This window comes from Myodes glareolus, chromosome 2, assembly GCF_982192425.1.
Source record: "Myodes glareolus chromosome 2, mMyoGla1.1, whole genome shotgun sequence".
Taxonomy (NCBI): domain Eukaryota; kingdom Metazoa; phylum Chordata; class Mammalia; order Rodentia; family Cricetidae; genus Myodes; species Myodes glareolus.
The window spans coordinates 594094-732196 of NC_142027.1; the positions used below are offsets into that span (position 1 = coordinate 594094).

Genomic DNA, 138103 nt, shown 5'->3' on the forward strand with positions numbered 1-138103 from the left:
CTGCCTTCCATAACCCACTCCTCTGCTGTAGACTGCTGCTCAGGATGAACTCTGTGATTTCCTACAACAGAAGCCAGAGGTGGAATGAGGGAAATGGGAGCATGGTGTCTTCTTTTATTCTCTTGGCCTTGTCAGAATTCCCCTACCTCCAGGTGCCCCTCTTCCTGGAATTCTTGATCATGTACACAGTCACTGTGTTGGAAAACCTGGGTATGATTTTTGTCATCAGGATTAACCCCAAACTCCACACTCCTATGTACTTTTTTCTCAGCCACTTATCCTTTGTTGATTTTTGCTACACTTCTGTAATTGTACCTAAGCTGTTAGGTCCCTTGCTTGTAGAAGACAAGACTGTCTCCTTTGAAGGGTGCATGGCACAGTATTTCCTTGGGTGTACATTTGTGATTACAGAAATGTTCATGCTGGCAGTGATGGCCTATGACAGGTTTGAGGCTGTTTGCAACCCCCTGCTCTACACTGTTGCTATGTCTCACCAGCTCTGTTCTCTCCTAGTAGTCGTTACCTACATATGGGCTGTCATCTTCTCCTCAACCCTCATGTATATCCTTTTGCAGCTCTCTTACTGTGGACCTAATGTCATCAATCACTTCTGCTGTGAGGACTCTGCCCTCCTTTCTGTATCATGCTCAGACACCTCCTTCAGCCAAATGGCGTGTCTAGCCATTTCCATGTTTAATGAGGCTTGTTGCCTCCTGATCATCATCACCTCCTATGTTTTCATTGTTGTCACCGTCCTCAAAATTCCCACGAAGGGGGCCCTCCGAAAAGCCTTCTCCACCTGTGCCTCTCACCTCACAGCTATCGGTGTCTGTCATGGAATTGTTCTTCTACTATATTGCGTGCTCAAATCTAAAAGCTCACTATTTCTCGCGAAAGTAGCCACAGTTTTCCACAGCATGGCCATCCCTATGCTGAATCCCCTCATCTACAGCCTCAGAAACAAAGGCGTTAAAGACACTGTGAGGAAGTTAGTCTACCTAAAATGTGATTTTATTCCTTATAACCAAACATGTTTTTAATGGTTTTAATAAACATACTTTATATATTTTATTGATAATTTGTAGCTATTGCTATCAATAAAATAAAATTTATTGAGGAGCTAAATTGTGCATATGATTTTGTATTTCTATAATGAATAAATCTTAGTATGATTTAGGAAGTAGAGAAAGGAAATTATCATTATGGTCTTCTAAGAATTTAATATAATAATGTGGGGTTTTAAAATCTTTTCAAAAATTGTATTTTTAATAATTAACTGACTTTCCTAATATATATCAGTACTGAGATGTCCAGACAGGAACACAAAATACCTAAATGAACAAAAACTGTATTTAATTCTGATCAGACAACTCTAATATAGATAAATTTACCAAATAAAATATGATTATATACACAGAAATCTATTACTTTCAAAGTGTATACTATGATATAGTTCAGTTTATTCCAGTTTTATAAATTAAACACTTTCTCTACTGTATGAGAAACAGTGATAGAATTTAAAGTATATTCTAATCTTGCAGTTTGTCTTTAGTGATAGTGCAATCATTCAATGGCTATTGTTTATTATTATTCATGTGATACCTGAATGATATTATTTTAGGTTCATTTCTTTGAAAAGAATCATATTGATGTAATTATTTAACCCATGTTCTTCCATAACTATTTAACATAACAGCAAGTATATCAATATTGACGTTTTTTATACATCTGATGCTGACATTGACTATTTATTTGAAAAAGAGCAATTGTTTAACAAGTGTTAGTTATAAATTGTCATTAGTTCTATGCTATAGACCATCCATTTGCACCTGTGACTTTACTTAATAACTGAAGCTAAATTTCACTGAATTACATGAAACAGAAGTTTCAAGTCTAGGTTCCTAAACTAGTAAATTTTAGTGTTTAGGCCTATGTGCATGAAGACATCCATAGAACATTAGACTCTTCACCTAGTAGTAAACAGAGTCAGAATTGAGGAATCTAACCCACCTCATGTCACAGATTGTGTTTCATCTGTTAACATTTTACAACTCAGAAGAAATTGGAAGTCTAAGCCCAAGATCTACAGAGGAATCTAGTAATGTTTTGTGAACAAAGTTTTGTTCACAAGGTAACTGCAGTAACAGGGCGTCATGCTTAATCAAGGTGTTGATAACCTATTTCAGGTGCTAAACTCCACAGCCATTGTGCTAAGTCAACTTGAATTGTTGCCCTCATTGTTATATTGCATATTGTAGATGCTTATATGAAATGCAAAATGAAACTTTTACTCTCCTGAAATTTAAGAACTTCAGGATAAATAAGGTGGGAAATACAAATGAAGTATTATCGAAATATGAACTTATAGACTAGCAAAACAGCTCCTGAAAGAGTGGAAACAAAGACAGAAATGTTGAAATATCCTTTACACTTTTAAAGATTGACTTTATAATGGTCATAACATGCAATCATGAAGGAATAAGTAGAAAGTACCAGATAGTGGTGAGAAACAGGAAAGCGAAAACACCAACAATGAAGGAGGAAAGCAATGAAAGTCAGATCTAAAACTGACAGTTAAGGGGCAGATTCTGTGACTATATTATAATCTCATAAAAACCTAACTACTAATGAACTATTGAATATGAAACCTTAGAATGATTCACAAGTCCCAATCATTAATGCTCCAAAGTTCTTGGTTTAATTAATTCTAGATAACTATGTAACCATTTTCACATAATTATCACGTGACTTTACCTGTAAGTTACGTTTTTGCATAGTATATTCACTGTTGCAGGATTGGTGCAAGAACTAATGTGTAATTCAGACCTTGCTCAAAAAGCTTATTAGATGGTTAATGAAGAGGTAACAAAAAGTCTTTGGAAATCATAAACATTGCTGCAGTTCCTTCTAAATACTAATTCAGAAAGGTATCAGAATGCATAAGACAACTAGAATCCCTGGATTAATAAGATTATTTTAAGAGATTTTCTTATTATTACAAAAAATCCCTGTAAAATGTAATATTAGTTAGTTGGTTAATTAGTTAGTTAGTTATTTTTTTCATTCTCAGAAAAATAAGAAACAGAATGAATGTTTTAAGTGTCTTGATGGGAGAATATATAGACAAAAAATAAAAAAAGCAAACAGTCTGGCCTAGAAATATGAAGTTTCTATCAGTCTTCATGAGAACTTGTCGTTAGATGAGAAAATCCCCTTGCATTCAGTTTTTCTTTTTTCTTTTTTTGCACTCCTTCTTTGTGATGGTGTTAAGAATTAATCTATTTTCCACCATAAATGCTCCATTTTTCCACAGGTTAACCCCAAGAGTACTAACTAATATTTAGCAATGATTATTAAGAGGAAATATGTCCTCATCTGGCCCTAGAAGATGAATCAGTTTGCTGTAGGGAAGTGTATATGTGACTAGGTATGTCTGGATCAGAGGTGTCAATAATTGTATCATAGTGAGAAACTCATATTTCTCTGTTTGAGGTATTAACAAATACTATATAGAGTAAAATACAATATCTTTTTCTGCTCTATCTTTATTATTCTGTCTATGTGGAATGATAAATAAATAGAACTGTCTGAATCCAAGAGCATATAAACAGAAAAATATTTTTTATAAATCTACTTTTAAATTGTACTGAGTGATAGGGTGAAGAATAAAGTGAAACAAGATCTAAACCTAGGACCACAACATGAATTGTTAGGACTGTGTAAAGATACTGAGAAATCTCTAGTCTGTAATTCTATATATCATTTAAGATAATATGTCAACATATTTACACCATCCCTATTATTTAGGATCTAATGATGAAAAATTAACAAATATACAAGTATAGTACAATCTTACTCTATAATAAGAAATATAAAGGTCAAGAATTTGCATTTTAACTCGGTGTAATTTTTTTATGTTTTTTTTATTTTTTTCTCAAAGTTTATTAAAATATAAAAGTTTCCATTTCTGCCCCTCCTCCTAACACCCTCTCACCCTCCCACTCCCCCCACTCCCTCACCTCTTCCCTCTCCATCCCTAAGAGCAGTCAGGGTCTCCTGCCCTGTGGGTAGTTCAAGTTCCTCCCCCCTCCCTCCAGGTCCAGGAAGGTGAGTATCCAAACAGACTGGATCCCAAAAATCCAGTATATGCAGAGGAAACAAGTCCTAGTGTCATTGTTAATGGCTTTTCAGAAAGACTCCGGGCCAGCCACATTCAGAGAATCCGTACTCATTCTGAGAATCTGGTTAGATCACGTACTCGTTCAGTCCCAGTCAACTGGCCTTGGTGAACTCTCATTAGATCGGTCCCCTTGTATCAGTGGGTGATCGCATCCCTCGCGGTCTTGATTTCCTTTTTCATGTTCTTCTGCCTTCTGCTCCTCATTTGGACCTTGAGGGGCTCAATCCAGTGCTCCCATGTGGGTCTCCGTCTGTATCGCCATCCATCATTGGATGAAGGTTTCCTCTGATCTGCCTTCTTTGCTCACGTTCTCTTTCCTCCTGCTTCTCATTTGGACCTAGGGAGTTAAGTCCAGTGTTCCGATGTGGGTCTCTGTCTCTATCTCCATCCATCGCCAGATGAAGGTTCTATGGTGATATGCAAAATATTCATCAATATGGTTATGGGCCAAGGCCAGTTCAGGCACCCTCTCCTCTGTCCAGAGAACAATCTGGGGATCTCTCCTTGGAACTGGAATCCCATTTATAATCAAGTCTCTAGTATACCCTAAACTGACTTCCTTAGTTGAGATATATTCTTCCCTGATCCCATATCTATCCTTCCTCCCTCCCCCCCTCCCAGTCCCCTGAGCTTTCCCCATTCCTCCCCTGCTCCCTTCTTTCTAACCCTCTCCCTTTCCAACAACCCTCCCACCCCACCATGCACCCGAGGTTACCTGGGACTCTTGTCTATTTCCAATCTCCAGGAGGAAAACTACCTGAATTTTCTTCAGGTTCACCTTCTTATTTAGCTTCTCTAGGATCACGAATAATAGGCTCAAAGACCTTTAAATATGGCTAGAATCCACTTATGAGTGAATACATACCATATTCCTTTTTTTGGGACTGGCTTACCTGACTCAGTAAAGTGTTTTCTTTTTTATTTTTTATTTATTTTTTTTTATTTAATTTTCACTGGGAACCCCTCCAGAATCAAGTCTCTTGCAAACCCTAAAATGGCTCCCTTAGTTGAGATATAAACTTCCCTGCTTGCTACATCCACGGCTGTCTCGCCAGTGTAGCAGAAATGCTGACTGGATGGGCAAATATTGCCGGTAGGAGTGGGATTTGTGCTTCTAGGAGCTGTGTGTTCCAGGCGGGTCCCTGGCAACCAATTGTGGTGTAATGCTACCTGAGTCGCCATTAGTATTGACTCGACCTGGCTGTCCTTGGAGCCATATGTGTGTCTTTTCCCTTGTCTGTGTGTTCTTTGTGATTCTTGCATATTGCTAACAGATCAGACTATTCCAGGCAGTTGCGGATACAAACAAGACTGCTAAGGACATTTTGAATTCTGCTCCACTATTAATTAAAGCCTTAAAAAAGTAGCCAGTTCTGGGAATTGCCAAAATCATCATTAGGACAATTCCTTGATGATGTGGAATAAAAGGAGTTAATCTTAGCAGAAAAAACCTTAGAAGACTTCTACAGGAAAACAGCATTAGGCATTTATGTGCAACTTAACAGGAGGCCTATGCAACCTTCCTTATGGCCAAAAAACCTAGGCTAATTACAACATCTGACCCTGAGAGTCGGGAAGGAAAAGGAGTTGAGATTAATGGTACAAAATGAGTCTCAGAAAGTTTTTCCAGGAAGATAGTAGCCTTCTTCTTCTTTCTCACCCAGACACACAAGGTCACTTAGCTGAGCCCAAGTCAGCCACCTGGTACAAGCTGATAAAGGTGGGCTAACTCAAAAACAATGGTCTCTCTAATAACAAGAAAAAAGAAGGGGTAACTTTACAAATGTAAGGAAGCAAAAGTCCTTGTACTCATCCCAAAGCATCTTTAAAGATTCTCTTTGTAAAACTGTTTTATGCCGTTCTTTTCTATTTTATGATCTGATGATGTATGCCTTTGCCAAGTTCTTTGTTTGTAATAATATATAATACTGCACTGAAGTAAGTAAATCGCAACAGCATGTCTCAAAAACATTGAGAGTGTCTGTGTGTCACTTTTCTTCGCCGTATCCTGATTTCTCCTGTGCCTTCGCCCTGATTCCCTTACGGTCTGAGTGGCTCCCTTGAGCCAGTCCGTAGCACCTGCTCCCATAACCATTCTTCCTCCCTCCTCCCCTCCAATTCCCCCAAGCCATCCCTAATCCTCCCCCTCTCCCCTCTCCCTAACCATCTTCCCTTACTTCCACCCTCCCACACCCCATGCACCCGAGTTTGCCTGGCAATCTTGCCTGGTTCTATTATCCAGGAGGATAACTATATGATTTTCTTCAGGTTCACCTTCTTATTTAGCTTCTCTAGGATCGCAAATTATAGACTCAAAGACCTTTAACTATGGCTAGAATCCACTTATGAGTGAGTACAAACTATATTCCTCTTTTTGGGTCTGGGTTACCTCATTCAGTCATGCGTTTTCTATTTCCATCCATTTGCATGCAAAATTCAAGATGTCATTGTTTTTTACCGCTGAGTAAAACTCTAATGTATATATGTTCCACACCTTCTTTAACCGTTCTATTGAGGGGCACCTAGGTTGTTTCCATGTTCTGGCTATTACAAATAGTGCTGCTATGAACATAGTTGAACAAATACTTTTGTAGTATGATAGGGCATCTCTTGGGTATATTCCCAAAAGTGGAATTGCTGGGTCCTGAGGGAGGTTGACTCCCAGTTTCCTGAGAAACGGCCACACTGATTTCCACAGTGGCTGCACAAGTTTGCATTCCCACCAACAATGGATGAGTGTTCCCCTCACTCCACATCCTCTCCAACATAGGCTATCATTGGTGTTTTTGACTTTAGCTATTCTGACAGGTGTAAGATGGTATCTCAAAGTGGTTTTGATTTGCATTTCCCTGATCACTAAGGAGGTTGAGCATGACCTTAAGTGTCTTCTGGCCATTCGAAGTTCATCTGTTGTGAATTCTCTGTTCAGTTCAGTACCCCCATTTTTTAATTGGGTTAATTAGAGTTTTAGTGTCTAGTTTCTTGAGTTCTTTGTATATTTTGGAGATCAGACCTTTGTCTGATGAGGGATTGGTGAAGATCTTCTCCCAATAAGAAGACAGCCTTTTTGTCTTACTGACAGTGTCCTTTGCTTTACAGAAGCTTCTAAGTTTCAGTAGGTCCCATTTATTCATTGTTTCTCTTATTGTCTGTGCTACTGGGGTCCTACTTAGGAAGAGGCCTCCTGTGCCTATATCTTGTAGACTACTTCCCACTTTCTCTTCTATCAGGTTCAAAGTGGAAAGATTGATGTTGATGTCTTTAATCCATTTGGACTTGAGTTTTGTGCATGGTGATAGATATGGATCTACTTTCATCCTTCTACAGGTTGACATCCAGTTATGCCAGCACCATTTGTTAAAGATGCTTTCCTTCTTCCATTGTATACCTTTAGCTCCCTTGTCAAAAATTAGGTGTTCATTGGTTTGTGGGTTAATATACGGGTCTTCTATTCAATTCCAAAGGTCGATTTCTCTGTTCTTATGCCAATACCAAGCTGTTTTCAATACTGTAGCTCTGTAATAGAGTTTGAAGTCAGGGATGGTAATGCCTCCTGAAGTTCCTTTATTATATAAGATTGTTTTGGCTATCCTGGGTTTTTTGTTTTGCCATATAAACTTGATTATTGTTCTCTCAAGGTCTGTGAAGAAGTTTGATGGGATTTTGATGGGGATTGCATTGAATCTATAGATTGCTTTTGGTAGAATTGCCATTTTTACTATGTTGATTCTCCCAATCCAAGAGCAGGGGAGGTCTTTCCATTTTCTGGTATCCTCCTCAATTTTTTTCTTCAAAGACTTAAAGTTCTTGTCAAATAGGTCTTTCACTTCCTTGGTTAGAGTAACCCCAAGATATTTTATGCTATTTGTGGCTATCGTGAAAGGTGATGTTTCTCTGATTTCCCTCTCTGCTTCTTTATCCTTTGTGTATAGGAGGGCCACTGATGTTTTGGAGTTGATCTTGTATCCTGCCACGTTACTAAAGGTGTTTATCAGCTGTAGGAGTTCTTTGGTAGAGTTTTTGGGTCGCTTATGTACACTATCATATCATCAGCAAATAACGAAAGTTTAACTTCATCCTTTCCAATTCGAATCCCCTTGATCTCCTTATGTTGTCTTATTGCTATTGCTAGAACTTCAAGCACTATATTGAAGAGGTATGGAGAGAGTGGACAGCCTTGTCGTGTTCCTGATTTTAGTGGAAAGGCTTTGAGTTTCTCTCCATTCAATTTGATGTTAGCTGTCGGCTTCCTGTATATTGCTTTTATTATATTTAGGTATGATCCTTGTATCCCCAGTCTCTCCAATACCTTTATCATAAATGGGTGTTGAATTTTGTCAAATGCTTTTTCAGCATCCAATGAAATGATCATATGGTTCTTTTCTTTCAGTTTATTTATATGATGGATTGCATTGATAGATTTGCATATGTTGAACCAGCCCTGCATCTCTGGGATGAAGCCTACTTGATCATAATGGATAATTTTTCTAATGTGTTCTTGGATTCGGTTTGCCAGTATTTTATTGAGAATTTTCACATCGATGTTCATGAGTGAGATTGGCCTGTAATTCTCTTTCTTGGTTGTGTCTTTGTGTGGTTTTGGTAACAGGGTAACTGTAGCTTCATAAAAGGAGTTTGGCAATGACTCTTCTGTTTCTATATTGTGGAATACATTAAGAAGTGTAGGTATTAGCTCTTCCTGGAAGTTCTGGTAGAATTCTGCATTGAAACCATCTGGTCCTGGGCTTTTTTTGGTAGGGAGATCTTTGATAACAGCTTCTAATTCTTCGCGACTAACAGGTCTATTTAGATTGTTCACCTGTTCTTGGTTCAACTTTGGTATATGGTACTTATCTTAAAAAATGTCCATTTCTTTTACATTTTCCAACTTTGTGGCATATAAACTTTCATAGTAAGATCTAATGATCCTCTGAATTTCCTCTGTGTCTGTGGTTATGTCCCCATTTTCATTTCTGATCCTATTAATTTGCATGTTCTCTCTCTGCCATTTGATTAGTTTAGATAGGGGTTTGTCAATCTTGTTGATTTTCTCCAAGAACCAGCTTTTTGTTTCGCTGATACTTTGGATTATTTTCTGTGTTTTTATTTTGTTGATTTCAGCCCTCAGTTTGATTATTTCCAGTTTTCTACTCCTCCTGGGTGAATCAGCTTCTTTTTTTTCTAGATCTTTCAAGTGTGCTGTTAAGTCTTCAATGTGTGCTTTCTCAGTTTTCTTTAATTGGGCACTTAGTGCTATGAACTTTCCTCTCAGCACTGCTTTCACAGTGTTCCATAGGGTTGAGTATGTTGTGTCTTTGTTTTCATTAAATTCAAGGAAGACTTTAATTTCTATCTTTATTTCTTCCTTGACCCAGAGATGATTTAGTAGTTGACTGTTCAACTTCCATGAGTTTGTAGGCTTCCTGGGGGTAGCATTATTGTTGAATTCTAATTTTAATCCATGGTGATCTGACAAGACACAGGTGGTTACTAATATTTTTTTGTATCTGTGGAAGTTTGCTTTGTTACCGAGTATGTGGTCAATTTTCGAGAAGGTTCCATGAGCTGCAGAGAAGAAGGTATATTCTTTCCTATTTGGGTGGAGTGTTCTATAGATGTCTGTTAAGTCCATTTGATTCAATACCTCCAATAAATCTCTTAATTCTCTGTTAGGTTTCTGTCTGATTGACCTGTCCATTCGTGAGAGAGGTGTGTTGAAGTCTCCTACTATTAGTGTGTGTGGTTTGACTACTGCCTTGAGTTCTAGAAGTGTTTTTTTTTTTTTTTACGTATGTGGGTGCCTTTATATTAGGGGCATAGATATTCAAGATTGAGACTTCTTCCTGATGAATTGTTCCTGCTATGAGTATGAAATGTCCATCTCCATCTCTTCTGATTGATTTTAGTTTGAAGTCGATTTTGTTAGATATTGCATTTTAACTCGGTGTAATTTTAAGAAGAAATTTTAAAACGATATTTTCGTTAGTTTGAGCCATGGTCCGTATTTAAAATGCCCTGCAGTCTATCTAAGCCAATAAGTACACAGATGATGACAGGTATTCTTTGTTTTGCTCTACAGGTTTCATAAGTGAATAAGTGTTTCACTGATAATTTTTCTTTATCTTCTATTAATTTTTCTCACTTTCAGGAATACTCTTCATACAAACCAATGATGGTGCTGTCAGAAAGAAAAAATAGTGGGTCCATATTCCTTCTCTTGGGCTTCTCAGATAACCCAGAACTGAAAATCCCAATCTCCTTGGTGTTTCTCAGCATCTACAGCATCACTGTAGTAGACAACATCGGCATGATCCTCATCATCAGAATTAACCCCAAACTGCACATCCCCATGTACTACTTCCTCAGTCACCTCTCCTTTGTGGATTTCTGCTATTCCTCCATCATTGCTCCCAAGATGCTGGTGAACTTTGTTGCAAAAGACAAAATCATTTCATTTATAGGATGTATAGTGCAATACTTTTGATTTAGTATCTTTGTGGCAACTGAAGTGGTTATGGCTTATGACTGGTTTGTGGATATCTGCAACCCTCTGCTCCACACAGTAGCTATGTCTCAGAAACTCTGTGTAACACTGGTAATTGGATCATATGCACGGGACTTCACATGTTCCTTGACACTGATGTGTTCCATGGTTCAATTATCTTTTTATGGTGTCAATAGAATTGATCACTTCTGTGAATTCTCTTCACTGCTAGCCCTTCTTCCTCTGATACTCACATCAGCCAATTACTGCTGTTCACTTTTTCTACATGTAATGCTGTCAGCACACTTCTCATCATCCTTTTGTCTTACCTGTTTATTGTTGTTACTGTCCTCAAGATGCCTTCAGCCAGTGGGCATCGTAAAGCTTTCTCCACCTGTGCATCCCACCTGACAGCCATCGCCACCTTCCATGGTACCATTTTATTTCTTTTTTGTGTGCCCAACTCTAAGAACTCCAGGCTCACAGTCAAAGTGGGCTCTGTGTTTTATACAGTGGTTATTCCCATGTTGAACCCCCTGATCTACAGTCTTAGAAATAAAGATGTCCAAGACACAGTCACCAAAATAATGACAATGTTACCACATGCTAAGAATGATAGACACAATTAAAATTTTCAGACATTTACAGTCAAATAATTTCTCATTGGACATCACAGGATTTTGTGGTCTTGGTTAATATTTAAACTGTTATCTTACGTGGTCTTAAACATACTTTTAAGGTTAGTTAAATTAATATTATGCATGGCTAAATTAATAGGTTTGGTTTGGAAAAATAAAACCTAGTTCTAGCTTCTGAAACAAATAATGATTTATTTTAACATTTAATCCAAAAATGGGTCATGTTAAATTATTCAAAATACAAATATTCAGATTACATAATGATATGTTTGTCATCTATAGATACCTGTATAACCATTAAATATTATTCTGTGTTCTATTCTTGCCAGATATTTAGGACACAGGAACATCTTAAACAATAGAATGTTTTCATTTTCACATAAAATCAAACTCACTGTGAATATAAGAAATAGTACTTGCTTTAAACAATGCTAACATGTAATAGTATGGCAAGGATGAATGTGACTATTCACGATACATGATACAGAAAATTATAACTTTGTAGAGGTTTTTATAGAGGAAAATGTGGTAATTGATTGAAAAATGATAGGAGGATGTTTTCACAAAATATGTAAAATTACAATACTATCTTGTAAAACAGAATATATACCTTTTGTATATTACTTTCATTAAGGAATGAATTTTACTCAAGAGAAAATAGAATTATAAAATCAGGCACATAAAAATATTGTTATTGTATTAATAGTCAATAAAGTTTTTGAGAGCTAATGTTAATTTAATGATGTGTAATTATATGTATGTGCAATATTTTTATTTAAATAACTGATTCTCAGTAAAGATTAAAGAATAGCAAGTGAGACTTAACCAAAATTTAAAGTAATTTATTGGATTAGAGAAATATAACACCACATATCAGGGCTTTTGTGGTACTATGTACCTTTTATTTTCTATTGATATTGTTAGAAGATGCAGGAACCAGAAATCAGAAGATGTATCTCCAGAATTTCACAATCAGCAGCAGCTATTTGCTTTAGAGACGGGATTCTCTGACTGCCAAAACTTTCTTCAATTCGTGTAGAAATAAAATGACTAGATTACCACCTTCCATGGTACCATTTTATTCTGTTTGTATGTGTGTTCCTATCCTAAGAACCCCAGGATGACAATCACAATGGGCTCTATTTCTTAGAGACTGATGATCCCCTTAATGAATCCCCCTATTCTAGAGAGACTCCAGTGCTGCTCCTTCATGCCCAGGAGAGATTGAGAGTGACATGGGTGGTTTTGAGAGCATTCCTCAACCAAAGTCCTCTACAATAACTTCACTACACTTGAGTTGAGAGGTTTTATTACTTTTGTTTCCCCTTAGTGCTCTCACTTAGATGAATACATGTATACTCACCTTTTCTAGAAAATGAAACAATGTAGACTTATTTTTAGCATACTTGTAGTAAAGATGATCACATTTTATACAAAAACAATACATCAAGGTGTCTTCCTGCTTCATTATGATTTTCACAGTATCACTTTCATACTGATATATGTAGTTTTCTATGTTCTTATTTGCTTTGAGACTCTCTGGGCAATCAGACCTTCTCTACAAGTTCACAGTAAGAATGGGGCACTTATCAACATAATTTCTTCACTCTCTCTCTCTCTCTAGCCAGATAAATAATCCAGAAAGTCAAAGCAGTAGTAGGAAAAAAAGAATAATACAATCAGAATAGAAAATAAACTTCTTAAGAGGCAGTAGAAAACTTCACTCAGTAGAATTCTTAAATGCCATAGATTCAATTCAATTATTTAAAAATTGAAAATAGATTCTTCTCTCATAAAATACATTCTAGTAACAGTTTCCCCTATCTCCACTTTTCTCACTTTCCCCACCATAGCTAGCCAATACTTGAAGAACTCGATCCTACATTAGACATATTTGAAAATGCATGTTTATTGCTGCACTGCCCTCAACAAAAACAGAAGTCAGTGTAAATGACAATCAACTGGTGACTGTACACATGACACGTGGCACATAAAGAGAATGAAAATTATGTTCTTTGTACTAAGATGAATAAAACGTATTGATCTTACAAAATAAATCATTCATAAATAAAACTTTGAATTTTTTTCTTTCATATATAAGTTCAGAATTTCAGAATTCATATTTGGGCTTATAAATTAGCTTGAATTTCATGAAACTATAAAAAGACCATATGCAATATTAAGTAGGGTTAGAATCAAATTAGGATAATGGAATGCATACTACATAATAGGGAAAGAGGATCATTGCTGAGAAGAAAGGAACAAATGTGTATAGAACATAGGACACAAAATGTTAAAGGAAAGAAATAGATAAAATATATTTATAAAAACATAACAGAATCAACTACTTTGTATGCTTATTAACAGATATTAAGTAAAATATAAAAATAATTTATGAAATTGACATAGATAAGACCCAGGGAGGACATCAGAAGAAATTTAGTATAGAATGTTGGAGTTTCAAGAGTGAAAAAAGATTAACTAAATTTTCAAGAACTATGAATAGAGGAATGAACTACAGAACATAGTTAAAGAATGTATCAAAACTGGTTCACTACTTTTGGCCAATTTATGCATTAACAAACATAAGGCATTAGTAATGGAGAAACCATAAAGAAGTGGAAAAAACAGGTCTAAAATATTTATTTTTCATTATTAATTAAATCCATGACTGCACTAAAGAATAAGCACTATCAAAAAGAAAATCCATATCAAAAATACAATAAAAAGATAGATTTATATGATGCTTATGAGTTCTTATTGCAACCTTATCTGAGGAGTGGATGGGGTTGTGTGGAAAAAGGTTGATAGGATAGGAGAAGGGAATGGAATGGGAATTGGATTGGTGTATAAAATGAGAAAAGTTGGTTTTTAAAGAAATAAAATGTTAAAAATGCACAAATCACTTGAAGTATTTTAGTTAATCAGTAAAAATTTAGTATAAAATGAAATTTTATATTTTTCTCAAAAAAGAAATACTAAGTATTTTTAAAAGAATAAACCAATTCCTATAATATTATTTATATCTTTAGATATAATGTCATAAGGATTCTAAAAACCTCTCATCTCCAATATATAAAAATAACACAAGAAACTAAACATCAAACGAACAAATAATCCAATAAAATATGGGGTACAGACCTAAAGAGAAAATCTCAACAGAGAAATCTCAAATGGCTGAAAGACATGAAGAAATCTTCAACATTCTTAGCCATCAGAGAAATGCAAGTTAAAACAACTCTGAGATTCTATCTGACACCTGTCAGAATGTCCAAGATCAAAAACACTGATGACAGCTTATGCTGGACTGCAAGCTTGTGCAAGTTCTTTGAATTTAATATGACAATTCCTCAGAAAATTAGGAAACAATTTACCTCAAGTCCCAGCAATATTGCTGTTGGATATACCCAAAGGATGCTCAATCATACCACAAGGACTTGTGCTCAACTTTGTTTATAGCAGCATTATTTGAAATAGCAAGAAGCTGGAAACCATCTAGATGCCCCTCAGCTGAAGAAAAGATAAAGAAAATGTGGTGCATTTACACAAAGAAGTTCTGCACAGTGGTAAAAGATAATTTACATCTTGAAATTCTCAAGCAAAAGGATGGATCTAGGATAAAAAAAAAACATATTGATTGAGGTAACCCAGACCCAAAGAGACAAATATAATAGGTACTCACTCATAAGTGGCTTCTAGACATAAAGCAAAGAAAGACCAACCTAAAGTCCACAACCCCACACAGTCTAGACACATAAGAGGACCTTACAAGTAACATTTATGGATCTAATTGGAAGGAGCGAAAGACAAGATCTCCATAGTAATTAGGAGTTGGGGTCACAGAAGAGGGCAGAATGGTGTGGGGAGGAAGGGAGGGTAGCAAAGAAAAAAAGTATAACTCAATAAAAAACACTAAAATAATAGAAAAAAAACTAATAGGGTATTTCTAACAGAGATCACATTTTTAACCTAAGGGTAGGCTTCATCTGCCTACGTTTTACTCACCTTATCTGTAAAGGTGACATAGAAATGTTGAACTCATTCAGTTTTATAAACTTGGATTATGACAATAGTTTATATAAGTTTATTATGTAAGATGTAGAGAGGACTCAGCAGGATTTATTACATCGCTCTGCTCTTTGGGGAAACTCTGTGGTGACTTGTCACCCATTATTATATATGTAGTGGACTGGTCAAACATGGCATCTTATGTCACCTATTCACATATTACACAGAGGTATTGCTCAGGAATAACCTTCACTGTTCATCAAGAAATGTGAAGTCAGACAGTGGCGGTGCACGCCTTGAATCTCAGCACTTAGGAGGAAGAGGCAGGCTTATCGCTCTGGGTTTCAGAACATTCTGGTATACAAGATCTGGTTACAGGACAGGCTTCAAAAACTACAATGAAAACCTGTCTCTAAACCATCCATCCACCCACCCCTGAAAAAGAAAGAAACTTGAATTAAATTATGCTATCATATGATACACTGATCCACACTGATTAATTTCCCCATTTTATATCTTATTATACTTATAATTGAATCTCAAGAGGGAGGGATTTCCTTGCTGTCATGCTGATATTCCATAGAGATTGGGGCTTGTTTTCAGGAGCTTGGGATCACAGATTTTGATAATACACACACATAAAGAATGTAGCATTTTCTGTAGTAAAATCACCAGAGGCAGAAGGTGGCATAAACTATGTTTGGCATGTTGGTTGGTTGATTCTAGATAAATACATTATTTTATAGTGGAATATACTAAAATAATAGTTTCTGAGAACTTGAAAGGTGAATTATCTTTCTCACTGTATAATTATATCATTATAACATATAAAAAGGGGGTTTTCTTTTTTATTCTTTATGTTTTGATTTCTTGTTTGTTTGTTTTGTCTGAGACCGAGATTCTTTGTGTCACAGTCCTGGTTGTGAAGGAACTCCCTTTATGTACCAGGCTGATCTAAAACTTGAGTTTTATACCTTGATGCTAGAGTATGCATTAGTACACATCATGCTATGAGAATGCAAGTAGGAAGATATACTCCTTCGTTGGGAAGAGATAATTCTGCAGAAAATGTTGTTTGCTCTGCTGAAAGATGTCAGACAGCTACTGGTCTGAGAGGGAAACAGTGTGAACAAATGGACGAAAGTGTCTGTCTGTCGTTTAAGTTATTTCTCACTCGTGCGAACCTCACCCATTCCATATGGCAGATGCTGTGTAGTGTTTTTCTCCCAGTCAATCAAACACAAAGAGTAGCAGTAATAAATAACCCTCAGCATGGTCCATGCAGGAGCATAGACATAAGAACCCTGTCTGAAGTAGAAGAGAGGATTTATTTTAGTTTTTAGAAAAGATGTTTGATATGTCACTCTTATGCATTTTTTCCAACTCTAGGCTCAGTGACAGTTTCGTACTTTGTGTAATGTATCTAGAGTGAAATCTAAAGTACATGGGGAAATCAGCAGCCTTTCCCTTAGGCGTTACCAGGCTCCCTTACTGCTGTGACAGCAGAAACTGCCCTGGGCACTGGTAGATGTCCTCTTGTGTCACATTCCTTACTAATAGAGAAGCAGTCTTTTGAGGCAATCAGAAAGATATTTTTTCATCATTCGCCCTTTTAATGGTATGCGGCACGCTTCCTGACCAGCAGGAATGGACGACCACGAAATCGAGATTCCTTCCCAAATCACGTCTTTATTCGGAGCCACTTGGTTGAGGAAAATTGGGGAAAAGGAAAGGGAGAGAAAGCGAAAGAGGAAGAGAGAGAGAGAGAGAGAGAGAGAGAGAGAGAGAGAGAGAGTAAGGGAGAGAGGGTGAGAGAGCAGGAAGCAAGAGAGAGCGAAAAACCCAAAGGCAGCCGCTTTTCTAGGGTGGAGAGGCTCGAATGCTGATTGGATTATACCATTTTGCTAAGCCCCCCCCCCCAGGCCTCAGGACAGGTCAGGGAACCAAGGCTCTGAAATGCAAAACACAGGCCCCAAGCACTCTGGCCTGCATGGCAGCATCAAAGGATCTGTATACCTCCAGGCTGTAGGACCACTGGCACCAACTCACCATGGCGACATCCTGACTGCTCCTTACAGCTCCTCCTTTTTTGTTTTTAAGAGCAATAAGGCAAAACTATTTCCCAATCTGGTCCCCACCTCATGATGTGTGTGTGGATCAATTAAAGGAAAGAAAAGCAAGACACACCCTTCCCGTGCTATGGGACAACTACTTCCCTGGGAGTGCAAGGGCTGTGTCTGCACACCCTCCGCCTATGCATACCTTCCTCTGTGCAATGGGACTAACTGGTCCCTAGAGGGTACAAAGGCTATGCATGGCACATTGCCTATGAGCTCTTTTAAGGCTGAAAGCCAAACTTGGGGTGAGGATTCACATTTTAAGGCAGCCAGGGCCTGTGCCACAATGACCTTGTCCCTCCTCACTTGGGCTAGCAGGTAGCATACCAATCAAAGACATACAGCACTTCCACCTATACAGCATGCCAAGAATATCTCTGCTCCCACCCATTCCTAAGGAAGGAAAAAGGCAGAATAGAAAATTGTTTAAAGGTAAGAGGTTGCACAGGGTGCTGTTGAAACAGCTGCTCTTGGCACTGCCCAGAGGGTCATCTCTGCTGTCTCCGCATGAATCTTCATCCTTTGCAGCATTCTTCAGTCTTGCTGGTATCCAGATGTATGCCAGCATTTCTAGAAAAAACATAAACAAAACTCTTCTCCCAAATTAACATTTAAGAGTACTAAAAACTCAGTGTAAAAATTCAGCACAGTCAGTACTGGAAGTAGGCTGGTTTGAACTTAGAGATCTACAGGTCTCTGCTCCAAAGAGCAAATCTTGTTTGCCTGTGCCATTACAGCAGGCCTTAGAATTAGACTGAATTGCTTTCAAACAGGGCATGTCTGTCTGCTGCTGTTTTTCCAGCAATATTTTGAATTAAAAATTAAGTGTAAAGAATGCAAGAGAAATCCTTTCTCTAGGGGAAGCAGCTATCCCCCCTCTCTGTTTTTGTAAAATTTTCTTTAAATTTCAATTTGCTCTTTTTATGATTCCCTGGCTTTGCGGATTGTATGGTAGGCCAGTGGTATGTTCAACTTGTAATTGCTTGCAAAAGGCCTTAAAGCCCTGTGAGGCATATGCTGGGCCATTGTCAGTTATAAGACAATTTGGCTTTCCCCAAGCTGTCCAGGCCTCTAAGCAATGCATTTTTACATAAGTTACCTTTCCTTCCCCCCACTAGTGGGGTGGCATGAATTATCCCAAGAGTTAGTTATGTCTCTTTTGGGGCCTATTTTTTTTTTGAGGAGACAGTGCCAATATAGCCAAATTGACAATATTATTGAAAATCCATCAAATTTATGATGAAAATTTTATCCTTATGAGAAAATACAGACCTAAAATCCTGCATAATTAAGGAACCTTTAAATCTATTATAATCTCTAATTTAAAACTGTCGAGATTTAAGTTTTAAAATAAACCGTTTTAAATCTGGCATAGTTGCTCATTGCTCCAAAAATATGAGAAAACCACTTTCCTGTTCCTAGCCTGGAGTCCTCTAAAAATGTGTAAACAACCTTTCTTTAAAAAGGAGAAACATTAGATTTAAAACCAAATAGTTGAGAGCTGCCATGTGATCACTGGGAGTCAAACTTGCAACCTCAGGAAGAGATTGCTTGTTTGCAAGAGTCAAACTTGCAACCTCAGGAAGAGCAGGCAGTGCTCTTAACCTCTGAGCTATCTCTCCAGCTACTCTATTCAGATGGAAAATCTCTAGGTAGCATTGTTTGTCCCGCCTGTTGCCCCAGGCTAATGATCCGCCCCCATTGCCTAGGATACAGACAACCTGTAGCAGCGGCTCTCCAGCTATGGCGCTGTGGTCTTGTGGACCTCGTCGAACACCGTAGAAGCTTTCCCGGTCTGCATACCAGCGCGGAGTTAGATCCCTTGGAAATGAAACTCGCCCTGGCTGTTGCTGTTTTAATCAAGGATGCACGCGCGGCCCGCCTCTGGTAAACTCGGCACGGCCCAACAAAGGCATGGCCCCGCCCCGGGCCGTGTGTGTTCCGCGCGGGCCCGCTGGTTTTTCTGTACCGCGATCCTTGCACCCTGAATGCGTAGCCCATGTTGCTATGGAGACCTGGCTTTCGCAGACGCCTCTGCCGACTCTAGCAAATCCTGCCGGCTTGTGCCATGGCACTTCCCTCAGATGCTGCCGAGGTGGCAATTCCCGCACAGTCCCATGGGGTCCACCCAGCTGCCCAATCTGCATCGCACCCCAACGCTCTGTGTTTATCTCACAAAGCCCCCGCCCGGGAGACGCGGCCACTTCCTTGTCCCCAGTCAGGCATCGCTGCTCATAGGCAGGGCTCAGCAGCAGCCTGCACTCCCCGCTCCATCCAGCAGCCTGTTTTCCTCAATCAAAATTAAAGTTTTCTGTACGTGAGAGCCAGAGACTGAGCTCTCTAATCAAAATTAGGCGAAAATCACCTCAAAAAGTTCTGTGGCTCTTTAAGAACAGGGAAGGCAGTCATCAAACACATACCACGTCTGTCTCCCTACACAACTACAGTCCCCAGTCGCCACCTACAAAGGACACACATTTGTAGTTCTTTCTATAATGTTAATACTTTTGTAATATAGCGTAGGATTGCTTCAATTTGTAAAGTACATTTAGTTGTTGATAGAAGACTCTCTTTTCTGTCTACGATATCATAAAAGCAGTGGGCTGGATTTCAGGGAAGCCAGGCTGGTGTCTTGAGTCTGATCTTAGGCTTACATTTTTCAAAGTTGTAGTAACCAAGATGAGAATCCATGAGTCAAATGATCCTGGTGAACCGACAGAATGCAAGGGCTAAGTTAGAACCTGAAACTAAATGAAATGATAACCTAAAAAGGCTCAATTGTAAGGTTTTGGGTTTGGTATTTATATTTATTTTTATGTGTTGGTTTAAAATAATACCATTATGATATACTTAGCCAAGAAAACTATAAAGAAATATTTTACCAATACCATCATTTCTGGTTTTAAAATCACCTCATGAAAAATATATGAGATGTTTAAAGAATGAAAGAAACTTTAAAAGAAATAAATGCAAACCCAGAAAAAACAATCAATTCCAGGAAATAAATAAATTCCTTTTAAAAGATAAAAGAAAAAAACAGTTTGAAGATGAAAGACTCCCGTGGGCGTCTTCCTTCGGGAGAGACCCCGTGCCCAAAGATCAGTCGAAAACACGCAGTCGGATGCAAACAGCAAGAGGTTTATTGGATACGCAGGTACCTGGGGCGACAGAGTCTCTCGGAGGACTTGCATGCCCACAGGTTGGGGGTGAGGGGTTCTTATAGGAGAGCAAAAAGCGAGGTTTACAGAAGCAAGATGCAGGGTGGTAAATTCTTAACCTAAATAACAATGAGGGAACTATTCAGCGTTTTACTGTTTCCCTTATTCTGTCCCCCCTTCCCTGGCTGGCGACCAGATGTCTGATTGCACAGGCCCTGACTCATGACGAGCCCCGCTCTATACGTGACTCAGGCCTCGCAATCCTCTCTTGAAGTCTTTGTTCCTACTCAGGTCAGTCCATAAATCTCCTGTCCTGCAGCCAGATAAGGCTGTCCTTGCTCTAACCTCAGGTATCTTTGCTCAGCACTCCGGAGGCCCTGAGCTTGTTATTTGTTCAGCATTCTGGAGGCCCTGAGCTTGTTATTTGTTCAGCATTCCGGAGGCCCTGAGCTTGTTATCTGTGAACCTTTGCAAAACGGTATAATTGTGGTTAAAATGAGTTGGTGTCCTTCAAAGAAACTACTCAAGATCTGAAAATGGAAATATGGAAATAGAGGTAATAATGGAAATACAAACTGAGAGACATCTGGAAATGGAGATTGTGGAAGTGAACATGAACTACAGGCTCAAGTATCACCAACAACGTAAGTGATGGAATAAAGAATTTCAAATAAAGGCAGACCTATTACAATTACACCTGTATTCTCATTGGAGATTTTAAAAGCCAGAAGGGCCTGGATATTGTCTTGCAGATGCCAAGAGAACACAGAAGACAGGCCAGACTTTTTACCCAGTAAAGCATTCAATCACCACAGATGGAGAAAACATGATATTTCTTCATAAAGTCAAATTGAAACAATATCTGTCACTGAATCCATTCATACTGAAGGTACAAGGAGAAAAACTCCATTCCACAGAGGTCAACTATAGCCACGAAAATGTGGGCATTCAATTATTTCCAGCCAGAAAAAATATTAAAAGAAAATACATATACATACTATCACTACAACCTACAAAACATAATAGAGAATTTGATTATTATTGCTCATTGTTATCTCTTAATATCAATGGACTCAGTTCCTCAATAAAAAGTCACAAACTAACAGAGTGGATGCTAAAACAGAATTTGTCCTCCTATTGCATAAAAGAAATACATATCAACATCAAAACAGACATTTTCTCTAAGAAAGAATCTGTTGTAGCCTTTCTAGTATATAACATAATCAACTTCAAAGATAATCATACTCATCAAAGGAAAAGTCGATCAACATGATTTATAAATTCTTAACATCTATTCCCAAGCAAAGGCATACAAATTTATATTAAATCACACGTTGATAGTGGCATATTTCAATACCCCGTAGTCACCAATGGATAGATCATCCAGACAAAAACTAAACAGAGAAATATCAGAGCTAACATACATTGTGAATCAAATGGTGCTAACAAATATCTTCAGAATATTTCACCTAAACACAAAATAAACATTTTTTCTTAACATCTGACAAAACCTTCCAAAATTGACCACATACTTAGTCACAGAACAAGTTTCAAAAAATGCAAGAAATTAAAGCCCAGTGCCATTGTCCTTGTCTTCTCAGTCAGCCTCCACCATCAGCCACATTTAGAGAGTCCGATTTGATCACATGCTCCATCAGTCCCATTCCAATTGGCCTTGGTGATCTCCTATTAGATCTGTCCCACCATCTCAGTGTGTGGACGCATCATTTGTGGTCCTGACTTCCTTACTCATGTTCTCCCTCCTTCTGCTCCTCATTAGGACCTTGGGAGCTCAGTCCAGGGCTTTGATTCTACTGCATGGACAGGCTTTGTGGGAGCCTTGACCATTTGGATGCTCACCTTCCTGGACCTGGGGGAATGGGAAGGACCTTGGATTTCCCATAGGGTAGGGAACCCTAACTGCTCTTTGGCCTGGAGAAGGAGAGGGAGGAGGAGTGGGGGGAAGGGAAGTGAGGGAAGTGGGAGGAGGGGAAGAGGTGGAAATTTTTAATAAAAAAAGAACAGAAAAATGTTGAATAACATTGTTAAGATTTTAGGAAATTTTTCTAAAAAAATGCAAGAAATTTAAATTGACCGTTACATCCTGTCAGATGACTTTGGATTAAAGATTGATGTTAACAATAATAAAACAACAGAAATCCTACAAACTCATGTAAATGGAACAACTCCCTACTGAACAAATACTGTGTAAAAGCAGAAATAAAGAAAACAATTAAAGACTACCTACAATTCATTGAAACTGATAGGAAAACACACCAAATTTTTAGGACACAGTGAAAGCGGTGATAAACAGATTGTTTGCCAGGAGCAAAGATCTATATTGGTTATAGTTAAGCCATCTTAGTTCACAAGTTAAGTAAGCTATTCGCCAGAAACCTCTGCTGGGCAAATTCTGGGTCCAGGAAATAACCCAGTATTTCTTATCTCTGTATCCCTTTGTTAATTAACATTTAGAAACCCTCAGCATTTCCTTACCTCTTCCTATGAGTTAGGGATGTCTACATGCCTGACATTCCAGTTAGTACAATTGCATAGCAACCTACCCACCCCATCCCTGCCCTTTTGCTATATAATGCTCCTGAGAAAAACTAAAATTTGCAGCTTGATCAGAATACAGACTTGCTGTCCATTTTTTTTGTGTGTGTCTCTTGTCCCTCCATTTCTCTCCTCCAGAGTCTGGGTACCTGATTTGTGTCCTGTTGGTCAGGATAATTGTTCATAGAGCTAAAACCTTCATTAAGAAATTGGAGGGATCTCATACTAGCAACTTAAAAGCACCCTTGGGCGATCTGCTTCACACAAAGGAGACCTGGAAGACCACTCCCACAGTGAAAGCTTCCTCCAACAAGACTACACCTCCAGTATGCCACTTTCTTTGGAGGCCATTGATAAGGGACTCCCCTCTATATCCTGTGAGTATGTTTTGTTGCCACTGATTAATAAAGAATCTGCTTTGGGCCTCTGGCAGGGCAGAATAGAGCAAGGTGGGAATTCCAAGCAGAGATAGAGGATAAAGAAGGTGAAGTCTGGGAGATGCCATCTTGTCACTGCAGGAGACAGATACTGCACAGAGCCTTACTGTAGGTATGTCACAACCACCGGGCAATACACAGATTAATAGAAATGGGTTAACTGCCAGGCAGGGGTAATGCAGACATATCTCTGAGAGTTCGAGGCTGGCCTGGTCTACAAGAGTTATTTTCAGGACAGGCTCCAAAGCTACCAAAACAAAAAACAAACAAACAAACAAAAAAACACACACAAAAAAAAACCAAGAAGAGGGTTTATTTAATATATAAGAGTTATTCAGACAGAGCTGTGTGGTGGTGACGTTCTCCTTTAATCTCAGTACTCGGGAGGCAGAGGCAGGCAGATCTCTGTGAGTTTGAGGCCAGCCTGGTCTATGGTCTACAAGAGCTAGTTCCAGGACTGGCTCAAAAACCCTGTCTCGAAAAGAAAAAAAGAGTTATTTAGGAATACATCTAAACTATTAGCCAAGCAGTGTTGTAATTATTAATTTCTGTGTGATTATTTTGGGTCTGGGCAGCGGGAAAGAATAAGCAGTGTCCACCTACAGGCCATTTTCTTTCAAACCACCACAGACTTGCATGACAAGAACTTCAAGTCTTTGAAAAGAAATTGGAGAAGATATCAAAAGCGGAAAGATCCCCCATGTTCATGGATAGGTAGGATTAACATAGTAAAATGTACCATCTGCAGATTCAATGACATTCGCACCAAAATTGTAACATAGTTCTTCAAAGACCTTGAAAGAAAAATACTCAACTTCATATAGAAAAATAACAAATACAGAATAACTTAAATAATCCTATACAATAAAAGAACTTTCAGAGTTATCACCATCTAGGATTTCAAGTTGTACTACAGAAATATAGTAATAAATATGGCAGGTTGTTCAATGGAATTGGACGGAAGACTCAGACAGAAATTCACATATCTATGAATATATTATTTTGACAAAGTCAGAAATATTCAATAGAAAGTAGATAATATCATCAACCAATAGTGTCATTCTAACTAAATGCTGGCATGTATAAGACTGCAACTCGATTTAAAATCTATCATCCTGCCCAAAACTAAAATCTCAGTGGATCAAATACTTTAACTTAAAGCCAGATACACCGAATTTAATATGAGAAAGTAGAGAATAGCCATGAATGCATTGGCACAGGAAACAACTTCCTGAACAGATCGGCAGTAGCACAGAAACTAGGATCAACAATTAATAAATGGCATCACATGAAATTGAAAAGCTTCTGTATGGCAAAGGACATGATCAAGAGAAAATGACAACCTACAGAATGGGAAAAAAAATTACAAACCGAGGGCTGATTTAGAAAAATATATAAAGAACTAAAGAAATACACATAGAAAAATAAAAAATTAATTAAAAATGAGTTCAGATCTAAAAAGAGAGTCTCAAATGCTTGAGAGAAAAAAGAAATTTTCAATATGCTTAGCTATCAGAGAAAAGAAATTTAAAATTACTTTGAGATTCCATCCATCTTACATCTGCTTGAAAGGCCAGGATCCAGCAGTTAGATACACCAGAGATTAAAGATAGAATCAAATATGAACAGAAAAAATCAAATAAATGACTCCTAATGATATTCTCCTTTTTTCATAGATTTGTGCCTATCCAAATCATCTTTCTGATGAGGCTTCATCCAACAACTAAAAGAAAAAGATACAGAGACCCCAGCCAAATATTAGGCAGCACTCTTACAAACCTGTGAAACATGGGGAAGAATGATTATAGAAAACAGAGGGGGTCAAGGACATCTCAAATTCCATAGAATCAACTAACCTGTGTTCATAGGAAACCATAGTCTGAACTGATAACCAGGGAGCCCATATGGTAATGACATAGGCATTCTGTATATATGCTACTGTTGTGTAACTTGGTCTTTTTGTAGAAATCTTGACAGTGAAAACAGGGGTTGTCTCTGACTGTTATGTCTGCTAAGGGGACATTTTCCCTAACACTGGGTTGTCTTGTTTAGCCTTTATACTAGGGGAGGTGTCTAGTCTTCCTTTATATGTCATATTTGGTTGATATCCATGGGAGGCCCACTCTCTTCTCGAGAGAAAAGGAGGAGGAATGGATTGATAACAGAGGAAGTGTGAGGGTAGGAACTGGGTAGAAAAGAGGGAGAGAGAACTAAAATAGGGATGAATAATAATAATAATAATAATAATAATAATAATAATAATAATAATAATAAATAAAATTTATCTTATATATCTGATTCATTGGTGAGTTTGATTATAGTGAATCAAGTCATTTTAATTGAGAATAAAAGTTATGATGAATTTATAATTTTGTTGGAATACCCTGCATTTAAAGTTCACCACGTCCATTCAGCTTTCTGAACTTGGTGTAATATGGAGAACTCCCTTTACAGCATGACTCCATTTCTACCTTGTTTGGATTGAGTCTCTAGGATCACATACCTGACTTTATTTAGAGCATGACCTTGCATTAAAACCTTCCTGTAAATGCTGTTTGACTTAACACACAAGCCCCTTCCCTTTTCCCATGCTATGGAATTTGAATGGGTTTACCATGTTCTCTTGTCCTCAATCAAGTCTGCATATGTAAATTAGGTACATTCCCTTCCTTGTTAGCCTCCCTTCCCCCCCTGACCTGAACCATATGAACATGCCTCATGGCTTCATTAAACTGAGTTATCTTACTGAGGCTGGCACCTGAAAGTTCTTTCTGTCACACTCACAGCTATCTGAACCCTCCTTGACTTTGCTGTTCTATCTCCCTGGGCCTGATGCCAGCAAACATAGAGGAAGAAAGAGAACCATATTACTTATTACTAATTTTTATTTCAAAGTAAAGAACAGATTTATGTTCTTTGAAGGAAGATAGATCAAGCTGGAGATTATGTTAATGAAATAAATCAGAGTTACAAAAAATCGATTTTTCTCTTATATGCAAGAATTGCATTTCAGTATTTATATTTTTCCTATATATTAACTTATATTTTATGAACCTACAAAGTGGCAATATGATAGTATTGAACAGGTTGAACATTTGCCACAATTCATTGGGAGATAAACCTCTAGGGTTAGTTCCAGAATGTACAATGCGAAGATGCATGGGATGACAAACAGGGCAATCTTTAACAATTTGTTTTGCCTGCCAATATGGAATTTTATACTGTATATGTAAATGGACAGCATTGGAATGATACAGGGTATGGTCTTCTTCAGGAGTTATAAAGGCTACTAATTTATCTACCTGAGCATTTCCATAAGCAATAGGCCCAGGCAAGGAAGTATGAGAGCAAACATGGGTAATATATAGTTTACTATTGCAATGCTGCAACAAGTGCTGTGAGGACTTAAAAAGAGATAATAAGGATTGTTTTGGGGAGTAAGTAACTGCATTATAAATGTTTTGTACCACACCCACTACATAGGCTGAATCTGCTACAATATTAATTTTACAAGGAAATTCCTGTAATACCTTAATGACTGCAAATAATTCATTCTGTTGAACTGACCCCAAATCTGTATTTTGTACCCAATACTTATCAATGGTCCAATAGGCACTTTTTTGACAAGGGCCATCTGTAAACACGGTGGGTGCTGCTAGGGGATACCTAGCGACTATGTCATTTATAACAAATTGCTGTCTCCAGAAGCAATCCCATAATTTACTAGATGGAAAAATGATATTCAATATTACCAGTAAAGGAGGCTAAAGCTATTTGAATTCTTGAGATGTCTGTAATAAATATTCAAATCTATCCTTAGTTAATGGAACAATTATAAATGCAACATCCATACCTGTTAGAGTTATAGCGCTCTGTCTACCCTGCTCAATTAATAAGGCAATCTGCTGCTCATAGGGCATAATATTTTTGGAAAGCGATGTCAGTATAAATCCATTCAGCTGGGCCCAGCACCTGACCAAGTAATGCCATGGGATATTTCCATGTATCAAGAATATAAAGAGTTAAAGGCTGCAAAGGATCAATATGTGCTTAAAAGACTTCTTTCAATCCTTGCTCTGCTTCTGCCTCTTTAGTGAGGCTCCTGGGGCTAGTAAGAGAAGAATCTCCTTGTAACAAGGAGAATAAATTATGTAAATGATAAGTAGGTATTCCTAATGTTGGGCAAGGCCAATTAATATCCCCTAATAATTTCTGAAAATCATTTAAAGTTCGCAAACTATCCCTTCGCAAGGATACCTTTTGAGGGTGAACAGTAGTACGAGATACTACATACCCTAAATAATTTACCACCAAATCTCTTTGAATTTTCGCTGGAGCGATTACCAAGCCAAAAGGTTCAAACTAAGTGGGCAAAACTTTTAATAGGGATTCAAATTCCTCAATATCCGGTCCAGCAAACAAATTATCATCCATATAATGGGAAATATATAAATGAGGCCAGAAATGACGCACCAGATTCAAAGCTGCATCAACGTAAAGTTGACACAATGTGGGTGAATTCATCATACTCTGAGGCAGAGTTTTCCACTGAAATCGATGATGGGCACCACAATGTTTAATTTGGGGCAAGGAAAAAGCAAACCGTTTTTTATCCTCAGGGTGCACGGGGATAGTAAAAAAACAATCCTGCAGATCAATAACAATCATAGGCCAATTTTGAGGAAGTGCCACTGGTGATGGAATGCCAGGCTGCAAACCTCCCATGGGAAACATGGAAGTATTAACCCCCCATAAATCAGTCAGCAATCTCCATTTACCAGATTTCTTTTGAATAACAAAAATAGGTGAATTCCAAGGGGAAGTAGAGGGCTCTATATGGCCCTTCTGTAATTGTTCGTGTGCTAAAGAATGAGCGGCTTCCAATTTCTCCTTTTTAAGAGGCCATTGCTCAATCCACAGAGGTTCTTCTGATCTCCACAAAAGTTTTATGGGTTCCATCTGTGGAAAGAACAACAGCAAGATTTCCTAATACTAAAATTGAATGTGAGCTTCCCATTGTTCCAGCAGGTCTCATCCCAATATAGTAATGGGTACTTCCATCACATAGGGTTTTAACACCGCAACCTGGCCACCCTCAGACACTATGGAAACAAATGTTGTAGCTTGACCAATGGAATTGACAGGAGTGCTACTTACTCCTCTAATTTGGCAGGGGACAACCTGATAAGGGATGGATAAAGGCCATTCCTCCAAATTTATAATAGTAATGTCAGAACCAGTATCTACCAGCCCAAAGATACTGCGTCCTGCCAGTTGAATTTTTAGCTTAGGTTGTACTTTTGTTATCTGAGTTGTCCACAAAACATTTCTCTCATCAGTACTACCAAAACCCCCTTTCGGCTTGCAGCTGAATAGCCAATAGGGAGATAAGGCAAAAGTAACAATTGAGCAATACAATCTCCTTTAGCAAATGGGATGTCAGCCGCAGCTGACATCAAAATTTGTATTTCTCCTTCATAGTCTGCATCTATAATGCCTAAATGGACATGCACCCCTTTTGCATTGAGACTGGATCTTCCTGTTAAGAGCGCAAACATCCCAACAGGCAGGGGACCATAAATGCCAGTTGGAATATGCTTGGGAGAGTTCCCTAGCCCCTGCTTAGAAGGGCGTTGCTGTACAGATATAGGGTCTTTCTGTCCCTCCAGTCTTTTTCCCAGTCTGAAGCTTGGATGATAGCCCATCTTTGTTATCATCTGTTGTGAAGCTGGGGAATACTCATTACTGAGTTTAAATCCCATGTCTTTCAGCAGATCCCTCCCCCACAGGGAAATGGGGAGCTCTGGATCATAAGGCCGAATACTCCCTGGATGGCCTTCATTGTTGCTCCATTGCAACTGTCTAGCACTCATATCTGGGGCTTTTGCATAACCCAGGCCTTGTAAGGTTGAGAGGAAGCATGAATCGGACATCCTGATGGCCAATCCTTCTTGGCTATGATGCTTTTATCAGCACCTGTATCCAACAGGCCAAGAATGCACTTTCCATCTACTTTAAGCATTAAAACTGGCTGTTGGTCCAAGTCAAGGGACAAAAAGGTTAAATCTGTGCCCGAGGAGACAAAACCTCTATTTCCTCTTTCTGCAGGGCAGGCTCAAACCTCCCATGAAGACTGGGAATGAGTATGAGCTGAACAATCCGATCTCCAGGAGAAATTGCAGAAATGCCCCTAGGTGACTCCACCATAATTTTGACTATTCCAGTATAATCTGGATCTATAACTGCAGGATGAACTCTTAGTCCCCTCAATGTTGTGGAAGACCTCCCTATAAGTAACCCTACTGTTCCTAAATTAAGAGGCCCCTTAAAGTCCAATTCTACAAGCTGGACCCCCATTCTATGGGTTAATATGAGCATGGTGGTGGCACAGAGGTCTAGTCCTGTTGAGCCCACAGTGCCTCTCCATGGTCGTTCGGATGTTGGAGAATAGGCCACGTCCTCTGGCATGTGTCCCCATGCAATATCGGTTCAGGGCTTCTATCTGTGCCACCGTGAAGGAAGCCCTAGTTCCATAAGTTCTTACAGACCCAGCCAGAGATTTAATAATCTTAAAATCTTGTGGTGGTACACACCTTTAATCCCAATGCCTGGGAGGCAGAGACAGAAGGATCTCTGAGTTCAAGGTGTGGGAGCACACACCTTTAATCCCAGCACTGGGGAGCAGAGACAGACAGATCTCTGTGAGTTCAAGGACAGCCTGGCCTACAGAGTTATTCCAGGACAAAGATATACAGAGAACCTGTGTCAAAAAGTAAAAGTAAAAATAAAAGAAATAGAGGTTAAAAATAAAGCTGCACAAAGATGGAAAATACACAGAGAATCATGATACTGCATGTTATTATGCTCTCTTTGAATTGTTTGAATGCTGAGGAAGGAGCAACAACTGTTAAAAGATATTTGTTTATAAATGCTGCTGAACTAATCCAAGATAGATATTTGGAAAATACCTTGACTTCAGAATTTGGATCTAAGGATATGATACTTTGGAAAGGAGTTTCTTCTTTTGTTTTCACAGAGGATGAGACCCTATGGATTGCTTCTATCCCAATATGGTATGATAGACCACGTCCTCCTGAAAGGTTGCTATGAACACCCTCAAGAAATTACTTCACTCAAGTGCCAACTGAGATGAACCTGGCAGACAGGTTTTACCATGAAAGACCTGATTAACAGTGCCCCTATACAGCAGGAAGAAGTTTGGAGAGAAATAACTACGTCCATATTCCCAAATATTGTTTATAAATGTTCTTTTACATTTAAAGGGAGATATGATATAGATATAAATAATTTCATTGGTATGGATTTTAAGGTCAATTTTGTTATATGTATATATGTTTCTGATCTTGATTGAGGTATTGTGATTGTGTAGTTTATTTAAAAATGCAATGTATAGTTAAAAATATAGGTTGTTAATGGATAATACTAGCTTGTAGTAATGTTAGTCTGATTTTCTAGAAGTGCATAGATATATTTCAGATAGACATTCATATCTTTCAAAGACTACAGAACATGGCATTTAATGTTTTAATAACTTAGGACTTTTCATGACAATGAGACCCGTCTGTTCCTGGTAGCACCAATCTACTTCAAGAGGAAGATGGGCATCGAAGAGGCTCCTTATGGAGTTGGTTAGCCATTTGGGCAAGAAACTGCTCTTGCCTGGACTGTTGTATAAACTGGACACAGAGAACCCGCAGAGAGAGGACTGCTGAACTTGCCTAAAGATGAGATCATCTTTCGAGGTTCTTGATTCATGAAAGAGTCTGCGAGACATTCTGCAGGACACAACAGATAGTGACTGAACTGCCTTTGAAATTTCCTGCTTCATGGAAATGTCTCTGGATATTATGGGCCTGAAGGCCGAAGATGGGTGCCCCAACGATACAGAGGAACTTTGGGTGACTGTCCAGGCAGCAAAATGTCTCTGTCATTTCTAGAGTTTTGGAAGTTGCTTACCTCTTGTTTACTTAGGTAATATTATATCCTTCTGGAGTCTTTGATGGAGTTGAAGAATGGATAGTCATAGTTATAGTTTTCCATTATTATGATATAGTTATAAATATTGTGACTGTAATTCTTGCTTGATAACTGTTTTGTTATATGTAATTTTACTATGTTAAAATGAAAGCCTTTCTTTTTTGTTTAAACAGAAAAAGGGGAAATGATGGAAGAGGGTTATCTGTCTATTGTGTTATTTTCATTGGTCAATAAAGAGACTGCCTTGGCCCCTTGATAGGACAGAAAATTAGGTAGGCAGACTAAACAGAATAGAATGCTGGGAAGAGGGCTATGAGGCAGACGCCATGGAGCCAGCCACCAGGTCAGACATGCTGAATCTTTCCCGGTAAGCCACACCTCGTGGTGTGATACAGATTATTAGAAATGGGTTAATCAAGATGTGAGAGTTAGCCAGTAACTAACTCTGTAGAGATAATGGGCCAGGCAGTAATTAAATGAATACAACTTATGTGTTATTATTTCTGGGGCTAAGCTAGCCGTGTGGGAGCTGGGCAGGATGAAAAGCAGGCCTGCCCGCAACTCCTTACTACAAAATCTAAAGGTTCCTCATATCTGTTCCCTTGTGGTTCTTGAAACACTGGATATGCTAGTCATAGCTCAGTTCTCACCACTTTCCAGATACCCGGACAAAATGTGCATCTGGAGCTGCCCTGGCTTCTTCCCACATGAGGTGGAGTGGTGGAGGGTGTCATGGAACGAGGAGTAGGAGCTTTTGAACCTCCTTTCTCCTTTTTTCTCTCCCTTTTTCTTAATTTTCCCTTCTCCAATTCTTTTCTTATGAGCACCTGCAGCTCCTTATCTGACTCAGTCGATTCTGGATATCCTCCCTCTGACTCTTTTAATTCAAAGAGGTCTGGGTATAACTTTCCCCACTTCTGATGGTTCCTTTCACTGCTTGTCTTCTCTGACTTTTCTGACCTTTCTTCCTGCAACATCTCCAGCACTGCTTGGCCATCTTCTACCGCTTCACTGGAGCACTGGTCCTCAAGACAGCCTCTGACTAGTTTCCAAACTGGCCTGACCTCACCCTTAAGGGTCCCATGCTCAAAGGCAAAATCTAGGTCTCTCCCTAGCTTCTCCCACGATGATATCAAGAGACTCCCTGAAACGGCAAACCAGGGTACAATGGTATCTCACTCGTTCAGAAACCTCTTCAAAGTACTTTGTTTTATCTTTAAATTCTTTGAACGTAGCAGTTCGTTAAGAGCCAAAAAAATTGGCTGCAACTGAGAAGCGCCCATAATTGAGTTATTTTTCTTTTTACTTTCGGTTCATCATCTTGTGAAACCACTCTTCACTCTCTTTATCTACAGAGTAGAGCAATTACCCCCGTTCTTGTTGCGGTTGCTCTGTCTTTGTTTACAGAGTAGAGCAATTAACCCCCACTCTTAACGCGGATTTCAACTTACCTGGGAACTTTCCAGTGCACTGCCCTAGCTGCAGAAATTTCTGAGTCCTTGACAAGAGGGGTCTCCATACGGGCCATCACTTGTGGCGTCTGCTTTGACAAGAAAAGAAGACGCAACACAGACTCTTCTAACTGCAGTTTATTCAGGAACCTTGAACAACCTTCTGACCCTGGGGCAAAGCCCCCTCAAAGCTAGAATAGCCTCTGGGTAGCCAACCCCAGGAAGCCACATGAAAAATGGGGATAGGCCCAGGTACACAGAAACAAGCTTGATTATGACTTTTGGCCAAAAATGGAAATGTTTATGATTAGAGAGCACTCATCGTTGGGGAGGGGAGGAAGAAGCCAGTGCCATCTTTAAGGCGTGGCACAAAGCAACTCTCTACAGTTTCTCTCCAGTATGGATTCTTTCATGATTTTGTAGATTACTGAGACGTGCAAAGGCTTTACCACACTGATTACATTCATAGGGTTTCTCTCCAGTATGGATTCTTTCATGACTTTGTAGATTACAGTGCTGTGCAAAGGCTTTACCACACTGATTACATTCATAGGGTTTCTCTCCAGTGTGGGTTTTTTTATGTTTTTGAAGACTACTGTGATATGCAAAGGCTTTACCACATTGATTACATACACAGGGCTTCTCTCCAGTATGGGCTCTTTCATGACATTGAAGACTACTGTGCTGTGCAAAGGCTTTACCACACTGATTACATTCATAGGGTTTCTCTCCACTGTGGGTTCTTTTATGTTTTTGAAGGCTACTGTGATATGCAAAGGCTTTACCACACTGATTACATTCATAGGGTTTCTCTCCAGTATGAGTCCTTTTATGTGTTTGGAGAGTACCGTGCTGTGCAAAGGTTTTACCACACTGATTACATTCATAGGGTTTCTCTCCAGTATGGGTTCTTTTATGATCTCGAAGACTACTGTGATGTACAAAGGCTTTACCACACTGACTACATTCATAGGGTTTCTCTCCAGTATGGGTTCTTTCATGACTTTGAAGATAACTGTGATGTGCAAAGACTTTACCACATTGATTACATTCATAGGATTTCTCTCCATTATGGGTTCTTTTATGATTTTGAAGACTACTGTGCTGTGCAAAGGCTTTACCACACTGATTACATTCATAGGGTTTCTCTCCATTATGGGTTCTTTTATGTTTTCGAAGACTACTGTGATGTGCAAAGGCTTTGCCACACTGATTACATTCATAGGGTTTCTCTCCAGTATGGGTTCTTTTATGATCTCGAAGACTACTGTGATATGCAAAGGCTTTACCACATTGATTACATTCACAGGGCTTCTCTCCAGTATGGGTTCTTTTGTGCCTTTTAAGATCACTGTAATGTGCAAAGGCTTTACCACATTGATTACATTCATAGGGCTTCTCTCCAGTATGGGTTCTTTCGTGCCTTTTAAGATCACTGTAATGTGCAAAGGCTTTACTACATTGATTACATTCATAGGGCTTCTCTCCAGTATGGGTTCTTTCATGCCTTTGAAGATGACTGTGATGTGCAAAGGTTTTACCACACTGATTACATTCATAGGGCTTCTCTCCAGTATGGGTTCTTTCATGCCTTTTAAGATCACTGTAATGTGCAAAGGCTTTACTACATTGATTACATTCATAGGGCTTCTCTCCAGTATGGGTTCTTTCATGCCTTTTAAGATCACTGTAATGTGCAACAGTTTTACCACACTGATTATATTTACAGGGTTTCTCTCCAGTGCATATTCGTTTATGCATTTGAAGATGACTATGATGTGAAAAGGCACTACCACACTCATTTCCTTCATAGCATTTCAATCTAGTATTTGTTTTTTCATGACTGTGAAGATGACTGTCATATGCAAAGGTTTTAACACATTGAGTATATGCAGAACTCTTTTTTCTAGTTTGACTTTTTTCAAGCCTACAATGAGAATGGTACATGTGAAAGCATTACTACATTTAATACATTGTTGAATATTTTTATCTGATTAAGTTAATTTTACAATTTAGTCCTATTTTAAAGAGGAATTATATGTTAAGGTTTTATCACCATGTTTACAATATTGTTTTTCCCCTTCATTAAGGCTTGCTTTCCATCTTTGAAGATAACTGATAACAGCCTTTAATATATGGTTCACATTTACAGAATCTTTTTTCCTGTATGAGAACTTTCATATATTTGAAGAGAACTGAAAAAACTCAGAGCTTTACCACTCTTATTGCATTCATAACATTTCCTATACTGCAAATGATGCTACATTTGCTAAGTGAACTAGGACACAGAGAAGTTTTTACACAGTCCTAGTACTCATGGTGCTTTTCTGAAATGTCAGTTTGTTGATATATTACTTGTATACGGGTTCATCAAATTCAATAAGTATACTTAACATGGGGACTGCTACATATTTTCTATTTGTTCTGAGAGAGGTATGATAAATCTTTTCACATCCCTATGCTCATGTGTCTTGTATCCAGAGTAATAAATGATGTACCTAGTAAAGGAAGAATAACAAATATAAGGTTTCCACATTGAGTTCACACAGTTTGACTTTCTGTCCTCATAGACTTGTGGATTAAGGCAACTCCAAAACAGCTGCCCCTTGATTTGTAACTCTAAATGCCTCCTCACTAAACTTAACACAGTCACACGTATATGGGTTAAACTACCTTTTCTATGGACTATTAGTGTAATAGATAGTTTTAGAGATATACTTATCACCTATTCAGCATGCATATCTTTTATAATATGAATAATATGAGATAAATGGATTGGCAACTTTACAATAATATAATAGCTCTCATTGTATTATGATTCAAATGGTAATATAGGTTAAGACATTGTTTTCTTAACTTCTTTCTTAAAACAATGGCTTGCAAATATAGTTCACCTATCTGAAATTAAGGTACATAATTTTGTGAGAATTTAATAAACATCAATGCACTTTATTAATTACACTGTTGCTTTTGTTAAAGCATATAGGATACATTAAAAATTCTTCAGAGGTACATTTGTATCAACTTATACATGAAAATTACCTTTCATGTCTTCTAGAATTTTGACAATGTTCTTCAAAATTATGGTCTTCCCAACTGTATCCTAAAATAGAATGCCAGAAATTGTATGATTTATATTTAAAAATGTAAAAAAATTTGTTACCATTTGAAGCAACCCTTACAACCATGACTGATTTATTTACCCCATTCTTCTTTTTTAATCATAGTACAAAAGAGCATCAGTAACCAATGAATAATTGTCCCCTTATATGAAACATAAAAGATAACACAGTCTTACCTATAGTAGTGAGGTTTCTGTAGGTCTCTACCATCACATCTTTGTAGAGACTCTTCTGGGAAGGATCCAATAAAGTCCATTCTTCCCAAGTGAAGTCGACATGCACGTCATCATAGGTCACTGAATTCTAAAATATGGTATACATGTGTACAACAGAAAGTATGATTTTGACAACACTGTAAATGTATACTTCTTTGACAGTATATTCATATAATTCTGGTGCTCCCCATACTTATTCCATGACAAAGACATCATAATTTAATCACCAAGACACTTTAGGAGCAAACTGAATAGGAGGTTCACCTCTGCCATTTCTGAACCCTTTGAATGGGATATCACCTTGCAAGAGAAATGTTTAATAACCAACAATGAAAGATACATAAACAGAACATCAGTACAGAGTACAGATAAGAAAAATTGTATGAATGATTAATTCCTAACTACAAAAAAGAAAATAAAATAAAAAAGCTGGATGCATTGAATCATGGCTCTCTAACCTTTGCACTCAGAAGGCAGAGGCATGTATATCTATCTGCCTCGGAGTTGAATACCAGCCTAGTCCATGAAATAACTTCTAGGGCAGCCAGAAATACATGTTAAATACCTGTTTCACATGGAAAAAAATCAATCAAACAAGCATAAAAGCTAGAAATAACTCAGGTTTTTGCTGAAGTTTCTACAAAGAGTTACGCATTCGCTTCAACTCTTTATTCATCTACCAGAAACCTGAAGTGCCCCAGTTTAAACTGCAACATTAATGAGATTTTACTAAAAGGCACCATGTGTTTAAAAAATTACAAATGGATAAATGAAAACAATAGAAATTAATATGCTCATTACAAATAATCAACACGGAGTAGGAAAGATGTCTCAACAGGAAAGAGTCCTCCTGGTCTTGCATACAGGTGGGCTCAAGGACTTACATGGGTGAACCATAACAATCCATTCCTCAAGTTCAAGGTTTCTAATACCATCTTTTGATCAATGTAAAGACCAGGTACTCACATGGTGCATATCCAAGTATTCAGGTATAATAATCTTTTTAAAATAAAAATTCAAAACAAACAAAAAGGCAGGAAGAAGTTTATGCACCTGCAATCCAATAACACAGAAGGCACAGGCAGTATTAAAGTCATGAATACATGCCATCCTGGGAAACATAATGATACCCTCTGTCAAATTTTAAAATTCAAGATATGGGTGAAGCTCAGTACAACAGCATATGCTTGATAGGAACAAAACCACTATACAACAATATAAAAACTAAAAAGCCCACCTTTAATCCCAGGACATGGGAGTCAGAGGTTCTCTGAGTTTGAAGCCAGCCTGATATATAGAGCTACTTTCAGGACAGCTAGGGCAACACAGACAAACCTTGTCTTCAAAAAATAACAAACAAAAATGAAAACAGTAGGCTACCAAACCACCTTAGTACCAAATAACAGTGAAGTCTACTGAATCTTGTATAATTTAGTGATAGAGTTTATGATGGTGGAAAGTTATGACAGCAAAAGAAGAAAGCTGACTGATTAGTTTCAACCACAATACAGCAGGCACAAAGAACAGGAAATGGGTTGAGGATGTAGAAACTCAAATTTTGGAATTCCTTTCTTTATGCTGTGATTATCATTAGTTAATGAAGAAACTGAATTGGGACTATAACAGAGCTTTAGGACAGAACTTAGGTAGGTGGGGAAAACTAAACTGAATGCTAGAAGGAAGAAAGCAGAGTCAGAGAGAAGTCATGTTGTAGAAGGAGCAGTGGGCTGCATTCCCGCCTGGCTCCTGCATGGCTAGCTTTACACCCAGAAATAACAACACACAAACTGTATTCATTTAAACACTGCCTGGCCCATTAGTTTCAGACTCTTATTGGCTAATTCTCAAATCTTGCTTTAACCCATATTTAGTGATCTGTGTAGCACCATGAGGTGGTGGCTTACCAGGAAAGATCCTAACCTGCGTCTGTCTTGGAGAGGAATGTCATGGCGATTGTCTCACTGCCTTCTTCCCAGTATTCTGTTCTGATTACTACACCTACCTAATTTTCTGTCCTATCAAAGGGCCAAGGAAGTTTCTTTATTAACTGATGAAAGTACACATAGACAGATGACACTCCTCCATCAGAGACAGATGCTGAGAAATTTACCTGGTAAGCCACAGCCACATGACAATACACAAATTAATAGAAATTGATTAAATTAATACGTAAGAGTTAGCCAATAAGAAGCTAGAGCTAATTGGCTAAGCACTGATTTAATTAATACAATTTCTGTGTGACTACTTTGGAGCTGAGCAGCTGGGAACTAACAAGCGGCTTCCCACAACAAACTGGTGCCCACACAGCCAACTAAAAGTCACTTAAAATCCTAGAGAGCTAGGAAAGGAATTCTAGACACTAAAAAATGAAGTTTAGCCACATTTATTTCCCCAAATGGATTTTGCTTAATGGTAACATGTTGTGGCTCCTTTTAGAGAAGTATTCCTGATTTAGAGGTAGCAGAAAAAAAGCTGAAGATTTTCATATAGTTATCCTCTTGGATATTGGAAGTAGACAAGATTGCCAGGCAAAACATGGGTGCACGGGGGTGTGCGGAGGGTGGATGTAAGGGGAGTTGGGTAGAGAGAAGGGAGAAGGGGAGGATTTGGGAAAGCTTGGGAGAATGGGATGGGTGGGATGGAGGAAGGGTGGATATGGGAGCAAAGAAGTAAATATCTTAATTAAGGGAGCCATTTTAGGGTTTGAAAGAGACTTGATTCTAGAGGGGTTTCCAGGTCCAAGGAGAAGTCCCCAGAATGTTCCTTGGGCAGCAGAAGAGAGGGTGCCTGAACTGGCCTTGTCCCATAGCCACACTGATGAATATCTTGCATATCACCTTAGAACCTTCATCTGGCAATGGATGGAGAAAGAGACAGAGACCCACACTGGACTTAGCTCCCAAGGTCCAAATGAGGAGCAGAAGGAGGAAGAACATGAGCAAGGATGTCAGGACCATGAGGGGTGCGTCCACCCACTCAGATGGTGGGACTGATCTAATGGGAGCTCACCAAGGCCAGCAGGACTGGAACTGGTGGAGCATATGATCAAACCGGACTCTCTGAATGAAGCTGTCAATGAGGGTTGACTGAGAAGCCAAGGACAAAGGCACTGGGTTTTGATTCTACTGCATGGACTGACATTGTGGGATCCTGGTTTGTTTGGATGCTCACCTTTATAGACCTGGATGGAGGGGGGAGGACCTTGGACTTCCAACGGGGCAGGGAACCCTGACTGCTCTTAGGACTAGAGAGGAAAGGAGAGGTGGGGAGGGAGAGGGAAAAGAGAGGCAGAGAGGAGGTGGAAATTTCTAATAAATAAATAAATAAATAAATAAAGCTGAAAATTATGAAATGCTGTCTTTCCAGACAGTGCTGCCAGAGTGAATTCTAACTCTTCTCCGAGGACCAACTATGGGGTCTGTGACCAGATTTGTAATAGCAACATAGACCCCGTGAAAGCCGGAAAATGGGGCAATGTACATGGCTCTTGGAGGCAGCAAATATGCCTCTGCCATGTTGTAATATGTGGAACAAGCAGGCAGGCCATATTTACTCTACCAATGGCACAGCTTAAGTTCATTAGAAGTGCTTAGCATTTTAAGAAGCACTCCTTATTTTTCAAAAATAGAAGATAATGACAATTTCTGGGATCAATACAGCTGTAGCTTCCAAAATCATATAGGATTCGCCTCTGTAAGCTGTAAATATGCTTTATTCCCATTGGTTAATACAAAAAAATCTGCTTTGGGCTTATGGCAGCTCATGATAGAGCAAGGTAGGAATTCCAAGCAAAGATAGAGGTGAAAGAAAGGAGAGTCAGGGAGATACCATGTAACTGCCAAAGGAGACAGATGCCGGATGGAACCTTACTGGTAGGCCACAACCATTGGCAATACACAGATTAATAAAAATGGGTTAATTTAAGATGTAAGTGTTGCTTAATAATAAGCCAAAGCTATTGACGAAGCAGTGATGTAATCAACATAATTTCTGTGTAATTATTTCTGGGCAGCCAGGAAACAAAGAGCCTCTGTCAACAGAATGGTGTCAAAATGAGGCAACTTCATCAACAAAAAACCTAAGAGAGTTAAAAAAAAGTCTAGACACAAAAGAACAGAGTTAAGTAAAACTTCTTGAAAGCCACATATTTTTCCAGATGGGCTTTGTTAGATGACAGCAAGCAACGGTGCCAGAGAGCTCCTATAAGAGAGATCTTCCTGACTCAACATTGGCAAAAATTGATGCACAGCTTCTTTAGGGAAAGGCTTCCTGCTTTGTGCTGGCACAAATAGCTCTGTCTCTTTGGGGAGGTACTGCACTGAAATGGGGTCTCTGTGCACCATGTAACAAACTGCTCAATGGAGACATAGACACACCAAGTTCCTGGACCTGGGGCACAGAGAATGGCTCACAGAGCTGGCAATAAACATACCTCTGCCATGTTGGACTAAGTAGAGCAAGCAGGCAGGGCTGAGGAGTTGGTCCTAGCCATGCCTGTTCAGCATTTTAAAAACATGCTTCTGGTCAGAAAATAATTACAAATATGCAAATAAACAGATTCAGATTAAAAGACCTGTAAATGGGTCACAGTGTATAAATGTAAGCAAGCTTGAGAGAGAGAAGACAGTGACAGATTAAAGGAGTAAAGAAAAATAAGCCATATAAATATGGGAAATACACAGAGAGTATAGATTATGTGTATTATTATATTTTCTTTGAGTTTTTTGACTGTGAATGAGTTAAGTACAGAGAGACATTTCATCTTATGGGCTGCTAAGCCAAACCAATATATAGTTTAAAGGTATCTTGACTTCAAAATTAGGGTCTAAGGATATGTTGCTTTGGAAAAAAGGTTCTGCTTATGTTTCTGCAGAGGATGAGAACCTGTTGATTCCTTCCAGAAAAAGGTGGTATGATGGACCAAGATCCCCTGATAGGTTCCATGAACCCTCAAAAATAATTAGCCCAACAAAAAGCAGAAAGCAGTTTGAAGAAAACTACTCCAAAATTCCCAAATACTGTTTATAAAGGTTTATTTACATTTAAAGGGGATATGACATAGAGATAATATTTTGTATTTGTACAGATTTTGGTCTATTGATACATATTTAAGGTCAATATTGCTAGATGAATCTTTGCTCTTGTTTAAGGTATTTGATAAATACAAATTAATAGTCATTTATAATAGTTAAACTTGGAGTCATATTAGCTAGGCTTTCTAGATGTACGGAGATATATTTCATATGGATAGATATTCTTCAAATCTTTCAAAGACATACAGAATATGGCATTTTAAATGTTTTAAAAACAGGCCTTTTCATGACAGTGAGACATGTCTCCTTCTGGTAGCAGCAATTATTAAGAGAGGTTGATGGGCATTGAATCAATGTGGAATTTGTCTTCAATGTGACAAGGCTAGCCATTTGGGCAAGAAACTGCTCTTGCTTGGATTGCTTGATGGTATGTTGTATAAACTGCACATGCAGGACCTACAAAAAATGACTGTTAATGTTGCCTAAAGAAGGTGAGACAGTGCCTGCTTCATGAAAGAGTCTGTTAGACATTCTGAAGGACATAAAAAAGGTGACTGAGAAACTGCCATTATAGGTGGAACTGTCTTTGAAATTTTCTGCTTCATGGAAAAGTCTGCCAGACACTATGGGCCTGTAAACTGAAGATGGATGCCCCAATGTTACAAAAGAACTTTGGGAAACAGTCCAGGCAGCAAGATGTCTTTGTCAATTCTAGAGTTTTGGAAGTGCTTATAATTACTTAGGAAATATATATCCTTCTGGAGTCTTTGCTGGAGTTGAAGAAAGACACTTTTATAAATATAATAGATTAGATATAAAACTTTAGACTCACAAAGATAGAATAGATGATAGAGTATTTTCCTTAATAGAGATATTTTCCTTAATATGCCAAATTTAATGGACTAAATATTGTAACTATAATTCTTGCTTGATGATTTTTTTGTTATATGTAATCTTGCTATATCAAAGTTAAAAACCTTTCTTTTTATTTAGACAGAAAGGTGGGTGTTGTACTATTCCCCTCTGTATGCTGTGAATATGTTTTATTCCCATTGGTTAATAAGGAAACTGCTTTGGGCCTATGGCAGCACAGAATAGAACAAGGTGGGAATGCCAAATGGAGATAGAGGAAAAAAGAAGGCAGAATCAGGGAGATGCGATGTAGCCACTGAATGAGACAGATGCTGGATGGAAACTTACCAATAGGTCACAACCATGTGGCAATACACAGATTAATAAAAATAGGTTAATGTAAGATGTAAAAGTTACTTAATAAGAAGACTAAGCTATTGTGTATGCAGTCCTATAATTAATAAAATTTCTGTATAATTATTACAAGTCTGGGCACTGGGGAAATGACCAAGTACCCTATGTCTATAAAAGGATATAATGAAGTTTGCAAGCTATACAGCACACACAAGATTAATATCTAAGTTCAATTGTCCTGTTAAGCATTCATGATTCCTTGACTACTAAGTGATCATACAAAGAAGCACAAATCAGCCTGAATGCTTCACTGCCTGAGGGAATGCAACAGTCTGTCAGGAACTGGGAGGTATAGAGTGACCCAGGAACCATGGACTTTAACCTGGTCTCTCAAGGCAGTTAGGATGGGCCAACTCCATGATTCCCTGAAGAGCCTACTGCCCAGTAAAATCCTATGACCTTGACCTCCACTGTCTGCCATTATTGCAACATTCCCATCTTCTAGGTTCTACAAGAACAGATGATTAAGCTCTTTGTCCAATTTTCTAATATCTTAAGCATTCTTATAAGAGTCAACATTTCCAGGTTCTTTGCAGCAACAAAATCCTCTTTGAGTCCCACTTTTGTTCCAACTTTCTTCTCTGTTGCTGTTATTAAATTATGCAATCAAAAGCAACTCAGGTAATGAACATGTTTATTTGGTTGTTAACCCTATTTCACAATTCTTCCTTATGAGAGCTTAGGCTAGATACTCAAGCTAATAACTAAAGGCAAAACAAGTGGAACCATTGTTTTCTGGCTTTCCCTCTTGCTTTGTCACTGTCTTGTGCTCAACTGGCTCTCCTATCTATCCCAGGGCTGCTTGCTCAGAGATATAGCCAACTCAGTGGAAGAGCCTTCCTATATCAATCAAAATCAACAAATCTCTCTCAGATACCTAAATCAGGTATTCTGAACTAGGCATACTCTCAATTGGTATTTTCTCAGATCACTCTAAGCTATGTCATGCTGATAGCTGAGGCTATCTAGAAAGAGACAATAATATACAAGAAGGTTTTAACGATCCAAAGGCACTGTATTAATCATCAATCACTTAAGCAGCAAAAACACAAACAAAGATAGATATGCCAGGAAATGGAAAGAGGCAAATATCTAAGATAAAGAAGAGAAAACTAAAACTGTCTCTCCACAGAAACTTCCCAAACCAACAAAAACTCAAAGAGTTCATAACATGAGAAATCTGAATACAAAATTGGTGAGACCATTATTTTCCAGAAAATAAGCAATATACTTAGATAACAATGAATAAAATCAACAACATAGATGGGTAGCACTGACAAAGACACACTATGCTCCTTTAAATAAAAACTACAAGATTCTAACCAAAATCAAACTCTAAGAAATCACTGACCAGCACTTATCCTATACACTTCAGTTCTTTATCCTTTACCAATAATAGAAAATTGCTTGGTGAGGAGGGCTGTTACACCAAAACTGGAGAGATTCACTTGAAACCTTCTCATGTCTTGCCTTCATAGAAAATGGCTTGACTACTAAAAAGAAACTCATTATCTTATAGTAAAGAAAAAAATATCTGTTAGGATCACTTAGATACCATTTTGCTCCCCCTGACTGATGATTGCCTGTAAGTCTGCAATCAGAGTGAGGAAATGAAAACATTTTCAAACAAAATGCAAGTTAACAGATTTTTAAAGAATCAGTGGACACCTTAAGCAACTTGTTTTACTCTAACTGCTTTATAAGTCACAAGCATTTTTAAAAACAAGTTTATTGCTATTTTTTGCTATGTTTGTGCATGTGTGAGAATGTCTTCCATATGTATACAAGTAACATACAAAAAAGAGGGGTTTAGATGCCCTGTATCTGAAATGGTAGAGTTATGAGCCTCACAACTTGAGTGTAGGTATCTGATCTCATGTCACCTCCAAAATGTTTATGTGCTGAGCCACCTGTCAACATCCATAATACCTTTTATCCAATAAACCAAAAGTTTCTCACAGATTAACAACAAGAGCAACAAAACCTAAATAAATAAAGTAAATAAATGATCCTTGGAAACATGATGAATCAAAATTAAGATGACGTGTATGATAAATCTGTAGAATAACTGAATATAGTACAATGACAATTCCCAACAATTTACAACAGAAAAGCTGATTACAAAGCTAAGTTCATATTGGAAGCACTCAGAGTAATCAATGGAATTATGAAAAAATAGTACACACACTGACATAATATGACTTCTTTTTGGGCAGTGGTGGTACATACCTTTAATCCCCACACTCAGGAGGAAGAGCCAGGAGGATCTCTGTGAGTTTGAAGCCAGTCTGCTCTACAGCGAGAGTTCCAGGACAGGCTTCAAAGCTATAGAGAAACCCTGTTCCGGGAAAAAAATTACCACAAAACTGATCAATCAAGAATGTGTATGGTATTTGGGAAAGAGGATGGAGAGAGAAAGCCAAGAATAAAAGTAGGAAAACATAGTCCGCTATTAATCAAAAGACCAAAGGAAATTTAGTCAGGAAACCTGTGGTCTTGACCAATGTTAGCCAGCTACCTGTGAATCTATGTGTATAGAAATTAAATAAAGACTTCTGATGGTGTAGGCCAGTCCTGTGATAGGGTCATTTTATCCCCCAAAGGGAGCCGTGACCACAAAGGTTAAGAAACCCTGCTCTAAGCTGATATAAATAAACAGCACTTAAGAAAAAATGTAATGAAATTATTAAACTAGGAAACATTGAAAAATAGAGCAGTAATGCATTTAAAGAAATGTTAAAAATGATATCAATAATTGATGATTTAAAATGATTTTAAAAAACAGTAGAAAACTTATCTATACTAAATCTGAAATGGAGTAGGCTTTTCCCTGATAGAGAGAATGCCATTAATAAGAGACTATATCTTTGTTCCATGTAAAATATTAGGTATTGAGTGCTGTAATGTGATGGTGTTACAGTCAATCGCCTGTTTCTCAAACCTTTCAGCTGACTTAACTATGTCAACTAAGGTTGTACATATCTGCATAGGAGAGTTCTCTACTTGGAAACTGAATATTTAGTAGTTCAAGCTATCCTCCCTAAATTGTACACCCACCAACTCTGTCTGTCTTGATTCACATGGAAGAAATTAATACATGAAGGGAAATTACAAAGAAAGTCACTCACCATGCCACACCAGTCCTTCTTTTTAATGGAGAACCCTGCAGTGCAGCCTGTGACCTAGCCATTATCTAGTCTGTTTCCTCCTGCATTGAACACAGAACAATGTTCCTCCTCTTCTGGTCTGAAGGGAGAAGCCATGCTCCACACACAAATCCTTTCCTGTTCTGCAATGGACAGTCCACTATGTGACGCAAACACAATTTTAGAACTGTGTGGTGCTGCAGACATGTAATCCAAGTTTTAGTGTTTAGTCAAGAGGAGAACAAGGGCAATGCCTTGTGGGGCTACAGACAGACAGGGTTCAAGCACATCTCAATCAAAATAGGAGACCTTGACTCAAAATTAGTTTTCAAAAAGACTGGAGATTAATTCTACAATTAATACCTTTACGGCACAACAGAACTTAATGTTGGTTGTGACCCTGTAATGGCCCCTTGAGCAGCATTTAGAAGCCAGTTTTTTAATGGAGGGATGGTCATTTGTGCTGGTTGTAAATCAGGCTTGTCTGCTTTGTTATGGGAATGTACCTGGTTAATCCTGGGAAACAAACTTTTATATTTTATCATACTAATCTCTAACATTACCTTTGGGGTATCTGGGGGTGGAGCTCTCCCTTACGTAAATTCTACGTTGTGATTTAATGTTTCCCAAGAACTGGAAATTCTATTTCCATTAATTCTACTCTGCTACATCACAGTTTAGCAGTGGAGTGCTATTCTATACAAGAAATACTGTTTACAAGCTCCACAGAATAAATTCAGGATGGATTCTAAACCTAAATATTAAATGTTCAATGTGCAGAACTTCTGAAAGATACTAGAGGGACCAGGGCTCTCTGACCTGTGTTCCATTGCGACAATACAAGCACTAAGGGAGCTTGCATTTCACAGTGAAGTCAACAACAAGGGTATTTCAAATCACAGTCCCGCTACCAAATCTCTGAACAGGCGCAGTAAGGATAGTGAAGTCACTCAGAGGCTGCCAGACAGCTCGGGAATTTCAAAAAATATGCAGAATCACGCAGGATCACTCAGACCCTGCTGGGGCATGCAGGACCCCAAGGACCAGGCAGAAACATGGTGAACTCTGCACCAGGCCACGGGCTCCTACCTGGCCAGAGGAGGATGCACAACACTGTCTCCCATATGGCTCAGCCAGCTGCTTCTCCCAATCTGAGAAGAGCCCCAAGCTCACCACATTGTGATTTTCCAGCTTGTCCATGCTTTGCTCAGCTTACTGCACTCACATCAGAGAACAAAAAACCACAGAGGACTCGGACTTCTCTTCAAAGTCAAGCTTGAAAACGGCCGCCGCCGGAAGAATCCTGCACAACTTCTGACTTGCAGGTCACCTGAGGGCCTGATTGGCTAGTGAGGTCTGAGTGACAAGAACACCTTCCTTATTGGTACAGTATACTTAAAGACACAGCACAATATTTCCTGGCCGCGACTTCCAGTCAGACACAACTTTTCCAGCCACAGGCTGCAGGATTGACTTTGAAGAGGAGCTGGTGCCAGAGATTTTGGGGCTGCAGTGTGATCGCTGCTGCAGCGAGCTGAGCGGAGAATTTGGGAAAGCTGGAAAACTACGACATGGTGAGAACGGGGCTGCTGGCCCGAGATGGGGCGGAGCAGATGAAGAGGTGTGGAGCCAGTATGGTGGGTCCTCCCCGGATCTGGGTGAGAACCTGCAGCCACATTCCCTGCCCTGTGAGTTCTCTTGCAGCCCTTGCAAGTCCTTGGACCAAGATGCAGGCCTTTGAATAACAGCTCCTTGGGCTGAATTTGCTCATAGCATTAGTACTAGGGAGCTGTATGTAGAAACATTTTTCTATTCAACTCCTGTGTGGTTTTGTGCTTCCATGAAAAGCAGGTTGCCAAACTCGGAGAGGCCTAGATTCCTCAATATCTTCTAGACCTTCAGCACTTTGCATTTAATCTCTACCTGTAAGATCCATTTGATTAATTTTGTGAAGGTTGTAAAAGGCATCTCATTTGTTGTGTTGCACTCAACTACTCCGAGTCTCACAAAATAGAATTTAGCTGGGGGAGGACCCAAAAGCATATGCTGACTAAGCCTATTAGAGATGCTAGAATACACATTTGTTCACCAGGATTTTCCAGGTATTGTCTCCAAATCGTTACAAAAAAGCTCCCCCACCCCTACAACCAGCCTCTAGACCCATCCCCATATATCAAAGAACAGGCCTCTAAGCTGTTCAAGGTAGCATTACAGGGTCACAACCAACCTTAAGGCCTGGTATGCCATAAAGTTGCAGTTTTCTTCTTGAGAAAATCATAGTTCTAACAGATCCACAGTAAGACACCAGGTACAAGTATTTGAAAAGTAGAACACTGTCGTGTTAAGGAGTGACCTGATCAAGCAAGGTTTTCATTTAGGCCCTCGGGCAGGGAGGTGGAACAGCCTGAGGCCTAGGCCTTGAAAACTTTTCTTATGGTCTGAGGTATTGATGATAAATCAGAGCTCCTTTGAAACCTGGAATATGTTTGGGACCAGGGCCTTTGTGGACTGGTTGCTTCAGATCCTGAGAATCCAACTCTTTCCACCAGATTGAGCTATGGTTATCAGTCCCAATGTTACTGTAGGCTTAGTAATTAATGTTTTGAAATACTCTGCTCCCCTTGTGTAGCATTGCTTGATTAGCTTCCTCCTGAATTTGTCCCACTACTGACTTCATAGAAGCCTCCCATTTCCTTCCATTTCCCTACTGGAACTAGTAAAGATGCTATTTTTTCTTGAGAAGCTAACTTGGCATGGGACATAGCTTGTGCTAGACCTCCCCAGTCCAGCTTTTATCTTTCCACTTTCTACTTGTCTTTTCTTGCTCATACCCTGTGACCTTCACTATAGGACCCTGCCACTGAAGAATGACCTGATGTTCAAGGTCTCTGAGAATATCTTTGCTGTGCAACTCTCCCATCTGCCTAAGTTCCTAGACTGGCAAGTTGCCTGTCTCTATTTAAATTGTTGAAAGTGTAACCTGGAGTGTGACCCTAAAAGACACTGAAGGATAATGGCATATGTGGGATGAAAAATCTATCTAACTGATTTGAGCGTCAGTTAGAGATGGATGCATATCATCATTAGAGAGATTAGATTTTTTTATTAAGTATATGAAGTGATTTCACACATGTTATTATTAATTAATTCTAGAATAGCTGCATTTCCATCCCATTAGAAAAATGTTGCTGAGACAAGCTTTCCTATGTTGACTCAGGTTGGTTTGATTCCATCTGTTGCTCTCTAGGGCAATGACCTTGCTGTCCTCTATATTACATTTTCAAAATTCTTAAGTTAAATGACTGTGCCACCTCAGAGTTTTAAAATTATCCATTTGAGTCATGTAGTCGACTATCTAATGCCGTCACAAGAAAAGGATTCACATGTGGAACATTGCTTCTGTCATCAGACCAAAATAGAAGAAATAGTTTATTATGTTCTCTGTAGGGAAAACAGGCTAGGAAATCAGCTGCCGGAGTCACCTTTATGAAGTAGGACCTGATTGTGGTATGGGGTGGGAAGTGGTGATTTTGTAATTTTCCAGCATGTTTTAATTTATGTCACGTAAATGAAAACAGACCAGATTGTGTGGGTGTGCAATTTGGGAGGGTTATCTTGAGCCAATGAATATTGAATTTCTTATTAGGCAGCTCTGAATATGTATGTTCAATCCTGCTTGGCACAGTTGTGTCAGCTCAAGGGTTTGAGAAACCAGCCATTGACTATAACTCTATGTGTCAGGTTACAGACCTCAGCAGCCAACATATACATATGGGCAATATCAATCTTATTAATGACATTCCCTCTACTAGGGAAGAATCTATTCTTTTTCAACATCAATATATCTAAGTTTTTTGGTTCTTAAAATACATTGATTTTATCATTTTAAAATCATTTATGGGTATCATTTTTAAATATTTTCTTTATTTTATATATTAAATATTTTCTTAATTTTATATACATTTTATATATATGGTCTTATCTCCATTTGTTTCTGTTCTCTAGTGTTCTAGGTCATTAATAGTCTTATTCCTTTTCTCTCAAGTGATGTTGATTATTGATTTCTGTGTAGAGCAATGTCTCCTATAGCTTAGACATGCCTCATGCTATGTAACTGAGAATTGGGAAACTGTTGTGAAATAGCGAACTAATTCCCAAATATGTAACAGAAATGGAGTTAGCTGCAACCAAATCCACAGTAAAGGACAATCATTCATTCACAAAGTAATGACAACAAATTCCTTGCTTCTTGGCTTAAAAACCTTTACCAAAGCTATTGGCTTTGATTAGTCAATCAAAATAAGATGATTGAGCAATTATTGTATAATATTGTGGCTTATAACAAGAATTGAGCTCAGGACCTTACCCATAATAACTACGTACTCTATCAATGCATTCTACAGCAGTCTAGCTGGTGTCTAGAAGAATAGGTCTTTCATTTATCTTACCCATCTACAAAACTCTGAAACATTTGTCTTGAGCTAGCTAAAACTTAATTTCTTTTTGAATAACAAGATTAAAAAAACTGTCTGTGTTTCACACCTGTACATGACAATTTTCATTTCAGTGTAACTCAGACGATTGATGAGAAGGGGACAATCATCTGTAAAACACAGGCATGACCTTATCCTTGATCTCATGTCCTACAGGTAACATGTAAGTGGTATAAATTTCAGGCACTTAAAGTAGAACTACCAAAATGTCAGAACTATCGGATGAGAGGGTTTTGTATAATCATCTTGTGCCCACATTATACAAAAATGAAAATATACCCATATGTACACCTCCCCTGTGATTCTGATGCTCGTAGAGACTTGGCTACAGCAAACAAAAGCTTTTTCTATAATGGATCCATGACTCAGCTCTTCATTGCTCACTTGCTGGCAGATGTGGAAATATTTACCTTGAACCAGTATGCTGCCATTGTCAAATTCATGCCCTACATGGTCATCACAAATGAAAAGTGATGCAATACGGTGATTATGTTGTGTCAATGATTTCATTCCTACATTTTATCTTCCATCAGGTTCAGGATATATGATTTTGCACTGAAATTCTTCTCTTTTTTTGTTTTGTTTTTTTGAGACAGGGTTTCTCTGTGGCTTTTGGAGCCAGTCCTAGAACTTTAGCTCTTGTAGACCAGGCTGGCCTCAAACTCACTGAGATCTGCCTGCCTCTGCCTCCCGAGTGCTGGGATTAAAGGCATGTGCCACCACCGCCCGGCTGCACTGAAATTCTTGATCCATATTTTTACTGTGTTTTATGCTTGGTTATAGGTATAGGATGTCTTCATATTTTCTGCATATAACTACCCAGTTTGATAAGCACCATTTTAAAAGATATATTTTCTACAGTACAACTTTTGAACCTCATTTTAAAAATAATATAACACTTGGTTTATGAAATAATGTCTTCTTCAATTCTATTCAAACAAGCAAAGTATGTTTTTATGCAAATATTGTTCCTGTTTTGGTTGTTATAGCTCTGTAACAGTTTTAAAGATGTGATTGTGATGTCTCCGGTGGTTCATTTATTATGCAGAATTATTTAAGTTATTCTGTTTTATTTTTTTTTCTGTTTTTGCATGTGTTGCCATGTGAATTTGAACATTTTTCTTTATTTCTTTTTTGTGAAGAATTGTGTTGGATGTTGATGTTCATTTCATTAAATTTGTAGAAGTTTCTTTTTGTTGTTGTTGTTCAATCTAAGACTTCAAATACTATACAGAGCAGGTATCAAAGAGGAGACATCCATTTCTTGTTTCTGATTTTAGTGGAAACACTTAGTGGTTTTCTCTACTTAGTTTGGCATTGGCTGTGCATTTGCTATAAACCATCTACATTATATTGAAGTATATATATTGTCTCCCTAGTATTTCCAGGATCTGTATAAAGATTTGTCAAATATTTTTTTCTTCATCAAGTGAGATGTTTATGTGTTTTTGAAATTTTTTATTTTTAGTCTGTTTATATGGAAGATTACATTTATCGATTTACATATTTTTAACCATTTCTGTATCTCTGGAATGACACTTACTTGAGCACAATGGAAATTTTTTTTATTTATTCTTGGATTTATTTTGTTACTATTTTATTGGAAATTTTCATATTCATCTCCATAAAGGAAAAGGTTCTGTAATTTTCTTTTATTTTTGAATCCTTATGTAGTTTTGGTATCAAGGTGATAGTGACTTCATAAAAAGAATTAAGAAATATTCTTTCAGTTTTATTTTATGAAATATTTTTGGAAATATTGGCCTTAGATGTTCTTTGGAGGTCTGGTAGAATTCGGTGCTGAATCCATTTGCACTTGGGCTTTAATTTTTTTTTAATGGAAGCCTCTTAATTACTTTTTTAATTTCAATAGAGATTATGTGTCTGTCCAAAATATTTATCTGATTTAACATTGATAGTTAATATGTGTCAAGAAATTTATCCATTTCTTTTAGCTTTGCCTGTTATATGTAAAAGAAATTTTTTATATTATACCTTATGATTCTTTAACTTTTCTTCATGTCTGTTGTGATATCTTTCATTCAATCCTTAGTCTATTAAATTGGATCATCTTTTTCTGTGTTTTGTTGAATTTGATTGAAAGTTTGTCAATCTTGTTGATTTTCTCAAAGAAAGCTCTTTGTTTCATTGACTTCTTGCAAATTATTTTTTCTACTTCATTAATTTGACCCCTGGCTTTTGATTGCTTTTTCTTATTGTTGTTCTAGAGACTCTTTCATGTGTAATTAAGCTATTTATTTGAGAGTTTTCAAGTTTTATGTAGGTACTTTGCCCCTCTTTACTATATAATTCCTTGACAATATGTTCAAATGGCCTCTTGGAGCTCAATCCAGTGCTTGACTGTAGATTTCTGTATCTGATTTCATCAGGTACTGGACAAAGTCTATGATGGGTAGTCATCAACCTGATTACTAGGGAAAGCAAGTTCAGACACCCTTTCCACTATTTCTAGAAATCTTAGATGATGTCATCTTTGTGGGTTGCTGGGAGTTTCCCTGGCACCAGGTTTCTTCCTAACCCCAGAAAAAAATCCCTTTATCAAAATATCTCTTTCATTTTTCTACCCCACCTTCCCACTCTCAACTCAACTCTCCTGATCCCTCATGTTCCCATCTCTCCACCCCTTCCCTTTACTCTGGTACACCCCCAGTTAACTAAGAACATCTCATTTATTTTTTCTAGGTCCCCATTTGACTATAAATTTCATAATGTAACTAATTTTTCCAAAGAATAATAGTACATTGTGCAGATAAACCACATTTTCTTTATCAATTCTTCAGTGGAAGGGCACATAGGTTGTTTCCAGTTTCTAAATATGATAAGTAATGTTTCTATCATGAACAGAGTTGAGCAAGTGCCTTTCTGCTATGACTGAGCATACTTTGTGTTTATGCCAAAGAAGTATAAACACATACTTTGTGTTTATGCCAAAGTTTTTTCATTCTTTAGTTTCTTAGTTGCATTATTGCTAAAGTATTTTATGATATTACTTTTATTTTTATTTTATGAAATATATTAGAATTTTAACATTTCATTGCATATTTTATAAATTTTTAAGTAAATCAGTAGTACATTCTTTTTTTGGGGGGGTATCACTGGATCTTGAGGTAGATTGATCCACAAGATTCTGAGAAACCATCATACTTTTTTTTTACCAAAGTGACTATTCAAATTTGTGCTCCAACCACAGTAGAGAAATGTTCCCCTTACTCCATATCATCTTCAATGTAGGTTATCATTAGTCTGTTGTGACAGGTGAAAGAAGGTATCTCAGAGTCCTTTTCATTTGCATTTTTCTGATAGCTAAGGATATTGAACAGTTCTTTAAGTGTGTCTTGCCCGCTTGGGATTCTTCTGTTGAGAATTCTGTTTAAATATAAACCTCAAATTTTAATGGGATTGTTAGTTATTTTGATTTCTAGCTTCTTCAGTTCTTTATATGATTTGGATAACATTCCACTGTCAGATGTGGGGTTGGAGATTTTTTTTCCATTCATCAGGTTGTCATTTTGTTTAATTGACCGTGTTCTTGGTTTTTCAGTTTCAAGAGGTATAATTTATTGATTATTAATCTCAGCACCTATGTGACTGGTTTTATACTCAGGAAATAGTCTCCTGTGTCCATGTATTTAAAAATACTTCTCACTTTCCCTTGAATCAGCTAAAGTGTAAGTGGATTTGTGTTGAGGTTTTTGATTCACTTGGATTTGGGTTTTGTGCAGGCGATAGATAGGAATGTATTTACAATCTTCTGCTTGCTGACCTCCAGTTACACCTGCACCATTTGATCAAGATGCTTTCTTTTTGGTTGTTTCTTTTTGGATTGTTTGTTCCAAATCTAGTGTTCACAGGTGTCTGAATTTATTAAGGATCTTTGATTTGATTGCACTAGTTCACCTGCCTGTTTTTATGCCAATACCAAACTGCTTTCATTACTACATACTTGAAGTCAGGGTTGGTTACACCTCCAGAAGTCTGGGCAGGCATTTTTGGTCCATTAGTGTCTGAAAAAAATCTGTCCAGGACCTTCTGACTTCTAGAGTATCCATTGAGAAGATGGGTATTCTGATAGGTTTGCCTTTATAAGTTACTTGGTCTTTTGTTTTGCAGATCTTTAAATTATTTCTTTAATATATATATATATATATATATATATATATATAGTTAGTTAGTTAGTTAGTTAGTTAGTTAGTTAGTTAGTATAGTTAGTGGTTTGATAATTATTTGGAATGGGCACTTTTTTTCTGGTCCAGCCTCTTTGATGTTATGTAAACTTCTTTTACCTTTGTACAAATGACTTTCTTTAGGTTGGGGAAGTGTTCTAGGATTTTGTTTATTGAAAATGCTTTCTGTGTTTTTGAGCTGGCACTCTTCTCCTTCTTCTATACCTATTATTCTTAGGCTTGGTATTCTCATGGTGTCCCAGAACTCCTGAATGTTTTATGTTATAAACTTATTGGATTTTACACTTTTTTTTACTTTATTTCCTTTATCTTATTTTCAAATCTTGAGATTCTCTTTTGTATCTCTTATTTTCTGTTGCCTATACTTGCATCTGTATTTTTTTCCTTCTGCATATTTTCCATTTCTAGAATCCCCTCAGTTTGTATGTTTCTATTTCAGTTTTCAAGTCTTGATCTATTTCCTCCACCCATCTGATCACTTTTTTCTTGACCTTCTTTGCTTCTTTTAAGGGATTTATTTATTTCTTCCATTTTCTGGGTTGTCTTTTTCTAAACTTCTTTAAGGGAATTATTTCCTGCTTAAGAGCCTCTATAATCTTCATAAAGCAATTTTAAAGCTTATTTTCTTCTGTTTCCCCTGCTTGGGATGTTCAGCTTGTGCTGTTGTAGCATCACTGTATTCTGGTGGTGCCACTTTGGTCTTTCCTTTGTTGAATGTATTTTTTACACATGTGTTTAATCTTTTCTTCCAACTGTTGTGACTTGTCTCTGTGCCTGTTCTTCCTACTGCTGTGGTTTGTGATTGTTCTTGGGTAATTTGCTGTTTTTCCAACTGGTGTGGTTTGCACCTGTGCTTATGTAGTCTGTTGTGGTTATGGGGTACGATTGGTATGAATATCATGAGAATGACATTCAGGTGTGTGAAGTTTGTTGACAGAGTTGGTCTTTATGGGACAAAGTCCAGTGGGGTGTAGGGATGGTGCCACAGCCTGGAGGCAGGTATCCCCCCTTCTTCCATGCTGTTGGGCACTGCCCCAGAGCAGTGGAGTTCCACCACAGGTGGAGGCAGAATTCAGCTGCTTTCCTGGTGATGGGATGAGATGGGGAGAGGCACAGAATGTGCTCTGAGGTTTAGTTAAGGTCTAAATTTTGGGACAGTCAATCTGAGAAGTCAGTCACTCATCTGTTTTTCCAACTGATGTGTTGTGTTTGAGCCTGTACCTATGTAGTCTTTTGGGGTTACTGGGAAAGACTGTGCTTAGGAATGATGTCAAGGTGCTTGGTTATGCTAGGGATGAAAGAGAGAGAAGGAAATTAAATCATTTCCTTGGCTCAGTATAATTGAAGTGTTGTGTTGTTACCACCAGGGTTGAGACTATACAAATGTCGCATAGCAAGCTTGGGGCTTTGTGGTTGGAAGAGGGAACTTTAGGGATGATGGAATCCATCCTCAAATCAGTTCCCCTGCTCAAGGTAGTAGATACCAACAGAGGGTAGCTTCCTGGATACTAAGAGTCGACAGGTTTTTATAGATGAAGTCATGCCCAGAGCCTTTCAGTTCAGCAGAGCCTTTAGGTCATTAACCATCCACCTAAAGCTGTGCATTTTCTTCTTATTTGTAGAGCTGTGCTTTCATTTCACTACTTTTAGTAATTTTTAAAATTTCTTTCTAGAGTTCTTCTTTACCCTAGTCATTATTCAGTAATGAGTTGCTTAATTTCTATGAGGTTAAGTATTTATTGGGGATTGCTTTACTATCATTTTTAAGTTTTATTACTTTGTACTTATATAGGATTGCAGTGTTTTCGAATATGCACAGATTTGTTTTGTATCTAAGGATTTTGTCTGTCTTAGGAATCTTCAGTCCTGTGTGTTCTTATAAGTACAACATGCATTCTTTTGTTTTGGGTTAGAATATTCTACAGACATATGTTAAGTCATTTGATGTATGATGTCAATTAGTTCTCATGTTTTTCTGTTTAATTTTTGTCCAGATGACCTGCCCCGATTAATATAGAAAACTGAGTTTTGAAATGACCTACTATTTGGATTGATGTTAATCTGCATCTTTAAATTTAATAGTACAAACTTTTTATGAAATTGGATGCAGCAGAATTTGATGCATGTATGTTTAGTACATTAATGACTTCTTTTTTAACTGTTCCCTTGATCAAAGTGAAGTGTCCCTCCTTGTCTTTTTTGATTAGCTTTTGTTTGAAATCCATTTTGTCAGATATATGCATTACATTCCTTAGTGATTAACCCTGAGTTACCAAAAATACATGGAGTCACACTAAGGAAAGAAATATAAGCACTTCCCCCAGAATCATTTAATCAAGAATGAATCCAGACTTGAATACTCTATATCATGCTTTTTGTGTTTTCTGTCCTCTGTTTGTTTGTTGTATAATTCTGAATCTGTGCCTGCTTGAAGGTTGTATGTGATTCTGTGAAGTCATATGTGTTTCTGTCTGTGACTGTGTGTCTCTTTGTTCTGATGTTTGTTTGAGAGTATAAATGGTGCTTATCTCTCTGTATGTGACTGGAAAAACATCTGGGTCTCTGTCCCTAAAAAAATTACTTCAAATATTTTTTGAACAGCACAGAAAACATCACATAGAGGAAGAAATGGGCTACTTTACAAAACTCTTAACCAAGTTTTACAAGGAATTAAATGACTAAATCAAATTGATTCCGATTGATCCAGATAAAAAAACAATACTCTTTATCAAAGAACATCCATGAATAGTAATTTTCAAACTTTATGACAGATTTCAGGATGTTGATTTCAACTCCTGTATTTGTTGCTTTCAGTACATTAAATATACATTGTCTAGGTCAGAGACGTAGAAGCATAAGCAATTGAAGATTTTAGCTATGTATTAGCTTATTTTGTAATAGTTGACTACATGGGAAATTCAGAAGAGCAGCAGTCTTTTTTTTCATTTTTTTTAAGTTTATTAAATTATGAAAGTTTTCATTTCCACCCCTCCTCCCAACACCCTCCCACTTCTCCCACCCCCTCCTCCTCCCTCTCCATCCCCAAGAGCAGCCAGGGCCTCCAGCCCCGTGGGAAGTTCACGCTCCTCCCCACTCCCTCTAGGTCCCTGAAGGTGAGTATCCGAACAGACTGGATCCCAAAAATCCAGCATATGCAGAGGAAAAAAGTCCCAGTATCATTGTCAGTGGCCTTTCAGAAAGGCTCCGGACCAGCCACATTCAGAGATCCGGCCACGTTCAGAAAATCTGGCTGGATCACATGTTCGCTCAGTCCCAGTCCAACTGGCCCTGGTGAACTCTCATTAGATCAGTCCCCTTGTATCAGTGGGTGATCGCACCCCTCGCGGTCCTGAGTTTTTTTCATGTTCTTCCTTTTTCTGCCCCTCATTTGGACCATGGGGGGCTCAGTCCGGTGCTCCAATGTGGGTCTCCATCTGCATCGCCATCCATCGTCAGACGAAGGATCTATGGTGATAAGTAAAATCTTCATCAGTATGGTTATAGGCCAAGGCCGGTACAGGCATCTTCTCCTCTGTCTAGAGAACAGTCTGGGGATTTCTCCTTGGACCTGGGATCCCATTTATAATCAAGTCTCCTGTAAACCCTAAAATGACTCCCTTAGTTGAGATATATTCTTCCTTGATCTCATATCCATCCTTCCTCCCTCTCCCCATCCCAGTCCACCTAGCTTTCCCCATTCCTTCCCTACTCCCTTCTCTATAACCCTCTTCCCTTCCAAAACCCTCCCACTCCCCCATGCACCCGAGGTTACCTGGGACTCTTGTTTATTTCCAATCTCCAGGCAGATAGCTACATGATTTTCAACAGGTTCAACTTCTTATTTAGCTTCTCTAGGATCACGAATAATAGGCTCAAAGACCTTTAATTATGGTTAGAATCCACATATGAGTGAATACATACCATATTCCTCTTTTTGGGTCTGGCTTACCTCACTCAGTAAGGCGTTTTCTATTTCCATCCATTTGCATGCAAAATTCAAGATGTCATTGTTTTTTACCGCTGAGTAGAACTCTAATGTGTATATGTTCCACACCTTTATTAACCATTCTTCTATTGAGTGGCACCTAGGTTGTTTCCAGGTTCTGGCTATTACAAATAGTGCTGCTATGAACATAGTTGAACAAATGTTTTTGTGGTATGATAGGGCATCTCTTGGGTATATTCCCAAGAGTGGAATTGCTGGGTCCTGAGGGAGGTTGACTCCCAGTTTCCTGAGAAACCGCCACACTGATTTCCACAGTGGCTGCACAAGTTTGCATTCCCACCAACAATGGATGAGTGTTCCCCTAGTTCCACATCCTCTCCAGCATAGGCTATCATTGGTGTTTTTGAGTTTGGCTATTCTGACAGGTGTAAGATGATATCTCAAGGTTGTTTTGATTTGCATTACCCTGATTGCTAAGGAGGTTGAGCATGACCTTAAGTGCCTTTTGGCCATTCGGAGTTCATCTGTTGTGAATTCTCTGTTCAGTTCAGTACCCCATTTTTTAATTGGGTTAGTTAGAGTCTTAGTGTCTAGTTTCTTGTGTTCTTTGTATAATTTGGAGATCAGACCTTTGTCTGATGAGGGATTTGTAAAGATCTTCTCCCAGTCGGAAGGTAGCCTTTTGGTCTTACTGACAGTGTCCTTTGCTTTACAGAAGCTTCTCAGTTTCAGTAGATCCCATTTATTCATTGTTTCTCTTATTGTCTGTGCAGCTGGGGTCCTCCTTAGGAAGAGGCCTCCTGTGCCTATATCTTGTAGACTACTTCCCACTTTCTCTTCTATCAGGTTCAAAGTGGACGGACTAATGTTGATGTCTTTAATCCATTTGGACCTGAGTTTTGTGCATGGTGATAGGTATGGATCTACTTTCATCCTTCTACAGGTTGATATCCAGTTATGCCAGCACCATTTGTTAAAGATGCTTTCCTTCTTCCATTGTATACCTTTAGCTCCCTTGTCAAAAATTAGGTGCTCATAGGTTTATGGGTTAATATCCGGTTCTTCTATTTGATTCCAAAGGTCGATTTCTCTGTTCTTATGCCAATACCAAGCTGTTTTCAATACTGTAGCTCTGTAATAGAGTTTGAAGTCAGGGAAGGTAATGTCTCCTGAAGTTCCTTTATTGTATAAGATTGTTTTGGCTATCCTGGGTTTTTTGTTTTGCCATATAAACTTGATTATTGTTTTCTCAAGGTCTGTGAAGAAGTTTGATGGGATTTTGATGGGGATTGCATTGAATCTATAGATTGCTTTTGGTAGAATTGCCATTTTTACTATGTTGATCCTCCCAATCCAAGAACAAGGGAGATCTTTCCATTTTCTGGTATCCTCCTCAATTTCTTTCTTCAAAGACTTAAAGTTCTTGTCAAATAGGTCTTTGACTTCCTTGGATAGAGTAACCCCAAGAAATTTTATGCTATTTGTGGCTATCATGAAAGGTGATGTTTCTCTGATTTCCCTCTCAGCTTCTTTATCCTTTGTGTATAGGAGGGCCACTGATTTTTTGGAGTTGATCTTGTATCCTGCTACGTTACTAAAGGTGTTTATCAGCTGTAGGAGTTCTTTGGTAGAGTTTTGGGGGTCACTTATGTACACTATCATATCGTCAGCAAATAACGAAAGTTTAACTTCATCCTTTCCAATTCGAATCCCCTTGATCTCCTTATGTTGTCTTATTGCTATTGCTAGAACTTCAAGCACTATATTGAAGAGGTATGGAGAGAGTGGACAGCCTTGTCGTGTTCCTGATTTTAGTGGAAAGGCTTTGAGTTTCTCTCCATTCAATTTGATGTTAGCTGTCGGCTTCCTGTATATTGCTTTTATTATATTTATGTATGATCCTTGTATCCCCAGTCTCTCCAACACCTTTATCATAAATGGGTGTTGAATTTTGTCAAATGCTTTTTCAGCATCCAATGAAATGATCATATGGTTTTTTCTTTCAGTTTATTTATATGATGGATTACATTGATAGATTTGCGTATGTTGAACCAGCCCTGCATCTCTGGGATGAAGCCTACTTGATCATAATGAATAATTTTTCTAATGTGTTCCTGGATTCGGTTTGCCAGGATTTTATTGAGAATTTTCGCGTCGATGTTCATGAGTGAGATTGGCCTGTAATTCTCTTTCTTGGTTGTGTCTTTGTGTGGTTTTGGTATTAGGGTAACTGTAGCTTCATAAAAGGAGTTTGGCAATGACTCTTCTGTTTCTATATTATGGAATACATTAAGGAGTATAGGAATTAGCTCTTCGTGGAAGTTCTGGTAGAATTCTGCATTGAAACCATCTGGTCCTGGGCTTTTTTTGGCAGGGAGGTTTCTGATAACAGCTTCTAATTCTTCACGACTAACAGGTCTATTTAGATTGTTCACCTGTTCTTGGTTCAACTTTGGTATATTGTACTTATCTAAAAAAATGTCCATTTCTTTTACATTTTCCAACTTCGTGGCATATAAACTTTCATAGTAAGATCTAATGATTCTCTGAATTTCCTCTGTGTCTGTGGTTATATCCCCTTTATCATTTCTGATCCTATTAATTTGCATGTGCTCTCTCTGTCGTTTGATTAGTTTGGATAGGGGTTTGTCAATCTTGTTGATTTTCTCCAAGAACCAGCTTTTTGATTCATTGATTCTTTGGATTGTTTTCTCTGTTTCTATTTTGTTGATTTCAGCCCTCAGTTTGATTATTTCCAGTCTTCTACTCCTCCTGGGTGAATCAGCTTCTTTTTTTTCTAGAGCTTTCAAGTGTGCTGTTAGGTCTCCAATGTGTGCTTTCTCCGTTTTCTTTAGTTGGGCACCTATTGCTATGAACTTTCCTCTTAGCACTGCTTTCATAGTGTCCCATAGGTTTGAGTATGTTGTGTCTTTGTTTTCATTAAATTCAAGGAAGACTTTAATTTCTTTCTTAATTTCGTCCCTGACCCAGGGGTGATTTAGTAGTTGACTGTTCAACTTCCATGAGTTTGTTGACTTCCTGGGGGTAGCATTGTTGTTGAATTCTAATTTTAATCCATGGTGATCTGACAAGACACAGTTGGTTACTAATTTTTTTTGTATCTATGGGAGTTTGCTTTGTTACCAAGTATGTGGTCAATCTTCGAGAAGGTTCCATGAACTGCAGAGAAGAAGGTATATTCTTTCCTATTTGGGTGGAGTGTTCTATAGATGTCTGTTAAGTCCATTTGATTCAATACCTCCAATAAATCTCTTATTTCTCTGTTAGGTTTCTGTCTGATTGACCTTTCCATTGGTGAGAGAGGAGTGTTGAAGTCTCCTACTATTAGCATTTGTGGTTTGATGACTGCCTTGAGTTCTAGAAGAGTTTCTTTTACATATGTGGGTGCCTTTATATTAGGGGCATAGATATTCAGGATTGAGACTTCTTCCTGATGAGTTGTTCCTGTTATGAGTATGAAATGTCCATCTCCATCTCTTCTGATTGATTTTAGTTTGAAGTCGATTTTGTTAGCTATTAGAATGGCCACACCCGCTTGTTTCTTAGGTCCATTTGCTTGGAAAACCTTTTCCCAACCCTTTACCCTGAGTAGGTGTCTGTCTTTGTGGTTGAGGTGTGTTTCTTGTAAACAGCAGAATGTTGGATCCTGTTTTCGTAACCAATCTCTAAGTCTGTGCCTCTTTATAGGTGAATTGAGTCCATTGATATTAAGAGATATTAATGACCATTGGTTGTTGACTCCAGTCATTTTTGGGGGGGGTAATAGAGTGTATGAGTTTTCCTTCTTTGAATTGTGCTAGTGAAGGGTCGCTAGATATCTGAATTATTGTAGTCAGTGTTGGCAATGTTGGATTCCTTGGGATGTAATTTTCCTTCTAGTATTCTCTGTAAGGCTGGATTAGTAGTTACGTATTGTTTAAATTTGTTTTTATCCTGGAATATTTTGTTTTCTCCGTTGATAGTGAACGAAAGCTTGGCTGGGTAAAGTAGTCTGGGCTTGCATCCATGGTCCCTTAATTTCTGCAGTACCTCTATCCAGGACCTTCTGGCTTTCATGGTTTCTATAGAGAAGTCTGGTGTAAGTCTGATAGGTTTACCTTTATAGGTTACTTGACCTTTTTCCTTTGCAGCTCTTAATATCCTTTCTTTAATCTGACTGCTTTGTGTTTTGATTATTATATGGCGAGGGGATGTTTTTTTCTGGTCCAATCTATTCGGTGTTCTGTATGCTACTTGCACCTTCATAGGAATATCCCTCTTTAGGATGGGAAAGTTTTCTTCTATAATTTTGTTGAATATATCTTCTGGACCTTTGATCTGCAATTCTCCTTCTTCTACTCCTATTATTCTTATATTTGGTTTTTTTATTATGTCCCATATTTCCTGAATGTTTTGTGATGAGAATTTGTTGGATTTGCTGTTTTCTTTGGTCAGGGCGTTTATTTTCTCTATGGTGTCTTCATAATCTGAGATTCGTTCTTCTATCTCTTGTATTCTATTGGTTATGCTTGATTCTGTAGTCTCCGTTCGTTTACCTAGATTTTCCATATCCAGCCAGCCCTCACTGCCTCCATTTCAGTTTTCAATTCTTAAACTGATTCCATTACCTGTTTGATTGCTTTTTCTTGGTTTCCCAGGGTATCATTTACGAATTTACTCATTTCTTCAACCTTTTTGTTATATTTGTCTTCCATTTCTTTACTCATTTCTTCCAACTTTTTGTTATATTTGTCTTCTATTTCTTTGAGTGAGTTATTCATACCCTGTTTAAGAGACTCTATTGCTTTCATAATGACACTGTTTTCCACTTCTTCCGGAATAGGGCGTTCCAGTCCTTCTGTCGTAAGATCGCTGGGATCTGGTGTTTTCATGTTGTTTTTCAGATTGTTGGAGGAGTTCTTGCCTTGGCGCCTGCCCATCTCTTCCTTCAGATGCTCTCCAATGGCTCTTTCCTCCGCTGGGTCTTCTTCTACTGTATTAGTGTCCATTGCTATCCAGGAATCACTTTGCCTGCAGTCTTAGCTTGCTGCAGGCAGGCTATTAGAACAAAGGGACTTCCTTCCCTTTGCACTCACCACCTGTCCCGACCCGCAGTGCCCACCCCGGCTGAGATGGAGGAATTTAAGTCCCGAAAAAGTGAGAGAGGACGGGAGGGGTTCGAGGCCGAATGTTGGGATGGCGTAGCAGGAGAGAGGGATTAGCTGGGGGAAGCTGCCCCTATGGAGCAGTCAGGGAGATAAGGATGGCGGGAATACCGTGTGTACCTAACCGTACTCGCATGGCGGTCAACACACTCACCCCTCCACAGGATCAGAGCCCCTCGCTCGTCAGAAGACTCCATGCCTGCGGTCTTAGCTTGCTGCAGGCCGGCTATCAGAACAAAGGGACTCCCGTCCCTTTGCACTCACTGCCTGCCCCGGGCCGCGGTGCCACCCCGGCTGAGATGGAGGAGTTTAAGCCCCAAAAAAGGGAGAGAGGAGGGGAGGGGTTCGAGGCCGAAAGCTGGGATGGCGTAGCCAGGACTGTTTTCTATATAAGGGACAGGTACCCCTCATTCTGGGTCTCTGCTTTGGAAGCTAATGCTCTCTCTCTCTCAAGACGCATTAAAGCTTTTCTGCAGAAGGATCCTAAGTGTGCCGCGTCATTCTTGCTGGCAAAACGGTAGTGCCGGACAACATAATTTGATAGAGTCCTTCTATTTTATGTATGATATATGCTTTTAAAACATCTTATATACATATTTCTGAATTTTTGAAACTTAAGGAATACAGAGATGCCAGTAATTATTATTCCATTCAAGTTTCTTCTAAAAAATTTTTATGCTTTTTGTATTCACAATTCAAATTACTGCTTTTTTCTGTTCTCTTATAAATTTTAATTAGATATTTTTGAGGTATTCATCAAATGAACATTTTGAATATAAATAATAATGCATCTACATTTCCAATATAAATAATAATGCATCTACAACATTATTTATTGAGTTTAAAGTTTAAAACATTACTGACAACAATGCTGATACTTCAAAAAAATTCCTTGTTATCACCATCAGCATTTATACCTGGTCTTGATTCACCATATAACATCTTGGTAGACATCCAAAGTCTCTTTAAGATGTGTTTTCGGAATGCTTTTGTGTTAAAAATTACTTTTCTTGAAATGACGCTTTGCACATGAACATCTTAAAAGGCATTACATCCATCTAACAATACACAGAAAAGCACAGCATCGAGGTCTAGATTAGTATTTTAAAGCAAGAAGAACACTCAGGTAGAACAGGTAGAAATGCAGCTTTCCATCTACAAGTTATAAAACTGTGCTGACATCTTTTTGAGTTTATGCCTTTGTCCATAGAGTCAAGTAGATGGGGAGTCCAGAAGTCAAAATTGTGCCATTTCTAACAACTTATTTTGATTTTATCAATGATTTCGCACTGTTTTTCCTTTGTAAGACTACCACAAACACTACACTATATTTTGGTTGACTATGATGAGTTTAAAATGAAATAGAATTTATACAAACGTTAGGAGAATCTAATTGTATATTATTATTATTCACTTCTACTCATTAGAAGGTGGGCCCAGCTGTGAGTTAAAATGTTTCCAAACAATATGATAAAAGAAAACTTTATGAGAAATACTCATGTAATGTGAACTATAGTTCTCTCTCTCTCCACACACACACACACACACACACACACACACACACACATTACAAACTACGGCCATATAATTTAATGTTGTTTGTATGTTTCCAGGACTGATCACTTCGTATATTTTAAGATATGTAACAGTTTGACATTTTAATTTTCATAATAGTTATACATATTTGGGGTAATTCTGATGTTTTGACTGCATGCGTACATTATTCAATTATCAAGTCAGAGAAATCCACCAGCTCTGCATACAATTCAAGTTTGTTTTACAGTGAGAACACTGAGCTTTGATTCTAAGCCACAGCAGTGAGGCAGAAGCCAAAGTGTCACACTGCTCTCCGTATCTGCCTAAGACACCTTTGCAGTGATCTTCTCTCAGATAATGCTAGGAGTCTTTATTTCCCTGCAGAAAAGAATTATCTAATGATCAGTATGAAGGAGATATGGAATTTATTTAGTGTTCAGATGTAGGTACACAGGTTTCCCCATTTTTCCGAGGCGCTATGCAGGGCTGTTCTGCTTCCTGGTTCCACTGCATCAGCTTGAGGGTGTAGCATAGAACTGCCCTCTCCTGTTATGTTAATTTTGCCTACGGCCCAAGGGTGTAGCTTAGAGAGAACTCTCCCTCTACTGTCATGGTAATTCCACCTGCAAGCAAGGTTCTCGCCCGCAGGCAAGGTTTCCGGGTCAGCTTTTCTCTGAGCCTGAGCACGCCCACCTGGCTTCCTCTTTTCTCTGTTCAGCTGCTCTCCGACCTTGGGTGCAGCCCCCTGACTTTTCTCTTTCCTTGTTCCTGATGGGGGGCTGGTGTCTTTCTGCTCCACAGTATATATACCCGACTTATGCTTAATAAAGCTGCCATTTGCCACTTGCTCCTTAGCAGATGAGCCCGGTCTCTTTGTGTGTGTGTCATGTGTTTTAACCCCTAGGACAATCGTCCGTTCTCGTGGGCTCAAGTCAGGAAAAGCGCGCGCCTGTTTCGAGGTTCGGGTGTCCACAGAAAAGTGCGGAAGCTTACATTCAGACAATGAATAAACCACACCTAACTGTGGGTGCTTTCAAGAGAGTGCCTCAGTCAAGTGACTTTATAAGAATTTCTGTGACTTCTGAAATTACACTGCAAATCCTTAATATGGAAACATAGATTTGATAATGCTAGTAATAATAGTCATTGGATAGGTTTACTCTTTTAAGATAAATATCTTAGGTCCCTTGGGCTGTTCATAAAATTAAATATTTTCTTTCTATGTAAAAGTTCAGTGTTTTTTTCATGAGATTTCTAGAAATTTCCAGGAAATGTTTATCTAGGAAACAAGTGAGGGACTTAGTAGTAGGGTCAATAGACTCAGACACAAGAACAACTTCTTAATATTTTAACACTTTACTTGAAAATATCTCCAGTTAAATGAATGTCATTTAATCTTTATAATGGTAAAAATTCAGTTCAAACGATTTTTTTTTTTTACCTGCACTTTATGTTACTTTAACTAAACCTGGATGGTTTGACAGAGAATAACTTTTAGTCTTCCAGGACATACATCTTTAGTTCAACTTTAGTACCTTTATGGCACAGAAGTTAGTCTTTGCTTGACATAATGGATCCTTTTCCCTGGAGCTTAATTTACAGAGAAAGCGCTCTGCTTATGAGAAATGTTTAAAATCTCCCGTGCTTGGGAGAAAAGTCTCAGGTTTGTTCAAAAACAGAAGACTCTAGCTGCCTGAATTTAGAAATGGACACATTTTATTGAAATTTTCATTTTAAAATGTGCCTTGCTTACCTGTGTTCTAATGCAGGTTGCACAAGAGAATGCTTCAACTTTACTTGGTGTTTTATCGAGAGACAGTTGATGATGAATGAGAATCGATTCTACTGATAGCAAACATTTTCAGCATGAAAAGTTTCAGACTAGAAAATGTGGTAAGGAACTTTGGGCAGGCCTGCTTTTCATCCCTCCTGGCTCCCACATGGCTAGCTTAGCCCCGGGAATAACAACACACAAATTGTATTCATTTAAACACTACCTGGCCCATTATCTGTAGAGAGTTAGTTACTGGCTAATTCTTACATCTTGATTAACCAATTTCTAATAATCTGTGTAGCAACACGAGGTGGTGGCTTACCGGAATATATTCAGCATATCTGACTTGGTGGCTGGCTCCATGGTGTCTGCCTCATTGCCCTCTTCTCAGCATTCTGTTCTGTTTAGTCTGCCTACCTAATTTTCTTTCCTATCAGAGGGCCAAGGCAGTTTCTTTATTAACCAATAAAAATAACACATAGACAAAGGCCCACCTACATCATTTCCCCTTTTTCTATTTAAACAAAAATGAAAGGCTTTCACTTTAACATAGTAAAATTACATATAACAAAGCAGTTATCAAGCAAGAATTACAGTTACCATATTTATATCTATTTTATCTTGCATCATAACTAAGGAAAATTATAACTAACCATTCTTCAACTCCATTAAAGACTCCAGATGGATATAATATTACCTAATTAAACAAGAAATAAGCAACTTCTAAAAATCCAGAAATGACAGAGACATCTCGCTGCCTGTACAGTCACCCAAAGTTCTTTTGTACCGTTCGGGCATCCATCTTCAGCCTACAGGCCCATAGTATCCAGAGATATGAAGCAGGAAATTTCCATGAAGCAGGAAATTTCAAAGGCAGTTCAGTCACTATCTGCTGTGTCCTGCACAATGTCTCACAGACTCTTTCATGAATCAGAAACACTGAAAGATCATCTCACCTTTGGGCAAGTTCAGCAGTCCCCTCTCTGTGGGTTCTTTGTGTCCAGTCTATGCCACAGTCCAGGCAAGAGCAGTTTCTTGCCCAAATGCCTATCAAACTCCATTAGGAGCCTCTTCAATGCCCATCTTCCTCTTGAAGTAGATTGGTGCTGCCAGGAGCAGATGTGTCTCATTGTCATGAAAAGCCCTAACTTATTAAAACATTTAATAGCATGTTCTGTAGTCTTTTAAAGATATGAAGAATGCCTATCTTAAATATATCTATGCACATCTAGAAAATCAAACTAACATTACTACTAGCTTGACTATTATCGATGATTATCCATTAACAACCTATATTTTTAATTATACATTGCATTTTTAAATGATCTACACGATCACAATACCTCAATCAAGATCTGAAATACATATACAGCCAGCCTGATATATTGAGCTACTTTCAGGACAGCAAGAGCTACACAGACAAACCTTTTATTCAAAAAATAACGAGCAAAAATGAAAACAGTAGGCTACCAAACCACCTTAGCACAAATAGCACCTAATTCTACTGAATCTTCTGTGATTTCATGATAGAGTTTATGATGGTGGAAAGTTATGACAGCAAAAGGAGAAAGCTGACTGATTAGTTTCAACTACAACACAGGAGACACAAAGAACAGGTTGAGGATATAGAAACCCATTTTACCTGGTAAGCCACAGCCACATTGCAATATACAAATTAATAGAAATTGATTAAATTAATATGTAAGAGTTAGCCAATAAGAAGGTAGAGCTAATGGGCTAAGCACTGATGTAATTAATACAGTTTCTGTGTGATTATTTTGGGGCTGAACAGCTGGCAACTAACAAGCGGTTTCCCAAAACAAACTGATGCCAATGCGGCCAACTAAAATCAACTTAAAATCTTAGAGAGCTAGGAAAGTAATTCTAGACACTAAATAATGAAGTTTAGCCACATTTATTTCCCCAAATGGGCTTTGCTTACTGGTAACATGCTGCGGCTCCTTTTAGAGAAGTTTTCCTGATTTAGAGGTAGCAGAAAAAAAGCTGAAGATTTTCATATAGTTATCCTCCTGGATATTGGAAGTAGACAAGATTGCCAGGCAAACCTTGAGTGCACAGGAGTGTGGGGGTGGATGTAAGGGGAGATGGGTAGAGAGCAAGGAAGTCATAACCATGACGGGTGTGTCCACCCACTGAGATGGTGGGACTGATCTAATGGGAACTCACCAAGGCCAGCTGGACTGGGACTGGTGGAGCATGTGATCAAACTGGACTCTCTGAATGTGGCTGTCAACGAGAGCTGACTGAGAGGCCAAGGACAAAGGCACTGGGTTTTGATTCTACTCCATGGACTGACTTTGTGGGAGCCTGGTTTGTTTGGACGCTTACCTTTATAGACCTGGATGGAGGGGGGAGGACGTTGGACTTCCCATGGAGCAGGGAACACTGAATGCTCTTAGGACCAGAAAGGAAAGAAGAGGTGGGGAGGGGGAGGGAAGAGGGAGGCAGGGAGAAGGTGGAAATTTTTAATAATTAATAAATAAATAAAAAAAGCTGAAGATTTTGAAATGCTGGCTTTCCGTACTGTGCTGCCAGTGTGAACTCTGACTCTTCCTGGAGTACTGTCTATGGGATCTGTGAGCAGATTGCTAATGGTAACTTAGACCCCATGTATGCCGGAAAATGGGGCAATGTACATAGCTTTTGGAGGCAACAAATATACCTCTGTTCATGAGATTTCTAGAAATTTCCAGGAAATGTTTATCTAGGAAACAAGTAAGGGACTTATTAGTAGGGTCAATAGACTCAGACACAAGAACAACTTCTTAATATTTTAACACTTTACTTGAAAATATCTGCAGTTAAATGAATGTCATTTAATCTTTATAATGGTAAAAATTCAGTTCAAACGATTTTTTTTTACATGCACTTTATGTTACTTTAACTAAACCTGGATGGTTTGACAGAGAATAACTTTTAGTCTTCCAGGACATACATCTTTAGTTCAACTTTAGTACCTTTATGGCACAGAAGTTAGTCTTTGCTTGACATAATGGATCCTTTTCCCTGGAGCTTAATTTACAGAGAAAACGCTCTGCTTATGAGAAATGTTTAAAATCTCCCGTGCTTGGGACAAAAGTCTCAGGTTTGTTCAAAAACAGATGACTCTAGCTGCCTGAATTTAGAAATGGACACATTTTATTGAAATTTTCATTTTAAAATGTGCCTTGCTTACCTATGTTCTAATGCAGGTTGCACACGAGAATGCTTCAACATTACTTGGTGATTTATCAAGAGAGAGTTGATGATGAATGAGAATCGATTCTACTGATAGCAAACATTTTCAGCATGAAAAGTTTCAGACTAGAAAATGTAGTGAGGAGCTGCGGGCAGGCCTGCTTTTCATCCTGCCCGGCTCCCACATGGCTAGCTTAGCCCCGGGAATAACAACACACAAATTGTATTCATTTAAACACTGCCTGGCCCATTATCTGTAGAGAGTTAGTTATTGGCTAACTCTCACATCTTGATTAACAAATTTCTAATAATCTGTGCAGCACCAGGAGGTGGTGGCTTACCGGAAAAGATTCAGCATGTCTGACTTGGCTGGCTCCATGGCGTCTGCCTCATTGCCCTCTTCTCAGCATTCTGTTCTGTTTAGTCTGCCTACCTAATTTTCTGTCCTATCAGAGGGCCAAGGCAGTTTCTTTATTAACCAATGAAAATAACACATAGACAGAAGGCCCACCTACATTATTTCCCCTTTTTCTATTAAAAAAAAAAAGGCTTTCACTTTGACATAGTAAAATAACAAATAACAAAACAGTTATCAAGCAAGAATTACAGTTACAATATTGTCTTTTCAGTTTCCATCATAAATTTTATTCCTGATGCAGGACAGATTCTTTCAGTTCTCCCCAAGTGTATCACATGTTGCCCTGAAAAGGTCTAGGAAGCTCTCCTGTCTCCAGGGAAGGAAGAGAGGGAGGGACCAGGAACATTTCAGTTCCCAGCTTTACCCTCCCTTGTCAACAGAGGGCAGTTGCCCCGACTAGTATCCCTTTCATCCATTCATTTCAAAAAAATAAAAATAAATTGTTAACAAAACAAAACGCACCTGAAGGACTGGGCAGGGTGTTCTTGTCCTTTGTTGGACATCAAGTTATGGTCACCAATGGGAAAGGGGTGGGGGGACGAGGTGCATCACTGTTTCTGCTGGAGGGCTTCCTTCCTGGCTGCATCCTGCAGCAGCTGTGTGTCCACCTCGTCTGCTGGCAGTTGCACATAGCAGACCACTGAGCCCCTGATGAAGCAGTTCTTGACGGATAACATGTGCGGGTATTTCTCAGGGTCCGTAACACTGATGTCCGTCAGTTTGATATTGAGATACTGGTCCACGGAGTGCAGGGTTCCACGACCACATCCTTGCCCATGAGGGATTTGAAAAAGGAGTAGAAGAGCATGGTGCTGGCGCCACGCGCTGCGGACTGGACCGTGAAGGAAAGGGCCGTGGGCTGCGGGCCAGAGGCTGGGCAGGAGCCCGAGCGCGAGCTCACGCGTGGGGCGGGACGGGATCATGCAGGTACCAGGGGGAGCCACGAGAAACGCCGGTCCGAGAGTGTGCGGCAATCTGGGTGCTCTACAGTTACAATATTTACATCTATTTTATCTTGCATCATAACTAAGGAAAACTAACCATTCTTCAACTCTATCAAAGACTCCAGAAGGATATAATATTACCTAATTATATAAGAAATAAGCAACTTCTAAAAATCCAGAAATGACAGAGACATCTCACTGCCTGTACAGTCACCGAAAGTTCTTTTGTACCGTTGATGCATCCATTTTAAGCCTACAGGAACATAGTATCTAGAGACATTTCCATGAAACAGGAAATTTCAAAGGCAGTTCGGTCACTATCTGCTGTGTCCTGCAGAATGTCTCGCAGACTCTTTCATGAATCAGGAACCCTGACAGATCATCTCACCCTTAGGAAAGTTCAGCAGTCCTCTCTCTGTGGGATCTTTATGTCTACTCTATGCATCAGTCCAGGCAAGAGCAGTTTCTTGCCCAAATGGCTATCAAACTCCATAAGAAGCCTTTTATGCCCATCTTCCTCTTGAAGTAGATTGGTGTTGCCAAGAGCAGATGTGTTTCATTGTCATGAAAAGTCCTAACTTATTAAAACATTTAATGCCATGTTCTGTAGTCTTTGAAAGATATGAAGAATGCCTATCTTACATATATCAATGCACATCTACAAAATCAAACTAACATTACTACAATCTTGACTATCATCAATGATTATCCATTAACAACCTATATTTTTAATTATACATTACATTTTTAAATGAACTACATAATCACAATACCTCAATCAAGATTAGAAATATATATATATACATATATATATATAACAAAATTGACTTTAAAATCCATACCAATGCAAATTATTTATATCTATATCATATCCCCCTTTAAATGTAAAAGAACATTTATAAGCAATATTTGGGAATATGGACGAAGTTATTTCTCTCCAACTTCTTCCTGCTGTATAGGGGCGCTGTTAATCAGGTCTTTCATGGTATAAACTGTGTGCTAGATTCATCTATGTCAGCAGTTGAGCAAAGTAATTTCTTGAGGGTGTTCATAGCAACCTTTCCTGGGGACGGGGTCAATCATACCATGTTGGGATACAAGCAATCCACAGGGTCTCATCCTCTGTGAAAAGAAAAGAACTTTTCCAATACATCATAACCTTAGATCCAAATTTTAAAGTCAAGATATTTTCAAAATATCTATCTTGGATTAGTTCAGCAGCATTTATAAACAAATATCTTTTAGCAGCTGTTGCTCCTTTCTCAGCATTCAAACAGTTCAAAGAGATCATAGTAGCATATGATCTCTTTGCAGTATAAAGATTCTCTGTGTATTTCCATCTTTATGAGGCTTTATTTTAACTTCTATTTCTTTTATTTTTACTTTTACTTTTTGAGACAGGTTGTCTGTATATCTTTGTCCTGGAATAATTCTGTAGACTAGGCTGTCCTTGAACTCACAGAGATCCACTCGGCTGTGCCTTTCAAAGGTGGGATTAAAGGACTGTGGTACCACACCTTGAAGTCACAGAGGTCAATCTACCTCTGCCTCCCAAGTGTTGGAATTAAAGGTATGTATCTCCACACCCAACAACTTTCTTTCTTCCTTTTTTACCCTAAGAACTTTAACCTTTAGCTTGCCTATATTTTTAACACATAGTAAACCATTTAGAGTTTTTTCATCTTTGAATCTCTCTTTACTGTATCTCTCTTTTTCTGACCACATGAGTCTAAAACCATGACTTTGATGGCTGGATTAAGCCCATTCCTTAGCTTTTCAGCCTCATGGCAAAGGAACTGCTTTAGCCATTTTTTTTGCCACAACTCTGTGGCGGTTCAAGGTCCCTGCCATCATACAAGCTGCAGCATTATGCTCACAGACCACACTCAGTAGGACTTCCTGCCTGAGAGCGTCAGAGATTGTCCTGGCAGGAAAACCCAGAAAACCAGCATTTTAAAACAGAGCAGTTTTTTTCCTGCTACGGTTGAAAACTGAAAACCATGACTTCAGCTTTTCATCAACACCGTATAAGTGTTTGTGGAAGAACCTATTAAAAGAGCTGCAGGGTTTTGCAGCTAAAGCTGAGTCAGGAAGCCTCTCTTAGATGAGAGTACTTGCTTGCCTCTAGCAAGCAGAGCAGACCCGAGAAATTGCTGCTACAAGAAAACATGCTTTACTCTATTCTTTCCCAAGCTTTCTCAAGCTTTCTGTGGACTCAGTTATCCACACATTGATGCCATTTGTAGTGAAGGAGCCTGCTTTTCATCCTGCCCAGCTCCCACATGGCTAGCTTAGCCCCAGAAATAACAACACACAAATTGTATTCATTTAAACACTGCCTGGCCCATTATCTGTAGAGAGTTAGTTATTGGCTAACTCTCACATCTTGATTAACAAATTTCTAATAATCTGTGTAGCACCACGAGGTGGTGGCTTACTGGAAAAGATTCAGCATGTCTGAACTGGTGGCTGGCTTCATGGCGTCTGCCTCATTGCCCTCTTCCCAGCATTCTGTTCTGTTTAGTCTGCCTACCTAATTTTCTGTCCTATCAGAGGGCCAAGGCAGTTTCTTTATTAACCAATGAAAATAACACATAGACAGAAGTCACACCTACATCAACAAAAATATAAGAAAGCCTTTTGCCTTTGTCTCTCTCTGTTTTCCTGTCTCTGTTTTTCCCTATCTCTCTGTCTCTTTCTCTCTCTCTCTCTGTTTGTGTGTCTGTGTGTGTTTTACTCTTTTTTGTTTTTAACAACTTACTTCATGAATTCTATAACTTTGGGCAAAGGATGAGATTCTTTTTGCTCTAGGCAATGTAAATCAGGGTGCTGAACTTCTCTATAAAATAGTCATGTAGTTAGATCTTGTGAATTTTGTTTGCTTAGAAACAGATAAGTATTTTGTGATCAATTTACTTTAAATTTACCATAAAATAACTTTATGTTATCAGCAGAAATCATCACAAACCTGATTTCTAAGATTTTTCAATCTTACCAAGAAAAGTTTTCCAGGCCAGGCAGTGTGGCACACATCTCTAAACCCAGCACTCAGGAAAAAGAGGCAGGCAGATGAATGTGAGTTTGAGGCCAGCCTGGTCTACAAGAGCTAATTTCAGGGTAGGTTCCAAAGCAACAGAAAAACCCTGTATTGAAAAAACAAAATAATAATAATAGTAATAATAATAATAATCAATATAAAGAAAACTTTTCTGATTTTTCAAATTGTCTTTTCTTTCTAATTGTCTTTTTTAAGATTGATTTTATTGAGCTCTACATTTTCTGTTCTTCTCCCAAACTCTCCCCTCCCCTTCTACTCTCTCCCATGGTTCCCATGCTCCCAATTTATTCAGAGCTTATCTTTTTCTACTGCCATATAGATTAGGGTCCTCATTGTTGTCAAGGTTCTCTGGGATTGTGATTTGTAGGCAGGTTTTCTTTGCTTTATGTTTAAAAGCAACTTATGAGTGAGTATATATGATATTTGTCTTTCTGGGCCTGGGTTACCTCACTCAATATGGTGTTTTCTAGATCTATTTGCTTGTTATTCTCAAGATGTTTTTTTCTGTTGTGTAATTCTCCATTGTGAAAATGTACCACATTTTCCTTATCCATTCTATATATTTAGTGGAAGTTTTAAAATTATTTTTGCTTTTCTTTGGAGGATTATAATTTAATTACATTTCTCCCTCTATACGCTCTCATATATTTCTCCCGGCTCTCCTTCCATAGCCTCTACTGTCACTAATTATCATTGCATACATATATATACATACATATATATATTCCTAAATATAACCTGTTCTGTCCATATAGAGTTACTTGTGTGTATGATTTCCAGGCTGATATTTTTAGCATCATGCAGGCAATTGATGAGCTTTTTCCTGGACAAGAGTAACTTCTGGCTCCAGCTTTACTCAGTTGTCTATAGTCAGCTCATTGTGTAGAGTTGAGGCCTGATGGGCTTTTCCTAGCTCAATTTAGCATGTTTGTGAGTGTCTTCCCTTCATTTCTTCCTTTTTTATTTAACTTTAATTCTTTTGTTGAGACAAGGTTTTTTGGTGTAACACCAACTGTTCATTCATAGGGTTTCTCTCCAGTATGGGTTCTTGTATGTGTTTGGGGAGTAGAGTGATGTGCAAAGGCTTTACCACACTGATTACATTCATAGGGTTTCTTTACAGTATGGGTTCTTTCATTACTTTGTAGATTACTGTGACATGCAAAGGCTTTACCACACTGATTACATTCATAGGGTTTCTTTACAGTATGGGTTCTTTCATGACTTTGTAGATTACTGTGACATGCAAAGGCTTTACCACACTGATTACATTCATAGGCTTTCTCTCCAATATGCGTTCTTTCATGACTTTTTAGAGCACTGTGCTGTGCAAATGCTTTACCACAATGATTGCATTCATAGGGTTTCTCTCCAGTATGGATTCGTTCATGATTTTGTAGATTACCGTATTGTGCAAAGGCTTTACCACACTGATTACATTCATAGGGTTTCTCTCCAGTATGGGTTCTTTTATGTGTTTGGAGAGTAAAGTGACATGCAAAGGCTTTACCACACTGATTACATTCATAGGGTTTCTCTCCAGTATGGGTTCTTTTATGTTTTCGAAGACTATCGCGACATGCAAAGGCTTTATCACACTGATTACATTCATAGGGTTTCTCTCCAGTATGGGTTCTTTTATGTTTTCGAAGACTACTGTGACATGCAAAGGCTTTACCACACTGATTACATTCATAGGGCTTCTCTCCAGTATGGGTTCTTTTATGTGTTTGGAGAGTAAAGTGACATGCAAAGGCTTTACCACACTGATTACATTCATAGGGCTTTTCTCCAGTATGGGTTCTTTCATGCCTTTGTAGATGACTGTGATGTGCAAAGGCTTTACCACACTGATTACATTCATAGGGTTTCTCTCCAGTATGGGTCCTTTCATGCCTTTGTAGATGACTGTGACGTGCAAAGGCTTTACCACACAGATTACATTCATAGTGTTTCTCTCCAGTATGGGTTCTTTTATGTGTTTGGAGAGGAAAGTGACATGCAAAGGCTTTACCACACTGATTACATTCATAGGGTTTCTCTCCAGAATGTGTTCTTTTATGACTTTGTAAATGACTGTGCTGTGCAAACGCTTTACCACACTGATTGCATTCATAGGGTTTCTCTCCAGTATGGGTTCTTTCATGACTTTTCAGAGCACTGTGCTGTGCAAATGCTTTACCACAATGATTGCATTCATAGGGTTTCTCTCCAGTATGGGTTCTTTCATGACTTTGTAGACTACAGTGACGTACAAAGGCTTTACCACACTGATTACATTCATAGGGTTTCTCTCCAGTATGGGTTCTTTTATGTATTTGAAGACTACTGTAATGTGCAAAGGCTTTACCACATTGATTACATTCATAGGGTTTCTCTCCAGTATGGGATCTTTCATGACGTTGAAGATTACAGTGCTGTGTAAAGGCTTTACCACACTGATTACATTCATAGGGTTTCTCTCCAGTATGGGTTCTTTTATGTTTTTGAAGATTACAGTGCTTTGCAAAGGCTTTACCACAATGAGTACATTCATAGGGTTTCTCTCCAGTATGGGTTCTTTCATGACTTTGTAGAAGACTGTGATGTGCAAAGTCTTTGCCACACTGTTTACATTCATAGGGCTTCTCTCCAGTGCATGTTCTTTTATGCATTTGAAGAGGACTGTGACTTGAAAAGGCATTACCACCCTCATTTCCTTCATAGGGTTTTAATCTAGTATTTGTATTTTCATGACTGTGAAGATGACTGTCACATGCAAAGGTTTTACCACATTGAGAATATGCAGAACTTTTTTTTCTAGTTTGACTTTTTTCATACCTACAATGATAATGGTACATGTGAAAGCATTACTACATTTAATACATTGTCAAATATTTTTATCTGAATAATAATGTTAAGGTTTTATCACCATGTTTACAATCTTGTTTTTCCCATTCATTTAGGCTTGCTTTTCATCTTTGAAGATAACTGAAAACAGTCTTTAATACATGGCTCACATTTACAGAATCATTTTTTCTGTATGAGACTTTTCATGTATTTGAAGAGAACTGAAAAAAATCAGAACTTTACCACTCTTATTGTATTCATAACATTTCCTATACTGCAAGTGATGCTACATTTGCTAAGTGAACTAGGACACACAGAAGTATTTACACAGTCCTTGTACTGATGGTTCATTTCTGAAATGTTAATTTGTTGATATATTAACAATGAAACTAGAAAACCAATTACTTGTATACGGGTACATCAAATTCAATAAGTATACTCAACATGGGGAGTGCTACATATTTTCTATTTGTTGTGAGAGAGGTATGTTATATTTTTTCACACCCCTATGCTCATGTGTCTTGTATCCAGAGTAATAAATGATGTACATAGTAAAGGAAGAATAACAAATATAAGGTTTCCTCATTGAGATCACACAGTTTCACTTTCTGTCCCCATAGACTTGTGGTATATGGATTAAGGCAACAGCTGCCTCTTGATTCATAACTCTAAATGCCCCCTCACTAAACTTCACACAGTTATAAGTATATGGGTTAAACTACCTTTTCTATGGAATATTAGTGTAATAGATAGTTTTAGAGATATACTTATCACCTATTCAACATGTATACCTTTATAATATGAATATGAGATAAATGGATTGACAACATTACAATAATACAACAGCTCTCATTGTACTATGATTCAAATGGTAATATAGGTTAAGACATTGTTTTCTTAACTTCCTTCTTAAAAGAATAACTTGTAAATGTAGTTCACCTATCTAAAATTAAGGAATATGATTTTGTGAGAATTTAATAAACATCAATGCACTTTATTATTTACACTGTTGATTTTGTTTAAAATATATAGGATACATTATAAATTCTTCAGAGGTACATTTGTATCAGCTTATAGATGAAAATTACCTTTTATGTCTTCTAGAATTTTGACAATGTTCTTCAAAATTATGGTCTTCCCAACTGTATCCTAAAATAGAATGCCAGAAATTGTATGATTTATATTAAAAATTGTAAAAAATTAAAGTTACCATTGGAAACAAATCTTACAACCATGCATGATTCATTTACCCCATTCTTCTTTCTCAATCATATTAAAAAAGAGCACCAGTAACCATTGAATAGTTCTCCCCTTATATGAAACATGAAAGATAATACAGCCTTACCTATAGTAGTGAGGTTTCTGTAGGTCTCTACCATCACATCTTTGTAGAGACTCTTCTGAGAAGGATCCAATAAAGCCCATTCTTCCCAAGTGAAGTCGACATGCACGTCATCATAGGTCACTGAATTCTAAAATATCCCATACATGTGAACAACATAAAGTATGATTTTGATAACACTGCAAATGCATACTTCTTTGACAGTGTAGTCATATAATTCTGGTGCTCCCCATACTTATTCCATGACAAAGACATCATAATTTAATCTCCAAGATACTTTAGAAACAAACTGAATAGGAAGTTCACCTCTGCCATTTCTGAACCCTTTGAATGGGTTCAGAACCTTGCAAGAGAAATGCTTACTAACCAACAATGAAAGATGCATAAACAGAACATCAGTACAGAGTACAGATAAAAAAAATTGTATGAATGATTAATTCCTAACTACAAAAAAGAAAATAAATGAAAATGCTGGATGCATTGAATCATGACTCTCTAATCTTTGCACTCAGAAGGCAGAGGCATGTATATCTGTCTGTGTCTGAGTTGAATACCAGCCTAGTCCATGCAATCACTACTAGGGCAGCCAGAAATATATGTTAAATACCTGTTTTACATGGAAAAAAAATCAACCAAACAAGCATAAAAGCTAGAAATAACTCATAGGTTTTTTCTGAAGTTTCTACAAACAGTTACACATTCACTTCAAATCTTTATTCATCTACCAGAAAACTGAAGTACCCCAACTTAAACTGCAACATAAATGAGATTTTACTAAAAGGCACTGTGTTTTTAAAAAATTAAAAATGGGTAAATGAAATCAATAGAAATTAATATGCTGATTACAAATAATAAACACAGAGCAGGAAAGATGGCTCAACAGTAAAGAGTCCTCCTGGTCTTGCATATAGGTGGGCTCAAGGACTTACATGGGGGAATAGTAACTATCCATTATTCAAGTTCAAGCTTTCTAATACCATCTTTAGATCAATGTAAAGACCAGGTACTCACATGGTGCATATCCATGCATTCAGGTATAATACTCTTTTAAAAATAAAAATTCAAAACAAACAAAACAGGCAGGAAGGTTATACATCTGCAATCCAATAACACAGAAGGCACAGGTAGTATTAATGTCATGAATACATGCCATCCTGGGGAAACATAATGATACCCTCTGTCAAATTTTAAAATTCAAGATATGGGTGAAGCTCAGTACAACAGCATATGCTTGATAGGAACAAAACCACTATACAACAATATAAAAACTAAAAAGCCCACCTTTAATCCCAGTGATGGAAGAGGGTTATCTGTCTATTGTGTTATTTTCATTGGTCAATAAAGAGACTGCCTTGGCCCCTTGATAGGACAGAAAATTAGGTAGGCGGAGTAAACAGAACAGAATGCTGGGAAGAGGGCTATGAGGCAGACCTCATGGAGCCAGCCACCAGGTCAGACATGCTAAATCTCACCCGGTAAGTCACGACCTCGTGATGCTACACAGATGGTTAGAAATGGGTTAATCAAGATGTGAGAGTTAGCCAGTAACTAACTCTCTAGAGATAATGGGCCAGGCAGTGCTTAAATGAATACAATTTGTGTGTTGTTATTTCCGGGGCTAAGCAAGCTGTGCAAGAGCTGGGTGAGGCGAAAAGCAGGCCTGCCCGCAGCTCTTTACTACATCCCAGCATTTGGGAGTCAGAGTCAGAGGTTCTCTGAGTTTGAAGCCAGCCTGATATATAGAGCTACTTTCAGGACAGCTAGGGCTACACAGACAAACCTAGTCTTCAAAAAATAACAAACAAAAATGAAAACAGTAGGCTACCAAACCACCTTAGCACCAATTAGCAGCAAATTCTACTGAATCTTGTGTGATTTAGTGATAGAGTTTACGATGGTGGAAAGTTATGACAGCAAAAGAAGAAAGTTGACTGATTAGTTTCAACCACAATATAGCAGGCACAAAGAACAGGAAATGGGTTGAGGATATAGAAACTCAAATTGTGGAATTTCTTTCTTTATGCTGTGATTATCATTAGTTAATAAAGATACTGCTTTGGGACTATAACACAGCTTTAGGACAGAACTTAGGTAGGTGGGAAAAACTAAACTGAATGCTAAAAGGAAGAAAGCAGAGTTAGAGAGAAGTCATGTTGTAGAAGGAGCAGTGGGCTACGTTCCCGCCTGGCTCCCGCATGGCTAGCTTTACACCCAGAAATAACAACACACAAACTGTATTCATTTAAACAATGCCTTGCCCATTAGTTTCAGACTCTTATTGGCTAATTCTCACATCTTGCTTTAACCCATATTTAGTAATCTGTGTAGCACCATGAGGTGGTGGCTTACCAAGAAAGGTCCTAACCTGTGTCTGTCTTGGAGAGGAGAGTCATGGCGACTGTCTCACTGCCTTTTTCCCAGCATTCTGTTCTGATTACTACACCTAACTAATTTTCTGATCTATCAAAGGGCCAAGGCAGTTTCTTTATTAACCAATGAAAGGACACATAGACAGATGACCCTCCTCCATCAGAGACAGATGCTGAGAAATTTACCTGGTAAGCCACAGCCACCTGTCAATAAACAAATTAATAGAAATTGATTAAATTAATATGTAAGAATTAGCCAATAAGAAGCTAGAGCTAATGGGCTAAGCACTGATGTAATTAATACAGTTTCTGTGTGATTACTTTGGAGCTGACCAGCTGGGAACTAACAAGTGTCTTGCCACAACAAACTGGTGCCCACGCAGCCAACTAAAATCTACTTAAAATCTTAGAGAGCTAGGAAAGGAATTCTAGACAGTAAAAAATGAAGTTTAGCCACATTTATTTCCACAAATGGATTTTGCTTACTGGTAAAATGCTGCGGCTTCTTTTAGAGAAGTTTTCCTGATTTAGAGGTAGCAGAAAGAAAGCTGAAGATTTTCATATAGTTATCCTCCTAGATATTGGAAGTAGACAAGATTGCCAGGCAACACTTGGGTGCACAGGAGTGTGGGGGGGTTGGATGTAAGGGGAGATGGGAGAAGGGGAGAATTTGCGAAAGCTTGGGGGAATGGGATGGGTGGGATGAGGGATGGTTGGATATGGGAGCAGGGAAGTAAATATCTTAATTAAGGGAGCCATTTTAGGGTTTGCAAGAGACTTGATTCTAGAGCGGTCCCCAGGTCCAAGGACAAGTCCCCAGGTTGTTCCTTGGGCAGCAGAGGAGAGGGTGCCTGAATTGGCCTTGTCCCATAGCCACACTGATGAATATCTTGCATATCACCTTAGAACCTTCATGTGGCAATGGATGGAGATAGAGACAGAGACCCACATTGGAACACTAGACTTAGCTCCCAAGGTCCAAATGAGGAGCAGAAGGAGGGAGAACATGAGCAAGGAAGTCAGGACCATGAGGGGTGCATCCACCCACTGAGACGGTGGGACTGATCTAATGGGAGCTCACCAAGGCCAGCTGGAATGGAACTGGTGGAGCATGTGATCAAACTGGACTCTCTAAATGTGGCTGTCAATGAGGGCTGACTGAGAAGCCAAGGACAAAGGTGGAAATTTTTAATAAATAAATAACAAATTAATAAATAAATAATAAAGCTGAAAATTTTAAAATGCTGGCTTTCCAGACTGTGCTGCCAGAGCAAATTCTGACTCTTCCTGGAGGACCAACTATGGGGTCTGTGAGCAGATTGCTAATGGCAACTGAGACCCCGTATATGCAGGAAAATGGGGTACATTTCTCTTGGAGGTAGCAAATATGCCTCTGCCATATTGTAATATATGGAGCAAGAATGCAGGCCATATTTACTCTACCAATGGCACAGCTTAAGATCATAAAAAATGCTTAGCATTTTAAGAAGCGCTCCTTATTTTTCAAAAATAGAAGATTATGCAATTTCTAGGATCAATACAGCTGTAGCTTCCAAGATAATATAGGATTCCCCTCTGTAAGCTGTAAATATGTTTTATTCCCATTGGTTAATACAAAAAAAACTACTTTGGGCTTATGGCAGCACATGGTAGAGCAAGGTGGGAATTCCAAGCAAAGATAGAGGTGAAAGAAAGGAGAGTCAGGGAGATACCATGTAACTGCCAAAGGAGACAGATGCTGGATGGAACCTAACTGATAGGCCACAACCATTGGCAATACACAGATTAATAGAAATGGGTTAATTTATGATGTAAGTGTTACTTAATAAGAAGACAAAGCTATTGACTAAGCAACATTGTAATCAATATAGTTTCTGTGTAATTATTTCTGGACAGCCAAGGAAACAAAGAACGTCTCTCAACAGAATGGTGTCAAAATGAGGCAACTTCATCAACAAAAAACCTGAGAGTTAAAAAAATCTAGACACAAAAGAACAGAGTTAAGTAAGACTTCTTGGAAGCCACATACTTTTCCAGATGGGCTTTGTTAGATGACAGCAAGCAAGGGTGCCACAGCCTCTATAAGAGAGATCTTCCTGACTCAGCATTGGCAACAACTGATGCACAGCTTCTTTAGGGAAGGGTTTCCTGCTTCGTGATGAGACAAATAGCTCTGACTCTTTTGGGAGGTACTGAACTGAAATGGGGTCTGTGTGCACCATGTTACAAATTGCTTAATGGAGACATAGATGCACCAAGTCCCTGGAGATGGGGCACAGAGAATGGCTCACAGAGCTGGCAATAAACATACCTCTATCATGTTGGACTAAGTAGAGCAAGCAGGCAGGGCTAAGGAGTTGGTCCTAGCCATGCCTGTTCAGCATTTTAAAAATGTGCTTCTGGTCAGAAAATAATTACAAATGTGCAAATAAATAGATTCAGATTAAAAGACCTGTAAAAGGGTCACAGTGTATAAATGTAAGCAAGCTTGGGAGAGAGAAGACAGTCACAGATTAAAGGAGTAAGAAAAATAAGCCATGTAAAGATGGGAAATACACAGAGAGTATAGATTATGTGTATTATTGTATTTTCTTTGAGTTTTTTGATTGGGAATGAGTTAAGTACAGAGAGACAGTTCATCATATGGGCTGCTAAGCCAAACCAATATATAGTTTAAAGGTATCTTGACTTCAAAATTTGGGTCTAAGGATATGTTGCTTTGGAAAAAAAGGTTCTGCTTTTGTTTCTGCAGAGGATGAGAACCTGTTGATTCCTTCCAGAAAAAGGTGGTATGATGGACCAAGATCCCCTGATAGGTTCCATGAACCCTCAAAAATACTTAGCCCAACAAAAAGCAGAAAGCAGTTTGGAGAAAACTACTCCAAAATTCCCAAATATTGTTCATAAATGTTTATTTACATTTAAAGGGGATATGATATAGAAATAATACTTTGCATTTGAATAAACTTTGGTGTATTGATACAAATTTGAGGTCAATTTTGTTAAATGAATCTCTGCTCTTGTTTAAGGTATTTGTTAAATATAAATCAATAGATAGTCATTTACAATAGTTAAATTTGTAGTCATATTAGCTAGGCTTTCTAGATGTATGGAGACATATTTCATATGGAGAGATATTCTTCAAATTTTTCAAAGACACACAGAATATGGCATTTTAAATGTTTTAAAAACCGGCCTTTTCATGACAGTGAGACATGTCTCCTTCTGGTAGCACCTATTATTTCAGAAAGCTTGATGGGCATTGAAGAAACTCATTATGGAATTTGCCTTCAATGTGACAAGGCTAGCCATTTGGGCAGGAAACTGCTCTTTCCTGGATTGCTTGATGGTATGTTGTATAAACTGCACATGCAGAACCTACAAAAAATGACTGTTAAAGTTGCCTAAAGAAGGTGAGACAGTACCTGTTTCATGAAAGAGTCTGTTAGACATTCTGAAGGACACAAATAAAGGTGACTGAAAAACTGCCATTATAGGTGGAACTGTCTTTGAAATTTTCTCCTTCATGGAAAAGTCTGCCAGATACTATGGGCCTGTAAACTGAAGATGGATGCCCCAGTGTTACAAAAGAACTTTGGGAAACGGTCCAGGCAACAAGATGTCTTTGTCAAGACTTCACAATTTTCACAAAATTACTTCAAAGTGACCCTGAAACAGTTGTTTGTAACCCTCCAGCTACTGGTATTTCTTCCAGAGAGGTCCCATGCTCTAGAGCCCCCTTTGCAAAAACAGATGATCTCTTGTTATGGTTTTGCAGCCCTTTAGACTTCCTGGTGTTTTCAGGTAAACCCAGCCCCAATGATGCCCAATCCCACTATAGAATAATATCTACTTCCTGTCAAATGGATTATAGCACAATGTGTAGATTCTGCTCTATCTACCTGCCCAACATCATACACACCTAAGAAACCTCCGCAGCTCAGAAACTCCCTTTGCCCCTGGAACTAACCAATCACTGAATCACACCATTGCAGCTGGTGGTAGGAAAATGTTAGAGGTATTTTAATCATGTATTACTAAAAGACAATATCACCATAGTTCTACCAGCTTTTAAACTATTTAAAACATTTATAAGACAAACTTGAAAGTAGACTGCATATTCAGAACTTCTAGAAATCAGATTATCAGTTTTCCAATCTGTCTTCCCACTGCACACCAAAAGCATGACTCTGTTTGTACACTGGGCAGTGAAATTACTAGCATAATATCCTACCATACCATTGTTGGGCTGCAGTCTCCCTATCCACAGGAAATCCATACACAGGGAGGCTCAGAGGACAAGGAGCACTGTGCAGGTCATTACATAGAGCAACATAACCATAGCCTGGCTCATGGTCCATCCAAATCCCAGCAGAAAGAATAGCTCAACAGACCTTCCCTGAACACCCTACACTCAGCATGGCATAGCTTATGGTCTTCCTTACAATTCATCACAACAAAAGTAGAGAAGAATCCTGGAAAGAATGTGCAACCTACCTGCCACTACTATTCCTGATTGCTAAGACTTTCAGAGTACCTCATTGGCTAAGGCCACCCTGCTGGGCCTCAGAATATTATCAGCTCCCCTAATGGGTAATCAGAAATCACCAGACAGCACAGTACTTCCCTGTTCTGGCCTTCCAGCCCAGTAGACCGGGTTCTAGTCCACAAAGTTTATATTTTAGTAGAAATTCATCAACTTTCCTAGAGTATACTCTGTTCCTCATCCAAAGCAGAGGGTCCTTTCTGTGCACATTCCATTACACACTCAATGAGCAATGCAGTCAACCCATCCCTTCATACTTGGGAAATCCTGCAGACAAATACAAGTCACATTCACAATTGTTGTTAAAGAAAAATGGACTATGAATAAGAAGATAATAAGGGGTCATGGTAAGGCTTGGAGACAGGAAAGAGAATGTAGATATGATACAGTTAAAATCTCAAAAAATTATTTTAAAAATAGTGAAACAGGGTTTATGGCCATGTACTTCAGATACTGGGGATTTATATTAGGCACATCAAATATTTCCCAAACCTTTTATCTCAGGGTGTATATTTAAAACCAGTAAAATAATAGTCCTCTTAGGCAGGGCCACATTTTACTCAGATCTATTTTGGTTGAACTACTGCAACTATAGCAATTTGGTTTCATGAGGTCAGTTCTTTATCCATATTCTTGATTGCCTTGGCCTCTGGACAACAAGAAATGTCCACCAGGACAATTATGGAACATCTAAAATTAATTACCTAATTCCTAATTAGGCAATCAGTATATAGCTAAACATTACTAATCTCAATTACTGTTGAAGTAGGAAAGTTCTCAACCACTGCCTGTCTCTCCATTTCTGCACTGTGAATCTACCAGCTTCAGGCTTGACCTATATACTCAATTCTTGCACAGATCCCTCTTCATTTATAAGCAAGCACTAAAAAACAAAGATACTGGAGGTCACTCATTAGCTGGTCTATTTTTCCTTTTCACAGACCAGTTAAGTCCCAGTCCTGCAGGAGTTGCAGGACTATCTATCCAACACTGGGCAGCAGAGGCAGGATTAGGTGATTACAGTAATTTTCAATTACATAGCATGAGGTAACAATATTATAAGCTCATAGTCTCCCACAACAGTTTGGCAGAGTCTCCCCTTCCCCCAAGGAATCCACACTCAACAAAGCTCAGAGGCCGAGGGCCACTACCCAGGTCACCACACTAATTAACAGAACCTGTGTGGCTCATGGTCCATTCTTTCCAAGCAGCTCTGACAGCTCAGCCAACCTGTTCTTCCTGGTCTGGGGACAGTGGCTCCTACATTCACCATGGCATGGCTTTGTGGTCCTCCTTACAGCTCCCTTCAGCAGAACAAGAGAATCCTGTAAAGAATCTGTAAACTACCTCCTAGTGGTGCTCCTGATTGCCTAGAAGAGTCCTTCATTAGCTAGGATCACCCATCCTAGCTTCAAAATCTTAGCAATTATCCTACTGGGTGAATAGAGATCAAATGTCTTAGAGTACAAAAACCCTCCAGGTTTGTCCTTCCACACTATGGTGAGACAAGACCATAATTTGTAGTTTAGTAAAATCCTCCATTCTCCCAGAGCACTTCCTGTTCCTCCTCCAAGGCACACAGTCCTATGTGTGCACATTCCATTACACACTCAATGTCCAATGTAGTCAACCCTTTACTTCATAGCTGGGAGGTCCTGCAACCAAACACAGGACACATTCAAACAGTAATTGTTAAACAAAAAGAGGCCATGGATTAGAATATAATAAAAGGTTCATGGGAACAGTTGGAAACAAGAGAGAGATAGTGAAAATAATGTAATTACAATATCAATAAAATATGGTTAAAAAGTAGAAACAAGCTTCATGGTCATGTGCTCCAGAGACTAGGGATCTGTATTACAGCACAACAAGTACAACTCACATCATTCTCTCAGGGTATACAGTCATGTTAGGCAGAACCACACCATTTTATCCAGTTCTTCTAATTTGCAACTACTCTAACTACAGTAATTTGGTTTAATAGTAAGTTCAGTTTTTATATCGATTCTTGAATGCATGGTCTGTGGTGTGTCACTTTTCATTGCTAATGTCAGCTACTGTCACAGTAGGAAAGCTTTCACCCTCTTTCTTGTCCATCCCCTTTTCTGTTGTGACTATGCTTGCTTTCCAGTTGGTCAGTGAACTAAATTCTTACACCGGTCCTACTTCACTTATAAATTCACAATAAAATATGGAGAAGTTGGAGGATACTCTTTCACTAATCTATTTCTCCTTCCTACAGACGAGTCAAGGTCAAGCTTGGAAGGAGTTGCAGGACTGTCTTTCCAGCACTGGGTAGCAGAGGCAGGATTAGGTGTTCAGAGCATTTCCCAATTACATAGTGTGAGGGAAGCCTGAGCTACAGGAGACATTGATATAAACCAGTTGTTCTCAATCTTCCTAACGTTGTGACCATTTAAAACAGTTCCTCCTTGTGTTTAGTCTCCAACTATTAAATTATTTTCACTGCTACTTCATAACTGTATTTTTGCTACTGTTATGAATTATAATATAAAATATCTGTGCTTTCTGATGGTCTTAGGCCAGTTCTGAGATAGGGTCATTTGATTCCCCAAAGGGATCTGGGACCACAAAGTTAAGAAAACCTCCACTAAACTGATATAAATAAATAAACAGCACTTAAGAAAAAATGGAATGAAATTATTAAGCTAGGAAACATTGAAAAATATAGCAGTAATGCATTTAAAAAAATGAATGTTAAAATGATACCAATAATTGATGATTTAAAATGATTTTAAAAAAGTAGAAAACTTATCTATAGTAAATCTGAAATGGAGTAGGCTTTTTCCTGATAGAGAGAATGCCATTAATAAGAGACTGTATGAATTTGTTCCATGTAAAATGTTAGCTACTGAGTGCTGTAATGTGATGGTGTTAGAGTCAATTGCCTGTTTCTCCAACCTTTCAGCTGACTTAACTATGTCAACTAAGGTTGTACATATCTGCATAGGAGAGTTCTCTACTTGGAAACTGAATATTTAGTAGTTCAAGCTATCCTCCCTAAATTGTACACCCACCAACTCTTTCTGTCTTTATTCACATGGAAGAAATTAATACATGAAGGGAAATTACAAAGAAAGTCATTCACCATGCCACATCAGTCCTTCTTTGTAATGGAGACCCCTGCAGTGCAGCCTGTGACCTAGCCATTATCTAGTCTGTTTCCTCCTGCAGTGAACACAGAACAATGTTCCTCCTCTTCTGGTCTGAAGGGAGAAGCTATGCTCCACACACAAATCCTTTCCTGTTCTGCAATGGAAAGTCCACTATGTGATGCAAACACAATTTTAGAACTGTGTGGTGTTGCAGACATGTAATCCAAGGTTTAGTGTTTAGTCAAGAGGAGAACAAGGGCAATGCCTTGTGGGGCTACAGACAGACAGGGTTCAAGCACATCTCAATCAAAATAGGAGACCTTGACTCAAAATTAGTTTTCAAAAAACTGGAGATTAATTCTAGAATTAATACCTTTATGGCACAACAGAACTTAATGTCGGTTGTGATCCTGTAATGGCCCCTTGAGCAGCATTTAGAAGCCAGTTTTTTAATGGAGGGATGGTCATTTGTGCTGGTTGTAAATCAGGTTTGTCTCCTTTGTTATGGGAATGTAGCTGGTTAATCCTGGGAAACAAACTTTTATATTTTGTCATAGTAATCTCTAACAGGTTAGAATAACATTCCCTTTGGGGTATCTGGTGTGCAGCTCTCCCTTTCTTAAATTCTACGTTGTGATTTAATGTTTCCCAAGAACTGGAAATTCTATTTCCATCAATTCTACTCTGCTACATCACAGTTTAGCAGTGGAGTGCTACTCTATACAAGAAATACTGTTTACAAGCTCCACAGAATTAACTCAGGATGGATCCTACACCTAAATATTAAATGTTCAATGTGCAGAACTTCTGAAAGATACTAGAGGGACCAGGGCTCTCTGACCTTGGCAAATTTGTGTTCCATTGCGACAATACAAGCATTAAGGGAGCCTGCATTTCACAGTGAAGTCCACAACAAGGGTATTTCAAACCACAGTCCCGCTCCCACATCTCTGAACTGGCGAAGTAAGGATAGTGAAGTCACTCAGAGGCTGCCAGCCAGCTCAGGAATTTCAAAAAACATGCAGAACCACGGGCAGGATCACACAGACCCTGCTGGGGCATGCAGGACCAAAAGGACCAGGCATAAATATGGTGAACTCTGCACCTGGTCACCGGCTCCTACCCGGCCAGATAAGGATGCAAAACACGGTCTCCCATGGCTCAGCTAGCTGCTTCTCCCGGTCTGAGAATAGCCCCAAGCTCACCACATTGTGATTTTCCAGCTTGTCCATGCTTTGCTCTGCTTACTGCACTCACAGCAGAGAAGAAAAAAACCTCGGACGCCGACCTCTCTTCAAAGTCAAGCTTGAAAACAGCCGCCGCCGGAAGAATCCTGCAAAACTTCTGACTGGCAGGTCACCTGGGGGCCTGATTGGCTAGTGAAGCCTGAGTGACAAGAGCACCTTCCTTAGTGGTACAGTATACTTAAAGGCACAGCACAATTTTTCCTGGCCGCGACTTCGTGGCAGACACAGAACTTTTCCAGCCACAGGCTGCAGGATTGGCTTTGAAGAGGAGCTGGTGCCAGCGATTTTGGGGCTGCAGTGTGATCGCCGCTGCAGGGAGCTGCGCGAAGAGTTTGGGAAAGCTGGAAAACCACGCCATGGTGAGAACGGGGCTGCTGATCCCAAATGGGGCAGAGCAGATGAAGAGGTGCCAGAGCCAGTATGGTGGGTCCTCCCCGGATCTGGGAAACTGCAGCCAGATTCCCTGCCCTGTGAGGTCTCTTGCAGCCCTTGCAAGTCCTTGGACCAAGAGACAGGCCTTTGAATAACAGCTCCGTGGGCTGAATTTGCTCAGAGCATTAGGTGTTGGGGCTGTATGTAGAAACATCTCTCTACTCAACTTCTGCGTGTTTTTGGTGCTTCCATGAAAAACAGGTTGCCAAACTCGGAGAGGCCTAGATTCCCCAATATCTTCTAGACCTTCAGCACTTTGCATTTAATCTCTACCTGTAAGATCCATTTGATTAATTTTGTGAAGGTTGTAAAAGGCATCTCATGTGTTGTGTAGCACTCAACTATTCCGAGTCTCACAAAATAGAATTTAGCTGGGGGAGGACCCAAAGCATATGCTGACTAAGCCTATTAGAGGTGCTAGAATACACATTTGTTCACCAGGATTTTCCCGACATTTGACTCCAGATCATTATAAAGAAGCTCCCCCACCCATGTTTTACAACCAGCCTCTAGACCCATCCCCATATATCAAAGAACAGGCCTCTAAGCTGCTCAAGGTGGCATTACAGGGTCACCACCAACCTTAAGGCCCGGTGTGCTATAAAGTTTAAGTTTTCTTCTTGAGAAAATCATAGTTCTAACAGATCCACAGTAAGACATCAGGTACAAGTATTTGAAAAGTAGAATACTGTCGTGTTCAGGATTGACCTGATCAAGCAAGGTTTTCATTTGGGCCCTCGGGCAGGGAGGTGGAACAGCCTGAGGCCTCGGCCTTGAAAACTTTTCCTTGGGCCTGAGGTATTGATAATAAATCAGAGCTCCTTTGAAATCTGGAATAAGTTTGGAACCAGGGCCTTCTTGGAGAGGTTGCTTCAGATCCTGAGAATCCAACTCTTTCCGCCAGATGGAGCTATGGTGATCAGTCCCAAGGCTACTGTAGGCTTAGTAATTAATGTTTTGAAATACTCTGCTCCCCTTGTGTAGCATTGCTTGATTAGCTTCCTCCTGAATTTGTCCCACTACTGACTTCATAGAAGCCTCCTATTTCTTCCATTTCCCTACTGGAACTAGTAAAGACGCCATTTTTTTTTTTTTTTTTGAGAAACTAACTTGGCATGGGACATAGCTTGTGCTAGACCTCCCCAGTCCAGCTTTTATCTTTCCACTTTCTGCTTGTCTTATCTTGCTCAGACCCTGTGACCTTCACTATAGGACCCTGCCACTGAAGAATGACCTGCTGTTCCAGGTCTCTGAGAATATCTTTGCTGTGCAAATCTCCCATCAACCTAAGTTCCTAGACTGGCAAGTTGCCTGTCTCTATTTAAATTGTTCATAGTGTAACCTGGAATGTGAACCTAAAAGACACTTAAGGATAATGGCATATGTGGGATGAAAAATCTGTCTAAGATGGCTTCTCTTTGAGCATCAGTTAGAGATGGGTGCATACCATCATTAGAGAGATTAGATTTTTCTTTATTAATCTCTAAGTGTGCGAAGTGATTTCACACATGTTAATATAATTAATTCTAGAACAGCTGCATTTCCATCCCATTAGAAAAAAAATGTTTCTGAGACAATCTTTCTTATGTTGACACTGGTTGGTTTGATTCCATCTGTTGCTCTCTGGGACAATGACCTTGCTGTCCTCTATAGTAAAGCTTCAAAATTCTTAAGTTAAATGACTGTGACACCTCAGAGTTTTAAAATTACCCATTTGAGCCATGTAGTCGACTATCTAATGCCGTCACAAGAAAAGGATTCACATGTGGAACATTGCTTCTGTCCTCAGACCAAAATAGGAGAAATAGTTTATTATGTTCTCTTTAGGGAAAACAGGCTAGAAAATCAGCTGCTGGAGTCACCTTTATGAAGTAGGACTGAAGGACCCCAACTCATTTTAGTCACAGTTATGTCATTTTGCAAAGAAGCTCAGTTCAGAGAAGGGCCCCTGAATGCTGAGCAAAGCAGGATACCTGAGGTCAGAACGAGGACAGCCTTATTAGGCTGCAGTACAGAGGATTTATGGTCAGACATCTGGTGAGATACCCAGGACAGCCTTATCAGGCTGCAGGACAGGGAATTTATGGTCAAGACATCTGGCCTAGGGGGAAACAAAGACTTCAAAGGACTGACCATATATGCTTGAGATAGGGACAGGTCAGTTATCTGGTTTCTTTGATCCTGGCCAAGGACCAGGAGGCCTGCCCTCAAATTCACCCCTCGCCTCATTCAAACTGACCAATGGGACTCCTGTAACCACGCTTTTGCTTCTGTAACATTGCTTCTGCCTATATAAAGATACCCCAAGACGTAGCTCGGGGTGCTCAGTTCTCCATGTGACTGCAGCACCAACAGGCCTGTGAACATTAAAGTTTGCCTCTTGTTCTTGCATCCAGTGGCTCTCGGACCTGGTTCTTGGGCACGGGTCTCCACGCGTATGAGACACCCTCCGGGTGCTCTTTCATTTGGTGTCAGAAGTGGGATTGTGGATGATCTCTGCCCAACCCATCCGACAACCCACTGGGAGGTAAGCTGGCTAGCCACTATTTGTCCTTGTCTGTTTGCTGTCTTGATGTATTAATTTGATGTAATGCGCAAGTGTTTGTATTCTGTAGACCTGGATCCACAGTCATCTGTATTCTGGGCGGCTTTGAGGAGGAGCTGATGGGCTCTGAACTTCTCTCCCGCTACCCTGGGGGACGCCCCAGGGATCTGTAGAGCCCGAGGGGCTCAGCATGAATCCTAGAAATTCGTGAGACTGTAGGGTGGAGTTTTCACTTCCCCATCTGAATTAGTACTTTCGGTTTGCTGCAGCCATCTGAATTTGTACTTTCGGTTTGTCACCAAAGTTGAGCTTTGCGTCGCCGGCTGTCTGTTCTGTCTTTGTCATGTCTTTGTTTTTGTATTTTGTTTCGTTTCTGTTTGTACTCGAGTCTAAACCTGGTACCATGGGACAGTAAACAACAAGTATCCACCGCTGACCTTTGCTCTAACTTTAGAGAGAAGTTGCAGACCAAGCCGTGGAAATCCGAGAGACGGCAAGCAGTCTGCTTCCTGGAATGGCCACCAGGAGAATTTATCCAGGGAACTCCCCTACTCTGGGTAAAACCATTTTTATTACAGAGCATGGTGCAGATGATAGCGGCAGTCTGCCCCTCCCCTGTCTCTTTTCCCACGCAGGAGCGAAAAAAACCCAGAAAACTCTGCCTTCCTGATACCCAGCCCGACCTCCCGCTTGCTGTTGTTGTTGTTGCGATTGCCAAGCCCTACCCCGAATGTGTGCTGCGCTGCGCTTGGCTAGTTCTGGTTAGTTCTCGGTGGCGAAGGGCACCGCGCTGATGAGAGCAATGGCTGGACTTGCCAACCGGCACCTTGGGGGCGGCCGCCGCTGGTGGGCCGCAGATGAGGAAGAGCGCAGGCAGCCACGGGACCCTGCCAAATGGGCCAGGGCCGTGACAGACAGGCCGAGAAGGGGGGGGGGGGGAGAAAAACAGCAGTGCGGCCAGAACACATAGGCCCGGATACAAACTCGTCGGGGAGCTGCGGGCCGTGCTGCCCAGACGTGGGGAGGGAGCAGCGTTGGCTCCTGCCGGAAACACAGGGGGCGGGGCCGCGTGTGTGCTGGCTCCCACGTCCTACGGAGCGGAGGCGGAGGCGGCTGCGAGCGGCGGTCCGCCTGCGCTCGCCGATAGGATTTGCTAAAGGATACAAAAGAGCCATAGAGAGAGAGAGAGAGTTACAAACGGGACCAGGCGAACTGCCAGGTGGCACAAAAAGGAACGCTAGGTGCGCGCCCCGAAAGGAGGGCGGAGGGCGGAGAGACATGGGTGCGCAGCCCACAAGGAGCCTATGTCCCGCCTGCAGCTTAAAGTTAGGGACTATAATAGATTCAAAGGTTCCTACAGACCCAATAGAGACATAACTAAGTCTTGGGATGATTTGTTGACTAATTTTCTGAGATTTCAATATATTAGGATCCAAAGTGGCTGTCCCAGTTTACATTTCCACCAATGGTAAAGGAGTTTCTCTTTTACATAGGTTATGAGCAGTATTTGATCTTGATCATGTTATAGGAATAAGATAGAGTCTCAAGAGTTATTTTGATTCACATTTCTCCAATGATTAAAGATGTTATATTTGAGAATCTTTTAAATATCTTTCAGTCATTTTAAGTCCATCTGTTGAGAGTTTACAGTTTAGGTCTGTAACATAATTTTTTTTTGGATTATTTGTTCTTATGAGGACTAAGTTCCTAATTTTCTTATAAAAATATCTTCCCATTCTACAGGCTGATGTTATGTTCTGTTGATTATATCCTTTGCTATACAGAAAGCTTCTCAGTTCTGGAGATCTCATTTATTGATTGATTGTTTCTCTCAATGTCTATGCCACTGAGGCTATGTTTAAAAATGTATTTAAAACCCTTTTTCTTCTATGCGGTTCAATATTGTTGGTTTTATGTTAAGCTCTTTGATTTGTTTGGATTTTAGTTTTGTGCATAGAGAAATATGGATCCACTTTCATTCTTTTACATGATGGTGTCCAATTAATTCTTAAAGGGAAAAACTGACAGTCAAAATGCTGGGCTCATGGCAATTCTCAGGGGGGCTACAAGGCACCCCACTAATTCGGCCAAGGAAAGAGAGGTTCTCCAGGGGCCAGTTAGAATCTATGTTCCTTAAATGTTTAATGAAGATTTACAGGCATCTTACCCAACCTCTAAAGTCAACAGGCAGCGATAGCCATGGCTTTCATAGGGCAGTCAACATCAGATATAAGGAAGAAGTTACAGCAGATAGACAGGTTGCAAGACTATACCTTGCAGAATTTGGGGAGACAGAGAAAATGTTAAACGAGAGACAGAAAAAAATGAAGCAAAAGAGAGAAAAGCAGAAGGCAGAGAAAAGAGAAAACCGGAGGGATCATAGACAGGAAATTTGGACTCAGACAGATAGGGAGCCTGGGCAATAGAAGAGGACCAAAGACAAATAAAGATAAACAGAGGCACCCCTTGGACAAAGGCTATTGTGCTTATTGCAAGAAAAAGGACATTAGATACCTCTATAGATTTTTTTAAGGACACATAAATGACTCATTCCTCCCTGGTCATCCCTGAATGTATGACCAAAGGCTTTTGCTGACCAAACGAGGGACTTTTACTTTTCCTGCTGTTTTCAGTTCTGCAGAAGATGCAGGCTGCTTGCCTGCCTCTGCCTTCACCACACCCTCCTCACCAGGATGACCACTGCCCCATGCCATCACCACCGGAGAAATCCTTGCCTCCTAGCAACTGTCCTGGTGCCACACTTGTCTTAAAGCCTGCAGGAGCCCTGGCTGCTCACCCTGCAGTCTGCTCCCCTCACTCGTGTCAGACTGCAATAGAGCACTCACAATGCTACCACAGGTGCCCTCCTGCACCAGGCTGCTGCTCCTGTGCCCTGCTCACGTTGATGGACTATGGATCATATCAGCATCTGCAGGAAGGACAGGCGGCTGGCAGAATGGCAGGCTGAGCAGCGCCAGGCAGAGCCGGAAATAATGGCGAAGCTTGCCTGGGGCACAAGGCTGGGAGTCGGAGCCAAGCAGGTATACAAGACTGAAGGTAAGCGAAAGGTGGGGGCAGGAATGATGAACAGGAAGCGAATGATTTGGATGAATAGCTTCCCTTCAGGGATATTGGCCCACCCAGAAGGCTGAACTTGTGACATTGACACAAATTCTATGGATGGCAGAGGAAACATCTACACTGACAACAGGTATGCTTTTGCCACCGCCCATATACACGGAGCAATATACAGACAAAGAGGACTGCTGACACTTGCGGAAATCTTGAGCCTCCTCACGGCCACACATTTGCCAAAGAAGATAGCCAACATACATTGGTCAGGACTGAGACAGCCAATGTAATGGCTAAGAAGATCATAAAAAAATCTTCCCGAGGTTTGGGATGCCCAAGGTAATCATGTCCGATAATAGACCTGCCTTTGTTGCCCAGGTAAGTTAGGGCATGACCAAAGACACTGGGGATCAATTATGCTTACCAACCCCAAAGCTCAGGTCAGATAGATAGGATATAAACTGACAAAATTGGCCCTAGAGACCAGCAAAATGACTGGCCAGACCTCCCTCTGTCCTGTTCTGGGTTTAAAATGCTACAGCAATCGCTGCCACTAGTTCTGTTACCTGGCTAGTTAGCTGCTACTCATGCATCTGCTGACTAAGGCTGACCCTGGTGATGGATATCCTGAGCTCAGGGCCTGCACAGGACAGGCACATCTGCTGTAAGATGGGTTTACATCGCCTTTAAGGCTCTTCTTTCCTGAAGTCAGAAGCCCACAGGGCTCTGCTCATTTTTTTAAGAGTTAATGTCTTTTAAACACGGTAACAGATAACAGAAGCGAAGAGTAATTCTGTTCTGTTCCTCCCCTATGTGTCTGGGACCTATTGACAGAAATTATTTTATACGATCTGAGATTTTTCCAGATTAGACTGTTTTGGCAGAGAAAAGCAAGCACACCTGAATCTTTCTCACCTCTTGACTGGTTTTGCTTTTCTACAGGAAAATTTTGCTTTAGATTATGAAATGGCCTAATTTTCAAAAGATAAACAAATATGGTTTTATTTACGATCACCATTCCAGTCCCTCTGAGTGCTGAGGCTGGAGAACCACTGTCTGGGGTCTCAAGATGCTGCTGATCCTTTTCTTCTATTTCTGTTTTAGTTCTGAACATAAATCCTAATATACCATCTCCCTTTTACACCCCCATTGATTTTATCTCTGAATGTTGTCCCTAGGTCCAAGCTGGCCTAATGTTTTTATGACATGTTGAGCTTTTAGTACTTACTGGGTTAATTATATCTATTTTTCTGTACCTCTTACCAACTAAACCTAATTCTTGATTTCTGCTTCCACATTGACTGTCCTCGGGCTTTGGGGCTCATTGTTTTGTTTTAAACATTTGTCATTCTGTATTGCATTTTCTTTCATTGCTTGTTGAAGTTCTCACAATAGGCACAACCCTTGTACATTTGGATGAAGATGAAGCTGATGCTATAGAACATAATGGAAGCCGGTGAATGTCATATGGTGCCAGCTGGGCTGAAGCTAACCTCTCAGGCGCATTCTCTGGAATTGAGGATCAACACTCCCAGTGTCTACAGCAAAGGAGATTTGTCTTCATAATACTGAACTTGCCTTTTAAGGGAAACATTGTTTTACAATGATAAGGCATCCATATGTTTCTTAGGACTGAGATAGTCAATAGACTATTGCCACAATGATGGGTGCTAATCCCAGGTCTGCAATGGTTCACAATGTCTACCATGTAGTTACTTTCAAGCTTCATTCATTAGATAATTTTGCTAAGAGCTATTCTGAAGAAATGCTAGTTTTCATGTGGTTATTGTCTGAGCAAGTCTTTTGATTTTGTTTTCAATATATATAGCTGGGCCCCTACTTATTTTGCTTCTTATCATTACAGTCGGCCCCTGCATTTTAAATCACCTGGTGCAACCTATGAAAGACAGGCTTTTAGTTATCCAGACTCTGGTCCTGACCCACCAATATTAGCAACTGAGACAATAGGAGACAGAAATATCATGATCAGTTTGAGTTAAAGAATTAACTCAAGTTATAAGAGAAAAATGGGGGAATGAAGGACCCCAACTCATTTTAGTCACAGTTATGTCATTTTGCAAAGAAGCTCAGTTCAGAGAAGGGCCCCCGAATGCTGAGCAAAGCAGGATACCTGAGGTCAGAACGAGGACAGCCTTATTAGGCTGCAGTACAGAGGATTTATGGTCAGACATCTGGTGAGATACCCAGGACAGCCTTATCAGGCTGCAGGACAGGGAATTTATGGTCAAGACATCTGGCCTAGGGGGAAACAAAGACTTCAAAGGACTGACCATATATGCTTGAGATAGGGACAGGTCAGTTATCTGGTTTCTTTGATCCTGGCCAAGGACCACAAGGCCTGCCCTCAAATTCACCCCTCGCCTCATTCAAACTGACCAATGGGACTCCTGTAACCGCGCTTTTGCTTCTGTAACATTGCTTCTGCCTATATAAAGATACCCCAAGACGTAGCTCGGGGTGCTCAGTTCTCCATGTGACTGCAGCACCAACAGGCCTGTGAACATTAAAGTTTGCCTCTTGTTCTTGCATCCAGTGGCTCTCGGACCTGGTTCTTGGGCACGGGTCTCCACGCGTGCCCTCCGGGTGCTCTTTCAGGACCTAACTGTGGTATGGAGTGTGGAGTTGTGATTTTGTAATTTCCCAGCATGTTTGAATTTATGTCATGTAAATGAAAACAGACCAGATTGTGTGGGTGTTCAGTTTGGGAAGATTATCTTGAGCCAATGAATATTGAATTTCTAATTAGACAGCTCTCCTATGCAGATATGTATGTTCAATCCTGCTTGGCACAGTTGTGTTAGCTCAAAGGTTTGAGAAACCAGCCATTGACTATAACTCTAAGTGTCAGGTTACAGACCTCAGCAGCCAACATATACATATGGGCAATATCAATCTTATTAATGACATTCTCTCTACTAGGGAAGAATCTATTCTTTTTCAACATCAATATATCTAAGTTTTTTGGTTCTTAAAATACATTATTTTTATCATTTTAAAATCACTATGGGTATCATTTTTAAATATTTTCTTTAAGTGCATTATGTTCTTATGTCCATTTGTTTCTGTTTGCTAGTGTTCTAGGTAATTAATAGTCTTATTCCTTTTCTCTCAAGTGATGTTGATTATTGATTTCTGTATAGAGCGATGTCTCCTATAGCTTAGGCTTGCCTCATGCTGTGTAACTGAGAATTGCTTTGAAACTCTAAACCTGCCTTAGTAAGCAGGAAAAATGGACCAGTTAATGGGTGTCCTCAAATCACTTTGACTTTTATTGGCGACTTAAAAATGAAAAGAGACCTCTGTAAGAATTGAGTTCATTGACCAACTATGAGTCATAGTGAAGAAAGGGAGAGGCAGGTCAGAGGGTGAGAGCTTTCCTGCCTCAACAGTAGATGAAATTAGCAATGCAGAATTAGGCAGTCAATTTTAGATGCTCTGTAAATGTCCTGATTGGTCATTTTGTATGGTCTACAGGCCAGGGTAATCAAAAATCTGGGTAAAGTATTGACCTTATCATGAAACCAACTTCCCATAATTAAAGTATTTCAACCAAAATTGAAGATCTGAGTAAAATGTTATGGCCCTGTCTAACAGTACTGTTATTTTTGTGGTTTAAGATGTTCATCCTTAGAGAAAAGGTGTGAAAGAGCTCTAGTCTCTGGATGACATGGCTATAAAGCTTGTTTCAACTTTTCAAAATAATTTTTGAGATTATAACTACACCATATCCACATTCTCTTTCCTGCCTCCAAGCTCTATCATGATCCCTCGTTTTTTTTTTCTAATTAATGGCCTGTCTTTCTTTAACAACAGTTACTGTGTAAATGTGACTTTTTTTTTGTTTGTCTGTGGGACTTCCCAGCAAAGGTTTCTCTACACTGGAGATTGAGTGTGTAATGGATTTTGCACACAAATAACTTTGTGTTTTGCATGAGGAACAGGATGTGCTCTAGGAGAGTGGAAGAATGTCTGTTAAAATACAAACTTTCTAGACTAGGGCCCTGTCTACTGGGCTAGAAGGACAGAGCTGGAGGGACTATACTGTCTAAATCATTTAATCTCTGGTCATCCAGTAAAGGAGCTGTTAATATTCTGAGGCCCAGCTGGGTGCCAGTAGCCCATGAGGGATTCTGGGGAAGTCTACCAACCAGGAGTCCTTTGTGGCCCCATGTGGTCGTGGAAACTGCCTGGACTCCCAGGTACCTGCTATGATTAACTTTGCTCCATTTGCTGCCTTTGAACACAGTATTGGAAGCAGAGAGCTGTGGGTTGAAACATCTTTGTTGTTCAGGTTATCATGCTTTCTGTACATCCATGTGAGCAGGTCTCCGAACTCAGAGAGGCCTAGTTTCTCTAGTATGTTCTAGAAGTTCTGCACTTCACATTTAATATTTAGGTGAAAGATCCATTTGCATTTAATTTTGTGAAAGTTGAAAATGGTGTCTCTTACCTTAGGGAACATTCTACTTCCTGTGATGTAGAAGAACAAACTGGTTATATAAAGGACTTCCCAATTCTTAGGAGATAGTCACAGAAAGTAGAATTTAGCTAAGACATGAATGCCTCTAAAATACCCCAAAGATAAGTATATGCTATTGAGGACTGTTAGAGATTAGGATGCTAGGATACACATTTGTTCACCAGGATTTTATAGGCATCATCGCTCCAAACCATTATGAAGGAGAACTCCTGATTTACAACCAGGCAGTAGGCTTGTCCACATATCAAAAACAAGCCTCTGATAAGCTGCTCAAGGGTGCATTACAAGGTCACAGCCAACATTCAGACCTGGTATGTCATAAAGGTTCTGTTTTCTTCTTGAGAAAAGCATAGTACTGATAGATGGACAAGGGGACAACTATTTGAAAAGGAAAACACTGTCATGTTGAGGGCTGGCCTGATCAATAAGACTTTCCTTTTACGCTCTCACACAGGGAGAAAGAATGTGCTTGGTAGAACCAGAAATTGTCAGACACCTAGGCCTTGGGAGTTATCACAAGGGACTGATGTTTTAAGAATAAAAAGAAGCTCTTTCTCTACAACCAGGAATATGTTTGCAGTATAACTGTGGTCTGGGTCTAAGGCCTTTGTGCAGGGTTTGTTTCAGATTCTGAGAACCCTATTCTTCCTACCACATGGGGCTCTGTTTATCAGTCCCAATGTTTCTGTGGGCTTAGTCAGTAATGCTCTTGAGAAACTCTATGTTTCCTTATGTAGCATTGTTTGATTAGCCTCCTCTTTTGTTTGCCCCATTGTATGATACTTTCTGCTAACTTGAAAGAATTTCCCATTTCCTTCCATTTTTCACTGTTCAAACACTAGAAATGCTGGTCCCACTACTAGTGAGCCCTCAGACTGCCCCAGCCAAACAATTGTCACCCACATTTAGAGGGCCTAGTTTGGGCCTCTGCAGGTTCTCCCACTATGAGTCCAGAGTTAGTGAGCTCCCACTAGCTCAGGCCAGCCAGCCCAGCTTTTATCTTTTCTACATTATGCGTTTCCTATCTCTCTCATCCCTTGGCACCTCCACCTCAGAATCCTGTCACTGAAGAAGGTCCTGCTGTTTCAGGTTTTTGGAGTATTTAAGAAATAATTTTGGTAATTTCTTTGCTGTATAAGTCTCCCATCTGCCTAAGTGTTAGACTTGCAGTCTTCAGTTCCTATTTAAATTGTTCAGAGTGTAACCTGGGTCCTGAATCTAAAAGACCCAAGGATGACAGTATAGGTGGAATGCAAAATCTGTTCTTGGGTGGCTCCCCTTCGAGCATTAGCCAGAGATGAATGCACGCTATCATTAAAGATAGTTTCCTTATTAGTCTCTCAAATATGTGGAGTGATTTCTACCTGGCAAGGTATGTTAATTCTAGAAAAACTGCACTTCCAGACTTTTAGAAAAAATATTTCTAAGAGAAGCTCCCTTAGGTTGACTCAGGGACCTTTGATTCCAGCATGTTGCTCTGCAGGGCAAAGATCTTGCTATCTTCTATATTACACCTTCAAAAGCTTAAATTAAATGATTGTACCACCTTAGAGTTTCAAAATTAACCTTTTGAGTTATGCAGTTGAATATTTCAGTACAAGGAAAGGGATTTGCATGTGGAGCATGATTTCTTCATTCATAACAAAATAGATGGAATAGTTTATTGTTTATACTGCAGAGGAAACAGGGTAGGCAGTCAGCTGCTGGAGTCACCATTATAAAAAGGGACCTGATTGTGGTTGTGTCAGTGATTTTATAATTTCCCAAAATTTACTAATTCATGTCTTAGTGAATGAAGACTGACCAGACTGACTTAGTGTAATTTGGGAAGGTTGTCTTGCACCAAAGAATACTAAATTTTCTATTAGGCAACACTCCTATGCAGATATGCTCAATCCTGCTTGACACAGTTATGTAAACTCAGAGTTTTGAGAAAAGGCCTTTGACTGTAACTGTGTGTCCAGTTACAGATCCCTGCAGCCAACATGGGCATATGGTCAATATCAATCAGTCTCTTATTATTAAAACTATATTGCCTCCTCTAGAGAAGGTCTTGCTCTTTTTCAAAGTCAATATTGCTAAGCTTTCTTATCTTAAAAGTAACATTATTTTTACCATTTTTAAATGTCAGTTATTGGTATTATGTTTTAACATTTTCTTTAAGTACATTACCACTTTTATCTGTATTTGTTTCTGTTCTCTAATGTTTCTAGGTCATTAATGTTTAATTCCTTTTCTCTCAAGTGCTATTTATTATTTATTTCTGTTTAGGGCAATGTCTGCTGTAGCTTAGTCTTGCCCCATGCCATATAATTGAGAATTGCTTTGAACATCTAATCCTGACTCAAGTTCCCAGTTCTGGGAAGACAGTTCTGAAACTCCTTCTAGTTTGGACGTTAACAACTCAGTGCAAAGGAAAAAATGGACAAGTTAATGAGTATCAAGCAGTCTCTCTGGCTTTTTTCGGAGGACATTCTATTGAAGAAGACCCATGCAAGAACTGAGTTCACTGACTGTGAAACTGGGGTAGTGACAATGCAGAAAGGGAGGGGCAAGAAGGAGGTGAGAGCTTCTGTATATGTGTTGCTTTTATTAGTTAATGAATAAAACTGTTTTGGCCAATGGCTTAGCAGAGTAAAGTCAAGCAGGAAATCCAAACAGACATAGGGAGAGAGAGTAGGTAGAGTCAAGGAGAAGCTGTGTATCTGCCAAATGAAAGGAGAAGGTTGCCTGCCAGATCCTTACCAGTAGACCACAGCCTTGTGGTGATACACATTGATAGAAATGGATTTATTTAAGATATAAGCATTAGCTAGAAATGTATTTGAGCTATTGGCCAAACAATGTTGTAATTAATATAGTTTCTGTATGATTGTGAATGAGTAGTCTCCGTTTGCACTTTCCTGCTTCAACAGTAGCTAAGATTAGCAATGTGGAGTCATGTAATCATTTTGAGATGTTCTATAATTGTCCTGATTGGCCATTTCTTGGGGTTCACCGAGTAGAGATTCAACATTCTGGATAATGGACTGATCTTATCATGAAGCCAAACTAGTTACATTAGTTCAACCTATACAGAAGATCTAGGAAAATTCTGTGGCCCTGCTTCACAGGACTATTATTTTCCTCTTTAAGATGAATAGCCTCAGATAAAAAGATGTGAATAATCCTTGGTTTGCTCTGATACAAATTGCTATTCTCTGGAAAACATGACCATAAATTCCGTTTTAACTTTTCAAAATAATTCTTTGAGATTATGACTGCATCATGCCCACAGTCTCTTTCCTGTCTACAATCACTACCATTGGATGCCCATTGTTTTCTAATCCATGGCCTGTTTTTCTTTAACAATAGTAACACAGTAATAACACTTACTATTTGAATGTGACCTGTATTTGGCTGCAGGACTTCCCAGCTGTGAAGCAAAGATATCAGAGCACTACACAGTCAGTGTGTATTTATCTCTGGTTGCCCACTAGGGGAGCTGCTGTTGTTCTGAGTCCCAGCTGGGTGGCCTTAACTAGCATGGGAGCCTGAGAAGACTTAGCAATTAGGAGCACCAGTGGGAGGTAGGTTTCAGGTTCTTTCCAGGATTCTCCTCTGGTTCGTTCTGCTGTGAGGGAGACCACAAGCCATGATAGAGTGAGTGTGGGGACCTCTGACACCCAGACGAAGTGGAGCAGTTCTGCGGAGCTGTCAGAGCTTCTGTGACTTGGATAGACCGTGAGCCAGACTGTGGTTCCATTGATCCATGTGATGACCTGGGCAGTAGCCCTTCTTCACTGAGACTTCCTGAGTGTTGACTCTGTAGGGAGGGGAAGACTGCTTCACTGGCTATGGAAGGCTGTATGTGTCCAGTTTGTATACACAAGAATTGCTTTAGTGGGAGGCAGGAAGATAGATTGGAAAACTTAAGGTCTGGTTTCTTGGAGTTCTGAACATTGCACTCCACTTTCAGATTTGTCTTACAAGTATTACAAATAATTTAGAAACTGGTAGAAAAAAGTGTTGGGAATTATCCTTCAGTAATATGTGATTAGAATGCTTTAAAATTTCTTATACCAGTCTTGACTTGATTCAGGGAAGTATAGTTCCAGGGGAGAGAAGAAGTTTCTGAGCTGTAGAGATATTTCAGGTTTGCATGATGCTGGGCAGGTGGATAGGGCAGATTCCACATTGTGTGCCATAACCCATATGGCAGGGCAAAGGCATTAAATTATTCTACACTGTTTTGTGATTGGACATCAGTTGGCTGGGTGTGCCAGAAACCGCAAGGGGACATTAGAGTTTGCAGAGCCATAGAATGAGATTACCTCCATTTGCTAAGAGAACTCTAGAGCTTGTATCATCTCTGTTTGGAAAAAATATCAGTAGTTGGATGACACATTAAGGGTCAATTTGAGTTAATTTTGTGGGAGTTGTAACGTCTGTATTAATTTCTACACACTTATAATTATAGGTGGTTGGGCAATGTTAGTCAAGATCACGCTTTTCCTGGATGTGTTTCCTTTCGTCTTTTGATTAAAAGTTGACTATTATTTTTTGGATTTTGTTCTTGGCTCTTTCTATCTCATTTATTCTTTCACAAATTTATACTTATTCTTGATTGTTGTAGCTAAGTAGTAAATATAGAAGTCATATGGTGTCAATATTTTTTCATAATCCTATTGGGCATTCTGAGTTATGTTACGTGTAGCATTAAAATCAGGAATTCTCATAAATTTTTGAGAATTTTCCTTGGATTGTATGCATTTCATGTTGCAAATTTAGCAAGCACAGCATCTTAATATTGATGTATTATGTTTCCATGGATCATTGATTTACCTTTTTGATGGGGAAAACTTTGTTAGCCAATTATCTTTAAGAGGTGGATCTAAGTTAAGGCATGGCTTCCCAGGATTGAGGGAAAAATGTGTGCACTCCCCAGATGCGCTCTCTCTCTTGGTGATTCCCATGGGACACAGTGGAACTTGGACTTCTTGTTTCCTGTTTTGTGAGTTTTTTCCCCTTATAATAAATAAAAATATAATTGTTTTATCCTTTAGCTTGCCTGGTTATTTCTACACCTCTTTGTTTATTTAGATTTTGGTGTTAATCTGTAAAAGACTTATTTTATTAGATAAAAAGTACTATTGGGCTGGGCAAGTGGCACAGCAGGTATGCTTGGAGATTACCTGAGTTTATCCCAGTGTCCAAGTTGGAAGGCTTGTAACCACCTGCTACTCCAGATTCAAGGGATCTGACACTCTCTTTTCTTGTGTGCCTCCTGTATGCTCAAGAAAGAATTTCTGTATCCCACAAACATACACAAAGTGTGGGGATAACCTTGGTTTCAAAAGCTTTTGCGACTCTCAAAACAATTAGAGCAAAACTTTCAGTGTATAATACAAATTATACACTGTTTCTTTAAAAATCTGTTATCTTGCATTTGGTTTGGAAAGGTTTCATTCCCTCACTCTGATGCAGATTTACAGGCAATCATCAGTCATAGGAAACAAAATGGCGCCTAAGTGATACTAATGTATCATTTTTTATTATAAGAGAATGATATCCTTTTAGAAATCAAATGCATTGTAAAGTCTATAAAGTTTAAACATCAGAAAACTTCAAGCAAATCTCTCCAATGTTGGTGGAGCAGCTCTCCTTGCCCAATCCTTTTCCTATTATCAGCAGAGCACAGAACTGGAGTGTGCCTGATGAGTGCTGACCAGGGATTTCTTGTGGTTTAATTTTGATTAGAATATTGTTATTCTTGTCGTATTGACCATGTCCTTTCCTTTACAGAAGCATCTCAGTTTCAGGAACTTCCAGTTATTAATTGTTGTTCTCAGTGTCTGTGCTACTAGAATTATATTTAGGAAGTGGTCTCCTGTAGGTACCCAGGTTTCTTCCCCTTTTGTTTCTGGAGCTATGCAGGGCCATTTTACCTCTGGCTTCCTGGCTTCTCTGTCATTGCACTGGCCTGAGGGTTTAGCTGAGAAAGGACTTGGCCCTTTTTTATGGTAATTCCACCTGCAAGCAAGGATCCTGCCTTAGGCCCTATATGCCTGCCACCCACAGCTGCTCCTGGCCTTGGGAGCTGGACAACTGACAACCTCTTCCACTGCTCCAGATGGGAGGAGGCTTTGCCCCTTTGCCGCCTAGTATATATACCCGACCTGTGTTTAATAAAGTTGCCATTTACTCTTTGGTGAATGAGCATGGTCTCTTTGTGTCTGTCTGTTTCAACCCGTAGGATATTTATCCATTCTTGTGAGCTTGATTTGGGAAAGCACGCACCTGTTTTGGGTTTGGGAATTCACAGAAAAGTGCAGGCAACAGTCTCCTGTGACAAGGTATCCAAGAGTACTTCCCACTTTCTCTTCTGTGAGGTTCAGTGTGGTTGGTTTTATGTTGAGGTCTTTGATCCATTTAGAATTGAGTTTTGTGCATGGTGATAGATATGGTTCTATTTGCATTCTTCTACATGTCTATAGACAAGGGAGAAAGGAAGAAGAGTAGGGAAAATACATAGCTCCATTAAAAAAAAAGAATAAAACATAAAAGAGAATCTTATTAAGGGACCATTTTGTGTGTGTGTGTGTATGTGTGTGTGTGTGTATGTGTAATATGTCTTTATGACTTGTTTGGTCAGTGGAGCCATCAATGTAGCTGATGTTATTAATTATCTAATTTTTTGTTGTTTCTCTGGAAAATGATAGGTGTTCACCCATTTTTTTTTTCAGAAAATTTACTATATTATATTATGAGTTCCTTGAAATTTTTCTTGTTTTGGGAAGTTCTTGGCATGTCTGAGTTTTCCAGTTGTTACTATTTTCATGTTTGGGTTTTGGCTACTTAAGGGATTGATAAAGTTACTACCTTGGTTTTGTGTGTTTAAAACCTTCTCTTATATTAGTGTCTCTGTCTTAATTAGCTTTAGCTGTCAACAAGATATAGCCTAGAGTCATCTAAGTGGACATCAACTGAGGCTTTGCCCAAATTGAAATCGCTAGTTACTATATTTGTGAGAAACTGTTTTGATTGATGATTGATATGGAAAAGATTTTCTGTTGATGTTTCATCTCCCTAAAAAGTGGGCCTGAGCAAGGTGAAAGATCTAGGTTAGGACAGGACAGTGACCAAACAAGAGAGGAAGTCAGTAAACAAAGTTTCTCTGTGGTTTTTGCCTTTACTTTGTAGTTTGAGTTTCTATGCTAAGCTCCCCAATTATGGGTTGTAGTCTGGCAGTATCAGCCAAATAAGCACGTTTATTACCTGAGATGCTTTTGGTTAGAGAATTGAATCACAGCAAGAAACAAGCAAGTTAGACCAAAATGTAGTATGCCACAATGAATTTTGTTGCCAGGTGGAATGTGGGAATATTGTCTTTTGGAGGAATGTGGAAGATATTAGGACTTCAGATGGCAAAAATCATAGAAAGCTTCACACAGAAGTTTAATCAGCTATTTTTGTAGGACTAGGAATATGGGAGTAAAGTGCTTGTGGTCATAGGATTTAAATGGGAAATAGACTCCATGATAATTCAGCTAGCAGTTATTTGTATAATATTTTGCCCCCAAATCATTCCTATTTTCTCCATTACTGAGAAATTGAATAAGGTAGAATTAAAAAGTAATTGGCTGATTTCTTCAATAAAGTATTGATTTTGTTGGGTGTAGACTCATTCAGGTCTACAATGAACAAGAAACAAGTGGTGCAGAAAGAAATGAAAAGTCAGTTTCATACAGAAAAAAAACAGCACTACGTGGTTTCAAATGTCAGTCCTGTGGTGAAAAAGAGGCAGGAAGTTTTAGGAAGTTTTACATAATTAAAGAGAAGGCCCTTCTTGGCATTTGAAGTCTAGGAAGGTAATCTAAGGTAAGACTCCAGCCATGCAAGCATTCAGTTTATGGAAGAAATAGGGAACTGCTTCCTAATCCAAAGAAACAATGTCATACAGAACCTGCTGTAACTCTGGTCCAAGGTTAGTAGTGTCGTTTACAACTTAGAAGGCAGATTTGGGGGGATCATCCATGTTGTACTAGTTCTGGAAACAAGAAAGATGCAAAATTTATATTTCATAAATTCTTCTTCTCTTGTTTCAGTTCAGCACTGTTGCATGTGGAGTCACAGCAAGGAGACTGTGAGAGTTCATTGCATGAAGCTGTGAAGATGAAGTCAGTGTTGTATTTTGAGATGATAGGATGTTGAGATACTTAAGCTATGAGACATCTGCCATGGAGAACTGCAAACAGGGAGTGGAAGTAGCAAAGGAGGCACAAGTGTGAAAATTTTCAGGGGTAGAGTTATCTAAGCCCTTTGAGAATGAAACCCCATCTGTCTGAGACAGCTACAGGTTATGTTATTTGCCCTGCAGAATTTTAGTCTTTCCTGGTCCAATCTTCCCTCACTGTGTTAATATTCCTTTCCTTTTAAAAAATTTCTTCTTCTCTCATACAATACATCCCAAGTACAGTTTTCCCTCACTTCACTTCTCCCAGCCCTCTCCACTGTTTCTCTCTCCACCATATCAACTCTACCTCCATTTTCCGTCAGAGTAGAGCAGATATCCCAGGGATATCAACAAAGCCCTGCATAACAAGTAACAATGAGACTAGGAACAAAGCCTCCTATCAAGGCTAGCTAAGGCAACCTAGTAGGAGGAAAAGGTTTCCAAGAAGAAGTGAAAGAGTCAGAGACACTCCTCCCCCCATTCTCACAATTCAGAGTCACGCAAAACCAAGCTACACAATAACATATATACAAAGAATCTGGTGCAGACCCCTGTAGGTTCTGTGATTGCTGTTTCAGTCTCTGTGTGCTCCTACGAGCCCTGCTTAGTTGATTCTGTGGGCTGTATTCTCCTGTATTCTTCAAATTAGGAAAATTTTTGACTATGAATTTTTCTGAAAATGTTTTCTGGGACTTTGAGATTCTTCTTCTCTATTATTCTTAGGTTTGGTCTTACATCATAGTTCCTGGATGTTATGTATTAGGAGATTTTTATATTTAATACTTTTTTAATCAATATATTCATTTCTTCTATCATAACTTCAAAGACTGAAATTTTGTGTTCCATGTCTTGTATTCTTTTTTTGAAGCTTGTCTCTGTAGTTACTATAAGATTACCCAGATTTTCATTTCAAGAATTCCTTCAGTTTGCTTATATTTCCATTTCCAGGTCTTGAACAATTTCATTATTTTTCATCAACTGTCCCTTTGTTTGTTTGTTGACTTTCTTTAAGGAAATTATTAATTTTCTCTGATTCTTTAATAAGAGATTCACTCACTTCCTCTTTAAGGTCATCTCTCATATTTATAAAGTTGGTCTTAACATACTTGTTCTTCAACTCTGTTGTAATATTCAGAGCATACTGTAGAAAAATAGCTGGAATCTAGTAGAGACATATTGCTCTGGCTATTTTTGATTGTATTCTTATGCTGGTGTCTAGGTATCTGGGTTTGAGGTGATTGTGGTTCTAGGTGCTGATTTCGCAGGTTGTCTTTATTGGATGGGTTTTTATTTCCTTGGTTTCTATTTGCTCTTTGGTGTTCTGGTCTGTGTGACCTATTGTTGAACAGGGGTTCTCACCAAAGTTGGGGGCTGGAAATCTTACAGTAGGGTTGTCATTGTTCCAGAAGGGAATATCTGCCCTACTTTGTGACTGCAAAAAAATGGTTTGGAGAGGGATCTTGGGGATAGTGTTGAGGGGACACTGAGATAGTGGGGTAGGTCTATGGGCTTATAGCCTACATATACTACTGGCAGATAGTGTGTCCTTTGTTTGAGCAAGGGATCTCCACTCATGTTAGAAGCCACAATGCATAGATGAAGAGGGATGTGGGATATGGGCTAGTATTGGGAGATTAATGAAAGGACAGAGGAGGTCCCCAGGTGAGCAGCCTATGTGGATTTCTGATGGTTGACATGGTTCTAATCCAACATGGATTCTCTATCCGTTGGCCTACCTGCTGTTTTGGCCAATGTGGCTTGCACTTAAGCAGAGGATATCCATCCACTTTGGAGGTAGGGACATGGCTTTGGAAGTTGCCTCCATACCTGTTCTTCTGATTAGTGTGACATGCATATGTGAAGGAGATGTCTGCCTGAATTGCAGGCTGAACACAGCCATATTCCCTTTTTTCTGAATGGGAGTATATTCTGTGCCATTATAAGTTGGAAATATTTAATTTGTTTTTTTTATTTTACAAAATGTGACAGTAATGAGATTGCCCTTAGTGTCAGAAGAGACTTTGGACATTAGCACTGTTTGGGTTGTTACAGATTATGAGGATCATTAAGCTTAGACTGAGTGCGTTTTCATTTTTTTCTTTTTTTTTTTATTAAATTGTAAAAGTTTCCATTTCAGCCCCTCCTCCCAACACCCTCCCACTCCCCCCACTCCCTCTCCTCCTCTGTCTCCATCCCTTAGAGCAGTCAGGGTTTCCTGCCCTGTGGGAAGTTCAAGTTCCTCTCCCCTCCCTCCAGGTCCAGGGAAGTTGAGAATCCAAACAGACTGGATCTGCAAAATCCAGTATATGCAGAGGAAGCAAGTCCCAGTGTCATTGTCAATGGCTTTTCAGAAAGGCTCCCTGCCAGCCACATTCAGAGAATCTGGTTGGATCACGTCCTCGTTCAGTCCCAGTCAAACTGGCCTTGGTGAACTCTCATTATATCAGTCGCCTTGTATCAGTGGGTGCTCGCATCCCTCGCAGTCCTGCTTTCCTTTTTCATTTTCTTCATCCTTCTGCTCCTCATTTGGACGGTGGAGTGCTCAGTCCGGTGCTCCAATGTGGGTCTCCATCTGTATCGCCATCCAACGTCGGATGAAGGTTTCCTCTGCCCTTGCCTTCTTTGCTCACGTTCTCTTTCCTTCTGCCTCTCATTTGGACCTAGGGAGCTAGGTCCAGTGTTCCAGCGTGGGTCTCCGCCTCCATCTCCATCCATCGCCAGATGAGGGTTTTATGGTGATATGCAAAATATTCATCAGTATGGTTATGGGCCAAGGCCGGTTCAGGCACCCTCTCCTCTGTCCAGAGAACCATCTGGGGATCTCTCCTTGGACCTGGGATCCCCTTTATAATCAAGTCTCTTGTAAACCCTAAAATGACTCCCTTAGTTGAGGTATATACTTCCCTGATCCCATATCCATCCTTCCTCCCTCCCCCCATCCCAGTTCCCCGATCTTTCCCCATTCCTCCCCTACTCCCTTCTCTCTAACCCTCTCCCCTTCCAACAGTCCCCCCACTCCCTCATGCACGCAAGGTTACCTGGCACTCTTGTATATTTCCAATCTCCAGGAGGATAGCTACATGATTTTCATCAGGTTCACCTTCTTATTTAGCTTCTCTAGGATCACGAATAATAGTCTCAAAGACCTTTAATTATGGTTAGAATCCACTTATGAGTGAATACATACCATATTCCTTTTTTTGGGTCTGGCTTACCTCACTCAGTAAAGCATTTTCTATTTCCATCCATTTGCATGCAAAATTCAAGATGTCATTGTTTTTTTACCGCTGAGTAAAACTCTAATGTGTATATGTTCCACACCTTTTTTAACCATTCTTCTATTGAGGGGCACCTAGGTTGTTTCCAGGTTCTGGCTATTACAAATAGTGCTGCTTCTGATTGATGTGACATGCATATACGCAGGAGATGTCTGCCTGAATTGCAGGCTGAACACAGCCATATTCCCTTTTTCTGAATGGGAGTATATTCTGTGCCATCATAAGTTGGAAATATTTAATTTGTTTTTTTTTTTTTGATTTTACAAGATGTGACAGTAATGAGATTGCACTTAGTGTCAGAAGAGACTTTGGACATTGGCACTGTTTGGGTTGTTACAGATATGAGGATCATTAAACTTAGACTAAGTGCATTTTCACTTTTTTTCTTTGTATTTATTTTTCTTTCATACAATAAATCCGGACTACAACGTTTTCTTCCTATACTATTTGTATGCCCACTACTCTATTCTTTATTTCCCCAAATCCACTAATTTGTTTCCCTTCAGAAAAGAGCAAGGTGCAATTACACATGGTGCAATAAGACTAGGCTGGACAAGGTAACCCAATATCAGGAAAGGGATCCCAGGAGTAGGCAAAAGAGTCAGAAACACCATGATTTCTAAAGTTAGGTGTCTCACAAACACCCTAAGCTAAACCACCATGGCATGTATGCTGAGAACCTGGCACACAGCTATGCAAACTCCATTAACACAGCCCAAAAGGCTAGTTTTTATGGTTGCTCCAGGGTTGTATAAAAATAAATGCCACAGCAAACTAAGGGCTTTAGGGAACTTGTTTATCTAAGGGTGTTTAGGAAAGGAACACACACATTCTAATGTTAATTTCTTTATTCTCTCATTTGCTCTGTTCTCATCTAAGCTTCTGTCTATTTTCTCTGGATGACTCCTGTGTCTTCTTGGTCTCAACAGCTATATATACCCAATAGTCTCTTTTCATGCTGGATGTAGGTGCTACATTTTAAGGTCATCATTTGATAAGAGGCAGAGCTATCCTGATACATACAAGTAGCAAAGCTCAACTTCTTAATTGGCTGTAAAGTGTAGCTGCACATCAACAATCAGTCATTATGTCATCTAACATTTTGTGATTAGCAGAAATGCTGGCTTTCTAGAAGTGCTTACAGATAAATGCTTTGGTAGGGACTTAGGTTTGCCTTAAATTTCTTAATATTAGCACACTATTGCATTCTCCAATAGCACAGTGACGATAAGAACATTTTTAAATTTTGAAATATATTTTCCTATCTTTTGTGTAACTTCTGGTTACCTAAGAATACCAGCAGTCCTCATTAGGAATTACAGAGTCAAGTTATTTTCTATAGCTTTGACTAGTCAGAATATATTTTTATAAATTGAGGTCAGGAATGGGTGCAAGGACTAAAGCACTTGTCAGCTAGCAATAATTGGCCTTTTTTTGTATTTATGACCTATCCAGATAGCTTAGTATGTCCTTGTGAACTAGACTTCTATTTCTGGGAATGTATATCTTAAAATTCATTAGCAAGCATCTGGTCTTAATTTAAAAATTATTTTGAAATATTAAATCAGCTAATAAAATACAGTTGTTTTAGAGCTTGGGTTTGTAACTATTTTCTTCTTTCAGCATAAGCTATGATATAAAACAGCTTTCAGGTATGACTCACACTCCTTGTATATAACAACAGACATAGCTTTGAAAATTATCCAAGTGTTATTTCTATTCATAAAAATTATACAACTTAAGAAGACATCGCCTTCCCAACCTTAACAAAGATATACATGTGCCCAATATTTGGAATATATTTATGAGATAAACACACAGGGAGGGAGGGAATTTCCATACGATATACATAGTAGCAACGGCATGCAGGGAGACAACAGAAGCAAAATACATTCTGGAAACTGCATTCTTTTAAGCCTTGCTTGAATGAGACATATCCATCAGAGTGATAATCCTTTGGTGGACTGACACCTGAACTTCAATTACCGTCAGCTGCACCTCTAATAAAGTTTTTGTTATCAGCACTCAATGATTGCTACCTCAGTTTCTCTGAGCCCCCGTGAACCCTGTTTAATTGACTTTGTGGGCCTTGCTCTGGGTTTTCTAAACTCCTCTGGATCCTACCATTCTAACCCCCTCTTTCCGCAGGATTTCTAGAATACAACTAATGTTTAGGTAGGAATCTTTGCATATGCTTCCATCAGCTGCAAAAAGAAAACTCTGAAGACAATTGGACCAGGCACCAGTCACTGATTATAGGAGAATATAATTATGAATCATTTCATTGATTTTTTTTCTTGGTCAGATATATTTGGTTTTACATTAGATCTCTAAGTCATCCAAGTTCTGGTTCCTAGCCCTCCAGGCATTGTCTTTACTTCTTATTTCATGGTTTGCTGTGTATCTGGGTGAATAGCCCATGGTGTCCTCTCCTTTTCTTATTCCCCTTTCTTATTTTTCTTTTTTCCCAGATTTTTCCTCCCATTTCTTCTCTCTTCCTACCAACTCTGCCTATCATTTCACATCAAGATTTTGGCCATTCAGCTATTTATTAGAAAAAGAACATATTTTATACAGGCAAAGTTTCACAGCTTCACAAATGCAACACAGAAGAATAGAAAACATCTTTGCATCAGTAAAGCAAATGTTCCACAGCATAAACAAATATAGCACATCTTATAATAATATTCCACAACAGCCTGGGTTGCATTTTGAGACCACAAGATTTTCAGATATCTAAGCTATGAGACATCTTCCATGGAGAGGTGGCTACATATAGGGGGTAGAAGTAACCAAAGAGAGAGATGTATGAGAAGTTGCAGAGATAGGGCCATCTAAGCCCTTTCAACCTGAAGCCCCATGCATCTGAAACAGAGCTACAGGATTTGATGTTTGTCCTGCTGTAGTTCAGTCTATGCTTGATCCAATCGTCCCTCACTGTCTCCATTTCTGTTTTTTGGTATATGAATGGTATTCTTTGCCATGTATGTTGGAAAGATGTAACTTGTTTTCTGAAATTACAAGATATCACTATCTGAAGAGACTTTGGACGTTTGAACAGTGTATAGACCATTGCAGACTATAAGGATCACTGAAATGACTGAATGCATATTCTTCATGGATGACCATGAGCCGATAGTTATTTGGGTCAGAATGTAACTGATTGATAGTAAAACCTACCAGATAGGATGATGTATTTGAACATGTATCTCTCCTTGGTGACTTTCTTTTGATTGCTTGTGAAACCTTTAGTAAGAGGAGCCTTTCTGGATGAAATTCATCATTGGGGGTGTGATAGGAGTCTCTGTAGCCCCGACCCATTTCCTGTTTTTTTGCTGACTGGGTTGTGGTTAAAACTAATCAGCCAGCTTCCTGCTTTTGCTGTCAGACCTTCAACACCATCATTGACTCTCTCTCTAAGTCACATAAGATACAGTAGAAGCAATTGCTGTTCAGTGCTAAGACATTTTGTTTGGTAACTTGCTGTTTGAATTTCTTGGTTTGTTTGGTTGGTTTTGAAGACTAGGTTTGTCTGTGTAGCCCTGGCTGTCCTGAAAGTAGCTCTGTACACTAGGCTGGTCTCTAACTCAGAGCTCCCCCTGACTCTGTCTCCCAAGTCTTGGGATTAAAGGTGGGGCAACTATGTTGGAATTTTTCTTTTTATGTCATTGGGTGATGAACCTGGAATGTAGGTTTTTGTACACGTCAAGCACTTCTTATCTTGAATTTTATAATTTTATAGAGGGTATCATTCTGTTTTCCGAGATGGTATGTATTCATGCCATTAATACTGGCTGAGCTTTCTGCATCCTTGGATTACAAGTGTATTACCTTCTTCCTGCCTGTTATGTTTGTTTTGAATTTTTATTGAATATGAGTATTTTACCTGTATATCTGGATATGCATCACATGGGTACCTTGTCCTCATAGTGATCAAAAGATGGTCTCAGAAACTCTACACTGGAAATAATAGATAGTTGTGATCCCCCATATAAGTACTGACAATTGAGGCCACCTGTATGCAAGACCAACAAGAGTTCTTTACTACTGAGCCATTTCTCCTGCTCTGTGTTGATTAGCTATAGTCAACATTTATATTATTAACTCTTTGTACAATCTTCAGTAAACACCTGTGAGTTCTTTCTATCTTTTCTTTGTTTCACTGATTTTTGCATGGGAGATAGGGTCTTAATATGTACTTCTAACTGTCTTGGTCCTGATTGCACCATCTAGGCTGGCATTCACCTCAGAGGCAGGTAATACTTGCCTCTGCCCTCTGAGTGCTGGAGATAAATGCATAAGCTAATATAACCAATTTATCCATCTTATTTTTCTTTTTTGTAGTTAGTTTTTCATACAATTTCTTTTACATGCATTTTGTACTGTTGATCTGTTTACTTTTCTCTCTATGTTTGTTAAAAGATTTTCCTCTTCCAAGGTGATATCCCATTTAAGGGTACAGAAATGACAGAGGTGACCCTCCAGTTTACTTCTAAAGTGACTTGGTAATTACATTATAATATCTATGTCATGGAATTAGTGTGGGGAGCACCAGAATTATAAGACTATACTGTTAAAGAATATACATTTACAATGTTGTCAGTAATATACTTTCTGTTAGAAACATGTCTGGAATATTTTCGAATGCTGTTACCTATGATGATGTGCATGTCAAATTCACTTGGGAAGAATGGAGTTTGCTGGATCCTTCCCAGAAGAATCTCTACAAAGATGTGATGATGGAGACCTACAGAAACCTCAGTACTTTTGGTAAGTCTGCATTTTTCTTCATGTTTTAAAATTAGGGGACAACTATTTCTTGGTTATTGATGCGTCTAGGTTCCTTGGAATGTAAATTGTAGTCTAGCTTTCTTTCCTTTATGTCTAAAAGCCACTTATGAGGGAGTACATATGATATTTGTCTTTCTGGATCTGGATTAGCTCACTCAATATAGTGTTTTCTAGATCCATCCATTTGCCTGCAAATTTCAAGATGTCATTTTTTTCCTGCTGTGTATTACTACATTGTATAAATGTACCACATTTTTCTTTATCCATTCTTTGGTTGAGGGGCATTTAGGTTGTTTCCATGTTCTCGCTATGACAAGCAATGCTGTCATGTGGTACAATTGAGCATCCTTTGGGTATATACATGAAAGTAGTATATCTGGGTCTTGAGAAAGGTTGTTTCTTCTTTAATAGTCAAGAAATATTAAAACTTGACATGACAATTGTTCTTAGACATTAATATTGTCTAATAATTACCCTTTCTAGTTTGCAAACTTTACTGTTTCCTGGCAAAACAGCTGTATTGATCCTGTCAATTGTCATTAGATTCTGGTTTTTGACAAAGTTATATAAAGTCTGGTTGATCTCATTAAAATTGTCACAACCTCAGTCTTTCGGTAACCCTTCGAACCCAAGCCTGTTCTCATTCCTAATGGCTATATCAGGTGACCTGCTAAGTAAGAATGGGCACTTATACCAAACCACATAGCAGAATATATTCTCTGTGTGGGAGGATACAGAAGTATAGTCCTGACCTTGTCTCATCCCCAACTCTGTGAATGGCAAAATAAATTTAAAATTTTGCCAATACCAAGACTAGAGATTCCAGTTAAGTTCTTTAGAAGAGCTACTTATTGCCTGCCATATGCCTTGTCAGGTTCTGTTTACCCAAATTTGACCTTACCCAATAGAAACGAACTGTAGACTGGCCACAATCTTAGGTCAGCCTCATACACCCTGATTTCAGCCAAAATCAAAGTCTCTAACCTTCAGACTAGTCTTACAGGTCATGGCCCTCTATCAGGACAGGCTAGCTCCCAAAACAAAAGTTCAACACCACATACTCCTCTAGGATGTTCCATATCTTTAAACCTTTGATTGCATGGGTTCCTTCAAGAAATGAGTCAAATCCTGCAAAAATTTCTGTTCCCCCATTTCACCCTATATCACATGCACCTTCCTAACCAGAGTTAAAGGCCTCCTCCATCAGACATGAGATCTGTGTTCACTCCCACTAACATGACCACATCTTAGAATTTGTTATCAGGGCCAGATCTTGAAACCAATTAAAATGTATTGCCACTTATAGACTTATACTGAGACGTTGATGTCACTTCCATTTGAAGTTGCTCATTAATTATGAATTTAGGAATACATATGTATGTAAATATATATATGCATATATACTTGCAAGTACAATTAATGAAGGATAGAGGCACTGAATTCAAAAGAGATCAAAGAGTATATGAGGTTTGGATGAAGGAAAGATAAAGGAGAAATGATGGAATTACCTTATAATCTCAAAACATGATAGATAATAGAGTTCACCTATTATTTGAACACTCTTCCTAGCAGAAAACTAACATTATTCTCATTTCTGTGCTTCTAAGCTGCATCTTTATTTGAAATGAAGCAGGCATTAACGTTTTCTCAGAATTTGAGTGAACAGAGAGCACAGATCTTGAGACTCAGTAGTACTGAGAGACTCTCAGTCTTTAGTTGGCATGAAGCACCTCAGAGTATAAAATACTATTGAACTTGAAGACATTATTATCAATTTATTCTTCTGTTTTATTTGAGCCTATGAATCTCTTTGCTTTATTCCTTTCTTTTCTTATTGAAAATTTTTTACATAACATATTTTGTTTATGTTTTCCTCTCCCCCAATTTCTCTCAAATATCTCCATCTCTCTCATTCAACTTTCTCTCTCTTCTCTTCTCTTCTCTTCTCTTCTCTTCTCTTCTCTTCTCTTCTCTTCTCTTCGTCTCATATATTATATATAAAAATAATTAAAAGCATAAAATCAACCTGTCTATATATAAAATAAAATATGCATTATAATATATGCATAAAATGAAAATCAACAAAACAACCACCAAACAAACAAGCAAAAGATAAAACCTTCACCACCAACAAACAAAAGAACAATAATAAAAAACCGTGCAATAATGGAGCAAAATGTCCACAAAAATACTAGCAAATTTCTTATGTAAAGGACAACTATTCGTGCTATAGGAATCTGCATTGGAGTGTGGTTGAGATAGACAGGAGACTCTATTAAAGAAAACAGATTTTTTTCTTTGTCAATATATATCAATTGCAAATAGATTCTTGCTTAGGGTTGGCTTAGGGTTGGCACCATCTGTCCCCTTCCCTCTCTCAGTGCTGGCAGACTTAAATTCAGCAGGTTCTGTGAATGTTACCACAGTCTCTGAGTTCATGTGTACATCAGTTCTTTTATATGGAAGACACTGCTTCCTTGGAGTCATCTGCCATATCTGAATCTGTGAATTCTTTTGCCTTTTCTTTGTAACTCTTTGAACACTCAGGGGAAGAGTTTGATTAAGACATTCTCTTTAGTTCTTAGTGGTCCAAAGCCTCACAGACTATATCAGCCAGTGTTGGATCTCTGTGTTTATTCCCATTCACATCAAGAAGAAGCATCTCTGTTGAGGGTAAAACTATTCTTTGACCTATGGGGATCGCAGTATGCTTTTAGGGGTCATTTTATTGCTATGTTCTTTAAGCAGAAAGATCCTAGCAAACTTTCTCATAGGGCCACGACCTATGACAGTGTCAGTTTTTTACATGATTTTAATCTTGGTGATATTTTTAAACTCCTCCCAGACCCTACCCACCTCGCTACTCACCCATATTCACACCCTTTCTCTCATTAGAAAACAAAAATGCATCTAAACTTAAAAATACAATAAATAACATAAAAATAAGAAAAGAACAGAACAAAAAAAATAAGAGAAAATGATCTCTCCTTCCCACAAAAAAAAACCCACAAGATGAACATACAGGTGAAATTGATAATTTCCTTTATTCTCCAATACCATACAGAATATCTTCTATACCGTGAATACCATGAATGCTAGTCAATAGAGGTAAAATTTCTACTTAGCACCCACTAGTGGATTCAATTTTTTCTGTTAAATTAATGTTACCCTCTTCAATAGTATTAATTTTTCAGCTAACTTTTGATTTTCAGTGGTATTAATCCTGCCCACTAGCAGTTCTTTATTACCCTGTAAAGACTGTATCATTTCTAAAAGTGCCACATTCTTTCTTAAGGATATAATATGAAGAAAAAAACTGAATCCCAATATCCAATAAATGGATTATCACCATAAACATATAAGCCTTGCAGAATACAACCCATAGTATTAGCAAAAAGTTACTAAAAGTTTCAATGTTAATGTAGTCTGCCCTGTTGATTTATTAATTACTTGTTATGAGATCCAGTAAATTCTTTTAAGTGTATTTACCTTTATTGTCCAGCAGATGTTTTGATTGCAGAGTTGCAACTGCAATGATGTAACTGGTCCCAACCCAGAGGGTCCTGAGCTGCATTAGTTTCCTGACTTGGTACTGGCTAAATACTGAGAAATATGCTTTGCTTGACAAAATAAAGCAATTAAATCAATTACATACTCGAAACAAGAAGCCCAGAACTCATGGGCAGGGAGAAGAAACTGGAAGTTGCACAAGAAATGCCAGTGGCAAGGAACATGGCAGTTGGTGTGGGGGGACATACATGTGCTTGGGAAATTTTTAAGTCACCTCACGCAGTTAACATTGCTGTGACAGTGGTTGTACAAGCAACTGCTTAGGTAAAAGCAAGCCAGGCAGGCAGAGTTGGGAGACCTTCTGGGCATGGACCGATTAGGTCCTCAGGCCGTCCACCAGGTAGGCGTGGAGTCCAAATCCGCATGAGGTGCCAGATGAAGAAGAATGCTTAAATGAAGTCTCACACTAGCTCAGAATTGAGATTAAAAAAGAGTTATTTATCTAGGGGCAGACTCACAAATCACAATTTTCTGCTGTAAGGGAGAGCAGCAACTGAATCCCTCATCTGGGAAAAAGAGAGCCGTATGTGTGCTTTACATCAGCCTTAATAGTGTAAGAGGCCATGCTCAGGGGGTCAGTAACTTAAAAGGTACTGGCAGTAAGAATTTCTATCACAAAAAGTGAGCACATTCAAATTTTGTCTTTCTAGATATGAGTTATCTCATTCAGAATGATTGTCTTTTCTAAGTCCATCCATTTGCTTTCAAATTAAATGATTTAGTTGTTTTTAACAGCTGACTATGACTCCAATACGTAAATTTAGTGTCTTTTCTTATCCTTCCCCTGATTGAGATACATCTATATTATTTCCACATTCAGACGATTTCAAATAAATTGTATATGAACATAGTTGAGCAAGTGTCCTTGTGGTATGATTGACCACCTTTTAGGTGTCTGCCCAAGAGTGGTATAGCTTGTTCTTGTGGTAGATTGTTTTCCTCTTTTCTGAGAAACCACCATATTGATGTTCAAAGTGGCTATATAAACTTGCACTTCCACCATCAACGGAGGAATATTCACTTTGCTCCACATTCACCACAGCAAAGTTGTCACTTGTGTTTTTTATCTTAGCCATTCTGACAAATATAAGATGCCAGCTAAGGATCATTTTGATTTGCATTTTCCTAACAACTAAGGATGCTTTACATTTCTTTAAGTCTTTCATGGCCATTTAAGATTACTTTGTTGTGAATTCTCTGTTTGGATCTTTACCTCATTTTTAAATTGGATTATTATTTTAGATGTCTTTTTCCTTGAGTATTTTTATACATTTTATAGATAAGACCTCTCTCAAATATGGGTTTGGTGGAAATATTTTCCCATTTTGTAGGGTGTCATTTATGTTATTGATGGTGTCTTTTGTCTTAGAAAAACTTGTTAGTTTCATGAGGTCGCATTTATTAAATGTTGATCTTAGTGTCTGTACTATTGGTGTCCTGTTCAGGAAGCTGTCTCCTATACCAATGTGTTCAAGGATATTTCTGACTTTCTCTTCTATCAGGTGCATCTGAACTTTTGTTGTTTGTTTTAGTTTTGTGCATGGTGATAGATTGCTACATCCACGGCTGTCACGCCAGTGTAGCAGAAATGCTGACTGGACAGGCAGGTGTTGATGGAGGATTGGGATCTATGCTTCTCGGAGCTGTGTTCCAGGTGGTCCCTTGGCAATCAGTTGTGGTAAAATGCCACCTGAGTCACCATTTGTACTGACTCCACTTCGCTGTCCTTGGATCCATATGTGTGTCTTTTTCCTTGTCTTTATGTTCTTTGTGATCCTTGCATATTACTAACATTTCAGAGTATTCCAGGCAGTTGCGGATACAAATAAAACTGCTGAGGACATTTTGAGCTCTGCCTCACCATTCATTAAATAAAGCCTTAAAAGAAGTAGCCAGTTCTGGGAATCGGCAGGGTCATCATTAGGATAATTACTTGATGATATGGAATAAAAGGAGTTTATTTTACTAGGAAAAACCTTAGAAACCTTCTACAGGAAAACAGTATTAGGCATTTACCTGGGAAATACGTGTGATTTAACAGGAGGACTATGCAGCTTTCCTTATGGCCAGAAAACCTAGGTTAATTACAACATCTGACCCTGAGAGTAAGGAAGGGAAGGGAGTTGAGATTAATGGTATAAGATGAGTTTCAGACAAGTTTGAGATCATAAAATTTTCTAGCAGAAAGTTTTCCCAGGAAGATAATGTCCTTTCTGAACACAAGGTCACTTAGCTTAACCCAGCCAGCCACCTGGTGTAAGCTGATAAAGATGGCCTAACTCTAAAAACTCTAAAAACAAGAAAAAAGGCTGACTTTACAGAATGTGAGGGAGCAAAAGTCCTTGTACCTAGGCCAAAGTATCTTCAAAGATTCTCTTTGTAAAGCTCTTTTATGCTGTTCTTTTCTATTTTATAATCTGATGATGTATGCCTTTGCCAAGTTCTTTGTTTGAAAAAAATATATAAACCTTACACTGATTGAAATAAAACCGCAGGAACATCACATTGAGGATGTCTGTCTGTCATTTCCTGCGCCAATTCCTGATTTCTCCTGATCCCCCGCCCTGTTCCCCCACAGTCTGAGTGGCTCCCCTGAACCAGTCCATGGCAATAGATATGGATCTATTTGCATTTTACTGCATGCCAACATTTATTTATGACAGCACCATTTGTTTACCTTTGTTGAAGGTGTTTTCTTTTTAATGTGTTCTTGAATTTGGTTTCTATCATTTTAATGAATATTTTTACATCAAAGGTTATGAGGGAAATTGTTGTGCAATTTTCTTTGTTGAGTCCTTGTGTGGTTTGGGTATCACGGTGTCTTTGGCCTCACAGAAAGAATTTAATCATGTTCCTTCTTTTTCTATTTTGTGGAATAATTTGAGGAACAATAGTATTATCTCTTTGAACATCTTGTAGAGTTCTGCTTTTAAACTACCTGTCCCTGGGCTTTTTGGGGTGGGAGATTTTTAATGACTACTTTTGTTTCCTTAGCAGTATAGGTCTATTTTGATTTTATATCTGACCTTAATTTAACTTTATTGAGTGGTATCTATCAATAATTTTTACATTTCTTTCAGATTTTCCAATTTTGTGAATTACAGTTTTTTGAAATATTACCTTGTTGATTCTCTATATTTCCTCTGAGTCTATTGTTATGTCCCTATTCCTGTTATAGTCAATCCTTAATTGATATCCCTAACCATGAGGAAAGACTTTGTTGAAAGAGAGGATGTCATCTTCTAGAATTACTTCCAGCTGTTATGGTGGTGATGTTCTTCCTATGTGATCCTGTAAACATGCTTGGACTTAGAGAATAGCCATTGTTCTTCTCCAAAGTGAGCTTTAATTTTTAAGTAGAGATATATACATTTTGAGGTAATGAAATTTTTACACTGGAGATAATATGTCATCATAAGTCAGATTTCTCTTTGCTTGGTGATGCTTTCCAGATAGGTATTTTTTCCTCTTTAGTCATTTAGATATTCAAGGTCTTTCAACTTTTATAAAATGAGTATTTTCCTGCAAAGACAAGATATAACACTGACCCAAACCTTATAAAGTTTACTTACCACCTTTATGATTGACACCTCTGTGGAAGAGCTGTCATTTCTCTGTCTCAAGAGATTTCTCTGTTTCAAACGGAATCTTTATTAATTTTGATTGTATCCATATCTTTTCTTCTCCTGTGAAAAGAAGAACAAAACTACTTCCCAAACATTGGACATCTCCTGGTTTCCATTGTGAGGTCAACACATTCTTGAAATATACTGGATGATTTAATTCAGAAGTTTCTTTTACTAATTCAAGGTTAGTAAAGCATTATGCAATCTATTTCTAGGGATATTTTTTGTTACTTTCTGTTTGTTTAGCATATGATTTATAGTTTGATTTAGTCTGTCTGTAGGTGCCTGACCTGTAAGATTGTTTGGTATACTTATAATGTGCTTTATATATTATAATAAGCAAAACGTTTTTTATTTTCTTAGAGACATATGCTGGATCATCAGTCCTTATTTGAGTAGGTATACCCATAAAGGTTATACCTTCTAATAAATGTATGATTATTAAATCAGCCTTTTCTGAGTTCAAAGCAGTTGCCTACTGAAAACCTGAATAAGTGTCAATGGTGTAGTGTACATATTTTAATTTTCCAATTTCTGTGAATTGGAACACATCCATCTGACAGATTTCATTCCTTTGAGTACCATTTGTGTTATTTCCTGCAGGCAGTGGTGTTTTGTTACAGAAAGAACAAGTAGGAAATCTCCTTATCATCTCCCAAGCTTTTTGTTATGTAGTAGAAAACTCTTTCTTTAAACCTTTGCATTAGACATGAAAATCTTAGATAAAATTCTGAGGCCTTTAGCCCATTTCCACTTAATAATTGATGAATTTCTGAATTACCTTGTGCTAAATGACCTGGTAGACACATATGGGATTTGATGTATTTTATATATATATGGGACAAAGTCTATTCCTAATTACACCTTGAACCTGAATAAATAATAAAGTTATTTTTGTATCATCTAGTAAAAATATAGTGGTTTCAATAAGCAAAAAAAACCCCTCTTTCACGTGATCCAGCCAGATTCTCTGAATGAGGCCGGATTCTCTGAAAGTGGCTGGCCCGGAGTCTTTCTGAAAAGCCATTGACAATGACACTGGGACTTGTTTCCTCTGCATATACTGGATTTCTGGATCCAGTCTGTTTGGATTCTCACCTTCCTGGACCTGGAGGGAGGGGGGAGGAGCTTGAACTACCCACAGGGCGGAGACCCTGACTGCTCTTGGGGATGGAGAGGGAGAAGGGGAGGAGTCGGGGGAGTGGGAGGGGGTTGGGAGGAGGGGTGGAAATGGAGATTTTTGTATTTTAATAAACTTTGAGAAAAAAAAACCCTCTTTCTGTGAAGTGTAAATCAGTAACTATATTGAGAGATTCTTTGAAAAAGCATATAATTCTAGCTTTTGGACAAAATTATAAGGGCTTTTTTCTACCTTACTTAAATCTTGTGATTTGTGATTTGCCTTTCATTATTTATTTACATCAGTATAGAATGCATGGGCTCCAGTTATTGGTGTGTCATGTACAATGAAGAGAAGGATACAAGTAGTTCATTTTATAAGGTTAATTCTATCACTTTTGGGATAGTTGCTATTATTGTGCCTAAAATATTACTGCAATCTCTTTGCCAGGGTTCATTTTCTTTCCATATTTTTAATTACATCAGTAGGAATAGGCATTATATTTTCTACTTTATCTACTTTTCTAGTTGACAAAGTCTCAAGTTTCTTTTTATAATTAATTCAGAAACCTCTTCTAGATAAGTTTTTAATTTTTTACAAAAATTTTATGTGGTAAAATTATCCATTCTGAGATAACATCTTTCTTCTGCCTTAAAATTCCTGTAGGGGAAATTTTGGAGGGCAATATGAATGAGTAGAGTGCAATTAAGATTTGGATTAATCTGATCCACATGTCCCTTCTGTATTTTCTCTACAACCAAAGTTAATTCTTTCTCAGCTTCAGCTGTTAATTTCCTGGGACTATTTAACTCTTTAAATCTAAGATTTTGTTTGAATGAATTATTTAATCAGGTGTTATCCCAACAGTGGGGCAAAGATTGGAATTATCTCCTAGCAATCTTTGAAAGTCATTAATAGATCACAATCAGTTACTCCTAATTTGAGGGGTTTTTTTTTGTGTGTTCCAGTTTTCCTTAAAACATTTTATAAACTAAGAAATTGATAAAATCTCCTCTTTTTAGTTTTTCCAAAGCCATTTGTAATCCCCATTTAGGCAAAACTTTCTTTACATCTTCAGACATTATTTCTAAAATATGTACATTTGAATCAGATAGAAAAATATTATCTATGTAAAGGTAAATTATAGATTTAAGAGATTCTTTATACATATTTTCACTGGCTGACTTACAAAATAATGGCACAGGGTGGGGCTCTTGAACATTCCTGGTGGGAGGATAGTCCCTTGTTATCTCCTTGTATGCTGATAATTGTTATAAGCAGGCACCGTGAAGGCAAATTTTTCTTTCATTTTCTTGTAATGGTATAGTTAGGAACAAATTTTCAAATCAGTAACTATAAGAGGCCATCTTTTAGGTAATAGGGAAGACAAAGGAATTCCAGATATTAAAGAGCCCATAGGTTGAATTACCTTGTTGATAGTGCTTAAAGATGTCACCATTCTCCATTTTCAAGATTTCTTTTTAACAACAAATACAGAAGAATTCCAAGGGCTTCTTGATTCTGCAATATGATGAGTATCTAGTAGTATCTGTACCAGTTGTACGCAATTTCTTTTCAGCTAAAGGCCATTGTTTAAACCATATTAATTTTTTAGTTAACCATTTTAAAGTACGGCCATTGGGTACTTCTGAAAGTCTGTGAGATGTTTTGTGTTCTTGCACAGCCTGAAGGACTGGGACCTTTTTTCATAGCACCTTCTGATATTCTTTTCAGAAACATGAGTTTCTGTGACTGTAGGAATGTTAATCTGGGTATTCCATTGTTGCAGCAGGTCATGACATGAAAAATTCACTGAGATACTACCCACATATGTTCTCAGCCTTCCTCTCTGTCCATCTGCCTTATGCATTCAGCCCATATTGCGCTTTGTTTTTCTTGACATTGGGTTCCAGTTCCTAGGAATTGAACATCTGCCTCTTGAAAAGATCAATTTGGATGCCTAGATTCTGGAATAATGATAGTTTCATCTGCACCCATGTCCAGTAATCCCTCACTTACAATGTTATTTATATGTACTCTTATTTTTGGTCTTTGATCATTTATATAAGTCTGTTAAAATGTACGTTTCTTTTTTCTATTATATTTTTTGATTCATCTTCCATGTTTAATCCATCATCAGAAAACAGTACGGTTTTTTAAAACATGCACTAATTTTTTTTTAATTGTCCTGGTGAGGCATATCATTCACAGTGACTGGGAATGACTGGATCATGTTTGACCTGCAGTCCTGCAAGAGGGCCCTCAAGGAGTTTCCCGATGGTATTGGGTTTCCTTGTTTGTCTTTTGGTGGTTTACATTCATTGTTCCAATGTCATCCTTTGACACATCATCTACATATTCCAGAAGATTGAGAACTTCTATTTGTGTCATTCCCAGCGGAGACATTATTTCTAGGAATGCGTTGTCTGAAATCCCTTCTCAGGTGTCCTTTTCTACCGCAATTAATACATTTGGCATTTTGATGTCTCCTCATACCTTTGGAAATTGCATCTCCTACCCAAGCCATAGCGTTATAGTCAAATGTCTCAGTGTTCACTATCTGCAGAATCTATTCATCCACTGGTACTGATCTAACTTTTAAAGGTCCAAATATCTTTTTGCATTCTATGTTGTCATTTCAAAAGCCAGAGATTCAATAAGTACGCATCTAGCTTCTGGGTCTGTAACTCCTATTTGTACAGCTTTAGTTAATATTGATAAAAATTCAAAAAGGGTTCTTTTTGGCCTTATTTAATACAAGTATATGATTCAATTCTATTTTCCAGTTTTGAGTGCTGTCCCAAGCATTTAAGGCTGCTGTGTGGCATAGACACAGGATGTGTTCATCTTAAAGAGCTTGATCCTATAGATCAGATTAAGTGCTCTCACTACATATTTGATCTTGGGAAATTCAAATACTTTCACTTTCCCCTGTTGTTACTAAATCTTTGCCTCTTCTTGCTAGTGGCATTTCCATGATTTTTGTGACCTATCTTCCAAGACCACTGAAATTAATTGAAGCCAATCATGTGGCGTATACTTAATGTTGGAAGTCCATGTCTACAATCTCCCCAAAATAATGACAAATGCAAGCTATAAGTTGCTACTGCTTGCTTCATTTATTTTAGATAATTCACATTTATAGGTTTCCATGGGTTTTTTTGGATCCTTTTGGGCATTTAGTACTTGATGGCTTGTCAGAGGTTATTATGGGTAAGTAGCTAAAACCCTTGGTAAGTCATCTCTGACTCTGATAGTTATTGGTGTTGCTAAATTCTGTCATTGTACCTTCTCTCCCTACTCTATGAACAAAAGGTTATTAAATCCCAGATGGTGATACTGTCTGCAATTATATAGCTTTCAAATTTATTGATTTATTTATTAATCAAATAAACTTACCTTCCTTAATGAGATTTCAGTAAATTGTTGTGGGTGTAATAATCTTTTTTGGCTAGGCATGTTCACTGCCTCTGAAAGAAATGTGCACTGCCCAAGTTCGAGGGTCACAGCTGGTCTATATAACCATTAAGCAAATAGTAGCATGCTGCTTACAAACCCCATTCAATTACTAATCCTCCTGCAAGAGTCAGAATTTATGCTTGCAGCACACACCAGGAAGCCAGTTTTTCTTATTCAGCACTCCTGCTTGCTACCAGCAGAGCCCATTTGTGAAAAAATGGTGACTACCATGAAGCTGTGATTAACTTTCTTCTTGTTTGTCTAGAATTCCTTTTCAGGATTTTTTGGGTTGTATGTGGATGTAGTCAGCCACATGTTGGCATGCTGATCTCATTTGTTTCTCAGCTGCCCAGACCTAAATGAATCAGAAAAATCATATTATTACAACCCTGCTTAGCATATTAGTGCACACTTCTACTGGCTAGCTCTTATATTTTAAATTAACCCATTTCTGTTAATCTGTGTATCACCACATGACTGTGGGACTTACTTGATAAAGTTCTGGGATTTGTCTCCTTAGGCAATTAAATGGATTCTCTCTGACTCTGCCTAATCTCTCTATAATCTCTCTATATATATCTCTTCCATCCTGGCTATATTCCGCCTTTCTACAGGCCAAAGAAGCTTCTTTTATTAACCATTGGTAGTAAAATACAAGCACAGCATACAGAGGGTAAGCCAACATCAGGTAAACTCATATATATATATATATATATATATATATATATATATATATATGACATAGTATGTATTTCCCCAACCTTTATATTCCACACATTATATGTGCCCTAAATGTGTATATATATGTGTGTGTGTGTGTGTGTGTGTGTGTGTGTGTGTGTGTGTGTGTATGTATATATGTATATAGGCACATATATTTTTATATTTATATATATATATGCCATACATGAAAGTAGAGCTTACTAAATTATAGCAGCAGCTGTCACTGTCACTGGGTGATATATAACCTAGGTGAAATAAAACAGTGCCATCATGAAGCTGATAATTTTTAAAAGTACATGAGATGCAAATCGACTCTGAGATGAGCCCAGTGCATGTGCACTTGATGTGTTAGAGATATGATTGGAAGAATACTGAGTGGTTGTTTTCTTCTTTGACCACAACCATCCTGGGAAAAGTTTGGTCAATACCAGGCCTTCTATTTGAATACTGAAATATATTTATGTTCTTCAGTATGAAGAAGGAATCTGCAAAGTCCTTACAGAACTTGAGTTATAAACTTCTATACACACATTGAACTTACAGATTCACTCACAGATTAAACAACTGTACTTTTCTTCTCTGGAGTCTATCAGACTCTGTTATTTATACTGCAAAGCCTTGTGTTCCTATGCATATAACAGGATTGGGAGCTCTGACATCAAGGTGTTCATCAGAGTCAGGACTATGTGAAGTTGAATCAAATGCTAAGTGTTTCTCAACAAAAATTATTATTTTACATTAGGTAAGTTTTTATGTTGGATAAAACACAAACATGTTCCTTAAAGGTTCCACTCTATGAAAATTATTACTGTCGGAATCTGAGTAGGACACAAAGGAATTTGTTACTGTACATATCAGTTTATGGTTTGGACCAAATCTCTAGAACCTGCTGTATTACCGTGACATCAAAGGGACAGACTGAATCCTGTAAGTATGCTGGATCTTGAGAACTGGCCTCTTTAGATATTTTAATTTTTGGCTTTCTGATGGTCAAAATCTGCCACAATATGAATATGGTTTACCTAATATTTATTCATCTATCTTTTCATCTTTCTTTCGAAAAGATTTTATTCCATCAAAGTCATTCCTGTTGCCATCCTCATCCCAATTCCGTCTCACTGGTCACCGATTTTATTTGTAAATATAGTGTAGGCCTTGTGTACTCTACATGTTTGCCTTGACTGCCTTTTTCTTTCATTTCTTCTCACCTTTGCTCAGCGCAGTTTGTCCTACAGCAGTTCTGAGAACAGAGTTGATGTGACTGACTTTCTCATTTTGGAATCTCCAGAGATACAGTTCCCAGTTCACACTAAATTGTAGTGCATAAATTAAGTATAGTTCCTGCTGATGGGACTTTGCCTTGTTGGAGAATAGCAACTGGCAGAGAGCTTTCCAGTGATGCCTCTGGGAATGTAGAGATTTCAAAGACCTGTTTGTTCTCATGTTGAACTATGAATTTATATTCTGTTCTTCTGAAACAACTTGTATTTCAGCCCAGTTGCAGCAAATTTCTTTTGTGGTTTAAAATGCTCTTTGATTTCATGGTAATTTCAAGAAGCCATACCCCTAAAGTGTTTACTTTCTGTGTGCTTAAGAATTATGAATACTTCTTCACGACTAACGGGTCTATTTAGATTGTTCACCTGGTCTTGATTCAACTTTGGTATATGGTACTTATCTAATGTGGAATGAGGGGAACACTCATCCATTGTTGGTGGGAATGCAAACTTGTGCAGCCACTGTGGAAATCAGTGTGGCGGTTTCTCAGGAAACTGGGAGTCAACCTCCCTCAGGACCCAGCAATTCCTCTCTTGGGAATATACCCTAGAGATTCCCGAACATACTACAAAAGCGTTTGTTCAACTATGTTCATAGCAGCACTATTTGTAATAGCCAGAACCTGGAAACAGCCTAGGTGCCCCTCAATAGAAGAATGGTTAAAAAAGGTGTGGAACATATACACATTAGAGTTTTACTCAGCGGTAAAAAACAATGACATCTTGAATTTTGCATGCAAATGGATGGAAATTGAAAACGCTTTACTGAGTGAGGTAAGCCAGACCCAAAAAGAGGAACACGGTATGTATTCACTCATAAGTGGATTCTAACCATAATTAAAGGTCTTTGAGCCTATTATTCGTGATCCTAGAGAAGCTAAATAAGAAGATGAACCTGATGAAGATTATTTAGCTATCCGCCAGGAGGTAGGAAAGAGACAAGAGTCCCAGGTAACCTCGGGTGCATGGGGGGGGGTGGGAGGGTTGTTGGAAGGGGAGAGGGTTAGAGAGAAGGGAGTAGGGGAGGAATGGGGAAAGCTTGGTGGACCGGGATGGGGGTGAGGGAGGAAGGATGAATATGGGGTCAGGGAAGAATATATTTCAACTAAGGGAGTCATTTTAAGGTTTACAGGAGACTTGATTATACATGGGATCCCAGGTCCAAGGAGAGATCCCCCAGGTTGTTCTCTGGACAGAGGAGAGGGTGCCTGAACTGGCCTTGGCCCATAACCATACTGATGAATATTTTGCTTATCACCATAGATCCTTCATCTGGCGAAGGATGGCGATACAGATGGAGACCCACATTGGAGCACCGGACTGAGCCCCCCAAGGTCAAAATGAGGAGCAGAAGGAGGAAGAAAATGAAAAAGTAAATCAGGACTGCGAGGGATGCTATCACCCACTGATACAAGGGGACGGATCTAATGAGAGTTTACCAAGGCCAGCTGGACTGGGACTGAACGAGGACTTGATCTAACCAGATTCTCTGAATTTGGCCGGATTCTCTGAATGTGGCTGACCCGAAGTCTTCTGAACAGCCATTGACTATAACACTGGGACTTGTTTCCTCTGCATATACTGGATTTTGGGGATCCAGTCTGTTTGGATACTCATCTTCCTGGACCTGGAGGGAGGGGGGAGGAACTTGAACTTCCCACAGGGCAGGAAACCCTGACTTCCCTACGGGACGAAGAGGGAGGAGGAGAGGGAGTGGGGGGAGTGGGAGGGTGTTGGGAGGAGGGGCGGAAATGGAAACTTTTATAATTTAATAAAATTACTTTCAAAAAAATTATGAATACTTGTGTTCTACTTCGCTCAAAGACTTAGGAAGCTTCAAGACATAGCTGCTAAAACAACTTGCATTCTCAACTCATTTGTACACTTCACTTATATGGGTTTGAATTGTGCATTATATTGCACGTTTTCTATTTTTATTTCAGATTTACATAATGCGAAGAGCTTAGACAGAAATATCTTAAAAGTAACACTTTATTATACATAGTGGTCTGAATTATTTCTACCACTGTTTGAAAAATGTCATGCCACAACAGCCCCACTTCAGAGGAGCTGTATACTATTTAACTTCATTTAAGTTAGCTTTATCTTTAAGATTACAATTGTATGAAGTATAAAATAGGATGGATACTACAAATATATCCTGAAAAACATTACTTTAATCTACATGCTCTCCACAAACTGAATTCAAGTTGAGAATAAGAGGCATAGAAAATTTAATGAAAGTTTCAAGGTGATGTGGTTTAACTCAGCCTCATTTGGAGATTTACTCATTTCTTCCATGTTCTTATTAAATAGACTGCTTGGTTGTCTCCTATGACGATTAATTTCCTGGATTTTGAAAGAAAAAGAAACTGCAAAAGTGGATGATAATCATCTAATTCAGTCAAAGTGAGTATAAGGAAACCCCATGCAAGACCCTAGCATTAAAAACATCTGGACAGACAGGGTAGCACTGCTTATAATAGATTACTCTCCCAGGGTTATTTCATTTCCTTTACTAATTCATTGATAATAGATAATTATTTTTATTATTCTCATTAGAATAATGTGAGAATACTTTGCTTTGGTATTTTTGAATACTGAACTTAGTAGTTTATAACAAAAAATTTGGGAATTTGTAGTATGCAATGGGAGGTATATTTTATATATTTTTTATATTTTTTATTTTATTTTTTCATTGTATAAATAAAACTTTAAATAAGAGAGATCATAATTCTTGATTATATGTGACACTGAGACAAATATACTTGTCCAAAAAAATTAAGCAAAGATAATTAAAATTTTGTTTTAAAGAAAGGTGCCAAATGCTGTCTATCATATAACAAACGGAAAAATGGATTTGTTTATGTCATTTATGGTTTACTACTACAATAAGTATCTATAGAGAAAAGAGAAAATAATGTTGACACATAAGAACACATCTTTTAAAAGATATTTTATGATACAGTAGGCTCCAAGTTTGATCTAAAAGCATATTAAACAATTGTAATTATCATTACTTTTATTTGATTTAGAGTCAAATGTATATCTTTATTTAGCATAAGGATCTGGACCACAGTTGAAAGGATTTTTATAGAGGATAATAAGGAAATGCTAAATTATGTGTAGAAGAGGAGAATGTGATTAAATGTTATTTATATACATGAAAATGAAATAAAGAAATCTATTAATATGTAAGATATATACTAATAAAATGTAAATACAAATAGTTAAATTTCAGTATTGAAATTAGAACATATAAATAATATTAAAAAGATAAAATACATTCCAAATTATTTTCATATTACACCTGAATTTTGAGAATTTTGTCTTATATTTCCAAACACTAATTAACATATTTTGCGATAGCATTACAATAAAAAGTCACTGTAATTTTGTTTTGAAAATTTTCATATCTATCTACCTACTCAAATTTGGGCATTTTAAGTCCTCACTCTCAGCATCTATCCATCTCCATTAATATAATATACTTTTTTATAATGTTGCAAAACACTAATAAAAAAACAAGTTTGGCATGGAAAGTGTTTGCTTGGCTTACATTTTTATTTCACAATCTATCAGTAAAGAAGTCAGGGAACAAACTAAAGTAGAAACCAGGAGATCAAGACATTATGGATAATCACTGAAAATTTACCTAGAAGGCTAAAGTTTGATCTAACATGTGTGACCATGTCCCATGTGATTGTATGCTATATCTCTAAAGCTCCAGGGCATTCATACTATCAATTGTTCTCTAATAATAAAAATGTAATGACTTTAATGGATATAAAGTGAAGAAAAGTTTAGGAAAAAGATTTAGCAATAGCAGTTCAGCAAATCATATATATGGGTATTATGTAATTATTTATGCATATATATGTGTATTATATCCTGCGTGTAACAGTACATATGTAGGTATAAATAACATGTATAATATATAATGTAAATACAAATCCTCTATAGTTATAAAAGTTTATATATAGATAAAATTATTGAATGTATGTAACATATATGCATGTAATATATATAATTTCCTTAGTTGTTTATATGCTATTATATATAAATATACGTTTATATTTCTTATATATTACATTCGATCATACATTATATATAATGTTTGATCTGAAATATATATGTATTATATATGTATATGTCTGTCTATGTGTGCATATGTATACACACACACACACACACACACACACAGATATATAATTCTATAAACCATACCTGTTCTTCAAATGTGCTTTTTGACATCTCCTGGAATTATTTTACTGAATCAATATTAGGACCCATAAAATCAAATTTTAATGACATGATCCTGTTCATTTTTTAAAATATATTTATTTGCTTATTTTATGTTTAGTGGGGTATTGTCTGCATGTTTGTCTGTGCACAGTACATGTGCCTGGTAGACAAGAGCTAGACATGCCTTGGCATAGGTTTTACAGGTGACTCTAAGCTCTCATGTTGGCCCCAGAAATTTAAGCAGCCAGTGTTCTTAACCCCTAAGTTGTCTCTTCAACCTTCTTGCCACTCTTTTACGTATGTGTATGTGTCTTTGAGATTTAATGAAGTTATATGCCAGTGAGGTTTTGTGCCTTCATAGGGCAGGGTGGCTTACGCTAAAATTCTAGATACTGACAGACAGTACTGGGTCTTATGGAAGTATAGTATGTGCAAATAACCCCTGAGCCATGTTTATTTCCACAGAAATTCATTTTTACACCTAATCACAAATTTTATTCTGATGGATATGTTTGCTATATAGATAGATATAGGTAATATTGATTGTGATTGGGTGACAAAACTTATCAAGACACTTGCACTAGAATGACCCAAATAAATACATACATATTAAATTATATCATAAAATCCTGTGCACATAAATGAAGTTTAAATGTTAAGGCAATTTTAAATTTCTAACAATTACTTGTCTCATTTTATGAAACGCTTGAATATTATTTTTAATAATATTTCTTCATTAACATAGATAATAACCACTAGCTACAATAACTAAAATGCATAGAAAAATCATATCTGGAATATTCCCCTCTCAGATCCACAGGTTAAGAACTTTACATTTATTAGCTTGAGTGTATATCATCTAGATAAATATGCATATCAATGCCACAATGAGATAACATACCACTACAGTAAATATGGATATAATAGAAAAATTCACACCAAAACTAAAGAAAATGTATATATTTATATAACTACAGCCACCATCTCTGGCCAGCTTTCATGAAAGTATCAGCATTTCATGGAAACAATATAGACTTGTGTTAAATAATTACACATCTATTGTTATCAAATAAAATTTCAGTAATTAACTATAAATATGCAAATACTTTTCAATAAATGACTTCACGTATTTGTGAATATTTTCAATGCTATTTTTGATATATTTTAAAACAAAATGCGAGCAGAAGTGATTATTCAGTGGCTAAGAATATATACTTGGCTTACATTGAGTCATTAAATTTGGTTCCCAGCACCCACGAGGTTTGTCTCAAAGAGTGTATACTGAAGCTGCTGGGGAAATTTATGCCATCTCTTGGTCTCAAGAAAGACACACACACACACACACACACACACACACACACACAGAGAGAGAGAGAGAGAGAGAGAGAGAGAGAGAAAGAGAGAGAGAGAGAGAGAGAGAATGAGAGAGTGCACCTACACACATTTAAATAAAATTAAAACAAAAATCTGTTTAAAAAAGGAAGCAAAATGTAAGGGAAACTGATATTGACATATAAAAATAATAAAATTATAATATATAATACTGAGTATATTTTAAACATACTAATTATAAATATGGCAGGAGTTATTTTTAAGATTTTTATTGCCCATCTGTGTTGAGCAAAATGGCCAGTGTAAAAGTAACCCTTAAAGAATTACATGAAGCTTTTCCCTCGTTTTCATTACTGGTTATTGAATAGCTCTAAATATTTGCTTTCGAATTATTATACCAACTTTCTTGATGAGTTGCTTTAGATCATCTGGAAAGTCCTGTATTTTCAGTATTCAACTTGAATTAAACATTTTCCTAGGCTGCATTATGCTAACATACACAAACATGGAAATATACAAGAAGTAATTGTTCTTAAAATATCTGAAGAAAATATGGGAAAATGGCCTGAGAATCATTTTCTAACAATATTTAAAGATTGGAGGTTATTGTAATGCATATTTTGTGAATTGGAATATTGGAATGATTTATATAGGGAATCTGAACAGCAAGATTACTGATTGTTGTAACAGACTACAGAACCTTAATAAAAGTACCTCATCATTCTAGAACTACATTTGCAAAGAGTTGTGAAGTCCTGAAAAGTTCTTGCTTAGCAGTTAATATGAAAAAATAGCCATGATAATGGAGTCCACTGGATATATCATCAGTCATGTCATATGATGTTAGGCTACACCATCAGGAAAAGTTAGAAATACCAGATTAAATATTGCGTCTAAGAATTAAATATGGGTACCAAGTCATATCACAATATATGTCATCAAGGCATGACGGACCGGAAATCTAGGGAGTGTCAATAAAAAATTCCAAGGAGGCTACAGGTTGAGCAATTAGGAACAAGCTGTCCCTTGGGATATCTGATTGTATGTTACATTTCTAAAGCACTGGGGCATTTCCATAATCAACTTTAACAGTCATAGAAAATACATAATGCCTTTTTAGGATGTAAGATGTAGAAATACACAAGAAAAATAAGTAATTTAATGATAGCTCAGAAAGATGTTATTAGTTAAAGCCTTAGAAAATATGTTATTATATTTCTAATTATCAATTTTTTCCAAAAATAAATTCTATTGTCAATTTCTTTTTTTATTTGTAAATATTTACTATTTGTGTGACAATTTATGTTAATGTATAACAGGGCATTAAATATAAAAGTAAATATAAAATACAAATGTAAGGACTACCAGTGTCTTAGTAATAAAATCTCCTAAATTCTTATTAGTGTGGGTAGCACAGACTGGGCAGTGATCCTCTCCATTGATATAAGGATCCTTATTCGTTCACCTGTGGTATTTTCATTATAATGCACCAGAATTTATGATTTCTTTGTCATGAATATTTATAAAATAAAGATTTACAACTGTACTTTCTTTACTGGTGGCAATTGAACTTACCAAAATAAATATCCAATTTATTGCTTTAATTTTTATTACTTTTAAAAGAATTGTTAAGTTTATTGAAATGTTTAAATTTATTTAAAAGGAGTCAAGATAGACTTTAAAAAAATTTCTCATAGCTTTGAGGTTATAATATAAATATGTCATTTCCCTTGTCTCACTCCTTACTTCAAACCCTCTCATATATATATCCTTAATCTTTTTCAAATTCATGACATCTTTTTTCATTAGTTGTTCTTATTTGCATGCATGTATTTGCAAATATATTCTAAATAGGACTGCCTCAGGCTACATAATGTTACTTATATGTACGTTTCCAGGACTTACCATTTGCTATTGATAAC

At 38.4% G+C, this 138103-nt stretch overlaps 3 protein-coding genes, 1 long non-coding RNA gene and 2 pseudogenes across 4 annotated transcripts; 3 read left to right on the forward strand and 3 right to left on the reverse strand.

Moving 5' to 3' along the window:
* The first annotated feature begins 95 nt into the window (after positions 1-95).
* LOC148122825 (olfactory receptor 1165-like) lies at positions 96-2224 on the forward strand. Its single transcript, XM_087896676.1, has 2 exons — positions 96-994; positions 2185-2224. Exons 1-2 carry the CDS (start codon positions 102-104, stop codon positions 2222-2224), a joined length of 933 nt encoding a protein of 310 aa, XP_087752802.1. The 5' UTR covers positions 96-101.
* Positions 2225-10349: 8125 nt separating this feature from the next.
* LOC148122826 (olfactory receptor 5D18-like) lies at positions 10350-11293 on the forward strand (annotated as a pseudogene).
* A 20915-nt stretch (positions 11294-32208) lies between these two features.
* Positions 32209-36359, reverse strand: LOC148122827 (uncharacterized). The gene is given in 5 exon segments (XM_087896678.1): positions 32209-32720; positions 33406-33426; positions 33429-34786; positions 36070-36130; positions 36326-36359. Coding segments are annotated over 5 exon segments (1986 nt in total).
* Positions 36360-70751: 34392 nt separating this feature from the next.
* LOC148122828 (U6 snRNA-associated Sm-like protein LSm2 pseudogene) lies at positions 70752-71367 on the reverse strand (annotated as a pseudogene).
* Positions 71368-71624: 257 nt separating this feature from the next.
* On the reverse strand, positions 71625-90064 carry LOC148122829 (uncharacterized). Its single transcript, XM_087898561.1, has 4 exons — positions 89954-90064; positions 78721-78847; positions 78464-78524; positions 71625-77366 (listed from the first exon to the last, which is right to left on the reverse strand). The coding sequence occupies exons 1-4, from the start codon at positions 89978-89980 to the stop codon at positions 75563-75565; spliced, it is 2019 nt and encodes a 672-aa protein (XP_087754687.1). The 5' UTR covers positions 89981-90064; the 3' UTR covers positions 71625-75562.
* A 5971-nt stretch (positions 90065-96035) lies between these two features.
* On the forward strand, positions 96036-98593 carry LOC148122830 (uncharacterized). The gene is made up of 2 exons (XR_015735516.1): positions 96036-96422; positions 97428-98593. It is a non-coding gene; the product is annotated as an uncharacterized LOC148122830 (long non-coding RNA).
* The last annotated feature ends 39510 nt before the right edge of the window (positions 98594-138103 follow it).

What these genes read in the sequence shown, in the direction of transcription:
- LOC148122825 (XM_087896676.1), top strand. Translation starts at nt 102, where the DNA reads ATGGTGTCTTCTTTTATTCTCTTGGCCTTGTCAGAATTCCCCTACCTC. An exon ending in GACACTGTGAGGAAGTTAGT is followed by an intron (nt 995 to 2,184) that starts CTACCTAAAATG and finishes ATAACCTATTTC; the next exon opens with AGGTGCTAAACTCCACAGCC.
- LOC148122829 (XM_087898561.1), bottom strand. Translation starts at nt 89,980, where the DNA reads ATGGACAAGCTGGAAAATCACAATGTG. An exon ending in CAGAAACCTCACTACTATAG is followed by an intron (nt 78,525 to 78,720) that starts GTAAGGCTGTAT and finishes ATTCTATTTTAG; the next exon opens with GATACAGTTGGGAAGACCAT. An exon ending in AATTCTAGAAGACATAAAAG is followed by an intron (nt 77,367 to 78,463) that starts GTAATTTTCATC and finishes TTATCATTGTAG; the next exon opens with GTATGAAAAAAGTCAAACTA.